This window comes from Apostichopus japonicus, chromosome 11 (genome assembly GCF_037975245.1).
Source record: "Apostichopus japonicus isolate 1M-3 chromosome 11, ASM3797524v1, whole genome shotgun sequence".
Lineage (NCBI taxonomy): Eukaryota > Metazoa > Echinodermata > Holothuroidea > Aspidochirotida > Stichopodidae > Apostichopus > Apostichopus japonicus.
Window position 1 is genome coordinate 14,453,764 of NC_092571.1, and position 144,179 is coordinate 14,597,942.

Consider the following 144,179-nt stretch of genomic DNA (forward strand, 5'->3'; position numbering starts at 1 on the left):
CAGACTTATCAGTATATTTCCAAACAATGAAAGTATCGTCTGTATAACAAAACCTTTTCCAAAAGAAAGGCTGGGTCACCCAGCAAATTCCCAGTCATCAATAAGAGATTGCCTTCTGATGTTCAGTCTTATATATTACTTTTAAGGTTTTGACATTCAAAAATATGTTTCAACAAGTTTTGAAGTTGTAAATAAAAGTTTCAGAGAACAATAAGTTGTTTTTTTTATTTTATAATCTCACTGATAATAGTAATTCCATCTGACAGCCAATTTTACAGACAAAGACCCATTTATTGCAAGGAAAAAAACTATAGATAACATTGAAGACTAGACTTTACTAAAAGATACAGTAAATTAAAAGTCACAATACAGTTATTTTACAGAGAAAATTACATATTGCAAGAAAAAACTGCGTAAATAACGGTTTCAGACTGTTTATTTTACATAGAATGTAGTGTAAAATAACGGCCGTCATATAGTAATTTTACGGATAAAAACTTTTATAATGCAAAGAAAAACTGTATAATAACATTTTTAGACTGTTTATTTTACATAGAATATGGTGTAAAATAACGGTTGACATACAGTAATTTTACGGACAGAAACTGTTATAATTGGGGGGAAAACTGTATAAATAACAGTTTCAGACTGTTTATTTTACATAGAATATGGTGTAATATAACGGTCGTCGTACAGTAATTTTACGAATAGAGTCTGTTATAATGGGGGAAAAAACTGTATAAATAACAGTTTCAGACTGTTTATTTTACATGGAATATGGTGTAAAATAACGGTCGTCGTAGAGTAAGTTTACGGACAAAAACTGTTATAATGAAAGATATAAACTGTATAAAAAACAGTTTTAGACTGTTTATTTTACATAGATTATCTGCAGTTGGAAATAACAGACATTTTCTGGAAACTCTGCTGCCAGAGAAATTCTGTTTTTTAACAGAATTTTTTTTAACAGTGTGTGTGAACGTGGGAATGTATGTCGTCGTGGCTGTGCGTGTCATGTAAACAAAAGAACTAATTTGTATAACAACTGCTTCTCTTCATGCACCATCATATAGATTACAGTCATTATATTTATAACTCTCTTCTACTATAGTTCAATGGACGGAATAAAGTGCGTAGAAGTTAACTTTTAGTAGATTCTTAAAACCGTAGCTATTCCAGGTAAAACGAGGCGTTTTGGTTAGCACAGAGTGAAATGCTACGGTGGATAAGTGCTATACGGCGGATATCAGAGGACACTTACGGCGAGTAACCTGTACACTTTGCCAATGAGAAGATTTTCTTTATTATAAATTCAATAAAATGAGTGTTGAAGGTACAACGAGGTTAGTTCATGAGAGGTCCGCGAAATGCCAGATTAGATAAGAACCTAGAGTCAAGGGAATCGGTGATACGGAGAGAACCAAATTGAAACCTCAATAAGTACCATGTGAGCGCCAAATTGATGTAAGATGAGTTCTACCGCGGGTAGTTGGGTCAGGCTTTTGAAAGTTGATCCTGCTTTCTAAAGCATATCTGTAAATAATGCGCCAACCGCATACTGATCAACTGTAAATGACAAACTAAATAGTAGTCCGTGACTGGAAAAATAATTAGACTTTTACACAGTGCGGTACATCAAGATTGGTGCAAAAATGGTGGAAAGATGAAGTATTCAAATTAATTTAACTAATTTAAACACAATTATAAAAAATGCATATAAATTGACAAATAATTGACAAATTGATTAAAACAAAACCCAAATAACTAATTATGAACGCAACAGCGCTAAAACATAAAATAGTGAACTTTACTTGGAAACAGCGTAAACTAGTCCTCTAAAACACGACATCACATTATCCCAAACACCAATAGGAAAAGATCCAAAACCTCTTGGACACCTACAATATATCTTGAATCAATAAAAAAAAAACTAATATTACAAAATCAGACAGCACTCAAAAGGATATGTACAAAACCGAGGGAAGAACAAACGACCCATCTGGAATCGTAAAGAATACTCATTCTGTCCTAGAGTTGACAGTTGGCTTTCGTGGAGTGCAGACGTGTTTTTCGCTCTCGCTCTACATCTGATAACTGTTTTTTCACTGTACTGTGCTATACTTCCCGCCAGGCGGGTGTGCGCCAGTTCGTATATCGTTATCGTATATAGTCATCGTATATTGTATTTTATCCAACCTATCTTTAGTTTGTTTTGTTACTCCTCTGTGGCCCAGCCACCTTCGGTATCATGGCATCGCGCCGTGATTCCAAAATTGTTAAGTTAACCTTCACCGGTGAACAAGCGGTTCCACCGGTGCAAGTTTTTAGTATTTTAAAGAGTAAGGGTGTTGTTGTGCCTGGAGAGGTTGATGCGTTGCAAGCTCTCCAGGGTCGTAATACTTATGATGTACGTTTTACAAGTGACGTGACCCGGCAGAAGGGTGTCGCGTTGCTGAGTGGGGTTGAAGGTTTGACAGTTACTCCGTACGAGCGTTCCGTATGGGTAACTGTCATCCACGTAGGACTAGAGGTGCGTCAGGAACTTGTCGCAACTGTTTTAGGTCGGTTTGGGGCTGTCAAGGCCATGAAAATGTGCTCCTACGCACAGGCCCCCGGGGTGTTGAACGGGCACCGACAGGTTCGGATCGACCTCAAGCAGGACATTCCCTCCTTCCTTTTTATTGCCGGACATAAAGCTCACGTGCGATACCCCGGTCAGCCCCGTACCTGCTTCAGGTGTGGGGAGACCGGGCACGAAGCCAAGGGCTGCCCAAACAAAAAGTGTGGGCGCTGCCTTCGTCTTGGGCATGATACCTCTGCTTGCCCAAGCGAAGTTGTGTGCTCACTATGTGGGAAGGAGGGGCATGTTTTTCGCGCTTGTCCCTCCTCTTATGTCTTTATGACAAAGAGTGGGGGTCAATCAAAGGCGCCAAGTTCTGGCGCACCTACTGCCTCGGAGGAAGCTCCACGCAAAGAGGGGGGGCCGGATGCACCTAGTTCACCCTCCCTTGAAGTTGCAGACCCCAACCCCGTGCCCGCACCGAGAAAGTCTCCACCAGCTTCCCCTATCAACTCGTCCAGTTCCGTCCCCAGCCCGCCGCCGGTGTCGCCAGATCTGGAGACTCTGTCCGACGGCGACTCCGGGGACTCGGTGGTCATCGGGTCTCCGGAGGCTCTGTCTGACAGCGACTCCGGGGGCTCGGTGATCGTCGAGCCAAAACGTGCCACTGGGACGAGCTGGTACGACGAGATGGGGGAACCCTCTCTAAAAAGGTCGGCCTCAAGTGACGACTCGGACGACGATATGTCGTCTAGAGCGCGCTTGAAGCTTACAGAATCGTCGTCGGCGTAGTTTTGCCCCATTGCCCTCTCATGGCCCATACATTCTCAGTTGCCACTTTGAACGTGAATGGCATGAGGGATCATCGCAAGCGCAGTCGCATTTTCCAATATTGTAAATCAATGGAGGTCGACTGCGTTTGCCTGCAAGAAACACATATTTTGGAAGAAGATGTCCCTCTATGGGCTTATGAGTGGGGTGGTGAGCTGCATGCTTCGTTTGGTTCGTCTTCATCCTGTGGCACTGTCATCCTTCTGTCAGCTCGTCAGGCGGGTTGTGCCACTAGGGTGGAGACGGATCACGAGGGCCGATTGGTTTGCATTCTATTCAAGTATCCACAGGGTAACATCGCCATTTGCAATGTGTATGCTCCCAATCGGCCTTCTGCTAGACGAGATTTTTTTAACACGCTGCCTTCCTTTGTTCCTGGTAGTGCGCCGTGTGTCATGGTCGGAGACTTTAACTGTGTCCCAGACTCGGGTCTTGACAGACTCGGAACTTCTGTGTCTGCAAGTCCCGACGCTGGGATGACAGAATTGGACAGATTCACTTCGGCACACCTTTTAGCCGATGTCTGGAGGCATATGCACCCGTGTAGTACGGTGTATACGTGGGTGAGGCCTAACGGAGAAGATGCCTCCAGGATAGATCGAGTGTATGCGCCCGTAAGTTTTACATTTTCGGGTTGCGAGACGCTCAGCTGTCCGCTCTCTGACCATGACACTGTAGTAGCACGTTTTGTTTTGCCTTCCATTTTCCCCATCGGGCGGGGCCTATGGAAGCTTAACTGTCGGATTCTTGGCGAGGCAGAGTTCCGCCAGGGTTTCGAGACCAGGTACAAAGGATGGCAAACATTGAAGCCGGCCTTTGCTTCTATATCCCAATGGTGGGATGAGGTCAAGTTGCGCATCAAACACTACGCAATTCAGTATTGCGTGACCCGCGCACGGCGTCGAAGAGAAAAATTCTCGAAGCTGTGCGCGGAGGTGAAGTTTGGCGACCCTTTGGCTGTCATCGCTTTGCAGACTTATCTCGATGAAAAGTACCACGGTGCCCGCGTCAGGGCCCGTGTCGAAGCGGTGGAAGCCGAGGAGCGCCCTTCACTGAGGTTTTACCAGTCCGTTAGCTCATCGGCAGGTGACAGACGCGTCCCGTCTGTACGCGCTACTGATGGGACCGTGGTTAGTGACCCTCACGGCATTGTCCGCGTATATAAAGAGTACTATTCGAGTTTGTTTACGCGTGGCAATGTCGACTTGTCGGCACAGGCCGATTTATTGAGGGGAATCTCAAAAACCGTTCCCCACGATGTCAATGATATTTTGGGGGGCGAAATAACCACTGTTGAGCTTTGGAAGGCGCTTTCGAAGATGAAGAATGGCAAGTCCCCGGGTTCGGACGGGCTTCCGAGGGAGTTCTACCGAACCTTCTGGGCAATAATAGGACCCGACATCAGAGCCGTCTTCGAAGACGCCTTCCAAAACGGACTGTTAAACGAAAGTCAACGTCTGGGCATGATTACTTTGCTGCCAAAGTCTGGGGACCCCTTGGATCCCCATAACAAGCGTCCGATCACCTTGTTAAATGTGGACTACAAGTTGCTGGCTAAGGCCTTGTGCAACCGCCTTGCACTGGCTATGCCGCATCTTGTTGGTGATCTCCAGACTTGTGCAGTGAAGGGTCATTGCATCCAGCAGAACTTGTGGTTGATGCGCGACTTGACCGACTTTGTTATTGAGCGTGATCTGCCATGTGCATTGGTGTCTCTAGACCAGCAGAAGGCCTTTGACATGGTGGATCGCGGTTTTTTAATGAATGTATTGGAGACGTTTCAGTTGCACCCAAATTTTCGTAAATGGATTTCTGTTTTGTATGAACAAAGTTTCAGTTCTGTTATCGTAAATGGGTTTTGTTCGGAGGTTTTTAACGTAGAGAGGGGGGTGCGCCAGGGGTGCCCTCTGTCTCCATTACTTTATGTTTTGTTTAGCGAGTCCCTCTCTCGTCTTTTGGAAAGGGACTCCAAACTTGTTCCATTCGTTGTGCCAGGGGGTGCCAAAGTGAAATGCGCTCAATATGCAGATGACGTGACATGTATTGTTTCGAGTCTCGGCTCCTTTCGCGCACTCTCGCAGGATCTATCAATTTTTGAGAGAGCTACCGGGGCGAAGTTGAATCCAGAAAAGACAAAGGGCCTTCGTCTTGGTAGCTGGAGATACAGAAACTTACCATTCGGTGCGTCGTGGTCGGATCAGAATATCAAAATTAATGGTATATGGTTCGGCTACGATGCACCTTGTGATGTCACCTGGAACGAGAGGGCTGAGGTATTTCAGAGCAGACTCGAAACCTTTGGCACCCGCTGGCTTTCGATCTTGGGGAAAGTCACTGTTATTAATCGTTTCGTTTCGCCCATCTTGTGGTACCCTGGCGCGGTGTACCCTATTCCGCGTCGCGTCCTGGTACGGTTGGAGAGGGCGATTTTTTCATTCATATGGTCCGGTGGTACAGAGCTTGTCAAGAGGGCGGTATTGTACCAAAAACTGGAGAAGGGGGGACTAGGGGTGGTTCATCTGGGAAGTAAATTGACCTTTTTGTTATTTAAGCAGTTGTTTGTAGCGGTAACTGACCCAGGGTTGCCTTGTTCATATTTTGTACGTTTTTGGGGCGGTTTGCACCTGCGTCGATGGGTCCCGGCGCTGTTTAGCAACAGAGAACCGCATAGTAGTACTCCAAACAGGGTGGTGCGTGTCATCTGCTCCGCTCTGATTGAGTTGCCCCCTGTTGACCTGTCACAGCCGGCCCTCGTTCACAGTTCGTTGAGGGATAAGGCCTTGAATGCAACTTTTGTGCAGGGACGTCATTCTGCCGAAGTATGGCGTTCGGTGCATTCAAAGCTGAATGGTTACAGGCTCCGTGATCTCGCATGGAGAGTTGCACACGGTGCCTTGGTGACCAACCTAAAAAGATATCATTGGCGATTGGGTGATGGACTGTGCCCTAGGACCGGCTGTGACAGCTTAGAGAGTACTGCTCATGTTTTTTGGCATTGTTACTTTGTAGTAAACTTATGGGAGTGGTTCCAGACCTGGACCGACCGTGTTACGGGAGACCGTTCATGGTCGGTAGGGCAGGGCTTTATTTTATATGGGGTAGACCCTCCAGTTTGTTCGGTAGCTGTGTTGCACCGCATCATTTTTGTTTGCTCTATTGTAAAAAAACATGTTTGGCGGAATAGGTGTAATTTGGTTTTTAGGGGGAAATTTGCCAGTTGGCAGGCAGTCCTGGAGTCGGTGAGGTCCGACGTTCGCCTTCAGATTGAAGGCGATTTTCGCCGTTTATCTGGGGCTGCCTTTTTTGGACGCTGGTGTGCTGGGGAGGGGTTTTTCGTTTCGCTGCGTGCGGGTCGTCCTTCTGTACGTTTTTGAATGTTTCAGTGGGGGGGGGGGGTTGGGCGTTTTGTCTCTGCAGGTCGGCGGGCGCATGTTTTTTTGGCTCGCTAGACCTTAGTTTCGTTTGTCAGAATGGGATGGTTCGGTAGTGCCGTTTGGCCGTGACGTTTTGTATCCCGCATGGCGGGTCACGTAAAAAGCACTCATTCTGTCCTACGGAATAATCAATTATTTGAAATCTCTTTGACCTTAATGGCCAGACGATACCAAGAACGGTCTCTTAAAGAAAAATATGACCAGAAATGATGATAAAAGAAAAACATTGAACACCAAACGATTGTCTATAGAATCTAGCACAAACGCTAAAGATATATTATATAATAAATGCTATCATTTTCTCTTCTCTGATTATCTTGTCAAATGATACACTTAATTTTGAAATGGTGGTTGCCATTCATTTTCATTTAACAATTTAAATATTTGTTCAGCATAGTTATAGTTTTGTCTTTTATACTCGATTCAATGAGTAAAACGTCAGGTAAATATTCATTGTTTCTTTTTTGAATATTGTTTGATCTTGTGTAAAATAAATGAAGGAAGTGATTTCATTTCTCGATTGAAACAGTTTGGGGTAACTTGTTTTCGTAGGAAAGGTAATATAGACACTTATTCTGCTTCCTGGTTTTACTTTCATAATTCAGAGCATACTCATTTTAAATATATTGAAAGTCTTTTGTTCGCATAACTGGCATTGGAAATGTTCACAATTTAAGTTGTGTTTATTACACAAGCAAATCGAAAGTCCATTAAACATGGCACTATTTCTTGTGAACTTCTGTTAGATCAGAGAGGTGTCTACAATACACCCATAGTTCAATTAAGTCAGTAAAACAATATTTTGAAACTTCTTGACGCCTGTTTCTCACTTTCAGCTAACGCAGCTGTTTGGGCTAACCAACAGTAATAACAAGATCCAAACATACACGTTTTATTTGATACCACTTTACTGATTATATAATTAGTATTAAGTATTATTATATGATTTTAAATCAGTTCGTGAACAATGTTCGGAGGTTTGATTGACGCCTGTTTCGCACTTTCAGCTTACTCAGCCGTTTGGGCTGATCAAAGGCATGACATACCAGTGGCGTAGCTGGGGGGAGGGGCAAGGGAGGATACGTGCCCCGGGTTAAGAGGGCGCTGTAATGGGAGAATGAGAGTATAAAAAGAAGCACTTTTTAGAAAAACATGATGAATTGATGTTTGTCGTCAGGCATGAATATTTTCCAGCTACAGAATCTGAACTGAATGTAGTTGTCTTTATTAAAAAATTTATAGATTGTGATTTCTCCAGTCCATTTCGACCGTTTTCTCTCTTTTTTTTATAATTCTGTTCTGTATTCTGTAATGACTACATGACACGGTACATAAATACACTTTAAATTATAATTATAATTTTACTTATCCAACCCAATCAACCACACTGTTAATAGAATTTAAATAAATAATGGCATTGAAAAAAATTAAATTTAACTTAAAGAGATGCTTTAAGCACAAGTATATATGTTAAAGCACTTATTTATTGGTTTCAAAAATAGTATTACTATCAAATAAATCATTATTTTTTAAATGTGATGTAATAACAGCAACCGTTGTTCTTTTTTTGAAGTAGTTGATGACCTATCAAGAGAAGAAGTTATATTAAACAAATTACGAATTGGATAAAGCATGTTTTCCTATATTTTGTTCATGAAAAAACACAATACTTTCGTCCCCCGCATAATGGTTTAAGTTTTTAAATGCATTTAACAGCCACTGCGAAACTCGCAATGGCATAAACTTACTTATTTTATTGTTACTCCTTTCGTAACTACCGAGCTGTCTGGAATGTGTTGAAAAGAATCCCTACAAAGAAAAATCTCTGTTTATCCGAGACAATCGTTGATCACTTAACTTATTCATGAGAGTATCATAAAAATACAGTGTACTTTGTTTTGTTATTAAACATTGTTTGACATTGAAAGATTAAAAACAAATCAATTAAGGAAGTGATTTGTTCACGAATCAAAGCAACTATTCAAATCGTTAGCCTGTATGTGGGAAAACAGAAGAGAAATTACACTTCTATGTTTTACTTTCAAAATTGAAAGCATGGTCAGTTTAAAAAAGTGGCAATTACATTTTCTCACGAATGACCTTTATAACCATTCTTTACAATAACCTTTTATAGTTTATATTAACTTTATTAACTTTGAATTAAATTGTGTAGATGTTTTTCAAATGCTATAACAAATGAATACCTCTATTTGAAGCTCTCTTTGGATTTTGTTTTACAATAAAGGGTTCAGAATATAGGGTTAAGAATTAATGCAATGATTGTATTTATTGATCGTTATAGCATTAAACTTATATTCGTGACACAAAATACCAGTTATAATGTTAGTGTTAATATTACACTAATGAATGTTACAGCAATAAAATATGCAAATACTGAACTAGAAATTTTCATAAGGAATGTCGCTGTCTTGTTTTCTTCAAGATACATTTCCCCGTTCAAATAACGTAATGACTTAAAGTAATGACTAACCTTAATCGGTTCTAGAGATGTTAAATTCACATATGTCATCGTACTGTGATGTAGAAAGGGACTCAAACTGTGCCTGGGTACAGATGCATCCAATGGTTGAGTTCTGATCACAATAAGTAACGTAGACTAAAAGCTCTTTAGTCCGTTAGTAATGTGTAATGTTTCCGATAATCACAGCCCTCGCATTGGATTACTTCCAGATTTATCGGTGGAAACCCGTCTGTTATTGAACAAGATAGGGCGACGTGTTATAGGATGGAGATGAGGAGAGGCCTTGACAAATAAGAGGTGTAGAAGGCTGGTATAATGTAAAGAGTTGTTAGATGTGATGAGAGTAAAGTTTATACTCGAGTTATCATCAGTCAATGATATATGATAGGTAGAAACACACTAGAGCGTTTTACTGTAATTTAATAATTATCTTGTTAGGAATTCACTGTTTATGCGTACATGGATAGTAAACGTATTTGATACTTGAGTCTGTGAGGGATAAAAACACTGAAATACGAAAATGTTGTGAGGCAAGACAACCTTGACCTTAGAATACTTTTCATATATTTAATGAGACGGAACTGATTTTGTGCGTGATACTAAGTTGTTGACTGCATGAAAAACGAACAATAACATGACAAGACGACACCCATGTCTCTTTTGTAAGCCGACGAGGAGTGTGCATAAATTTAAAACTTAAAGTAGCCTTCAAGTTTATGCGGTACTATTACCAGCCCTATCGACGGAGAAATTATTCCAACCAGGATGCCAAAAGTATCACTCTCCCACGAAATATAATTTAAAGAGTGCTAAGCAATTTATGACTGCAACCCAATTTACTGGGCCAATAATTTCGGGATTATCCCCAGCCTGTTTATATATATGTCTTTGGAACTTCCCAAGCACAACTATTAGAGTAACTAGTGATGGACATGAAGTCCAAGTGTCCCTGAGTAGCGACAAAGCCAACTGTTGAATTACCACTACACGAGGTAATATAAATTTTAAACACATTAAATGTTACCTTTAAGTGAATAATAGTGTTTCTCAAATTTCCCTCATTTCAATAACAAGCAACTAGATATATATGTCTGGTCTGGAACATGTCAATTCAAAGTAAAAGTTATTATTCTGAAGTAAAGTAAGAGTTTTCATGTCACAGAGGAGAGTTGAAGGAGGATGATAAATTGTAAACAGACGGTAAGTATGCTGTAGGAGAGTAGCATGTATAATATTATGATCATCATCGACCAATGGCACTTGGTACGTTCCAGCATCTTCTGTTTGGAGGTTTAGAACTGTAAAACCAAAATCATAAAAATGCGATGAATAATTTTCAAGTGAGTAATTAAAACAAATATTGATTGACTATATGCTCACCATTTGACCATAACAGCTCAGTTTCAGCAAAAGTACGGGTAGATGTCACTCCGATGTGGGCCATCTCAGTGAAGTTCAACTGAAATCGAAGTATATATATATATATTATATATATATAATTCATATTTATATGAAAAGGAAATATCTCAGAAGACAAAGTCACATCCTACAACAGAATAAAAACCTGTCAATCTGATAGCTGGTCCATCTTGACAATTAAAATTACAATCGATACACTCAGACAATGACATTTACTGGGACATTACGACGAATAAAATAAAAAATTGTAAAATCTCCATTTGTAAAGATATCTGATCTTTAACAATGATTATCCTGTACGTTACAAACACCGCTGTCTAAATCTGCAGTGTCGTCTTTAACAATGTTTACGCTGTGCTTTAAAGCGACCGCCGACTAACTTTGCAGTGAAGTCTTCTTTCGATAGAAACCAATAGTAGACAGAAGGTATTCTAGAAGAGGTTAAGGATTGTGCGCATGCACGGAAGTGTTAACACAGGAAAATAAAATATTTGGTCACAGTATTCAGTGAAATAATATAAGTATTTCTCAATTCCTGTTAATCTGCCTTCGGAGTGTTGATTGTAGAAGGCAAAGAACCAATGTTTATTTTTCTCGCTTATCCTTTCAATGCTCAGCTTACCATTTGTTACTCTCAGAGAATGGATGATGATAAATCTCTTTCATAGTTTCCATTTGCAAACCATATGACTATATGACAGTAATGTGTTTATATACAGGTAAATATAAACTAAACGCTGGTTATGCGAAATAATCCTCTGACGCTGTACAAAGCTTTTGCGCCCGGTGCTTGGCTAAGTAACTTTTAAATGTTAAAGAATCGAAATCTCATTGATATTTCAATGAAATACTGCGTGAAATCTTAAAAAAATGAAACGAAAATCGCCTTCAACCTGAAAAGCGAATGTCACACTGACAAGGTTGTGCAGAGATGTCGGTGGTTTTCTTAAAAAACAAACGGATGTGAACTGAATATGACAGAATGTTTCACATTAGTGAACGTAGGGCAAGCAATGTCGCTTATTCCACTATTTAAATCTACCATGAGCCCACACTCCATCTTCACCCATTCGACATACACCAAAACGGTAACAACAGTCCACTTTTAATTACAAAAATATGCTGCCTCAACTAGGTCACCACACAAAGGTTATAAGTATTTCCTAATATTTGTCCTAATACTTGTCATTTAGCCTTGGAAGATGATCCTGCTAGAATCGAACGTCAGGCCAACTTACTTTTACACATTCTCCCACACATACTCTCTAGTGGATAAGCAGTTTGCTAACAGTTTTATTTTATTCTAATATTTTCATCATACTATTTTAGGCTCTAAGGTCAAAATCTTATGTGAATCATGGAATTGTGCCGTCTTCCATGGTTATAACATGTTCTAATGTAGCTATATCCGCCACTGTGTGCAGGGTCTCCGTTTCTTAAAATTGAAGACTATTAAACAACATAACAAGGCTTCTTTGTATCACTGTACTTATCAATAAATATCACTTGAAGAAAGTTCACGTGTTTTTGTACGTTAGCGTTGAACGTTTACAAAAATGAACCTGGCAATGACAGGACAGGAATATCAGGAGGCGCCTGTAAAATGGAGCTTGGGATCAAAAACAGGAAGTCCCTTAACCATACCCACCGGCCCACGGACTTCGGAGCAACGTGTGCAAGGAAACACTGAGCTTAAAGTCATTTTGGATTAAAATTGGATACTTCAACATTCAACGGGGAATAAGCAGTTAGAAAAGTAAAAGTTTCTGTTGGTGCGATTTAGTATTCAGAAATTGGTCATGGATAGTTTGTTAAATTTGAACGATTCTTTTCTTCTTGGGGTAGGGTATGTTTATATGTTAAGCGATGGCTATGCAAATAATGAATAGACACTTTTCTCTTTCATAGCATTTGCGTACACGGTTGATAATAAAAATGACAAGAAACTCACCTGGATTACTTTTAGAGATGTTAAACTCACATCGGCCAGAATACTGCGGTGTAGAAAAGAACTCCAGCTGTCCCTGAGTAGCGATGCATCCAACGGATGAGTTCTGATCACAAGACATGACGTTAATAGAAAGTCTTCATTAATAGGAATATCCGGGAACGAGAAGTCACATCCTACAAAAGCGTAACATTCTTTTGGAAGTACTGCTTCTCTATCTATGCAGTGAGAATTACAATCAGTGACGTCACAATAACATGATCCCAGAGAGATGCCAAGAACAAAGAACGAAGAAACAAAAAATCCTTCCATCTTAACAACTTTTAAAGTTCCCTCGCGTCGGAGACTTGCGCCCGTAACTGTATGTTTCTAATACTCTACATGTATAATTATCCTTGAGAGCATACTTTTAACGCATGCGTATCTTTAACTTCAATTACGCATGGCTGAAAATAGCATACCAATAGCATAGAATTGAAAGCCTTGTATATCCTTTTAAATGAATATATTTCTGTATTTTAATAATTACTCGTCAGATTCACTTTCTCTCTCTCGCTTTCTCTCTCCTGAGACATTCCTTCATGACAATTGTCTTTTATTCTTGACAAGTTGTAGACATATTACCTCTTTATATGTTGGGCCTAAGTAAAATCAAATATAGTCTTTATTGACCTTTTATGACTCAACAAGGATGATAAAAGTTCATGGATAAAAAAAGTAATTAATTAATAAAATACATGGTACATAGCTCGTTCTAAAGACGACATGAAAGTATATTATTACTTATTTTGCAGAGCTAAATGGAAGTTTTCCATACCGGGCTTCTCTGTGAACCGACTTGAGGAATATATGAGGTTTACAGAGAAGCAGTGATATGAATTTAAAGGACCACTAATTTAACGGCTTACTCAGTAAGCCTCATCTTACAATATATTAATTCAATATGAGCTATGCATTATTCTTTCTTTCCAGTGCAACTCTCTTCCCCAAAATGTACCCCATGGAAATTCCCATGCGTATTTAAACAGAACGATTCCACTAACTCTAAATGAATTTCATTCTTCACGGATAGCATTCAAATACTGCGATAACATAATTCATCGAAATTGAATCAAAGGGAAGATAAAATTGTCCATGTCATTGCCATTTGTCTTTCCTACTTTCATCCAATAATCTAGCTCCGGAATATCTATGATATCCATGGGGCAGCTTACCAAACAGACGGTATGTGTGTTGTAAGAGAATTGGGCTGTCAGTCCCGTCATAGTAAATCTCTGTTAGGTTAATATGATATGTTCCAGCATCTCCTGGTTGAATGTCTCGGATTCGGAAAGAAAAATCGTCAAACCCCCCCGATGGATGCCAGAGCGGGTATTCAACTTGGAATAGATAACGATCATAAGTATGATCCTCATTCCACCGGAACGTACCAGAGTAAAGAAAGGGAGCTCGAGGAACAGTATCATCGGTAGCCAGTTCGGTAAAATTCAAATGTAATCTAAGTATATATATATATACATATGAAAATGAAATACTTGGAAATGATAAGTCACAGCCTACAAACACATAACAGTCTGTTGAATTTACTATAGGTCCATTTTTACAGTGATAATCACATCCAATGTCCTCAGAAATAGACAACGTGATAAGAAAAATAAAAGAATAATATAAAGTAGACAAAAAATCCATATCGATATATTGCGGTAGAGTGACAATTATTAACAGTAATTATGATGTATGTAGTAACCGCAGTCAATGCAACACTATTCGCATATGTCTGCAAAGCGATGAGCGTTGTTTATCAATCAAAACAGAGAGTCGTTCTCAAGTACTACCTGCACATTCGCACACGTGTGGGTGATTTCAATTGAATAAAAAATGAAACTGATCAGGATGCTAATGAAATGATATCCCTATAGTTACGTCACAATGAATTCATTTGAAACTTTAGTTTTAATAATATTTGAGCTATTTTTGCTGATGTAGCCTGCTGATGTCTGTGGTGATATTGACAAATTTTAGAATTTTATTTTAACATGCTGTTCAAACATGTTTTGTATCTTTTAGCTGATCTTGTAGCTTATAAAAGAAATGATTCATAGTCAAGTGGTGATATTTAAATAAATTATATTTGACTCAACTCGGTTCAACACTGAAGGAGTAGTACTTACCACACATATTTGAATCTGATTATTACTCAAAATAAGACTGCAATTTTCGAACTGGGACTCCATAGATTTTCCCAATATCCATTTGTGGACCACATTACCCGTCATGCGTTTTAAGCATGCAATTTTAGCCATCTTGAAATATTTTAGTCATGAAATTCCATGTGTATTATCCAATAAGTTCGGTAGTTTCTCCAAATTTAGTACATCATTATGACCGAGGTATATGAAACTAAAATTCGACCATGTTGGTTGCCTAGTGTTATTTTCTAATAAATCAATAACACAGTGGTATGATCCAACAACGCTGTGGATTACATGCCGTGCTAAGGAAAATGAGCTTCCTCGTTACGTCAGCATCAATAATGGCCATCGCTTGTATGTTCGAAGACAGTGTATGTCTGACACTTAATTAAATGTAGTTACGGGGTTTTCCTTCAAACGCCCTAACATTACTTTTAATGTTTGGATCACATGTTGACCTTACTTATGATACATACATACTTGTGTTTGTGCTATTTTGAAGGGAAAAAATAATTTGGAGAGATAGATGCGATAAAGTTTTTAGGGAAAATTTGCCAGTTGGCAGGCACTCCTGGAGGCGGTGAAGTGTGACATTCGCTATCAGGTTGAAGACGATTTTAATTGAACGGGTGGTTGGAGGTCTGCCTCTGCAGGTCAGGGGGCGTTTATACTTTTTTGGCTCGCTTGACTTGAGTTTTTGTTTGTTAGAATGGGATGGATGGGTAGTGCCACTTGGCCGTGACGTTTTGGATCCCGTAGGGCGGGTCACCAAAAAATATATACTCTACATACTCTACATTCTATTGGGTTCGTGTTTATGTTATCCAAGATTCGTGAGCCGTTCTATTGAATTCGGAATTCGTTTCGTGGAATGGGTAAGCCTACACTAAAATCAACCTCACGACGCGAGTTCACGAGTCTTGAATGAATATACGCAAAAAAAGTATAATGCACAGTATGATATATTACCGTCACTGAACTGTGTGCACAGTTATTGTACTAATGGGCCCACAGCACATGTGTGATGCACCCTGTACGAAACTTCCACTATGCCATGTTATCGATCAATTCCTTCGCGAAAAATTCAACCAAAGTAGATCATACAATATTAGTGTGCTAAATATTTTTAAACCAATTCGAAACATATCTACATATATTTATGTAAATCTTCGGGAAATTTTGGACTTGTATATCTTCGTTGCGTGAGCGGTAAGAGGGGGTGGGTATCACTGCATCATCCGTATCGTAAAGTCACATGTGATATCTTTGTAACTATTTAGTTTTATCGAACAAAGTTATTTATGCTAATCCATACGTTACTACTAATTAAAACTTAACTAGTTACCGGTACTCATTAGCATTTAGTCTCAGATGGCGCTGTACCACTACAAAACAAATGAATTATTAAATTCTTATACTTATATGTTCTCGTGGAGTGCGGACGTGTTTTCGGCTGCTCTCCACCTTTAGGTTGACCAAACCTTTATTGTGTTTTTACGTTGGCCCTTCATTAGTTTGCAGTTTGTTTTAGTGTAGTTTGTGTGTTTTGGGTTTGTTTCGTTTTGGTTTTTGTATAAGTGCGTGGCTTTGCCACACCCCTAGCTGTCATGGCGGCTCGCCGTGACAGCAAAATCGTATTGTTGAGTTTTTCGGGGGAGGCTAAGGTCGTCCCCGGACAAGTGTTTTACAGTTTTGCGTTCTGTTGGTTTAAAGGTCCCTGGAGAGGTTAGTTGACGCGCTTCAGCGTAAACCTCTCCGGGGTAGGAATTGTTTTGATGTACGGTTTACCTCGGAGGCTGCCCGCGTCCGAGGCGTCCATGTGTTGGAGGGAGTTGAGGGACTGAAGGTCACACCGTATGACAGTTCGGTGTGGGTGACAGTTCTTCATCTCCCTCTGGACATGTCTGAACAGACTGTTGTGCGGACACTGGGGCGTTTTGGGAAAGTAACCGGCTACGAGGAGCCGGAATTCCTTGAATGTAAGGTGTAAAGACCGGGGCCAGACGAGTTAGAGTACAACTCAAGTCCGATATCCCCTCTACCGTGTAGGCTAATGGGCACAGGGCCCACATTGCATACCCGGGCCAGCCTCGCACTTGTTGGAGGTGTGGGCTGGAAGGGCATGAGGCCAGGTTGTGCCCGAACAAGCGATGTAGTCGCTGTTTACAGGTTGGGCATACCCTGGCCGAGTGTAAAGGGGATATCATAGGTAACTCGTGTGGGAAAACGGGCCATGTCGCTCGTTTATGCCCAGACCGCTCATACGCCGCGAGAGTGGCTACGGGCTTGGTTGAAGCGGTCCCCGTCCCGGCCTTTCACACCTTTCACACCTGATGCACCTCTTATCGCCCCAGTGTCCGACACTAGCGCCCGGTGGAGGCTTCGTTGCTCCTTTCGTGTCCCACCTCGTCCTTGATCGAACTTGCCGAGACCGCCAGCCTGCCCACTGAGGCAGAGCAGGACAAAACGGCAGAGATGGTACTAGCGGAGCAGGATGCCGCTTGTACTGGTTCACCTGTAGCTACGCCCGCTATCGGTGATATTAGTCGGGCCCGAGTCAACCGGCCCAAGAGACATTAAGTGGCCCAGATTCTGACTCGCCAATGGAGGACTGCAGTACAGCCTTATTAGTTGTGGCTAAGGAGTCCTCCGATTGGTTTGATGAGACGAAACAGGCCACTGATCTCATTGACTCGAGCGGCCCTTCCACCCTACCCGCAACCGCTTCCGCTATACCGGACACGATTGTCGCTAGTGGACCTCCTGTTCCTGACAGGTCCACTCGATCAATGACGAGGAGCTAGGAACTCTGCTCCCTCGTAAGAAAAGGGGTAACACTGCTAGGGGCCTGAAAAGACCCATATTGGGAAAACTTCGCAGGTAATGCGCAGGCCTGTTGTCTACCATCGGGACGGCGTACCCCGGATGAAGTTTTGGAGTGGGTGGGTTAGTTGTCAGATGTGTGTGTGGGGGGTAAGGTTGTGTGGTCGTTACATAATATGGGTTGGGGTTCTGTTTGTGGTTTGGAGTTGGCTTTTTGGGGCTGGTTTGTAGAGCTTTATTGTTTTGGTTCTGTTGGCCTTTGGGTCCGTGTCCTTTTCATGTCACGTTGAACGCTACATTGTATACATTTGTGGGTGAGTGAGAGATTTCTGTTTGTGGGTTTTCAGTTGGGTTTATAGTGGTTGTTAAACAGACTGGGATTGTTTTTGGTTTTGTTGACCTTTGGTCCGTGCTCGTTTTTCTTTGCACGTAAAAAGCACTATTATTAAATTCTTACCTCCTATTTCATAAGGTGATAAAGAGTTTATTGACAATGCGTTCTTAAATGTTCTTGTACAGTAGGAGTTCGTCTCCTATACACTTATTAAAATAACGAGTGTTTAACTGTTCATGTAGTAATCAATATTCTTATTCGGCCATTGATAATATTTCTGTGTATACAGTTCTAGATTTCAAATCAAATATTCTATTGTTATCATATCATATATTACAGATGACAATTATTTTTTTTTCAGTGGATCTTCATCTCTCGCTCTTGTATATTTCTTGGCATTTGAATGACCTTAAACACCTAACCAACTTTCATTGATAGATATCTGTCGCAAATCAAATAAAAATGCAAAGAAATAATATAGTTACGGTGGTCCTGATGGAACAGACGAGTTGCAAACTAACTGTGTTAGTATAACCCGAAAACTAGTGAAAAAACAACATTTGTCGTGTTGTCCAGTTACGTGCAACACAACAACTGATCACGTTGGTATTCGTCGTCAAAATGCCAACTTATGAATAGAATCGCTTCTCGGTCTTTTGGCTAAGATCTCCATTACTGGATATCAAACATCGTGTCGTTATTTCATTGTAAAGAGAAGAATATTTTTCAGTATCGATGATTGGTCATTGCAAGATTGCTTGGTGATGAATGAGATGGCGTAGCCCACAGTAAAATTACAAACAATTGTGGTTTGGAGTTGGCTTTTTTTCGGCCGGATTGTAGAGCTTTGTTGTTTTGGTTGTTGGCCTTTTCGTCCGTGTCCTTTTCACGTTACGTTGAACGCTGCATTGTATACGTTTGTGGGTTGGTGAGAGGTTTCTGTTTGTGGGATTTCGGTTGGGTTTTGGTGGTTGTTTAACAGACTGGGATTGTTTTTGGTTTTGTTGACCTTTGGTCCGTGTCCGTTTTCTTTGCACGTAAAAAGCATAAACAATTACGATCGGTTTGTTGGCTCTTCCAGACCTGTTTGCTCGTATTCGGGCTTAGTGGGAATGGAGGGTCTGTGGTAGGAAGGGAAGGAGGGGTGCCGAACGCTTTTACTTTTGTATTCAATTCAGTGTTGGGGTTGGTGTGGAGTAATTGTTTGTTGATGATAGTTTTAGTTACTGCACTGATAAGGTGTGGTTTTTAGTGAGTTTTAGGACGTGACGTGACGTTTTGGATTACGTAACAGCACAGTAAAGTTAAACCCACAACAATCGGTTTCGAACCGATGGATGCACCGTTTAACCTACATACCCCACTAAGTTAGAATAATTAGCATACAGCCTCGTATGTGTTGTATTAATTCTGTCAAAAGTCATTCATGTGGAGGAAAGTTTGGATTTTTGCAATTGAGGAATGTTTTTAAGGTCCGAAGATCTTGAACTATTAGAGTGGTCCTCTCAATTATGTACAAACTATATCTAACTTTAGAATTTGTTACCAATCTCTGCCGTTATCTACCTATTTAACGTTTCCTTTTCTGTTTTACTTGTCTTTTTTTTCTGGCTTACTGACCTGGGCGAGGTCATATTTGCATTCAAAGAATTGTTATTTCTTCCTTTTATTCAATTATGACTCCTTTGAATCTCTTCTATTACGTGCTCGCTGGGGACATCTTTTCTACATGTTCTCCTTTTAAACTTTTGTAGCAGCCCTTTGTCACCTCAATCATTTTTTAATTTAATAATTAGTGATGAACGGTTGTGGGACATGACCAGTAATTGCCGTACCAACCATTCAGTGCGAGTTCTTAAATACGCGATTCGAAAAGGAAATCGCATCCAGTCGTTTTTTTTTTGTTATAAGTAGGCCTATTGATATACCCGAAGATGGCCTTTCTTCGTTCCCGAATTCGCGTTATTTCAATTCAATTCAATTCAATTCATAAGACTTTATTTCAATCTCTCGCATTAAAGTATGCAATTATGACAATAGACGTGGGTAAATGTACAAGAGAACAAGAGATTGAGGAGTGCCAACAATGTTATGTAAAGATAGGTATGAACAAGCGGTACTGTACCTTCGTTACTTCAAACACATAGCTAGTACAGTAACTACTGGGGACACCTGTACTATATATGAGTATCGGCTGGTTGACTTAAGTGTCAGGGGGAAGCCATTTGATGAGAGTGCCAGTATAGGACATTTGAGATTTCTTTGAGAAAAAATAACATGGGTTATGTATGTATGTATTTTAGATCCTCCTGCAAGCAGGAACTCGCGAAGAAGCCTTCTCGGCTTAGCAATGCCACAAGCTCACCGAAGTCAGTCTCTAACATTCATATTTAACATCCATGATTATGAATTGTCAATTGTCGAAAACTCTGTAAATGGACGACATACATTAATCTTGGAGTGACTCGAACTTCCGCGAATATTCAGGGTTGAATTTTTTTGTAGTACATTCACCACCTATATTTTTCTATTCCAGCTAAAAAAACCTTCACTTTATTTCCTTTCACTTTCACTGTACTCACTTACTTTCTCAAATGGGTACCTCTGAGGTAAATAACAAGTCTCACTCTTCAAGTTTTCGGGAGATCATCCCAGCACTTGAGGATGTCTAAATAAGATGACAGATGTCAGAAGATGGAAGCATTGATCAAAACCGGTTCTTTCGACTATGATTAGATACTGTTCAAGTCATAGATTAATATTACATATTATAGATATATCACTTTTCATTTACGAGCGACATCACGGAATACATTTTGTAAGTGACTGTTATTCTTTCATGTCACTAAAATACTTCGAAAAAACGTAATATTTGCGACATCAACGGCTGTATTTGAAAATCACATAATTATTAACCTGGCAGTCAAACTTTTCTTTGATTAGATGATTCATTGCCACTGTCTTAAAATTGAAGCCCTTTATTTCTTTGCCATTTCTCTGACATGTCACTGCATATGATGTGGCACCTTCACAATATTGTTGTCAACAAAGTTGTTACATAATCCGTTAACAAAAAGATAACCGTACTTGTTCTTAAGATATTTGACATTTTGTTATCTTTTAGTTCACCTGTAAACATTATTGATCGAAATCAATTTAAATTTGTTAACAAACAAGATCTCTCTAAAAACGATTGAAAGTTTCATTTTAATATTGTTATGCTGAAGTAGTACTGCTAAACATCGAGGGCGAAAAAAAAAATGGCATAGAAATTATTTAGAATAATTAGATAGAGCTCCTCCATATAACTCATCTCCCTGTCAACTTGATATAAACCATTATCCTTAGCTGTAGCCAATTATAACAGTTTTCACAACCCTTTGACCCTTCATACAATTTTTGGTATGCAAAAAGTTATATGGGAGAAGTAGAGTAGAAATTGTTAGTAAAAGTATTACATTATAAAGTTGGGCGTCAACAAAGTATATTGGAAGGCGTAGAAAGAACGAAAGAATAAATTGCTGTTTAAAGGCAAAACGCTTGCGTTTGTATTAAGTATTATTTGGATGAGTTACTAAGATCCAATTGTATATCTTTAACTTTTATATATATTTTTTTTAATATTGGTGTGATTGCAGATGCTTACACGGACTACAATACCTCGTGAATGGTTATTTTAGAATTCCCATTTCTGCTGTAAATATTTGCGTGTGCCCTCGAAAGGGCTCTATGGTCTATGAATGGAGACATTCAAAAACGGGTGCAGTTATATCCTCTAAAAGCCCACAGGGACGTCAAAAACAGGTATTAGAAAGCTCAGAGAACTTTTTTAATATATATATTAGAGATTGAAAACAGCTGCGGCGCGTTAATACATTAAGGTTCTATAAGAAACATTTCACCTGATAAATACCCTGAATCGTTTCCCTATTCTATCGATGTCTGCAAAATATTCAGTTCCACGAGGAACATCATATCAATCAGAAAACTTTCTATTTGTATTATTTCAAATATGTCACAGCTAAAGGCATGGCAAGTGCCGTCAATTATTTCATTTCGAACAAATAAAGTGTAGTAAAACTTAAACATCGCCCTCATTTTCAAGAGGAAATAACATTCAACGTTCATTTCTCCCTACTAATCCTATAATACTACCCAAGCTTCTATCACCCATTTTTTTCAGACTTTCATTTTCAATCTTAAGAAAAAAAAAATAATAATGTCTTATCGTTCCTTAGTTTTACAATACATTATTATTTTAATGAGTCAAGCCTTCCAGAGCTACTACTTTTTTACAACATTCTTCCATTCAAAGTCGTAGAGCTAGTTGAATTAGCCATCTCATTTCTTACAATATCACTTTCTACCCCAACATCAACTCTCAAGAAGAGCTGCTTCCTCACAATGATGGTCACATTTGATATGTTCCTGTGTGAAGCGCAAGAAATATCCAACTATTTATTGGGGTGGCTCCAGAAAGATAAGAGATGATTAAGGCCCATTTGTAGTTGAAAGCATTCTAAGGCATTTTTAAACTATGATCTATGTCCAAGCGCAATAATGCTAATAACTAGTTTTATATGTTGATGTAAGGTTAAAAGTGAGAGAAGAGGTGACTGTTTACCTCCACCTATGAATCAGAATACTTTACTTCTGTGATAACGATATCCTTATACGGTTGACATCGAGGTTAAACTTGAGCAAGTTCTTGATTCGCTTGTGGTGGTTGTTTTACAGATTGGGATTGTTTTTGGTTCTGCTGACCTTTGGTCCGTGTCCGTTTCTTTGCACGTAAAAAGAACAGTTCGTGATTCGCAAGTAAGCTCATCGAGGTCATATCTCTTATCCCAAGATCATGAATGCTTTAATGAGAAAATAAAACAAAAGATATACCATTAATAGGTCGATATGCAGTAACCTAATTAAAGTTCTTCGAATGAAACACAAATATATCGCTGTATGTATCAGTCCGAAGTGCCTCACCCGTTGTACCCTGCTGTATTTGTGACGCAGTAACCGAAGGGTTTGGTGAACCTGTAGGCTGACCGGCCTTCTGTTTTAGAAAAATAATTGAATGGATGGCTTATGTGAATATGGAGACGTATGTGGTCGTGACTGTGCGTATCAAGAATAACACTTTATTACAACAATTTGAGAACTAGCAACTGTTTCTCTTCTTCTGATTACACATCTGTTGGTCGACTGTTGGCTACCTAGATGTACACCCTCATATAGTATTACAGTCATTTTATATATAGGTCTCTTTTAGTCATTTTATATATAGGTCTCTTTTACTATCTTTCACTGGACGGAACACAGTGAGTAAAGGTTTAAAACCGTGCCCACTTGAAATTGTTGCATTCCTGTATTTGTGTAATAATCTATCACGGTGTTGTAGTCTGGCTTTTTTCCGGAAGATCCTCGCACGGAATTTTGAAATTTAGAATGCCAAGCACCATAAGTTTACCTTACTTAACACCGTAACTATTCCAGTAAAAACTATAGATGTTTTGGTTAAGCAAAAAGTGAAGTGCTACTGTGGATACCAGCTTTTTCCGAGTGATCTTAGATGTTTCATATTAAGTGCTATATGGCGGATATCAGATGAGACTTGCGGCGAGTAACCTGTACATCTTACCAATTAAATGCTCTTGGTAATTATAAATTCCATAAAATGAGCAGTGTTTAAAGTACCATACGAGTGTCTCGAGGGTAGTTCATGCGGGTTCTAAAAAGGGCTCGATGAGATAAGAACCTAGAGGCAAGGGTACGGTTGATATGAAAAGACCAAATTGGAACCTCAGTAAGTACCAGGTGAGCGTGACTACTGATAAAAGATGTGTATAACTGATGGAACTCTGGTCATACTTTGGGAAGTTTATATTAGGTGATCCTGCTTTATACAGCATATTTGTAAACAACGTGCCAGCCGCATACTGATCATCCACAAAAAAAATAGTTGTCCGTGACAGGAAAAATTATTTAGACTTTGCACAATGCGGTACATCAAAATTTGTGCAAAAATGGTTCGGTAGTGCCGTTTGGCCGTGACGTTTTGTATCCCGCATGGCGGGTCACGAAAAAAGCACAAAATGCCGTAAAGATGAAGTTTTCAAATAAGTTTAACTAATTTAAACACCACTATGATACAATTATTCTAAATTGACAAATACCAAGCAATATATTTAGACCGCCAATACGCTACATAAATTAGAATTTAAAAGACAAATACCGCAACGTTACATCCAGAACTGTTGAAAGCAATGTGATGAAATCAAAACCCAAATAACTTATGATGACTAACTAAAGCTACAAAAACAATATATTTAAGACTTGCTTGAGAAAACTGTTACCGTATACGTGCTTTATGCGGACCAAAGGTCAACAGAACTAAAAACAATCCCAGTCTGTAAAACAACAACTGAAACCCACAAACACAAATCTGTCACTAACGCAGCGTTCAACGTGACGCGAAAAGGACACGGACCCAAAGGCCAACAGAAGCAAAACAAATAAAACACTACAAACCGGCCCCAAAAAGCCAACCCCAAACCAGAAACAGAAAAAATAAAAACCAACCTATATTATGTAACGACCACACAACCCCCACACCTACCAACTTTTACTCACTTCAAATTTCATCCTGGGAACGCCGCCGCGATGGTAGACGACAGGCTTGCGCCAGCGTCTACGTAAGGCAGAGTCGGGAAGCCGTGCATGGTTCGCCTCCATGCGCAACCTGTCACTTTGCACGAGGGGTACAACATCCTCTGCCCTTCAGACGTCCCCATCGAAAACAAAGGACACTCCAGCAAAAGGTGTTTGCATAGTCTCGATTGCTTTACAGCCCACACGGAGACAAATCCCATCACCTATTCGCCCCTGACTAGGCGAAAACGGTTAGTGATGAGGTCCCCATGTGCAATCCTCCACGCCAAGTCCCGGAGACGGCTATCTAGTGACTTACAACACACAGACCGCTACACATCTGGAGAGATGGCGGTTTGGCAATCCGACGGGCACACAGGGGCGAGCATTGAACGAAACAATGGTGGGTATAACACAGAGGGGGCCTTGTTCAGCAGAACATGTGGCCCACCCTCGTCTTTGATTCGACGAAGTGAGTCACCAGTCTGAGTATATACCCCAGAAGGGCGTGTCGCCTTTGGCCGGTTATTGGAAAAGGATCCGGGCCAGTGATGGCGAAAAGAAACCCACCACAGAACCTAACAAAAAAGGCAAAGGGAAACGAAGGATTCTCAAAAGCAGCAAAAACACCTTTCGAGAGGAGAAAGCGCAGTTAGCGTATACGAAGTACCTCTAAAACAAGACTTCACAGTATCCAAAACACCAACAGGAAAAGATCCACAACCTCTACCTCTTAAACACCTTCAATATATCTAGAACCAATAATCGGCCTTTGGCTACGATCATGTGTAGTACCTGTACCCTTTTTAGAGTCTCGATGAAAGAGAACTGGGGTTGAGAACGCATCAGTCGTTCGGTAGTTTGGTTTTCGTGCTTTTTACGTGACCCGCCATGCGGGATACAACATGTCACGGCCAAACGGCACTACCGAACCATCCCATTCTGACAAACGAAACTTAGGTCAAGCGAGCCAATAAAACATACGTCCGCCGACCTGCAGAGACAAAACGCCCAACCCCCCACTCAAACATTAATAAACCCACAAAAGGACGACCCGCACGCAGCAAAACGAAAACCCCTCCCCAGCACACCAGCGTCCGAAAAAGGCAGCCCCAGATAAACGGCGAAAATCGCCTTCAATTTGAAGGCGAATGTCAGACTTCACCACCTCCAGGACTGCCTGCCAACTGGCAAATTTCCCCCTAAAAACCACATCACATTTTATTCCGCCAAACTGTTTTTTTTTCACAATAGAGCAAACAATAATAATGCGGTGCAACACAGCAACCGAACAAACTGGAGGGTCTACCCCATATAAAATAAAGCCCTGTCCTACCGACCATGAACGGTCTCCCGTAACACGGTCGGTCCAGGTCTGGAACCACTCCCATAAGTTTACTACAAAGCAACAATGCCAAAAAACATGAGCGGTACTCTCTCAGCTGTCACATCCGGTCCTTGGGCACAGTCCATCACCCAATCGCCAATGATTTTCGTGCCTATGTACTTTCTTGGGTGACTTTTCTTAAAAAGTACCAATAAATAAAGAAACTTCATATCAAAAGATCAGAAAGCGCTCAAAAGGATATGTACAGAACCGAGAGAAGAAGTATTAGCACATTTGGAATTGTTAAGAATACACAGACTACAGTCTATCCTTCGAAAAGATTAATAATTTGATATATCTTACAAGTTATTGTCTAGCCAGACGAAACCAACAAACGTCTCTTAAAGCAAAATATGATCACAAACGCTGAAATGATTATATATAATAAAAAAAAAATATTGAAACTCCAACAATTTTCTATAGAGCCTACTCGAATACTCAAAATGATATTTCAAGAACCATGGAAACATTTACAAACTCTTAACTATAATATAGGAAAATAAGGCCACAATTAATAAAAACAAAAACACTTGTAATCGTCAAGTGTTAGTATTCTACCATTTGGATCTGTTTTTAATGGAATATTTATATTAAATGATATCATTTGCCTTGTGTAATTATCTTGCCATGTGATATACTTAATTTCGAAATGTTGGTTTCTATTAATAATCATTAAACAGTTGAATAATGTCGTTCAGCACAGTTGCATTTTATATTATTTACATTCGATTAAATAAATATAACTCCAGGTGACTATTGGTTTTTACTTTGTCTCTTGTAATTAATGTGACCTTAGAGAGTTGTCCAGAATGTAATCGATTATCGTTATGTATCAAACGTAGTTTTAGGACCTGGTTTATTCAAACGTACTATAGAAAGAAATTCAAGAATGGTTAGACGATAAACTCCACCTTTTTCATTCAAATACCGCGTAGGACAAATTTCTTTTCATTTACAAAACTCAAAATCGTTTACAGCATACTTGAAGGCCGATATGAAAGTATAATTATAGAGTTAAAGTGTTTGGCCTACAATATGTATGACTATCTGAACCGTTCGCCTGGTGTATATTTTAAACATGCATGGTCTTCACTTGACCTTCTGTAGTTTGGTGCTTAATATTCATTTCCTTGTTTTTTGTGACAGCATAGCAATTGACATTTCAGTAAGGTATTATTAAGAAACTTCTAGGAAAAATTAAGCGTTGTATTACAATTGCCATATTACAATTATTACTTTGTAAAAGAATAGAAATACCCACACAATGCCAGTTGCGTAAGAATAGAAACATTGTTCAAATCAGCATTATGAAATCTCATGAATAGGTGTTTTCGATAAACGAATATGACACAGAATGACTTTAAACTTTCACTTACCTAGGTAACAATAGACTATTGTAACTGAGTAGATTTTTACTTTCCCCTCTGTTAATAAATGATCGACATTGTCTTTTTTCTCTCTATCTCTCATATTAAAGTTAATAGTACACTCATATGTCAATGACTGGGTGGAATACATGACATTGACGTTCGTTAACATGTGTGTACTTAGTCTAAAGTGCTTCTTCTCTTCAAGCAGATCTCAAGTCCTATAAAAATGACATCAGAGAGAAGTCTTCAATACACCCAAGATTCAATCAAAATAAGTATGTGAACAATATTCAGAGGCTTTATTAACGCATGTTTCTCACTGATCAAAGATACTAACAAAATTCAAACATACACGTATCATTTGATACGGGTTCACTTTTTATACGTAAAATCTACCTTTGGTCAATGTTTCATCTGGTATAACAGTCTACGGGAATCTTACATATGAAATGCTATAAGGCAAGACACGATTCACTTTACAATGAATATGTTGAACATCCTATTGCCAACGTTCACAAGGTAATAGTCACATCCAATATACTTCGAGAGAGGCGTAGTGATGACTGCTGCTCAACGTAATATGTACTCAAACAGCTTATCATTAGTATTATTCAATTTATATGATTGTATACTCGTGGACCCTAATACATCCGGCAACAATAAAGAAGATGTGCACTGTAGTGTTTTTCCTTAACGAGGATTGCCACTCAATTCACTTCAACATATATTCAACTGTTTTTAAGCGGTTCGTTAACTTTCCGCAGACATTCTGCAATGTCACTTTCCAGTAAAAGTTTAGGATTGAAAAACCCAAATTCTATATGTACAAAGGACAATCTCCGTTTTTATTACTCTGCTTTGGTATTAGTAACTATTGAATCCATGATCCATCAGAAAATGGTACGAAAGATATGTCACCGTTAAGGTACATGCTCGGTGACGTTCAACTCTAATCGTAGTACTAAATAATATTTATATATAAGTCAAATATCCCACACTCCAAATATCTCACAACCGAAAACAATGTTTCATTTGAAAGTCGGTTCATCTTGACAAACAAATCCATTCAGTGCCCTCATGAAAATACATTATCAGGAACATTTCGACGAATTATACCAGATTACAAACATCTCCAACTGCTTTTACACTGTATTTTAACTACCTCAGATTAATGTTGCAATGTCGCGTTCCTGTACAATGTTTAGGGCTGGAAAACCTCCGTGTGAGTATCTACTTGAAATAAATAGCGATTGAATCCATATCTGAAAAAGCACCCCATCGTACAAAAACGTACGGACAGATATATATCCGGTGTGACACAGCTCGGTAACATTCCACTCAAATCTAAGTACATCTATATGATATTTATATCAAGAAGAAAACTTCGAATAAGAACAGGTTGACCTGATAATTGATCCATCTGCACTATAAAAATTACAATCAGTTCCCTTTGGAAAACGACACTAGCAGGAACATTACGAGGAATAATATAGAAAATGTAAAATCACTACATTGAACGATTTCGTCTCAATATATATTCAACTGTCTTTAAGCTGTGCGTTAACGATGTTGCCGCAAGCTTTTTTTTACAATGACCCGTCCTGTTAAAAGATTAGGATTGAACTACCCAAATTCTATTAATTCTAGTCTAAGTACTATATAATATTAAAATGGAAAGAAAAGCTCATCTCCTACAACGAAAGGACAAACTGTTGATTTGATAGTTGGTCCTCCTTGACAATACAATGTCGTTAGCAGGAAAAAAATCTAAACCAGAAAATGGAAAATCTTTTCATTATGAAATCTTAGTTTAATTAGGATTGAAACAAATCATGAACTTACGATGGATAATCTGTATGTGATTATTCTACTTGGAATGTTTAACGCTTGAATCTATGATACATATCCACAAACAGCTGATTGTACGCAATATTACGGCCAAATTTGTCTCCGCTGTGAGTCGTCCCCATGAGTTTGAACACTTACCAAAGTACTATATAATATTTTTACGAAAAGGAAATATTTGTAAAGGCATCCTATAATACACAGAATACACAGATACACAATCAGCATGCGGAAAGTTTCGCTAGCAGGAGCATTACAAAGAGGAAGACAGGAAAGGTAAATCATCCATATTGATAGATTTCAGTTCGATGAATCATCAAATGTGTTCATGTTATGCGTTAGTAACAGAGAATGAAATATTTTGTCTCATTTTCTACATGAAAACAAATCATGAACGTTTGACTGATATTCTCAGTGTGAATATCTACTTGGAATAAATATCGATAGAAGTTATCATCCAGTTCTAAAGGAACATTTCATTGTACACGAAAGAACAAACAGATATGTAACCGGTCTGTGATTATCTCGGTGATTTTCAAATATAATCTAAGTAGTATATAATATTTATGGCAAATCTACATAAAGACAAATCCTAGTTCAATCTATCTTCGACTCCTTTATACGATACAAATTTTTGTTGCAGTGCTGCGTTCCTGTTTAAGGTTTTGGATTGGAAAAAAAATAATATCATGACATTACAGTTGTTGATATCCTTGTGAGTATATACTTGAAAAAAATAAAGAATTTATCCAGTATCCATATAGAAAAGTGTATTCCATTGTATATGTATGTAAGGACGGTTCAATTCTTGTCTGACTTTTGTGAAGAAGAACATCAGAGAAGAGTAATGTCCTACAATCGAATAAGAACAGGTTGAACTGAAAGCTGGTAAATCTTGCCAATAAAAATATAAATCAGGAAAAGCAGGAACATGACGGAGAATGAAACAGAAAAAAAGGTAATAGGTCACTACATTTGCAAGAATTTACTTCGAAATATATTATTTCACATTTAAGCTGCGAGTTACAGCCGTTCCTGCAGACGACTTACTTTGCAATGTCGCGTTCCAGTTAAAGGTTATGAATGAAAATACCAAATACAATGAATAATCTACTTTCGTGTCTCCGATTGTACGCAACACTAAGGTCAGATTTGTATCCGGAAGTAGTCATTCCTATGAGTTTCAACACTAATCCATTGCAAGTTCTATAAAATATTTTTTATGAAAAGGAAATATTTGAAACGGCGGAGTGACATATACAACCAAACAACATATTGTTGATATAAAGTAAAGCCATTGACAACAAGTCAAATCAATTTACGGAAATTGTCTCTAGCATGGAAGTTTGGTATATAATCTCCCCTCCAAATCGCATAAAGCATCGTCGGATTGTAGAATTGCAAATGTTCGATTGATAATCTCAGTGTAAGTCTACTGATCTACTTGAATCTATGATCCATAGCGGAAAGAGAATCCTACGGTAGACAGAAGGCGGGCAGATATGTTCTGGTCTGGGATATACCGGTGGAGTTCAACTTTAATTTATATAATACTATATAATATTTATACGAAAAGGAAATATATAGAAAGACCAAGCTGTGCAACGGAAAGACAATCGAATAACAATATTTAGATCCGACAGTTGTTCCATCTTGACAATAGAAAATTACAATCATTATTCTTGGAAAAATAACGCATTTACACGACAATTTCGAGGAATAAAATAGAAAACTTTAATTCCGCGCTGTCAGTATATTGCTTTCTAGTTGAAATTTTGGGATTGAAAAAACGAACATTTATGGAAGAACGACGGATAATGTAATGAAGTCCCCCCCCCCCCACATCTCCCACCACTCCCCCAAACCGAGTAACGGATTGCCCAAGAACAAGAAAAATTACGAATTATTTAACCACTATTATTGGATACATACGTAACAACTTTTGGGTGAAGTAGTTTCCCAACATTGAGACCAGGTCAAAATTTTTGATTTTAAAATTGAAATTAAATTTTACCAATCCTACCATATTGTTTAAAGATGTTAACATTTGATGTCATCGTTAAGTTATTGATGTGTTAATTATATTCAACTCAACAGCTGCTTTAAGCACAGATATTTATTTTATCGCATTTTATTTATAAGATATATTTAAAAGATAGTAATACTATATTTAATAGAATGTAATGAAATAGTTGATGGCCTATCAACCGAAAGGTTAAATTTAGCGAAAATGACTCAAATTAGGAATTGGAAGAAGTATTTTTTTATATATTTCGTTCATGGAAAAGTACGATACTTTCTTTCTCTGCATAGGTGTCTAAGTTTTCAAACACATTTCGTTCCAGTGGGAAACTCTGTCTATACAACTGTCTATACATTTCATATTTATTCTGGATAATCAACGCCAAAATACATAAAATAGCAATTTATCATTTATTCCTATTTTAACGGTTAAAAACGATACGTAGACACAAGGCCTACTATGAATGAAATTGTGTGTAGTTTCATTCACAGTTAAACTATATTTCTGTCGATCTATATATAACGTATTACTTTGCTTACCTGTAGAAATATAGGATGATTATCACAGACAGGACGAGTACTACAGCAATTACGATCATCACCAACTTCATTATGTTGTTCGTGTCTGTAGAGATGACATTAAGATATGCAAATATGTCAATATCACCAACCATATTACGTAAGTGGATTAAATTCACGGCAAATGGGTGAATGTTCTTCGACATGAAAAAATTGTTTCATAAATAATACTTGTTTGTGAAGTATATTTACTAACTTAATAAAATGTGATACACTACATTGCTTTGCTTAGCTCTCAATGCAGTCTCAATTCAAGGTTTCGTCAAACTGATTTTTTTTATCATTTTGCAGTTAGTAGATATGTATCATCCAGTTTACTTAAATGTTGTGTAAACTCCGCTAACCTATTTACATGGAAAAGGGCTCACATGATGATATTGATTATTATAGGTTTATGCTTCTTACAAATCGTATATCTGCAGACAAAAATGCTCCATTTTCCGACCCCTGGCTCATTCATCATGGACGCCGACAACGTAATATGAACCATTGAATAATCAATTGATAAATTGTTACTCTCATAATCAGTTGAAATAAAACTCCACACGTTTCTAAAGAAACTTTACTTTACTCCCGCACACATTCACATATATTAAATGGCGAATTTCACACCACCTCACATTTGCCCTTAAGTACGTCGTTCAATGTGTGATCTATGTGGTTATCGACTCTCTCCTGCAATTAGGATGATTGTTGAACTTTGGGGCGCCCCAGTTACTGTTAATTAAAAAAGCGATCTATCCCGAACGCTAAGTTTTTCTGAAGAATAAAAGAAGTAATTTGCCAATGCAGAATAACCACAAACCGGATAAATGTGGAAATGTTGTTTACCCACAACGCTCTTCCTTGGACAAACGAATGCGATCGATTTTAGGCAAAGTAACAGATCGTCATTTATAGCTAATTGATATGAAACTAAAATCACGTGACCAAGTTTTTGGTTTTTGGTTTTGTGCTTGTTTAAATAAGTTTTGAAATGCTTTAATTTGTGTTAGAATTGTTTTAGAATTTTTAAACCAACTCTTCTAAACTAGAAAGCAATATTCCGCGAAAAAATTACATTTCTTTATTGTTATGCTGTTTAGATCAGAGTGGAACTGGCAATGAGGCAGAAGACTTCACCAATAAAAATGGGCGGTTGACAGTGCCATTTGCCCAAGCAAGGTAGTTAGCTCCATGTGTGGAAAGGAGGGTCATGTTTTTCGCACCTGCCCCTTTTCATATATAGTATGGCGGAAACGCGAGGAGCAGCAAGCTACGGGACCTGCTCTGCTTCAATTTACAAAGGTGGAGGTCCAGGTGACCTCTACGTGTTTGTTGCCGAGACCGGTGGGTCCCATGCTGTTACTCGACCTTCCACAGCCCTTGTGGAAATTCCTGTAGTCACTTACCCATCCCCGACAATTGCGGATCCCTATATGGAATGGATGGTTGTATGAGGTCGGGAGGCTAACCTGCGGGTCGGCATCAAATAAGGGAGCGAACCCGCGTGAAACGGTTGGAGTCATCGTCATAGTCAAATGTGAGGGTGTTACATATTTCAATATTGTAAGTATATTGATATCGACTACGTTTGCCTTCAGGAAACCGCATACTTGAAGATAATGCCGATTATGTACCTATGGTTGGGGTGGTGGCCTTCATGCTTCCTTTGGTACGGTCTCATAATGTGGTGCGGTCGTCCTGGTTTATCCACGTCTGAGTGGCCGTGTCATCAGGGTTGAGACCGATCACGAAGGTCGCTTGGTATGCGTTCTGTTAAAATATCCACAAGGAAACGTTACCTTTCGTGTACCGTTCTTCTCAGAGGGAGGACTTTTTGAGACCCTTTCATTTTTTTTTTACATGGCAGTGCACCTTATGTCGTGGTCGGAGATTTTAATTGGGAGGCCGAAACAAGTTGATATGCTTAATTGCTCGTTATTTTTTTATTGTACCTTGTGTCGTCTGGGAGTTCAATTGGGAGGCCGCTTAAGTACTCGCAATTTTAAAGTTTGCCTACATTTCATTGTCGGTTGGTAGTTTCACATCGTATCGTCGTTTTGTAAATGTTTTGAGGTGTCTTAACCCTAGAGGTCATGAATTATCTTGGGTAAGACAGAATAGGTCTGAAGCTTACAGGGTTTTATAATTGCGACATTATAATTCAGGTACATGGTATTTTGTACCTTGAAGCAGGCCTTTATGTATTTAATAGGCTGGTGGGAGGTTGTCAAGTTGCGCATCATTCGATATGCTGTGGAGTACTGTGTAGCCAAAGCTCGTCGTCGGAGAGCGGATTTTCAAACATCTGCGCAAGTGTCAAACGTGGAGTCCCCTCCATTGATGCCACTATAAAAAAAAATACATTAATGCAAAATGCTACGGAGCTCACATATAAGCGCGTGGGAGCGGAGGATCAACCATCACTTAGTTTTTACCGAACAGCCTTTTGACTAAGATCATGTGTAGTATCCGTTCCCTTTCGAGGGGAATGGTGATGTACACCCGACGACGATCACACAATCCAGATGCAAGGGGACTTGGGTTGAGAACGGATAAGTCGTTGTTTAGTTTGGTTTTCGTGCCCAGGTTATTAAAAAAGTACCTCTTGACAAACTTGTTCAGCTGGCCGTAATACAAGTAGGAATACCTTTCGTGATCCGGTAAGCAATATCTCCGTTTACAGAGATTTTTTTAAATAACCTCCCGTAATGGATGGGCAACCTGGGGAAGATTACCTATCGTTTTGGTCGATCATCGGATCGAATATTAAGACCGTCTTTGTCAGCGCCTTCGAAATCCGAGCACTCAAGTACTTCAGCCTCTGCTGGTCGGAGGGCGTATTTATTTATTATTATTTTTTTTTTGGGGGGGGGGGCTCGCTTGACTTGACGTTCCTTTGTCAGATTGGGCTGGTGTGGTAGTGCCGTTTGGCCGTGACGTTCAGATTCCGACAGGGCGGGTCACGTAACAAGTTCTCGAATACTTCCTCTTAAATAATGAAACTTGGATTTTATGTTATACACCAGAAGTTTTAAGTTCTAATATTATCAACAGGCACTGCATGTATTCCATCTGTGTGGGAGGTGGTTCCGTCAAGGATGCTTTTATCCCAACTGCTTATATTTAGTAGGTGAGACAATCTCACATATGTTTCATGAAGATGTGCGTTTCGTTCCTTTGGAGTTGCCGGGTGGTAAGTGAGTCCATTGCGTTCAAATACGCAGATGATGTGAAATGTACAGTTTCAAGTTTGCCCTCCAAGGCCCTGTCTGAGGAATTGCTGGTGTTTCAGCAAGCTATCGGGGCAACGTTTGACTCTGCAGACTAAGAAACTTCGTCTTGGTAGCTGGCGATTCAGGACTCTGCCTTTCATAGCTTTAGGGTCGGATTATCATCATTTAAATAATCAAAATCAGTGGTATATAGTTCGGCTGTAACAAACTTCTTATTTGGTTACTTAGTGACATACGTAGATATTTTTCGGCCTTCTAATATTCAAAAGGTCATATTTGAAGAATTTTTTTTTTTTAACCGAGCTGCCAGTACAGAATCGTGATCCTACAAATGTATGGCGATCTGTTTATTCAAGGTTACATAATAAGCTTCGTGACCTAGCCTTGAAAGCATTGCACATGTGTTTTGGGACTGTGACTTTGTTTATCGACTGTGGGAGTGGGTTTCAGGCTTTTGGGACAGAATTACTGGTGACCGTTTACGGTCAGTAGGCATAGTTTTGTATTACACGGGACTGATCTCCGAAGTGTCCTGTGAGTGTGATTTGTATTTGTTTATTGTTTCGTATCGCTTCAAGTTAAAACATGTATGAGGTAATAGATCAAAATAGTGTTCGTGAGACGGTCGATCAGTGGGATCTGATTCTTGCAGCAGTGAAAAGGGATCCAAATAGTGGCCGATTTCCACCGCCTGTCGAGACCTCTTTCTAGAGCCGTTGGTGTTCGGGTTCAAGGGAACGGTGGGCCTGAGGGTGGGCCATCCGTTTGTAGAACTTTCGTGTTTAGTTCGGGTGGGGGACTGGGGTGGTTCAGGTGAGTATGTGTGGTAATTGTTTGTTGCAGATTGTTTGATTTCTGTGCGGGAAGGGTTTTGTTTATAGTGCCTCTCGGGCCGTGAAGTTTCAGAGTCTGCTGGGCGGATCACGTAAAAAACACATCTTAAGTTAGGCTTAGTAATTACTTAGACGTTGGTCAACATATTGGTGTACAATGAATAGGTTGAACACGAATAGAATATAATTAGGAATAGTCACGGGTGCTTGAATGTGTAAATATCGTACTTAGATGAGCTAATGGATAATGTCTGTGGAAATATCATCTTATTCTCCTACACGAGAATGGTTATATGCATGGGTTTGTATCAATGTTTATTGCGGCAAACGGCCAAAATCGTTTCCATATTACCCGTGTTACTTGTGCACACTGATACACCAATTTGCAAAACATCACATGTGTAAAAATCGTAAATTTTAGAATCCTCCTCTCGTTATTGGTAATTGGAACATATTTACATAAAGTCTTTATCTATGTTGGACGATAAAAATTAAAAAGCGCTAATGTTTAACGTGGTCTAAGTAACCGCTGAACCGTGAACTCTGTATGAATGGTGTAAAATAAGACGTGTTGCAGTGGATTAACTACTTGTTTGGGTGATTGGTTGCATGATTGGTTAGTTGGTTGATTGATTGATTGTATTGACTTATAATTAGCAACTTATTCATCTGAACGAACTTATAAAATATGTTATGTTTATGAGCGTTCATGCAAAGCTAAGGATAATACAATAGATAATACAATACAAAGAAATATCCAAGAATGATTCAAAAGGTATAATGAACTAATCTTAGTTGTGTTATAGTTGATTAGAAAATTATTTCTTTACTCAGAACACAAAACTACACTTCAATCCCAATGGCTCTGTTTCATCACTATAGTATCACTTATAGCAGATACTTGAAGAACCACTACAATATATTCTCTTCTGTCAGTCTTGGGGACGAAATATGACATACTTTGACTTACCGGGATCATCTTTTGGAATATCAAAAGAACAACTGTTTGAGGATGGTATCGTAGACATGAAATATAGCTCTCCTTGAGTAGCAGTGCAACCAAAGGTAGAGTCCACGTCGCACGTAGATATATAAACTGTAAGCTTCTTGATGTCGTCATTCTGTGAATAAGATTTGTAGTACGAGCAGCCCTTTGGTTCTATCATATCTAAAGCCACTGAAGGGTAAGCATCTGAGACTGAGCAAATAATGGACAACTTGTATATACTGGAGCCTGTGGATAAATCTTGTATTTCACAGAGAAGAGGTGTGGAGGGTTGGTAAATAGTAAACAGACGGTAGTTGTGTTGTACAATTGCCTCTTCAGTCGTCTCTTCAATCAAAGTCACGTGATACGACCCACAATCCTCTGCTCCCATGTCATCAATCGTAAACGAAAGTGCAGCAGCAACGTCTTTTAAATCATCGTTGGGAGTTTTGTCTCCTTGCAGATATATTCGTATGACTTCAAAACTATATCGATCCACCTTGTGACTGTCCCGATACGAGAACTTTCCTTTGTATTTATAGATCCCTCGAGAAGATGTATCATCGATATAGTTCATGCTCAGACTCAGAGAACTTTTGTAATTTCCATAGATGGGGACATCAGGAAACGAAAAGTCACATCCTGCAATAACATAGCAATCTGTTGACTTGTTTGTATCCGGTCCGTCAGTGCAATGAAAGCTACAACCGACGATGTCTGATGAAAAAACAAAATGGGATAAAAATGATTGTATGTAAAGATGCATGGGTAACCGAGAGTTTGAATGTTTATAACATATGTCATATCATATAGGTCTTGAGATTGCTTTCTTTTCTTCTCTCGTACCCTCTTTTTGTGAAAACTCTATCTGGTTTATCAACAAGGGTGAACTGACCGGTCGGCTAATCGGTGCAGGCACTAGAGCTTAAAGATATATGCGGCTCACTAGCCACGATAGTTTCCTATATGCAGAACGCTTGTGTTGAACAACTGTGGACTTTATCCATTTTAAATAGGTTTCTTCAAAAGAGGGCTGAATCTCGAATCCAAGGGGACACAGTACTTTTGTTGAGGTCGGGTTACCCCGAATATCATTCAGACCTCCTCAGCTACTTACAAATCTGTTATCATACCGTTATTATATGCTTTGTTTCGTTTTTGAACATTGTTTGACCTTGTAGTAATAAGAAACAATCAATGAATGAAGTAATTTCCTCCTCGAATCAAAACAAACTATTCAACTTGTTAACCTGTATGCAGGAGAAACAGAAAAGAAATTAAACCTCCGGGTTTTACTTTCACAATTCAACGCATAACAAGCTTCAAGACGTTGGAATTACATTTTCTCACGAATGACATTAATGAAGATTCTTTAAAGTAACCTTACATTTCATTAAATTATGTAAAAATGCTTTTAGAAGTTATGACAAATGAATCCGTCTATCGATACACCACAATTTGAGAACTTTTTTGTATATTTTTGGATCTTATAGTGTCCTTTCAGATCTATGAAAAATTCTGTCGAAGCTTGATGTTGTTTAAATTGTGTCAGCAATTAGTATGAACAAAATTATGGAAAGTTAAAGAGAAAAAGAAATATATTCATTAAAACATTAGCTATAGTGTGATATATTTGCAATATATTTGTTGATATTACACTTATAAATATTACTGCTATAAAAAATATGCGAACCCTTGTCTGATAGATTATTTATTCACGCATTCGTACTCGTTGGATACTTCAAATATTCAATGAGTTTACGATTCTGTTTGTGGGTTTTCAGTGGGTTTTTGGTGGTTGTTAAACAGGCTGGGATTGTTTTTGGTTTTGTTGACCTTTGGTCCGTGTCCATTTTCTTTGCACGTGAAAAGCACACAGTTTACGTTACACGTCTTTAAACGGATATGATTCACATGTATTGACAAACAGTATCATTCTTGTCATTAGATATTGGTTATAACATATTGTCTCACATGAGTAGGCGAGGCTTCGAACAATTTCTTTAAATGATTCAGTGGGGACACAACAACAATATGAAAAAATGAAATTTTCTGTTGCAGTAAGTTCTAGGCTCACCCTCATTTTTACTAATAGCATAAACCCGCCTACATCGGATGTCAATCAATCGTTGAAATTTCCGAGGAGGGCGATTGTCCGCAGATTTTGTTTAATCGTACTTTGCTGAATAGTTCTCCATTTGTTTTGTGTTGGCGAATAACAATAAAGACATCATGTAATTGTTTATATGAGTAGCGAACGTGTATATTGTTTTATTGCTTATACACGGGGCCAGTAACACATTTTACAGACGCATATATTATTAAAACCAGCATATGAAACGTCCTTAAACCGTCTGAAATAAGTGTTTCCAGTGATAAATGAGATACAAAATCTCATTTGTATTAAATAGTACTTGCACTTTCCCTGAACCTAATTACTATTTACACCAAATCACTTTTCCTGATTTTTCCTTCGATTGGAAAGATAGCTTGCGTGAGCTGGATGAAAGTTTATTTGTTGCTCATTTTAAGAGGAATTACACTAAATGAGGTTATCTCTGTTCTGATAATATGCCTATTTAGGATAAATAAAATTAAACCCTGCCTCTTCTTGTTTTCTGATGATTCTATTTTAGCTAGATTAACGAAATAATTGTCTAAAACTTTAAGGAACTTCCAGGCAAGTACTACCATTTGTTAATATATTTAAAATAATTTATGTTTCCTCAATAAATGAAAATATCAGCCTAGATTAGGGCGTGTTGCGTATTAACATCATGATAAGGTCACATGAGATGTAGTTTCCTAACGCTGCATTGCTAGAGAAACTGTGAGATGTGCTGCAGTGATAATGCTTGAGATGACAGTGCCACGGATTTGATTGCAAGTATTTTGAATTATAAAAATCCTACACAAACACTGACATTAATAAAAATGTTTTAATATACAGCTTCTCAGTTTAGTCAACATTGGACTGCTACAGTTTAGTTTATGATGTTTCCATATTATTTCTTACCTATATTTTAATTATTTTGGAAGTACTAGATCCCTGTAAATCTTGGTGAATGTTATTCGCATATCTCACAACAAACCTCACGAGAGCATTGCGTCTTTGCCCCCCTCACAGGAGCGAGGAACTATATGAATTATAAACATCCTACACAAACACTGACATTAATAAAAATGTTTTAATATACAGCTTCTCAGTTTTGTCAACATTGGACTGCTACAGTTTAGTTTATGATGTTTCCATATTATTTCTTACCTATATTTTAATTATTTTGGAAGTACTAGATCCCTTTAAATCTTGGTGAATGTTACTCGCATATCTCACAACAAACCTCACGAGAGCATTGCGTCTTCGCCCCCCCCCCCCCTCACAGGAGCGAGGAACTATATGTGGGGTCACCACATTTTACATTTAACGTCATGAGAAATAACCATGAAGCTTTTATTTACTAAAAGGTTATCAAGAGTATCTTCTATACAGGCTCATATTTTAAATCCAGCTATGAATCCTGGAATGCAGTCTTTCATTGCAATTTTGAGGTACGCAATGACAGACACCATACTAAAAAAAATTCCAGATCAGGCCATTTGTAACATGGGACTACCAACCATTTGCTTAAGCTTTTCTCCCCTAATATTTCACTGTATTTAATATCAATACATTGTACTTGTTTCTGTACGTTTGGGTTGAAAGATTGCAAATAATATGTATAACAATGTGAATAAGTAAGGTCGCGTCTTGAATAAGTTTCACAAATCTCGTGACTCAGGAACAGGACCTCTCCGTTTCCCCACTACACCTAAGGTCAGAGAAACTGGAGCAATACAAACACGTGTAAAAAAATAAGTTGTTTCCTTTAGTATTCGGAAAGTGGGTTAATATATTGTCTGCCAGCAGTGTTTCTAAAGGTCAGGCGTTTTTCATTAAGATATATCTTTCCCGTTCAAATAACGTTCTTACAAGCTTCATAAAATAAAAATATCAAAGAATAACGACTTACCTTGATCGGTTCTAGAGATGCTAAATTCACATCTGTCATCGAACTGTGATGTAGAAAGGGACTCCAACGGTTCAAGAGTAGCGATGCATCCAATGGTTGAGTTCTGATCACAAGAAGTAACGTAGACTAAAAGCTCTTTAGTTCCGTTATTATCTGTGTAATGTTTCTGATAATCACAGCCCTCGGGTTTGATTACTTCCAGATTTATCGGTGGATACCCGTCTGTTATTGAACAAGATAGGGCGACGTGGTATGATGCAGATGGCGATGAGGAGGGGCCTTCACAAACAAGAGGTGTAGGAGGCTGGTATACTGTAAAGAGAATACAGGAGTTATCATCAGTCAATGATAGATGATAACTACAAACACCCTCTCTTTGAAGGCTGAACTCAAGGAAAGTACCACGAGTAATCCTCCTCAATATATTCAACATTAAGTTAAGTTAATATTTATTGACTTTTCATAATATTTAAGTGGTGCATTCGTATAATAAAATACACAGACTGAATGTAAAGAATGTAAAGAAAAACTAGCGACGCTCTCACATGCAATATCAGAGTTAACACATACATTCCAAGAAGTCATCATTGCATACCGTTATTACTCGTAGTATTCAACATATTAGATTAATGAGTAATATATTTTGTTAATTTATTGTTGACTCATAGCACTTTTTGGTCTCTTTTATCCAGGATTACGTTATTTGACAAGTTGCTCTTGTTTAATTATGCAAAAGTTGGGCAAGATTTCAGTTCAAAAGAAGAAACTCAGTATATCCACCGTCAATGAGATAACAGTGACTCATTACTTTACGAGTTAAATTGGTTGTTTTTAGTACCTTTATAGATGGCAAAAGAGGCAAGGGGAAATGAAAATACAAGCTGAACGAGATAGAAAGAAAGAAAGAAAGAGAACTTGAAACTAATCCCAAAAGTCGACGTTCATATAAAGACATGTTAGACAGAAACGAGAATATTTCTTTTACCTAATCGTCATGATCTGAACACGTTGAACCTTCAACGTAACAGAACTTATACTTAGACCAAAAGGAAGAAATATACTGCAGAGACCAAGTGAAGACGAGTCTGAATGGAACCATATGTTGTATATATGAAATAGACGTAAACACGTATGAGAATATATAGAAAGACGCTTCTAACTGTTATAAATTACAATGTTGTTTATATTTCACATTGAAACTAATACACACTCTCTGTCCTTCTTTACTACCCATTAACTGAACATGAATAATGAGTTTTAATATGCCTATTGAAGTTTGCTTTACAGAAAACAGATGTGGTGAATACTGATAACATCAACATTTCGAGATTATATTATTGACATGGAACATAATTTAATGGTTCCCGGTCAACTCCCCCTGGAACGAATTCCTCTTCGGACAATCGCCCTCCTCGGAAATTTCGACGATTGATTGACAGCCGATGTAGGCGGGGTTTATGCTACTAGTCCAGTAAAAATGAGGGTGAACCTAGAACTAACTGCAGCAGAAGATTTCATTTTTTTCATATTGTTGTTGTGTCCCCACTGAATCAATTAAAGAAATTGTGCGAAGCCCCGCCTACTCATGTGACCGTCTACTCACTCTGGGTAACCTACCCACCAATTATGAGACCGATCGAATCTTGTATCATTCAGTTATCGTGATTACAAGCTGGCGTTGCAGACACACAGACACACACACATGCGTGACTGCATATATTCTTTTTGCCTCTGGAAGTTCTAAGAATAAGAAAGAGTCAAAGAAAAGTCTACCCGGAAACAAATGCAGCAATAGTGCGCGCAAAGTGCGCAAAAAATGTGAAGGTTATCTAGCTAACATGCATGTGGCAGGAGTAAATAATTCTCACAGCATCAATGCAGCTATTGCGCGCGAAGCGATAAATCTATTTTTTTCACAAATTTACCAAGCTGACTCCCAAAATATTATTATTGTATCAGTGTAGCTATAGTACCCACAATGCACGCGAAACAAAAAAGTGTTTTGGTACTTTGTCTCCTAAAACACAATCGTTTTGCTATTTAAGCTTTTTAATTCAACGATGTTTAACTACACTGCAGAAGTATTACATTGTTAGCGTGACAGAACGAAAGCGGTAATTTAGATCTCTATGTAAGTAGACCAAATTAAACCTAAATCTCACATATTTATGTGGAAAAAAAATAAGCGAAAGTCACTCTCTACATGGCAGACATGGTTTACATACAGAAAACGGTATTAACTAAATATGTTACTAATGCACGAGAATCTCGCACAAAGATGCCCGTTGTTCGTATCTTTAACTTCGCGATTATTTTTTCTCATGTGAGTTGGCCCTGTTGTTTATGCTAATATAAAATACTATAGTACGCAGGCACAGTTTTTATAGGTAACTAGCGTTATCAATTCGTCCCAATTGGGTGCTCTCGATTGACAATAATCTGTGGGCCAATAGTGTCCGGGGGGTATTGAGCGGGAGGGGAATTGTACGGTGGGAATCGACCGTGTGAGAATTGTCCAGTGGGTACTTTTCAAGTATGGGAATAGTCCAGGGTGGAAATTATCTGGGTAGGAATTGTCCGGGGTACTCGTCTGGGCGGTAATTGTCCATGAGGGAGTTGTCCGGTCATCATTTAAAGAGTGTGACGTCGTATAACCAGAATACGCTATCCACTCACTGAACAAGAATAGTGGGTTTTAATTTGACTATAACACGTTGCCCTACATAAATTGTACGTGGTTAAATTTAAAATGGTGAGTGCTGGGACTTACTAACTGACAAGTATTGCAGGTTCTCGTAAAACATGGATGTGAACTGAAGATAGTAAACGTAGGGAAAAGAATGTCGCTCGTTCCATAGTTGGAATATGCCATGAACTCATCCTTTATCTTCACAGATTCGATACACACCAAAACCCACTGAAATAACAACAGTCCAATTTCCTTACCAGAAAATGTTGCCTCAACTAAGCATACATCATTCAATAAAGACTATAGGTACTGCCCTCGTTTTATATTAATATTTGCTAAAGTTTCAATTTTCTATTGGCTCTTAGGTCAATGCCTATATGAATCCTGCAATGGTGTCGTCATCATTGGTTGTAACTAACATATATGTTAAAACATATTATGTTCTAATGTAGCTTATATCCGTCACTTTAAATTACATATGAAGACTATGAATCAACACAGCAAGGCTTCGCTGGTTTACTGTACTAAAGTACTCGTGTGTTTGTACGGTAATGGAGCTTATGGTTAAGAAAAAAGTCACTTGACCACACCCACCAGTCCACTGACTTCGGAGCAACACGTGCAAGGAAAACACTTTGAAAGAGCTAAAAGTCATATTGGGTTACATTTGTGTACTTTAACGATAACAGGGCACAAGCAGTAGAAAAGTGCATTGATTGTGTTGGTGCGATTTAGTATTCAAAAATTGTTCTTAGTCTTAAACATTTTCTAAGTGGGTGGGGTATTTTTATATGTTAGACGATGCCTTTCAAAATGATGAATACACAGTTTTCTCATTGTTTGCGTACACGGCTATTTAAATAAATGATAGACTCACCTGGACTACTTTTAGAGATGTTAAATTCACACCTGTTCGAATACTGCGGCGTGGAAAGGAACGCCAGCGATTCCTGGGTAGCGATGCACCCAATAGTTGAGTTCTCATTACAAGACGTAATGTCAACAGAAAGCTCTTGAATACCGTTTTCATCCGTGTAATGTTTCTGAAAATCACAGCCCTCGGGCTCAATCATTTCCAGATTTATCGGTGGAAACCCGTTTGTTATTGAACACGATATAGATACGTTGTAGGAGCCAGATGGGGACGAGGAGGGGCCTTGACAAACAAGAGGTGTAGGAGGCTGGTAGACTGTAAATAGATGATAGGTGTGATGAGAGTAAAGAGTATACGTAAAGTAATCATTAGTCAATGACAAGTGATAAGTACCAGCATCCTCTCGTTGAAGGTTTAAGATGGAGAATGAAAAATCAACCTTAGTAACTTCAGGCCAGTAGTCGGATAGATCTTCCTCAATATATTCTACTTTCGCTTGAAATAAATATCGATTGACTGTCTGATTCTGATTTCTTTGTATACCGTTTAAGGAGTAAGTTCCTTTAGGGGGAACGTCCCCATTAGAACGTCCGGTGAAGTTCATTGCCACTCGAAAATCAAATATGTATACATCTATGTCATCTATATTTAATTTAATATGATCTTTATTAACAACCATATCCGGGAACGAGAAGTCACAGCCTAGCATAGCGTAGCATTCCTTTGAATTTACTGTTTGTCCTTCTGTGCAGTGATAGTTACAACCGATTACGTTACAAGTATATAATACCAGGAAGATGGCAAGATGCAAGAACTTTGAAACAAGGAAACCATCCTTGTTTAAATAACTTACGACTTTTAAAGTTGTCCAACGTCTCAGACGTGCGTTTGTGCCTGCATTTATTTGAAAACTCTTATGAGAGATAGAAAGTGGTCTTTGTTACAATTCGCATGCGTTAATTTGCTTTCAACTGTGCATGTCTGGAAAATATAATTCCGACATTACAACATGCATCACGAGAGTATTCCAAACTTTTAACATCGCTTTATTTTTTACAATTTTTTTTGGCCATTCACCATTACATATTGAATAATTTATGGAATATAATTAATCGCATTGTGCTTTAACGTGACCCACCATGCGGGATACAAAAGGTCACGGCCAAACGACACTACCGAACCATCCCATTCTTACAAACGAAACTCAGGTCAGGCGAGCCAAAAAGTACATACGCCCACCGACCTGCAGAGACGAACCGCCCAACCACCCACTGAAACATTCAAAAACTACAAAAGGACGATCAGCACGCAGCGAAACAAAACTTCCCTCCCCAGCACACCACCGTCCAAAAAAGGCAGCCTTAGATAAACGGCGAAAATCGCCTTCAACCTGAAGGCGAATGTCAGATCTCATCGCCTCCACGACTGCCTGCCAACTGGCAAATTTTCCTCTAAAAATAACATCATATCTATTCCTCCAAACAAGTTTTTTGCATTAATCGCATTGTTCATTGTGCCGTTATCAGATAACTTATAAAGTTCAAGCCGTCTTACACCTCAATTTGTTTTCAAAGAATATGGCAAACTTAGTCAAACAACATCAGTCTCCATTTCGATGGTTCTCTAACCTACCTTATCTAATAACCATCCGTATATTTTGGCAGTTCCATAATGTGGAAATATATTCAAATATCCAGAAAACGTAAAGACACACGAATAGTTAAAGCTATTTCTTATTAAACTTTGTTTTTATTTCGCGATGAGCTAATCACTTGGATATATCTGTCCGTCTTTTTTTTTCAACAAAGTAACGTTTCGCCAGATATTTCAATCAATCTGGTTACTCTGAACATGTGTCTCTAATTCTCGACGGCTTTTAGTCATACATAACTGAGTATGAGTAGATAAATGTTAGGTACAACTTACCAAATAGACGGTATGTGTGTTGCAATAAAGTCGGGCCGAAAGTCCAGTCGCTGTATGTATACTTTATGTCAACTTGATAAGTTCCCGCATCGTCTAGTTGGATATTTAGGATTGAGAAATTAAAGCTAAAAAAGCAACTCCAATTGACACAATAAAGGTATTCAACTTGGAATAGATAACGATCATAAGTATGATCCCCAAACCACCGGAACAATCCAGAGTAAAGAAAGGGAGCTCGAGGAACAGCATCATCGGTAGCCATCTCGGTGAAGTTCAAATCTAAGCTAAGTATATATATATATACATGCATATCTGAAAATGAAACATTTGGAAACGATAAGTCACAGCCTACTACCACATAACAGTCTGTTGAATTTACTGTAGGTCCATCTTGGCAGTGATAATCACAATCAATATCTTCTGAAAATGAAGAAGTGATCAGAAAAATTAAGAAACCATGTAAAACCGGTACAAATCCCATATCGATAGATCGCGGTATTGTGACAACTATTCACATTAACTTTGATGCATTGATCGCAAAACTTCCCGCGTCTGTCTGTAAAGCGAGGAGCGCTGTTTATGAATCAAACCAAGAAGCCGTTTTTAAGTAACATCCGTGCATGCGCACACGTGTGTGTTTTCATTTGAATAAGATATGTGCTGACTCAAAATGAAAATGAACAGGATGACAATGTAATTAATTGTTTTGTGGCTACGTGACAATGAAATTCAACTGAACTTGAATTTTCGAGGGGAGGTATACTCTGCTGGTGTCTGTAGTGGTATCATAACCTTTTAACTGGTTATCGTAATGGATATAAGGCAATGGAAATCGCTCGGATGATTCTATTTATACATGCAAGTCAAACATGTATTGAAGTTCCTGTGTCTGCTTTGCTTTTTTTGGTAAGAAATCATAATTCGTTAATGTTAAAGTATGAAATTGTTTGTCCATTCTAGTGAAGTTTACATAGATACTTTATTACTAAACTAGATTCACCACTGAAAGAGTTGTTAAACATATCTAAGACTGAAAACATGTCTTTGAAGCTAAAATGAAGAATCATTCGAAGCAAGCTTTTTATATTTCGACAACTTTTAAACCGTACCTATTATTATCCAAAATAAGATAATTATAAGCAGTCAAATTGAGACACCCTCATAGGATTTCGGGAGCAATGTCCTTTTTATTACAATCCCACATAGTAGGCAATTAATGGGCATAGGTAGTTGTAACCATCTATTGTACTAGTTTAGAGGGAATATTTCATGTGTATATTCAATATTTTTAAATTTTACAAGATAGTTAAATATTATTATTATGTATGTGATACTAAAAACGTCCATTGATTGCCTACCTTATTTTCAACAATTCAATGTTTTGGTCGACGATGTGGAGTGCATCCTGTGCTAGAGAAGTGAGGGGCAGGACATTACGCCTGCCCTCCCACCTACAAAAGGGGGGATTTTTTTCTCCTCACCCCTGCCTCCCGCCCCACCCACCAAAACACATTTCAACGAGTTTGCTGGCTACTTAATAGTAATAGCCGAAACAACCCGGTAAACATGACGTTGTTAGAAGTGGAGAATTTGTTCATGACTATGATCCATTCCTTATAAATCATGACTATGTTACGTCATTTCAGATGATACAATTTGAAACAGTAAAGCTTCTTTAATATTTTTTCTACATTTGTGAGAACTGAGTTTCATTTTGATTGGTAGATTTGCCAATCATATAAAATGATTAATCGAGAGCGTTTGTGATAAATTGGTTAATATACTATAAGGGTTACATGTTCAGATCCTGATTGGATAACTGGGTTGTGTCCTTTGTCTTACTAAATTACCTTTCTTCACTCATGTGTGTAACATGGGACTTAAGTTTTTAGTTTCCAAGCCGATACTCATGGCTTTATCAGTTAAAATTGGTCAAGGTAACCCGTTTATCATGTAAGACTGTGTGTTATAATTTCTTAACATATTTTACATTTATAATCAGTTGCTACGTTTTCGTCAATAACTTCGTCCACATTTTAACAGATAGTGGATGACATTTTACTACAGAACGCGCAAAATGTGCAATCTAACATGTGTAAAGGTGTTATAACATACCTCATTTTATACTGATTACCGCTTGTGTCTCTTATTCACAGTTCAAACCGATCAAGCCATGTACATACGGTGGATTTCCCCCCAAAAGACGCGAGAGCATCTGTTACAATGTGTATATGGGTGCGAAATTAAATTACCTGTGACCAGAGGTTTACTGTTGTTACTGTCGTGTTAAGGGCTTGTTCTTTATACGAAGAATGTGCTATAAACTTCAACTACAACAATAATTGTTTAGCAGATAGTATTATCGTAATCATTTCTGACCTTTTAAGGTAAAAAATTCCAATTAGGGCCGTTATCAATTTGCTCGATTATTCTCTCTAATGACAAGACTTAGTGCAAAAGCAACAAAAATCCTAGTATATATGTAATCAAAGAAGATTTGTCTTCCTCTGTGTGCTTGCGTGTGTGGAGTTTGTAACTTGAAGAGCAGGATTTCTGCAACGGTTGAATCAACTGAGGCTATTTTACATCACGTAAGGCTTACAAAGAGCAGCGTAGAACATTGGTTAACCTGCGAGTAAAGAGGCTTGTTTACAAGTGACGAAAAGTTGCGACTTTCTGGACTTAATTCCTCAAGGTACGGAACATTACGGAAGTTACCACGAATAGATAACGCTTCGGTTCTCAATTGAAGGACAACTTTTACCCAATGAAAAAATCTACAAGGGCATATAGACTACTGTAACAACATTATTTTGGTGGTGTAGTGTGTGTGAGTTAATATGGAAAATATGTTGCCTTATAGGGGGATCAACAACCGGTGAAATCAAGTGAGCCTAGTTGACTCTTTAATGCGCAGTGTCATCGTGGATGCATTGATCAACTTTATCTCAGTAGGTGTTGGCGGAAACATGAACATTATCCAAATCAAGACGTTACACCATGAGATAGTTGGTTCAGTTGCAGGCGAAAACTAACATGTCTTTTTTTACATCTTATTTGAAAAAGACTACCAATTGGTTGTGAATTATGAGACATTAGATCAAAACAAAGGATTATTTGTGCTAATTTAAGCCAATTTTAATTAAAAACTGAGACTAATCATGCACATTAACATTCAATTTAAAAATGGCGTTGTACCGCCATTTCAAGTGAACATTATTTCTTTGTGTGAAATCTTACCTTATACTATTTAATTTAGTTTAATACAAGAAGCTAAAGTGTTTTCGCAATATACCGTCTGCTATATTCAGAGTATGTGTGAGTGTAACTGTTTGTGTTACAGGTAATTATTCATAATTGGCTATTGATTCAAGCTCTATCCATACAAAGTTGTCCTTTAAAATGAAATAATATTTTCCTGCATTAGATTTTCTTAAATCATTCAAGGGGAAATTTCCCGAATGGAATATCATCATACACCATCTATAGCTATTCACCATGGAATGATCTTGACCACCTGACCAATTTCCAATGATAATTGCTTTCTTTGCAGCAGTCTCCTGTGATTGTAAATCAAGCTATAATACAAACAACACATTTTGTCGCCAATTTTTAATAGATTTTTTCGTGTCACCTGTATCATAAAGAATATGGTTCGGTTTACTAACTTGACGCAAGATTGGCTTGATGATGCAGTAGATGGCGAGGCCTACAGTAATATTAATATCTGCTTTTAATGGTTTGGAACCATTAGATGCACCATTTTGTGACTTTATACAGGCAGGTTGTATGTATTTTATTAAATCTGACCAAAGTCATTCGTATAGAGTTGATTAACTTATTATGTGAAAGCAAAAAAAAAAAAAGCTTTGACTAGTCAAAGGTAACATTTATTACATTATGATTTTTCCCTTTTTGAAAAAAATACAAAATAATAAAAAGCCTTCTTGAAATAGTTTAGAGATCATATTTTATGTGTATTATTCAATACGTTCTGCAGGTTATCCAAGTTTATTGAATCGTTATGATCGAAGTATATGGAACAAAAATTCGACCATGTTGGTTGCCTAGTGTTATTTTATATTAATTCAATAACAAAGTGGAAGGATTACATGCCGTGCAAAACAATGTGGGGGAGAAGCATACTCCTGCCCCTTCACAATTTAAAAAAAGGAAATAAATCTCTCCCTCCCATGCACAACCCCAACCCCGAAACACTTGCCACTTTAAACGCCTGCTATGGCAATGTGATCGGGAAAAAACATTGTGTATATTTTAAATGGCCTGAAGTCGAGGTTTCCTAAATAAAAAATAATTCATTACGAATCAGTAATGAATTTGTAACGCAATTTTTACATGGCTGTGACAGGGCACCATGTGATGACTGCCAAAAAGCATTAAGATAGCGTCAATGTGCACAACGTAGTCCCATTAAGTTGCAATAGCTGTAATTTATTTTTCTCTATTCTTTGTACTGTTTCCCTTCTTAAGGAGAAACAACTCCGTACCGTTGTCGAAGTATGATATGTCAGATCGTACAATTAATTAAAAATTAAACTAGTCTAGTAATCATGCTCATAAGCATTTAGTTTCAGATGGCGCTGTACCACTACATAACAGAGGAAGTTATAGAATTCTAACTGCATATTTCTTTAGGTGATACGAGTAGATAGAGTATGTTATTAAATGTTCTTGTTCCTTTCAAGTAGGAGATCGATTGTTATGAGTATATATTACAGAGGACAATATCTCGGGTGGAATGTCTTTATCTGTCTCTCTTATACATCTCATCCAGCTATTGGCATTGAAATGACCTTGAACAGACGAGTTGCAGACTTACTGCGTTAGTATAACCAGACAACTAGTGAAAAATACAATACTTGGCGTGTTGTTTAGTTACGTGCAGCACAACAACTGATCACGTTGGGATTCTTCGTCAAAATGCCAACGCATAGAATCGCTTCTCGGCCTTTTGGTGATACACACCCGACGATGATTACACAGTCAGTCTCGATGCAAGGGGACTGGGGTTGAGAGCGGATCAGTCGTTCGGTAGTTTGGTTTTCGTGCCCAGGTTCTTTCCTGGGTGACTTTTCTTACAAAGTATGCATAGAATAGCTTGTCAACTAGGCAGACATATACTAATTTGTCGAGGTGTGTACAATTCGCCTGTATCGAGAAGAATATGGTTCGGTATCGATGATTGTTCAATTCAACAACTCATTGCAAGATTGCTTGGTGGTGAATGAGATGGCGTAGCCTGCAGTAAAATAACAACCAGTTATAATCAGTTTGTCGGCTTGTCGAGACCTGTTTCCAAGGGTCGTTGTTATTCTGTTTTGGGGTAATAGAGGCCTACGGACTGTCCGACCGTTTTTACTTTTGTAGATGATTTGTGTTCAGTTCGGTCAGTGTGTGCCAAGGGGGGGGGGGGGGGGGGGTCAGTCGGATGTTTGTAGTAATTGTTTGTTGCTGATAGTTTAGTTAAAGTACGGGTAGGGTTTGGTGTTGAAAGCATTTAAGACGTGACGTTTTGAAGTCTTCAGGGCGGATCACGTAAACAGCACAGTAAAGTTACAACCAATAACAATCGGTTCCGAACCACTGGGAGTATCATATTACGTAAATACCCCCTAAGTGAGAATATCAGCATATAGGCCGGGAAGCTTGGCCTCGTATGAGTTATAATAATTCTGACCAAAGTCGTTCATGAGGGATACATTTCGGATATCTTACGATGTTTCTAAGTTACTAATATCTGAAAACTGTTAGTCTGGTCCCCTTAATTATGTACATAAGATAGTATATTATAGTAGTTATTTTTTCTGGCGAGGTCATTTTTGCATTCAGAGAATTGTTATTTCTTCTTCATCATTTTTGATTTACGTCTACATGTTTCCTTTCAACTTTCTCAGCAGCCCTAGTCACCTCAATCAATTAGCATATTTTTTTATACACCCTGCATAGTTTTATTCATTTCTATTTATCTATAATCATGTTATCTCTCTGGAGTAAGTTTATGTCTTCGTTTTTATTGATTCAGTGATTGAAATGAAATTGAACTAGATTAAACACTTGAATTGTACTGAGTTTTAACGGTCAATACCGCAGTACACATTGAACGAACTAGCGACCCTCTTATGTTTGTGTAACTTAAGTGATACCGAGTTGATTATCTAAATTCATCAGGTTGTTATTACAAGTTACCGTCGATTCGTCTCTTCCGCTCCTTGTCTACTCAGTTCCGACGGTGGCGAGGGGAAGGTTAACGCTGCATATCCAATGCACTAATCCCCTAATGGTATTTGCATATTGTGTGTATGGAAATGACTTTCAGCAAACACAAAGTTACCTTAAACATGTTGATGCTGTGGGTTGTTCACCAAAGTAATAATTGCTCTATTTAGGAGAGATATGGGTTGAATTCAGTATCGCAGGGCTGCCATTTTGATGAGATAAAGGAGTATAAGAGATGACAGTCATTGCGGTTCATTTTTAGCGGCGAATAATCGCCATCCAATTGTTTTTACTCTTTTAACCAACTATACTTTTCTATTCATTTTACGCAACTAAGAACCTTGGCGGTTGAGGGACTAATGTATTCAGCCACCGTCCCAGACGGTATGTCTGAGGCGCGAAAAATACATTCCATACTTGTCTTACGTTTTCGGGAGACTATCCCAGCACAAGATGTTACCAGGCGATGGAAGCATTGCCAAATACCTTTATATTTTATTCTGATAGATTCTTATAAATGAAAAGCATTGCAAGTGCCCTCGATATTTACATTGTAAACTTTTTACAATAAGGTCTATGAAACTAAAATGTCGCCATCACATTCAAGAGAAAGTTATCTCTTGTTTCTGAATGACAAGTTGTGGTCCTTAAGCTCCTACGTGTAAAATGCTGCTTGTATTTTGTCATTAACATAACGTCCTTTGCGCTATTCTTAAAGGTTAATTAAAGATAGCTTTCACGTACCCAAAACAAATACCTAATATTTGTGAACGATAAGTGACACGCATTCCTTACGATTGGCCAATCTCATTATAATATGTGTATTTACAGACTTTGATTATACACGTTGTTGATTTCTATTATTATTTTCACATGTCTTTCTAATACCTCACAGTTGTTTATGGGATGAAGATGTAATTAACAAATTCGACGGCATGTTTCACAGTATCTATTAAATCTCTTTTAATAAAAGGATCTATATTATTTCTTGCTTCTTCGAGTTATACGACTTACTGTATGTTGTGTGAAACATGGAATGTTAGTCCCTCCAATATTTCCTACTTTAACCAACCTTCTTTCTTCCATTTCGTTAATTTGATAGTTTTTTTACCATCTTAAAAGAATATTAATAATGTCTTAAAGTCGCTAACTTTTAAACAATATTGTTATTTTACAACTGTCACGTCTTCCAAAATTCCTGCTCTTTTACAAAGTTCTTATTTTCAAAGTTGGTCAGCCAGTTGAATTGGCCCTCTCATTTATTATAATATCACTTTCTACCCCAACATCATCTCTCAAGAATAGCTGCTGCCACACAAAGATGGTTTTATTTCATATGTTCCTGTGTGCCTCGTAAGCGATATCAAACTATAAATTGGGGCGAATCCGTAGTTTTTTTTTAAGGAAATGGATAAGTTCTTCGGTCGATGAAGCTGCCTCCCGTGTAGGAGGGAAGATTTGTTGGGAGCATCCTTATGTAAAATGGTGCAATCTGATGCATTTGTAAACTATAAATTAGGTTTATTATTAAGTCTAAGCGCAACAGTACTAATAACTACTTTTAAATTGTGATGTTAGGTTGAAATGAAGGAAGTAATGTACACCTCCACTCATAAAATCAGCTGCTGTGATAACAATATACATATTCGATCGATATAGAACTTAATATAGAGCAGTCTTCCACAGTTCTTGACTCGTAAGTAAGCTCACCGATGTCATATCGCCGATCCCGAAGAAAGATGATGAATGCATTAATAGTTCGATAAGCAGTAACATGATTAAAGTTCTTCGAGATGAAACACAATTAGATCGCTTATCTATCAGTCCAAAGTACTTATTCATCTCACCCGTTACATTTCTTTGAATACAAAATATGTGTCGCTTTAACGCCAACATGAATACATTTAAAGCTTGTTCATTACGCATTGCGCATTGTGTGTGAGATGCCCTCGCTCTCTTCTCTAAATGAATGATATTTATTTAAATGATTAGATTATATATAATTACCTGTATTGCTCTAATATGGTGTAAATTTGTGAGACAAAACACAGTTAGTAGAAACCTTAGCCAACCAATTTCAAGTGAATTAGATGTATTTATTTCCAATTCTCTCAATCCGCTGAATTTATAAGCGTCATTAAGCTTTGGAAATAGTAATGTGTAATTTTAATATAGCAAATATATAAAGACCAGAAAAGTAAGATAAAGATGTAGGCAGACCGTATAGTGTGTATCAACGTGGGGATGTATGTCGTCGTGACTGTGCGTGTCATGTAAAAAAAAAGAACATATTATTCATATTAGAAACTGTTTCTCTTCTTTTCTTTACACATGTGTTGGTTGACTGTTGGCTACCTAGATGTACACCCTCCTATAGTATTACAGTTATTATATTTATAACTCTCTTCTACTCTAGTTCAATAGACGAAATAAAGTGCGTAGAATTGTGAAGACACGGTCGTACTTTTTCTTTTCGCAATAACTTCACCAGAATTGCTGTGTATTTCAATGAATGAAATCATAAGTAACTAAAACAAGCAGGATCCTTAATATCTGTGCTTTAATCTGTCACGGTTTCGTAGTCTGACTTTTCCCTGAATATCCTCTCACTGAATTTTGAAGTTTATCTCATCTGCCAACCACCGTAAGTTAGCTCTCTTCAAAACTAGATTCGTAATACCGTAGCTATTCCAGGTAAAACTAGGCGTTTTGGGTAGCAAAGAGTAAACTGCTTTACGGTGGATACCAACTTTTTCGGAATGTTCCAAAAAAAGTGCTATGCGGAGGATATCAGATGAGCGTTACGGCGAGTGACCTGTACACCTTACCAATGAGAATATTTTCTTTATTTTAAATTCAAAAGAATGAGGTGTTGAAGGGACTGCAAAGTGCTCGATGAGATAAGAATCTAGAGGCAAGGGTATGGTTGATACGGAGAGTACCAAATTGGAACCTTAGTTAGTACCATATCAGCGGCAAACTAATATAAGATGAGTTCTGCTAATGATAATTGGGTCTTGCTTTTGAAAGTTCCGGATAGTTGATGCTGCTTTCTACAGCATATCTGTTAATAATGTGCCAACCGCATACTGATCTTCTGCAAAAGACAAAATAAATATTAGCCCGTGACTGGAAAATTAATTAGACCTTTCCACAATGCGGTACATCAAGATTGTTGCAACTAATTTGCATATAAATTGACAAATACCAAGCAATTTATCCAGACAGCTAATGCGCTACATGAATTAGAATTTTGAAACACCAAAATGTTACATACACAACCGTTAAAAGCAATGCGATAAAATCAAAACCCAAATAACTAATGATGATCGCAAAAAGCGCTAAAACATAATATAGTGAGTTTTACTTGCAAACAATGTAAACCTATACAAAGTCCTCAAAAACACGACATCACATATTCCCAAACACCAATAGGAAGAGACCCATAACCTCTTAAACACCTTCAATATATCTAGAATCAATGAAAAACTTGGGATTTTGTGAAAATCAGAAAGCACTCAAAAGGATATGTACAGAACCGAGGAATGTAGGAACCGAAAAAAGTAATGGCACATCTGGAATCGTAAAGAATACTCATTCTGTCCTACGGAATAATCAATAATTTGAAATCTCTTTCACCTTAATGGCTAGCCAGACTATACCAAGAAAAGTCTCTTACAGCAAAATATGATCAGAAATGATGATATAAGAAAAACATTGAACACCAAACGATTGTCTATAGAGTCTAGCACAAATACTATTTATGATATTTCCAGAGAACCACAGGGACGTTAACAAACCCTTAACTATAATACAAAACATTACATACATAACGTCGGAAAATACTTGTAATTGTCAAATGTCAGTATTCTACCATTAGGATCGGTTTTTAAAAATACATTATATATCATTTTCTCTTCTGTGATTATCTTGTCATGTGATACACTTAATTTTGAAATGTTGGTTCCATTCATTTTCATTTAAAAATTTAAATATTCGTTCAGCATTGCTATAGTTTTTGCTTTTATATTCGATTCAATGATTAACAAGTCAGGTGAATATTCGTTGTTTCTTTTTCGAATATTGTTTGATCTTGTATAGAATAAATGAAAGAAGTGATTTCATTTCTTGATCGAAACAGTTTTGGGTAACTTGTTTTCGTAGGAAAGGTAATATAGACACCTATTCTGCTTCCTGTTTTTACTTTCATAATTCAGAGCATACTCATTTTAAATATATTGAAAGTATTTTATTCTCATAAAGGACATTGGAAATCTTCACAATTTAAGTTGTGTTTATAACATTATTTACACGTTGTCTCTTTTAATTAGTGTCACCGTTTAGGTTCATTAAGAAGGTTATTGTACAGAATATATTCAATGATCGTTTATGTATCAAACGTAGTTTTAGGACTTGATTGATGTCAAAGCTTACAAATCTGGATATCGTTTACATTATTCACAATTTTAAAGCATAAATATATATGACAGAAGAATCATTGGATATTCACTTGGTGCTTAATATTTTATATCCTTGCTTTATTATAATTGTATTGAAATATATAATTCCATAAAGTAGAATTAACAAACTTCTCCGAATGTCTTGCAATATTATAAGTTTGTAGAAGAAAAGAAATATTCACACAGTTCATGACAGTTGCGTATAAATAGCACATTGTTTAAATCAGCAGATGAACTCTCCTGAATAAGTGTTATCGATTAACAAAGATGACACATAATCACATTAGGTGTCATTAATACTTTCACTTACCCAGGAAATGATATACTAATAACTGTAAAGCAGTTTAATTTTACTTTCCCATCCGTTAATGAATGATCAATATTGTCTTGTTTTTTTTTTTACATGACGCTGACGTTCATTAACATGCTGTTACCTGATTTCTTTATCAAGCAGATCGAAATTCCATTAAATATGACACTATTTCTTGTGAACCTCTGCTACATCAGAGAGGTGTCTCCAATACACCCATAGTTCAATTAAACAGTAAAACAACATTTTGAAACTTCTTGACGCCTGTTTCTCACTTTTAGCTAACGCAGCTGTTTGTGCTAACCAACGGTAATAACAAGATCCAAACATACACGTTTTGTTTGATACCACTTTACTGATTATATAAGTATATGATTTTAAATCAGTTTGTGAACAATATTCGGAGGTTTGATTGACGCCTGTTTCTCACTTGCAGCTTACGCAGCCGTTTGGTTGATCAAAGGCACGACATACCAGTGGCGTAGCTGGGGGGGACAAGGGAGGATACGTGCCCCGGGTTTAGAGGGCGCTGAAATGGGAGAATGAGAGTAAACAATAAAGCACTTTTTAGAAAAACATGACGAATTGATGTTTGTCGTCAGGCATGAATATTTTCCAGTTATAGAATCTGAACTGAATGTAGTTGTTTTTATTAACAAATTTATAGATTGTGATTTCTCCAGTCCATTTCGACCGTTTTCTCTTTTTAATTCTGTTCTGTATAGGTAATGACTACATGTCACGGTAATTTCGGGTATTTCAGTATACAGTTCCAAGGCAGTAGATTTCGAAAGGTGGGAATATCATAAGCGTAGGAGAACAATTTGATTTAGGGGGGGGGGCTGTAACGACTTGCCCGAAATATAAAAAACAAATTTTTCGCGCGCCTTGCGCGTAATTTATTTTTCTTTCAGGGGCGCAATTTTCTATTCTTGCACCCGGGCGCCAAAACTTCTAGCTATGCCACTGCTGTACACTGAAAACTTAAATTGGTTCACCGACTAACATAACGTTAGTCCATCTGGTGCCTCTCCCGACTAACATAGCCTTAGTCAGTTGCTATACCGACTAATTTATTCCTTAGTCAGTTGGATTTCTTAGTCGGTCATCTTAGTCCGTCAGCTTAGTCGATCAACAATTTCTTAGTTGGTAAATGTATATTAGTCAGTTACATTAGTAAAGACCGACTAATTTATATGAGCCACCGACTAGTTTATAGCAGGTTTTACATTAGTCAGGATGGTGCCTCTCCCGACTAACGTTTCTTAGTCGGTATCGACTGACTAGTTGCACTGACTAGAATCACTGAAAGAATTAAACCCGACTAGTTTCACTGACTAGCATCACTGAAAGAAAAGAGAGCAGAAGAAACACAAATAATGTGTACGTTGGCAGTATTTATTTCTGATAAAACTTCTGATGTCTACAAAGGCTGACTTTCGACAGATAGAGAAGAAATCGCTGTAAACAAAAATCTGAAAATATGATTTTATTCCAACAAAGTTAAGACAAGTTAATGGATCAAACATGAATCGCAAAAGTATAGCACTGCACAATAATGCAAAGTTGAATCTTGGGCAAGGGCTCCTCATGACTTTCGTTTTAAAGTGGTACCTCAAATCGACACCAGTTAAGTCTTCACGAACAAAGAGTGTTTCTCTTAACTACAAATGGCCTCCCACTTGTCTTCAGGAAGCCAAAATCTGCACCATTATTGACCTGTGAACAGAAAATATGATATACGTGTAAGCACAGATACAGATATAGCACATGATAACTCACATTATCATAAACATACATTTACATTAAAATTTTATAACATATTGGGAGGTATACATTTAAATCTAGGTCCCTCAAATTATAAGCCAGGATTAGCAGCTTTACCAAATATATATTAGCTTTGAACAGCATAACACCAAGTTATTTTTCAAAGCTTAATAATTATGTTAATCATGTTAATTATGATCCCAATAGACCGGGAGCCCAGCGGGTTTGGTTAGCTGGGAAGGTAACCAATTGCCTTGTACATCACAATGTTTACAGTGCATTCCTGTATATGAAACCAGACGACTGGCAAACCGACTGTGGTGAGTGTGGCTGGGAGAGCAATTTTAAAGTCACCTGATAGCTAACCTAGATCAGTTTTCATGGTAACACATCAAAGTAAGTACAATGTGTCAGGTATGGCCCCAAGAGCAACAAATGGCCATTGCCAGTAATTATTGGTGGTGGGGTACCCCTGCCAGTGATCTATAATTGACCCCTCAAGGCTGACCTAGGTCAGCTCATGAGGTAACCACTTGAAACCTACTGGAAAATGTTGGTTAGGACTTCAGATACAACTGATGGGCATTGCCAGTAATTTTTATTGGTGGGGTACCCCTGCCAGTAGACCCCCAAAATGCCCATCCCCTCATTGACCTAGATGAGCTCATGATGTAACCAGTTGAAAACTACTGGAAAATGGTATCACTTCATATGAAAGGGATGGGCATTTCCAGTAATTTATATTGGGGGGGGGTACCCCTGCCAGTAGACCCCCAAAATGCCCATTCCCTCATTGACCTAGGTCAGCTCATGAGATAACCAGTTGAAAAATTACTGGAAAATGATAGGTATCACTTCATATGTAAGGGATGGGCATTTCTAGTCATCTACATTGGTGGGGTAACCCTGCCAATAGACCCCCAAAATGCCCATCCCCCATTGACCTAGATTAGCTCATGAGGTAACCAGTTGAAAACTACTGTAAAATGATTTGCAGGACTCGATATGTAAGGGATGGGCATTTCCAGTAATTTATTTTAGTGGGGTACCCCTGCCAGTAGACCCCCCAAATGCCCCCCCCCCATTGATCTAGGTCAGCTCATGATTTAACCAGTTGAAAATTACTGGAAAATGATTGACAGGATAGATATGTAAGGGATGGGCGGACTATGGCAGTGGTGGCCCACCAATATAAAATACTGGAATTGCCCATCCTAACATATGAAGTGATACCTATCATTTTCCTGTAGGTTTCAACTGGTCAAATCATGAGCTCACCTAGGTCAATGAGGGGATGGGCATATTGGGGGTCTACTGGCAGGGGTACCCCACCAATAAAAATTACTGGCAATGCCCATCCCTTTTATCTGAAGTCCTAACCAACATTTTCCAGTAGGTTTCAAGTGGTTACCTCATGAGCTGACCTAGGTCAGCCGTGAGGGGTCAATTGTTGATCGCTGGCAGGGGTACCCCACCACCAATAATTACTGGCGATGGCCATTTGTTGCTCTTGTGGCCATACCTGACACATTGTTCTTACTTTGATGTGGTTACCATGAAAGCTGATCTAGGTTAGCTATTAGGTGACTTTAAAATTGCTCTCCCAGCCACATCCACCACAGTCGGTTTGCCAGACGTCAGGTTCCATATACAGGAATGCATTGTGAACATTGTGATGTACCAGGCAATTGGTTACCTTCCCAGCTAACCAAACCCTCTGGACTCCCGCTCTACAGATCAGTGAAAATTTGACCAAACTTATGAAGCTTGCACGTAAATTATATACTAGACTGTTTTTTTTTTTAAAACAGGTTATGAAAAGTATCTTTAATATCATTAAACAGTTGGGTACAATAGTAAAACTCACTCTTCCATCTTTTTTCTCTATGGTACTTGTTCCTTTGCTTTTTGGACTCTTGGATAAACTCTTTTGTTCTGCGAAGGGTACCAATATATCATCTTAAAACATGTCTGTAAGCCATATATAACACAGTTCTCCTCTTCTGTTGTTGCCTCCACACTGGTGTCGTACATCACAGGAAAACTCACCCTTGACTTAGATATTTGGCTTTTCAATTCCTGCTGGAAAAAAGAAACAGCAAAGTATTCATCATTTGAAAAAGAAAAAAAAAAAAGTTGTCACCACAAAGTTATGTGAGATTTTCTTCCACTACCGTCTCAAAAAACAATCCCAAAGTTTGAAGCAGACTGTATAAAGCTGAAAATTTGAACGAGAGTGTCATCACCATTGCAACCAGAATCAAATGCCCAGAATACAGAGATAATAAAACATGGGCTAAATCTTTGTTTGTTTTTATGATCTTTAAAAATATAAAATTTTAGAAACAGAAATGCACTGAGCCAACTTATTAATAGGCATAATCGTTTTTAGTTGTTATTTTGCTTGCTCACATAACAAGCCTGTTTAGACCTAGGCTAGAGGAGAATCAGTACTTTGTTACACTAAGTTTGTCTTTCAGTCGTTCTGATTTAGTCTTACTAGTAGTACTAAAATATATAACGGACCGGCGAAGACTAGAGAATACCCAGAGTTTTAGGAACTGCGTTAAACTGTATGATCTGACCTATTATTTACGTCAATGAGTTTCATTCAATCTAGGATCAAAAAGAGAAAACTAATTAATCTTAACCTTTAAACTTTGCTACTAAACAGATATGCTTGAATTACAAATAAATGTCAAAAAAAACATCATAATCTACGAATCGATGCATATACATATAGGCCTACATAAACAGAATATTTTGAATTCGCGCAAGTGAACCCTGCACTACATTGGACAGAAAAAGAACGTGCAATTAGACCAAACTAAACATACTAAATTTTCCGTTACTTCTACATAAAATATCAATACAAATACAACAACTTACTCTTTTTGCAGTATACTAAAAGCACATGTTATAATAACTTCAGACTATCAAGTTTTCCTGAGAAGAAACGGTTAATACTTCTTACAGTAAACAAGTCGACCGTGAAGGAATGTCGCAACTGTTTCCTGGGCGTGACGGGAAATTAAATACTAAAAAATGATAAATGAAAAGGTTAAATAGAACTGAAGCGTGCATCCTGACTGCTCGCAACATATAATACCGTTGACTAGCCAACATAATTTGTTCAGCCTACTGTGGCTGTACGTTTGAAGGTCTAGCCTTGCTTATCCAATATCACAAAGCCTACCCATTTAGATTCACATGGGAAATTACAGGAAATCTTTACCAAATGAGTGTAGACTTCAAATAAACTATTGAGACTTATAGTTCCAGCATTTGTTTGGGAATAAATTAGAAGATTATGTGCCACTGTTCAATCTAGCCCAATACACACATAACACATTGTTAATTGGTGTTTAGAATGCACACTTTAGTGTTGAGAATGCACTGCAGTACCCAGTAGAAGCCTATAGGCTACTCACTGTCATTGCACTTGTGTATTGAGAAACGCCAGCGTGACAACGGTAGCGTTACACTAACCATAATACAGTACTAGTGCCAGTGGCCTAACAATTAACTTTAATTTTACCTTTAAGTTAAAGGAATAACAGGTAGGCCGATGATGGCAGTTAATACCTCCATTCTTCTAAAGACCTTCTTTGGTGATTTACGGTTGAAAGTTGCTTAGAGTGATCGTATGACACTATGCCAAGTCCAGCAAGCTGCCGTTGCCTCTCGGTTTCCAAATTGAAGTGAATCGAATTGGGTTAAAATACATTAGTCCGTCGACACCGACTAAGCTACGATTATGGCGTAAATCGGGTGTCCGTATCGTTCTTAGTCCATGGGTTAAAATACCTTAGTCCGTCGCCACCGACTAAGCTGTGATTATATTTTCCTTAGTCAGTGTAAACTGACTAAGAAGCAGCGATGAAACGAAGATTTTTGCTAGTTCGTGTGCATTGACTAACGTTACAGACTAATTTAACGTTAGTCCGTGGCAATATTGACTAGTTTATTTTTTCAGTGTATACACGTATCATTTCATACGGGTTCACTGTTGATACGTACAATCTACTTTTAGTAATGTTTCATCTTGTATAACAGTCTACGAGGACCTTAAATATGGAAATGCTGTAGGTCAAGACGCGATTAACTTTTTAACACTATGTATGTATTTTTTGAAAATCCTATTACCAATTTCACAAGGTGATAGTCACATCCAAGCCCCTTATTCGAAATACTCTTATTCTAGATTGGCTAATTGATGACAATTCCATGCGTTCTCAATATTATAATATTCACTTGATATGATTGTATATTGGTTGACCCTTAGTTAGATCCTGATGTCAAAGTGGGCTGGTTGGGTAGCGCCGTTTGGCGTGACGTTTTGGATCCCGCAGGTCATGTAAAAAGCACATTTAGTTTCCTCAGAGGTTACATCCGTTGAGCTCCGCGATGGCTACGAGAGATGTTTATCCGGAACGAAAACTGATTGCGTAATTTTCTTATTTCGCTGTATTCTCGTACTTGGCTAAGGCAGTCAGGGAGGTGGGTGTGTGTGAGCCGACCCCATTGGTCGCAGCGCACTGTAGCTCTGTACAGGTAGTCTCTGATTGGTCGAAGCCATTTTTAAAGTTTATGCAGGGAGGGAGTGTTTACGGGGAGGGGAATTTCTGGGGTAATTAAGGTTATTTCGTTGTCGGTCGGGTGCATGACGAGTACTTCTCCCTACTAGACCAATGTATATATGTAACATATACGATATAATATTAGAACGAGACGAGGTATTATACCTTTTTTAATATTACAACTCTGGTGTCTGCTTCCAGGTTTAGAGTTAATTTGTACCCGTCCCCCATCTACCGCCCCTTCTCTCCGGTTGGTCTCGAGACAGGTTCCCATTGGTGGCAGCGGTGGGATTCTGTTTCTGGTGTGGAACGAATCTAGATGTCTGGTACCAACCGCTTTGACCAGACTGTGGTGAACAGCCGGCTACGTAGTGACCTCCAGAAGAGAAAATCCCTGATGTATACGTGCCGGATAGATCTTGGGAAGGGATGCAACCAACGAAAGATCAAGACGGGCCTGGCCGGGAGATAAAGGGGACGGTGACAGATTGGCTGACTTTCATGTGAGTCCAGAGGCTCTGGGGGACCAAAAATGTAGCTCAATGGCAGACAGAACGAAAACTGCGTTCCGGTGGTTAAACAAAATTACAAGACAACTGGATAGGATAGCTTGAAGGCATGAATATGACAAACAGAAAGCCTAGAACAACCGTGGGGTAGTCCAAAGGAAGAGACTATGAAGCAGTCGCTGAAAGAGCTTTCAGAATAAACAAATTGCGATCTGGTATGAGAGCAGGGTATCCATGAAGGAGATAATAATCGGAGCTTGTCTATAATGATAGAAAACCAGTTGGAAAAGAATGTGGCACCCGCGGTGTGAGCCTAGACCCTCATTTCGAGTGCTCCCAGAGTAAAAGCGCCCTCAGTTTATGGCTCAACACCCTGGGAGGATTACGTAGTTTGGTTTGAAGTAATATCAGAGCTAATTTGTTGGGATGACAGAACAAGGGCCTTACACTTAACGACAAGCCTGCAGGGCCCAGACCAGAAAAGAAAATAATATTTGCTTTTTATATAGCGCTTTATACCAGCGATAGATCTCAAAGCGCTTTACAGACGTTATATTATCCCTGGTCAATGATAACCTGTCCCAGAGACAATCGCTCCAGTCGGCATCAGTTATATACTGCGCCCAATGGCAAGTTACCTCAAAGGTACCCATTTAACCCCTGGGTGGAGAGAGGCAAGTGAGATAAAGCATCTGCCCAAGGACACAACGTAATGAACTAGGCAGGAATCGAACCAGCAATCCTTGGATCACGAATGCGACGCCTTAGGCAATTGGCCACTACACTCCATCAAAGGTTCGAGAAAGCTAACCATATGGACATACTCAGAACGCTCTTACGTTAATGGACCTGACAAAAAAGGGAGAGTAATGGTATTATAAACTTACAAATGTTTTTGTTACTCCTTTCGTAACTGCCGAGCTGTCTTGAATGTGTTTAAAAAATCCCTACAATGAAAAATCTATGTTCAATGGTAAATAAAGATATTCGTCATATGCAATATGTAGGTAACACACTCTGCCTGTCATTGGCAAATCTTATTATTACAGTATATGTGTTTAAAGACATTGTATATACACGAAATTAATACACAGTTAGTTTCTATCATTACGTGAACAGATTTTTTGAAGGATTCTCAGTTTATGGACAAAAATGTAGTGAACATATTCGCATGTTTCACAATATCTACTAAGTATATATTGATAAAGTGATCTCTATTATTTCTTTCTTGTTCTTTATACTGTTTGATCTTCGGGTTATACGGACAGTATCTGTATGCTATGTGAATGATGGATTTTTAATCCCTCACTACATATCCTTTAACGCTACCCAAGCATCTATCATCCATTTCGTTTTTTCAGTTCCCATCTTACAAGAATATTTACAATGTTTTAACGTTCCTAAGTTTTAAACGTTACTAGTTAACACGAATGACGTCTCCCAGAGTTCTTACTCTCTTTGAACATTCAAAGTTGGTGTGCTAGTTGAATTAGCCCTCTCATTTCTTTTAATATCACTTTCTTCCCCAAAATATGTTTTCAAGAAAACCTGCTGCGTCACAAAGATTTTTTCTCATTTGATATGTTCTCGTGTTTCGTGAGCGATATCAAACTTTCAAATGGGGCGAATCCATATTTTTTTTAAGGAAAGGGATCGGACTTGGGTAGTTGAAGCTGCCTCCCATGTAGGCAGGTGGTGTAGACCTCCACTCATGAATCAGCTGCTGTGATAACAAAATTCATCTGGATCGACATCGAATTTAAACTTGAGCAAGTCTTCTACAGTTCTTGAATCGTAAGTAAGCTCACCGATGTCATATCGCCGGTCCCGGTGAAGACGATGAATGCTTCAACGAGAGGAAAAAAGAAATATCATTAATAGTTCGATAAGCAGTAACATGATTAATCTTCTTCGAGTTAAACACAATGAGATCGCTGTATGTATCAGTACGGAGTGCTTGTTCATCTCATCCGATAAATTTCATTGAATACGAAATTAATAATTGTATTAGTGACGCAGTAACGATACACACAACATGGATAAGGAAAAATACTGTTCGTTACGCATTTATGGAACATGCTTTGATCTCACATGTTCCTGAAGTATGTGCATGTGAGCTGCCCTCGTTTTCTACTTTGAAAACAAATTATGTTTTTTTATTTAAGATTACATTATATATCATTTAGTATGTTGTTCTAACATGGAGTAAATATTTGAGACAAAGGAAAAGTACTAGAACCTTAGCTAACTATGTGGATTATAGTGAATCATAGATGTATTCATTTCCAATGAATAACGTGTATTTCTCTCAATCCGCTGAATGTAAGCGTCATTAGGCTAGCAAAGCTACTTACCGATTGCAGGTATGAAAGAAGCGCGCCATTATACTGGGCATTGCAGTTATAATTTACTTGCAGAGATTTTGTGTAATAAATGTTATCATTATTTTAATAAAGTAATAGAAAAAATTAAAAGGTAAGTAAAGTAAATATTACTAGGACGTAACCGAGAATCACGTTTGAAGCATACCAATGTCAGCGTAAACAATGGGTTGCGCTTAGGCCGAGGAGATTGGTATAGGCGTAGTAGTTTAAAGAAACGTTCCTACTTTAAATTATGGCATTCCTGGTAAAAAGTTATGCAAAATGATGTCAGATTTCCTTTCCGCGATAGCTTCACCAAAGTTGATGTTGTAACAAAAGCAGTCAGAGTGCTTGATATTTGTGTTTTAATCTGTCAAGGTCTTATAGTCTGACTTATTTCCACCGTAACAATTCCAGGAAAAACAAGACGTAAGGTTAAGCGAAAAGTGGAGTGCTACGGTGGGTACCAACTTTTTCGATGTTCGAACATCTTAGATGTTCCTTATAAGAGCTTTACTGTGCATATCAGATGAGACTTTTTATTATTATAAATTAAATAAAGTGAGAAGTGTTGAAGGTACCAAGCGAGTGTCACGAGGGTAGTTTCATGAGGTTCCGAGAAGTGCCCTAAGAGATAGGTAACCTACAGGCAAGGGAAATTGTGATACGGAGACTAACAAATTGGAACCTCAGTAAGTACCGGGTGAGCGTCACTTCAGATAGAACTCGGGTCATCTTTTGGAAAGTTCCTGATAGGTGATCCTGTTTTCTACAGCATCTCTGTAAATAACGTGCCAACCGGACATCTGCAACAGAAAAAATAGTCCGTGACTGGAAAAGTTAATTAGACCTTTGAACAATGCGGTACATCAAGAGTCGTGCAATAATGGTGTAAAGATGAAGTATTCAAATTAGTTTAACTAATTTAAACACCATTATGGTACAATGCATCTAGATTGACAAATACCAATCATTATATCCAGACCGCTAATACGGTACATTAATTATAATTTTTGAAACACAAATACCAAAACGATACATCTAGAACCGTTGAAAGCAATGTGATGAAAAAACCCAAAATAACTAATGATAATTAACCTATGCTAAAAAACAATATAGTTAATCTTACTTAAGAAAAATTAAACACATACGATGTACCTCTAAAACACGACATCACAGTATCCCCAACACCAAGAGATAGATCCATAACTTCTTAAACACCTACACTATATCTAGAATCAATAAAATAAAAACCTAATATTTCAATCAGAGACCACTCAAATGGATATGTACAGAAGCGAGGAAAGAAGTAATAGCACATCTGCAATTCTGAAGAATAGTCATAGTAAAATCTATCCTACGGAAAGATCAATAATTTGACTTATCAACTTATCAACTTATCAACTTATTGGCTAGTCAGACGATACCAAGAAACGTCTCTTAGAGCAAAATATGATCACGAATGCTGAATGATAATATAAAAAAATATCCTTAAACACCAAACTATTATCTATAAAGCCTACTCAATTACTTAAAATGATATTTCCAGAACCATGGAAACATTTAAAACCCTTAACTCTAATAAAGGAAAATACAGCCACAATAAAAAAAAAACTTGATATCGTCAAGTGTAAGTATTCTACAATTTGGATCTGTTTTTAAAGGTATATTTATATTAAATGCTATCATTTTCCCTTCTGTGATTATCTTGTCATGTGATATACTTAATAAGTTAAGATGACTATTGTGTTTTACTTTGTCTCTTGTAATTTATGTGACCTTATAGGGAGGGTTGTACAGAATATATTCGATTATCGCTATGTATCTAACGTAGTTTTAGGACTTGGTTGATTAAAACTTACTATAGGAAGAAATTCAAGAATGGATAGACAATAAACTCCTCCTTTTTCATTCAAATACCGTGTATGACAAATTTCTTTTCATTTCTGTCAAAGCTTACAAAACTCAAAATCGTTTACATCATTGGCTAAGATCATGTGTAGTATCCGTTCTTTTCCCTTTCGAGGGAATGGTGATGAACATCCCGACGATGATCACACAGTCACAGTCTCGATGCAAGGGGACTGGGGCTGAGAGCGGATCAGTTGTTTGGTAGTTTGGTTTCGTGCCCAGGTCCTTTCCTGGGCGACTTTTCCTTAAAAAAAAGCATTCACAATTTTTTAAGCAAAGTTTATGAACTATATGTATGACTATCTGAACCGTTCGCCTGATGTATAAATTATACATGCATAGTCTTCACTTGACCGTCTGTACTATGGTCCTTAATATTCATTTCCTTGTTTTTTTCACAGCATAGCAATTAACATTTTAATAAGGTATAATTAAGAAACTTCTCCGAAAGATTAAGCGTTGTATTACAATTGCAATATTACAATTATTACTTTATAAAAGAATAAAAATACCCACACAATGCCAGTTGCGTAAGAATAGAAACATTGTTCAAATCAGCATATATAAACTCTCATGAATAGGTGTTTTCGTTTAACGAACATGACACAGAATCACTTTATACTTTCACTTAAAAAGACTATTCACACTAAGCAGTTTTTAACTTTCCCCTCTGTTAATAATTGATCGATGTTTTTCTCTCTATCTCTCATATTCAAGTTAATAGCATACTCATATGTCAGTGACTGGGTGGAGTACATGACACTGTCGTTCGTTAACAAAATCCTGTAAAATTTACATCAGAGAGAAGTCTTCAATACACCCAAGTTTCAATCAAAGTCAGTGTGTGAACAATATTCAGAGGCTTTATTAACGCATGTTTTTTACTGATGAAAGATACTGACAAAATTTGATACGTAAAATCTACCTTTAGTCAATGTTTCATCTGGTATAACAGTCTACGGGAACCTTAAATATAAAAAGGCTATAAAGCAAGACATAATTCACTTTATACCACTTTACAGTGAATATGTTGGACATCCTATTACCAACGTTCACAAGGTTATAGTCACATCCAAGCCCCTCATTTGATATACTTCGAGAGAGACGTAGTGATGACTGCTGCTCAACGTAATATGTACTCGAACAGCTTATTATTATTATATGATTGTATACTCGTGGACCCCAATACATCCGGCAACAATAAAGATGATGTGCACTGTAGTAATTTTCCTTAACGGGGATTGCCACTAAATTCAGTTCAACATATATTCAACTGTTTTTAAGCGGTTCGTTAACTTTCCGCAGACATAGTCTGCAATGTCACTTTCCAGTTCAAAGTTTAGGATTGAAAAACCCAAATTCTATATGTACAAAGGACAATTTCCGTTTTCATTACTATGCTTTGGTATTAGTAACTATTGAATCCATGATCCATCAGAAAATGGTACGGGCAGATATGTCACCGTTAAGGTACATGCTCAGTGACGTTCAACTCTAATCGTAGTACTAAATAGTATTTATATGAAAGTAAAATATCCCACATCCCAAATATCTCACAACCGAAAACAATCTTTTCATCTGACAATAGGTTCATCTTGAAAAACAAATCCATTCAGTGCTCTCGGGAAAATACATTATCAGGAACATTTCGACGAATTATACCAGATTAAAAAATCTCAAACTGCTTTTACACTGTAGGTTAACTACCTCAGATGTCAGAATGGGATGGTTCGGTAGTGCCGTTTGGCCGTGACGTTTTGTATCCCGCATAGCGGGTCACGTAAAAAGCACCTCAGATTAATGTTGCAATGTCGCGTTCCTGTACAATGTTTAGGGCTGGAAAACCTCCGTGTGAGTATCTACTTGATATAAATAACGATTGAATCCATATCTGAAATCCCATCGTACAAAAACTTACGGACAGATATGTCTCCGGTGTTACAGCTCGGTAACATTCTACTTAAATATAAGTACATCTATATGATATTTATGAAGAAGAAATATCAGAGAAGGCATAAAACTTCGAATAAGAACAGCTTGACCTAAAAATATCAATCAGTTCTCTTTGAAAAACGACGCTAACAGGAACATTGCGAAGAATAATATGAAAATGAAAAATCACTACATCGCAAGATCTCGTCTCCATAAATATTCAACTGTCTTTAAACTGTGCGTTAACGATGTTGCCGCAAAATTTTGTTTACAATGGCCCGTTCCGTGAAAAGATTAGGACTGAACTACCCAAATTCGTTTAACTTTAATCTAAGTTCTATATTATATTGATTTTGAAAGAAAAGCTCAACTCCGACAACCAAAGAACAAGCTGTTTATCTGATAGTTGGTCCTCTTTGGCAATACAAATATAAACTTTTATCTGTGAAATGTTAGCAGGAACAAAACAAAAACTAATACTGAAAAATGGAAAATCTGTTCATTATGAAATCTTAGTTTAAATAGGATTGAAAACAAATCATGAACTTACGATGGTGATTATTCTACTTGGAATGTATAACGCTTGAATCTATGATACATATCCACAAACAGCTGATTGTATGCAATATTACGGCCAGATTTGTCTCCGCTGTGAGTTGTCTCCATGAGTTTGAACACTTAACGAAGTACTATACAATACTTTTATGAAACGGAAATATTTGTAAAGGCATCCTATAATACACAGATACACAATCAGCATGCGGAAAGTTTCGCTAGCAGGAGCATTACGAAGAGGAAGACAGGAAAGGTAAACCATCCATATTGATAGATTTCAGTTCGATGAATCATCAAATGTGTTCATGTTTTGCGTTAGTAAGAGAGAATGAATTATTTTGTCTCATTTTCCACATGACTAGGCTTGATAACAAATCATGAACGTTTGACTGATATTCTCCGTGTGAATATCTACTTGGAGTAAAGAACGATTGAAGTTATCTTCCATATAGAAAGGAACATTTCATTTGTACACAAAAGTACGAACAGATATATAGCCGCTCTGTGATATCTCGGTGATGTTCAACTATAATCTAAGTACTATATAATATTTATGGCAAATCTACATAAAGGCAAATTCTAGTTCGATCTATCTTTGACTCCTTTATACGATTGGCGTTCATGGCCACCCACAAATTATTGTTCCAGTGCTGCGTTCCTGTTTAAGGTTTTGGATTGGAAAAAAAAAACAATATCATGACATTACAGTTGGTAATATCCTTGTAAGTATATACTTGAACAAAATAAAGATTTTTTCCAGTATCCATGTAGAAAAGTGTATCCCATTGTATATGTGCTTTTTACGTGACCCGCCATGCGGGATACAAAACGTCACGGCCAAACGGCACTACCGAACCATCCCATTCTGACAAACGAAACTCAGGTCTAGCGAGCCAAATAAACATACGCCCGCCGACCTGCAGAGACAAAACGCCCACCCCCCTCCCCACTCAAACGTTCAAAAACCTACAAATGGACGACCCGCACGCAGCGAAACGAAAAACCCCTCCCCAGCACACCAGCGTCCAAAAAAGGCAGCCCCAGATAAACGTCGAAAATCGCCTTCAATTTGAAGGCGAATGTCAGACTTAACCGCCTCCAGGACTCCCTGCCAACTGGCAAATTTCCCCCTAAAAACCATATTACATCTATTCCGCCAAACATGTTTTTTTACAACAGAGCAAACAAAAATGATGCGGTGCAACACAGCTACCGAACAAACTGGAGGGTCTACCCCATATAAAATAAAGCCCTGCCCCACCGACCATGAACGGTCTCCCGTAACACGGTCGGTCCAGGTCTGGAACCACTCCCATAAGTCTACTACAAAGCAACAATGCCAAATAACATTAGCAGTACTCTCTAAGCTGTCACAGCCGGTCCTAGGGCACAGTCCATCACCGAATCCCCAATGATATCTTTTTAGGTTGGTCACCAAGGCACCGTGTGCAACTCTCCATGCGAGATCACGGAGCCTGCAACCATTCAGCCTTGAATGCACCGAACGCCATACTTCGGCAGAATGACGTCCCTGGACAAAAATTGCATTCAAGGCCTTATCCCGCAACGAACTGTGAACGAGGGCCGGCTGTGACAGGTCAACAGGGGGCAACTCAATCAGAGCGGAGCAGATGACACGCACCACCCTGTTTGGAGTACTACTATGCGGTTCTCTGTTGCTAAAAAGCGACGGAACCCATCGACGCAGGTGCAAACCGCCCCAAAAACGTACAAAATATGAACAAGGCAACCCTGGGTCAGTTACCGCTACAAACAACTGCTTAAATAACAAAAAGGTCAATTTACTTCCCAGATGAACCACCCCCAACCCACCCTTCTCCAGTTTTTGGTACATTACCGCCCTTTTGACAAGCTCTGTACCACCCGACCAAATGAATGAAAATATCGCTCTCTCCAACCTCACCAGGACTCGACGCGGAATTGGATACACCGCGCCCGGGTACCACAAGATGGGCGAAACAAAACGATTAATTACGGTGACTTTCCCTAGGATCGAAAGCCAGCGGGTGCCAAAGGCTTCGAGCCTGCTCTCAAATACCTCAGCCCTCTCGTTCCAGGTGACGTCACAAGGTGCATCGTAGCCGAACCATATACCATTAATGTTGATATTCTGATCCGACCACGACGCACCGAATGTTAAGTCTCTGTATCTCCAGCTACCAAGGCGAAGGCCCTTTGTCTTTTCCGGATTCAACTTCGCCCCGGTAGCTCTCTCAAAGATAAATAAATCCTGCGAGAGGGCACGAAAGGAGCCCAGACTCGAAACAACACACATTACGTCATCTGCATATTGAACGCATTTCACTTTGGCACCCCCTGGCACAACGAATGGAACAAGTTTGGAATCCCTTTCCAAAAGACGAGAGAGGGACTCGCTAAACAAAACATAAAGTAATGGAGACAGAGGGCACCCCTGGCGCACCCCCCTCTCTACGTTAAAAACCTCCGAACAAAACCCATTTACAATAACAGAACTGAAACTTTCTTGATACAAAACAGAAATCCATTTACGAAAAACCGGGTGCAACCGAAACGTCTCCAATACATTCATTAAAAAACCGCGATCCACCATGTCAAAAACCTTCTGCTGGTCCAGAGACACCAATGCACATGGCAGATCACGCTCAATAACAAAGTCGGTCAAGTCGCGCATCAACCACAAGTTCTGCTGGATGCAATGACCCTTCACTGCACAAGTCTGGAGATCACCAACAAGATGCGGCATAGCCAGTGCAAGGCGGTTGCACAAAGCCTTAGCCAGCAACTTGTAGTCCACATTGAACAAGGTGATCGGACGCTTGTTTTGGGGATCCAAGGGGTCCCCAGACTTTGGCAGCAAAGTAATCATGCCCAGACGTTGACTTTGGTTTAACAGTCCGTTTTGGAAGGCGTCCTCGAAGACGGCTCTGATGTCGGGTCCTATTATTGCCCAGAAGGTTCGGTAGAACTCCCTTGGAAGCCCGTCCGAACCCCGGGGACTTGCCATTCTTCATCTTCGAAAGCGCCTCCAAAGCTCAACAGTGGTTATTCCGCCCCCTAAAATATCATTGACATCGTGGGGAACGGTTTTTGAGATTCCCCTCAATAAATCAGCCTGTGCCGACAAGTCGACATTGCCACGCGTAAACAAACTCGAATAATCTCTTTATATACGCGGGCAATGCCGTGAGGGTCACTGACCACGGTCCCATCGGTAGCGCGCACAGACGGGACGCGTCTCTCACCCGCCGATGAGCTAACGGACTGGTAAAACCTCAGTGAAGGGCGCTCCTCGGCTTCCACCGCTTCGACACGGGTCCTGACGCGGGCACCGTGATACTTTTCATCGAGATAAGTCTGCAAAGCGATGACTGCCGAAGGGTCGCCAAACTTCACCTCCGCGCACAGCTTCGAGAATTTTTCTCTTCGACGCCGTGCGCGGGTCACGCAATACTGAATTGCGTAGCGTTTGATGCGCAACTTGACATCATCCCACCACTGAGATGTAGAAGCAAAGGCCGGCTTCAATGTTTGCCATCCTTTGTACCTGGTCTCGAAACCTTGGCGGAACTCTGCCTCGTCAAGAATCTGACAGTTAAGCTTCCATAGGCCCCGCCCGATCGGGAAAATGGAAGGCAAAACAAAACGTGCTACTACAGTGTCATGGTTAGAGAGCGGACAGCTGAGCGTCTCGCAACCCGAAAATTTAAAACTTACGGGCGCATACACTCGATCTATCCTGGAGGCATCTTCAACGTTAGGCCTCACCCACGTATATACCGTACTACACGGGTGCATATGCCTCCAGACATCGGCTAAAAGGTGTGCCGAAGTGAATCTGTCCAATTCAGTGATCCCAGCATCGGGACTTGCAGACACAGAAGTTCCGAGTCTGTCAAGACCCGAGTCTGGGACACAGTTAAAGTCTCCGACCATGACACACGGCGCACTACCAGGAACAAAGGAAGTCAGGAAAAATCTCGTCTAGCAGAAGGCCGATTGGGAGCATACACATTGCAAATGGCGATGTTACCCTGTGGATACTTGAATAGAATGCAAACCAATCGGCCCTCGTGATCCGTCTCCACCCTAGTGGCACAACCCGCCTGACGAGCTGACAAAAGGATGACAGTGCCACAGGATGAAGACGAACCAAACGAAGCATGCAGCTCACCACCCCACTCATAAGCCCATAGAGGGACATCTTCTTCCAAAATATGTGTTTCTTGCAGGCAAACGCAGTCGACCTCCATTGATTTACAATATTGGAAAATGCGACTGCGCTTGCGATGATCCCTCATGCCATTCACGTTCAAAGTGGCAACTGAAAGTGTATGGGCCATGAGAGGGCAGTGGGGCAAAACTACGAAGACGACGATTCCGTAAGCTTCAAGCGCGCCCTAGACGACATATTGTATATGTATGTAAGGACATATACATGTCTCCGGTTCAATTCTTGTCTGACTTTTGTGAAGAAGAAACATCATAGAAGCATAGCAATTTCCTACAATCGAATAAGGTCACTACATTTGCAAGAAATTACTTAGTTACAGCCGTTCCTGCAGACGACTTACTTTGCAATGTCGCGTTCCAGTTAAAGGTTATGAATGAAAATACCAAATACAATAAATGGTCTCCTTCCGTGTCTCCGATTGTACGCAACACTAAGGTCAGATTTGTATCCGGAAGTAGTCATTCCCATGAGTTTCAACACTAATCCATTGCAAGTTCTATAAAATATTTTTTATGAAAAGGAAATATTTGAAACGGCGGAGTGACATATACAACCAAACAACATATTGTTGATATAAAGTAAAGCCATTGACAACAAGTCAAATCAATTTGCGGAAAATGTCTCTAGCATGGAAGTTTGGTATATAATCTCCCCTCCAAATCGCATAAAACATCGTCGGATTGTAGGATTGCAAATGTTCGATTGATAATCTCAGTGTAAGTATCTACTTGAATCTATGATCCATAGCGGAAAGAGCATCCTATTGTAGACAGAAGGTGGGCAGATATAGACCGACAGCCCAGTGCACTTTGATCAAACGAACGAGGTACCAATATCTGAGTATTGGAACATTTGTGGAAAAACCCAGTATATCCAAAAGTGGATGTCTGCCGTGGTCGCTCTGCTGCATGTGGCCCCTGGGGCCAGTTAAAGGGGGCCCAAAAATGCATCTGATCAAACGAACGAGGTACCACTTGAAACCAATGTCAACTTAATGCATGAATGCCACATAGTACTGAATGGCCCATGCCAGACAAATTTTCTGCTGCAAAGGGCCCGCCAGACGCCCAAGAAGGGCCCCTAAAAAACTGCATCTGATCAAACGAACGAGGTACCACTTGAAACCAATGTCAACTTAATGCATGAATGCCACAAATTACTGAATGGCTTATGCCAGACAAATTTTCTGCTGCTAAGGGCCCGCCAGACGCCCCCAAATATGGCCCAAATGCCCGTTAGCGTAGCATTGACCCAGATTAAATATGCAAGGTACCACTCAAAATCGGTTTGGAATGTTCGGGTTGATCTTACAGACTATGGAAATCATCATGCCAGACAAATTTTCTGCTACAAAGGTCCCGCCAGACGCCCCAAAATGGCCCCTAAAAAAATGCATTTGATCAAACGAACGAGGTACCACTTGAAACCAATGTCAACTTAATGCATGAATGCCACAAAGTACTGAATGGCCTATGCCAGACAAATTTTCTACTGCTAAGGGCCCGCCAGACACCCCCAAATATCGCCCAAAATGCCCATTATCGTAGCATTGACCCAGATTAAATATGCAAGGTACCACTCAAAACCGGTGGAACCACACAAAAACAATATTAAATGCAAAGGTACTTTCCACAGAGTAAAGAACTGCAAATGCAAGACAAATGTTCTTCTGCATAGGTCCCACCAGATAGAAAGAATACGTGGCCCAATGTGGCCCTATATATGGGTCTAAAGAATTGGATATATGTGCCTTGTAACATGACATTTCAAGCTCATGATTATATTGTGTCCAGCATAAATTGGAGTTACTGTACACAAGACCAGTGTTTTATCTTATTTAGCTATTCGCTGCTCTAAGCAAAATAAAGATAACACTTTCACCTAAGCCTCTAAATACTTTGGGATTTGCTGGCCGGGGCAAAAATTACATTTCCCCACTTTATAATTCTAACACTCTGAGGAAGAGTCTTGCCTGGCTTGGATCCACAGAACTACGGTTGGAAGAGCAAGAATGGGTGCTACAGCCCTGACTGGTTTGAGGGAACCGCCTTTCCCAGATCATCTATTCCAAGAGGGGGAACTGAGCGAAGATTTTCAAAGTAGCCGACCAGACGTGGCTTCAGAGTTTGATGCCGATGATTCAAGTACTGAACCATCTTGGAGTGATGACTCCGACAATGAAACATAGATTTGAGCTTCCATTGTCTTTTTAGAATCAAGTTCTTGGGAATACTTAATTTTCATAAACTTACTAATGATTCTTTTGAGATCTGTCTGAATGGCAAATGCAGTGTCTTTTTACAATGCACACACTCCAGTGTTTAATCACTGTCAAGAGACATGAATTCTCAGTTCTTATACTTCGAACCTAACATGTGTCATGTTCAGAGTAATCACATAGTGATCTTTTGTTACTATCTTTGCCAATTATGATTTTAGTACATTTTAAACTAGCAAGATGACTCTCTTGAAAGGTAAAAGATTCCTTCATAGATGAAAACAAAAAACCCTCATCTAGTATTCATATTTCTGAAAAATGGATGCCACATCTATTTGTTGGACTTGTTACAAGCTATTCGAATTGAATTAGTGTAATGATGGAAGTTCTAAACGACCAAGATGGAGTAATATAGGCCAATTACTCATTTTATATTTTTTATCAAGGAATGGAGTCATACGTGGTGATATCAGTATTTGTTTGTTCAATCTTAGCATTTTAAGTCCTTTAAAGAGTGTACCTAGCATAAAGGTACATATACATTTCTATGCTTCAATTATGTATCTTTTAAAAAGCATATTGGACAGTTTCAACCCAAACCTTTATCGTTAAGTACACGTTATAAAGCATTTTCACCATTGTTTGATAATTGCTTCTTTGTCTGAGCTTAAGAAACAAAACAATCTCTTTTGTTCGACTACATGTATGTCTTAAGATGACACTTAAGCGTTCTTTCTCAAGATTTTAAACTTTGTAGATTTACAATGCTAACGTAAACACAGTGTTTTAAGATACAAAATAATTTTGGGTTTCTTATTTACAATACATAAACTGATTTTAATCTGCTCCAGTGTTTCCAGCGAAACAAAGTAACTGCAAAGTTAAACACTGCTCACGTTACAAAGTACTGACTGGATAAAAGGAAAAAGAATGGATAAAAGGAAAAAGAATGGATTTGAGAATGCATTATAACTGTCAGGATCTCCCTCAAAGACTGAGTTCGCGTCATTTTTGTTTTGCTCAATGAAATGTTCAGTAATTGATACACCTACTAGTATACTAATCTCATTATTCCATTGGCCTATGTAGCGGGAAGGAATTTGAATAATTCAGGATGTTCTTGATTGTTATAGATTGGTTTCTTGTGGTATCTTAACTATTTAAACTGCATATTTTTTTTTACATGTGGTGGGCACTTTGCAGAAGAAAATTTGTATTGTATTGGCATTTCTTTACTCTGTGGAATGCTACAAATGTCATGTCACAAGGCACATATAGTCTGCATCGATATACAATTCATTAGGCCCATATAGGGCCGCATTGGGCCACCTATACTTTCTATCTGGTGGGACCTATGCAGAAGAAAATTTGTCTTGCATTGGAAGTTCTTTACTCTGTGGAAAGTACCTTTGCATTTAATATTGGTTTTGTGTGGTACCAACTATGATTGATCATGGCCCATTTGGGGGCCCTTTTTTAGTGTGTCTGTTAGCCCGTTTGTAGCAGAAAATTTGTCTGGCATGATGATTTCCATAGTCTGTAAGATCAACCCGAACATTCCAAACCGGTTTTGAGTGGTACCTTGCATATTTAATCTGGGTCAATGCTACGCTAACGGGCATTTGGGCCATATTTGGGGGCGTCTGGCGGGCCCTTAGTAGCAGAAAATTTGTCTGGCATAGGCCATTCAGTAATTTGTGGCATTCATGCATTAAGTTGACATTGGTTTCAAGTGGTACCTCGTTCGTTTGATCAGATGCATTTTTTTAGGGGCCCTTTTGGGGCGTCTGGCGGGCCCTTTGCAGCAGAAAATTTGTCTGGCATGGGCCATTCAGTACTATGTGGCATTCATGCATTAAGTTGACATTGGTTTCAAGTGGTACCTCGTTCGTTTGATCAGATGCATTTTTGGGCCCCCTTTAACCGGCCCCAGGGGCCACATGCAGCAGAGCGACCACGGCAGACATCCACTTTTGGATATACTGGGTTTTTCCACAAATGTTCCAATACTCAGATATTGGTACCTCGTTCGTTTGATCAAAGTGCACTGGGCTGCTGGTCTAATATGTTCTGGTCTGGGATATACCGGTGGAGTTCAACTCTATTTTATATAATACTATATAATATTTATACGAAAAGGAAATATATAGAAAGACCAAGCTGTGCAACGGAAAGACAATCGAATAACAATATTTAGATCCGACAGTTGTTCCATCTTGACAATAGAAAATTACAATCATTATTCTTGGAAAAATAACGCATTTACACGACAATTTCGAGGAATAAAATAGAAAACTATAATTCCGCGCTGTCAGTATATTGCTTTCTAGTTGAAATTTTGGGATTGAAAAAACGAACATTTATGGAAGAACGACGGATAATCTAATGAAGTCCCCCCCCCCCCACATCTCCCACCACTCCCCCAAACTGAGTAACGGATTGCCCAAGAAAAAGAAAAAATACGACAATTAACTACTTTTATTGGATACATACGTAACAACTTTTGGGTGAAGTAGTTTCCCAACTTTGAGACCAGGTCAAAATTTTTGATTTTAAAATTGAAATTAAATTTTACCAATCCTACCATATTGTTTAAAGATATTAACATTTGATGTCATCGTTCAGTTATTGATGTGTTAATTATATTCAATTCAAACAACTGCTTTAAACAGATATTTATTTTATCGCATTTTATTTATAAGATATATTTAAAAGATAGTAATACTATATTTAATAGAATGTAATGAAATAGTTGATGGCCTATCAACCGAAAGGTTAAATTTAGCGAAAATGACTCAAATTAGGAATTGTAAGAAGTATGTTTTTATATATTTCGTTCATGGAAAAGTACGATACTTTCTTTCTCTGCATAGGTGTCTAAGTTTTCAAACACATTTGGTTCCAGTGGGAAACTCTGTCTATACATTTCATATTTATTCTGGATAATCAACGCCAAAATACATAACATAGCAATTTATCACTTATTCCTATTTTAAAGGTTAAAAACGATACGTAGACACAAGGCCTACTATGAATGAATTTGTGTGTAGTTTCATTCTATAACGTATTACTTTGCTTACCTGTAGAAATATACGATGATTATCACAGACAGGACGAGTACTACAGCAATTACGATCATCACCAACTTCATTATGTTGTTCGTGTCTGTAGAGATGACATTAAGATATGTAAATATGTTAATATCAGCAACCATATTACGTAAGTGGATTAAATTCACGGCAAAGGGGTGAATGTTCTTCGACATGAAAAAAATTGTTTCATAAATAATACTTGTTTGTGAAGTATATTTACTAACTTAATAAAATGTGATACACTAGATTGCTTTGCTTAGCTCTCAATGCAGTCTCAATTCAAGGTTTCGTCAAACTGATTTTTTTATCATTTTGCAGTTAGTAGATATGTGTCATCCAGTTTACTTAAATGTTATGTAAACTCCGCTAACCTATTTACATGGAAAAGGGCTCACATAATGATATTGATTATTATAGGGGTATGCTTCTTACAAATTGTATATCTGCAGACAAAAATGCTCCATTTTCCGACCCCTGGCTCATTCGTCATGGACGCCGACAACGTAATATGAACCATTGAATAATCAATTGATAAATTTTTACTCTCATATTCCGTTGAAATAAAACTCCACACGTTTCTAAAGAAACTTTACTTTACTCCCACACACAGTCTCAAGTATTAAATGGTGAACCTCACACTACATCACATCAGATGCTACCATGTGGTACACATCGCCCTCTCCTCCCTCACCCACCAAATAGAAAAGCCGACCCCTGGCTCATTCATTATGGACGCCGACAACGTAATATGAACCAATGAATAATCAATTGATAAATTGTTAATCTCATAATCCGTTGAAATAAAACTCCACACGTTTCTAAAGAAACTTAACTTCACTCCCACACGCAGTCACAAATATTAAATGGTAAGCCTCACACCACCTCACATCAGATGTTATGCTGTGATACCCATCGCCCCACAGCCCCCACCCCTTCTCCGCCCGACCCACAAAATGGAAACGTCGCACTTGATATTCCGTTTGTCCTTAAGTACGTCGTTCAATGTGTGATCTATCGACTCTCTCCAGCAACTCTTGTAAACTAAGAGCAATATTCCGCGAAAAATTACATTTTTTTTTATGGTTATGCTGATTAGAGCAGAGTGGGACTGGTCATGAGGCAGATGACTTCACCAATAAAAATGGGCGGTTGACAGTGCTATTTGCCCAAGCAAGGTAGTTTGCTTGCTGTGTGGAAAGGAGGGTCATGTTTTTCGAGCCTGCCCCTTGTCATATAAAAGCATGGCGAAAGCGCGAGGTGCAGCAGGCAACGGGACCTGTTCTGCTTCAATTTACAAAGGTGGAGGACCAGGTGACCCCTGCGTGTTTGGTGCCGGTGGGTCCCATGCTGCTACTCGCCCTTCCACATCCCTTGTGGAAATTCCTGTTGTCACTTATCCCTCCCGACAATTGCGGATCTCCAAATGAAATGGATTGGTTTGATGAGGTTGGGAGGCTAGCCTGAAGGTCGGCATGAAATAAGGGAACGAACCCACGTGAAACGGTTGGAGTCATCGTCATAGTCAAATGTGAGGGTGTTACATGTTTCAATATTGTAAGTGTATTGATGTCGACTACGTTTGCCTTCAGAAAATTCGCATAACTGAAGAGAATGCCGATTATGTACCTATAGTTGGGGTGGTGTCCTTCATGCTTCCTTTGGTACGGTCTCATTCTGTGGTGCGGTCGTCCTGATTTCTCCACGTCTGTCTGGCCCTGCCATCAGGATTAAGACCGATCACGAATGTCGCTTGGTATGCGTACTATTAAAATACCTACAGGGAAACGTTACCTTATGTACCGTTTACCCGCCTAATCAATCTTATCCAGGGGAGGACTTTTGAGACTTGCCATCCTTTTACCTGGCAGTGCAACTTGTGTCGTGGTCGGAGATTTTAATTGGGAGGCCAAAGAGTTGATAGGCTTTGGAAGGTGTTTTGAGGTGTCTTAACCATAGAGGTCATAAATTATCTTGGGTAAGACCAAATGGCTCTGATGCTTACACGGTGTCTAATTGCGATGTTATAATTTGCCCGTATTCCGATAATGGTGCTGTGGTAGCTAAGTCTATTCTTTCATCTTCCCTGTGGAAAGTGGATTCTGAAAAGTTAATTGTCATATCTTAGGGGAAAGACAGTTTCTCAATGGATTAGAATACAGGTACATGGGACGTTGTACCTTGAAGCAGGCCTTTATGTATTTAACAGGCTGGTGGGAGGATGTCAAGTTGCGCATCATTCGATATGCTGTAGAGTTCTGTGTAGCCAAAGCTCGTCGTCGAAGAGAGGATTTTTCAAACCTCTGCGTGAGTGTCAAACGTGGGGCTCCCTCCACTGATGCGGCTAAAAAATACATTAATGCTAAATGCCATGGAGCTCACATAAAAAATGCGTGGAAGCGGAGGATCAACCATCATTTAGTTTTTACCGAACATCCTTTTGGCTAAGATCATGTGTAGTATCTGTTCCCTTTCGAGGGGAATGGTGATGCCCACACGAGGACGATCACACAGTCCCAAAGCAAGGGGACTGGGGTTGAAAGCAGATTAGTTGCTCGTTAGTTTGGTTATCGTGCCCAGGTTCTTTCCCGGGTGACTTTTTCTTAAACATTATCTCTTGACAAACGTGTTCAGCTGTCCGTAATACAAATAGGAATACATTTTGTGATCCGGTAAGCATTATCTCCGTATACAAAGATTTTAAAATAACCTCTTTTCACGAGACAATGTCAATGGTCAATTGGGTGCTTACTTTCCTTCACCGAACTTGGATGGCGTTGTCAAAAATGAAGAATGGCAAACCTCCCGGATTGGATGGGCAACCTGGGGAATTTTACAGATCGTTTGGTTGATCATCGGATCGAATATTAAGACCGTCTTTGCCAGCGCCTTCGAAATCCGAGTACTTCAGCCTCTGCTGGTCGGAGGGCGTACTTCCTTTTTTAGGGGAGGGGGGCTCGCTTGACTTAAGGTTTCTTTTTCAGATTGGGCTGGTTTGGTACTGCCGTGTGGCCGTGACGTTTAGATTCCCACAGGGCGGGTCACGTAAAAAGTACTCGAGTACTTCCTCCAAATTATCATACTTGAATTTCTATTTTATACACCACAAGTCTAAGTTCTCATATTATCAACAGGCACTGTTCTTATTCCACTTGTGCAGGGAGGTGGGTCCGTCAAGGATGCCCTTTATCCCAACCACTTATATTTAGTTACTAAGAAAACCTCACATTTGTTTAAAGAAGATATGTGTTTCATTCCTTTTGTTTTGCCGGGTGGTAAGAGTGTCAAATGCGTTTCAATACGCGGATGATGTCAAAGGTTTTTACATGACCCGCCCTGCGGGATCAAAAGCGTCACGGCCAAACGGTACTACCCAGTCATCCCATTCTAACAAAAACACCACAAGTCAAGCGAGCCAAAAACTAAAATACAACATTTAAAAAACACAAAAGGACGACCAGCACGCAGCGAAACTGTTAGATGTGCTGCAATGTTAGTGCTTGAGATGACAGTGCCATGGATTTGGTTTCAAGGTTTTTGGATCCTACACAAACATCCTACACAAACACTGACATTAAAAAAAAATGTTTTAATATACAGCTTACTTTAAGTCAATATTTGTGACAAAAGCACCAAATTTACCCAATGTTAAGATAAAACGTTACATATCTTCGATCCAATTGCACAAATACACATCCAATAATGGACTGCTAAAGTTTAGTTTATGATGTTTCCATATTATTTCTTTACCTATTTGCTAATTATTTTGGGAGTAGTAGATCCCTTTAAAGCTGTGGTGAAACTTATTCGCATCTTCCCTCGTCCATCTCAGAACAAACCCCACGAGAGCATTACGTCTTCTCCCCTCACAGGAACGTGGAACCATCTGTTAGGTCACCACTTATTACACATTACGTCATGAGAATTACCATCAAGCTTATGTATTCTAAAAGGTTATCAAGAGTATAGGCTCATATTTTAAAACCAACTATGAATTCCGGGATGCCTTCTTTCATTACAATTTTAGCGTACGCAATGACACCATGCTAAACAAATAATGGTTTTGCTCCCCCTAAATTTTCCCAGTCAATTTAATATCAATACATTATACGTGTTTCTGTACGTTTGGGTTGTAAGATTGCAAATAATATGTACAACAATGTGAATAAGAAAGGTTGTGTCTTGAATGAGATATTGTCTGCCAGCAATGTTTCTGTAGGTCAGGCGTTTTTCTTTAAGATATATCTTTCCCGTTCAAATAACGTTCTTACAATCTTCATAAAATACAAATATGAGTAATGACTTACCTTGATCAGTTCTAGAGATGCTAAATTCACATCTGTCATCGTACTGTGATGTAGTTTTGGACTCCAACGGTTCCTGGGTAGCGATGCATCCAATGGTTGAGTTCTGATTACAAGAAGTAACGTACACTGAAAGCTCTTTAGTTCCGTTATTATCTGTGTAATGTTTCTGATAATCACAGCCATCGGGTTTGATTACTTCCAGATTTATCGGTGGATACCCGTCTGTTATTGAACAAGATAGGACGACGTGGTATGCTGCAGATGGAGATGAAGAGGGGCCTTCACAAACAAGAGGTGTAGACTCTGGGAGGCTGGTAGACTGTAGTGCCTCTGTAGGAGGCTGGTAGACTGTAAAGAGAAAACCGGAGTTATCATCAGTCAATGATTGAATGAAAAGTACAAATATCCTCTAGCTGAAGGTTGAACTCAAGGAAAGTACCACGAGTAATCCTCCTCAATATATTGAACATTAAGTTAAGTAAATATTTATTGACTTTGCAGCGAACATTTCCTATTTTACCTTTATTTTAAAAGAAAGGTCATTGCCACTTAAAGATTACCGACACATATGTTGGGCTAGAAACGAAATATAGCAATATTACGTTAAGTCATAATATTTTAGTGTTGCATTCGTATAACAAAATACACGGACTGAATGTAAAGAAAACTGTCGACGCTCTCACATGCAATATCAGACTTAACATAACTCCGTGAGCATTCTACCTTAATTAGCTATGAATAATTGACGAATGCTTCCACAATGTTACGTTACATTGTAGACACCTACACCTAAATGCGTGACTTAGATGAATACACTTTCATCTTAAGCATTAAGCAAAAAGTGTTAATAGTAATACCCCCGGAAGAACCTTTCGAACCACTCATATAAACTCTATATAAAATTCCTGTTTCCATATGAAATCAATGTAATATTTATCGAGTTTTTGAGATGCCACAAAACGAGATTAGAAAGCACTGATGCTATCTTTAATAATTTCGCACAGACTGAGTGCGTATTAGTATATTCAACATTGTGAATTAATCACGGCGATTCATCATTTGATTTATATGATGTAGTTCTCGAGGACCCGCGCGCCACTTTAAAGTAGCTATGCCATTTAGGACTTTTTCTTGTCGATAATTTACCATGTTCACCCTATATCTTCACAGATTCGATACATACCAAAACCCACTGAAATAACAACAGTCCAATTTCCTTGCAAGAACATGTTGCTTCAACTAAGCCACTACACCATTCTTTAAAGACTATAGGTAGTGCCCTCGTTATATCAATTCTTGCTAACTTTTCATTGTGAATCATGCAATGGTGCCGTCTTCCATGTAATATAACTAGCACATGTTCTAATGTAGTTATATTCGCCACTGCATGCAGTGCAACGTTTTTTTTTAAATAACATTATGAAGACTATTTATCAACACAGCAAGACTTCCCTGCATCACTGTACTAAAGTACATGTGTGTTTGTACGATAGCGTTGAAAGTTCACAAATATGAACCAGGCAAAGACAGGTACATCAGGAGGCAAGGAAACACTTTGAAAGAGCTAAAACTCATATTGGATTAAATTGTGTACTTTAACGATAACAGGATACTAGCAGTTACAAAAGTACATTGCTTTCTTTGGTGCGATTTAGTATTCGGAAATTGCTCGTCTGAAACATTTTCGAAGGGGGTGGGGTATTGTTTGTTAGGCGATGACTTTAAGAATGATGAATAGACAAGTTTTTTCTTTCAAAGCATTTGCGTACACGGTTAGTAATAAATGACAAAAGACTTACCTGGATTACTTTTAGAGATGTTAAATTCACATCTGTCCGAATACTGCGGTGTGGAAAGGAACGCCATCGTTTCCTGGGTAGCGATGCATCCAACAGTTGAGTTCTCATCACAAGACGTTATGTCAACAGAAAGCTCTTGAATACCGTTTTCATCCGTGTAATGTTTTTGAAAATCACAGCCATAGGGCTTAATCATTTCCAGATTTATCGGTGGAAACCCATTTGTTATTGAACACGATATAGATACGTGGTAGGAGACAGATGGGGACGAGGAGGGGCCTTGACAAACAAGAGGTGTAGGAGGCTGGTAGACTGTAAAGAGATTATAGGTGTGGTGAGAGTAAAGTGTATACGGAGAGTTATCATCAGTCAATGACAGATGATAAGTACCAGCATCCCGTCGTTGCAGGTTTAAGATAGAAAAAGAGAAATCAACCTTAGTAACTTCAGGCCAGTAGAAGTAGGATAGATCTTCCTCGATATATTCTACTTTTACTTGAAATAAATATCGATTGACTGTCTGATTCTGCCTTCTTTGTATACCGTTGTAAGAGTAAGTCCCTTTAGAGGGAACGTTTCCATTAGTACGTCCGGTAAAGTTCATCGCTACTCGTAAACCATATATATATCTACTATATATATCCACTTTAATATGATCTGTGTTAACAGTAATATCCGGGAACGAGAAGTCACAAGCTAGCATAGCGTAGCATTCCTTTGAATTTACTGTTTGTCCTTCTGTGCAGTGATAGTTACAACCGATTACGTTACAAGCATATAATACCAGGAAGATGGCAATATGCAAGAACTTTGAAACGATGAAACCATCCATGTTTAAATAATTAACGACTTTTTAAGTTGTCCAACGTCGCAGATGTGCGTTTGTGTCAACATTTACTTTGAAAACTCTTATGAGAGATAGAAAGTGATCTTTGTTACAATGCGCATGCGTTAATTTGCTTTCAACTGTGCATGACTGGAAAATATATTTCCGACATGACAACACTCATGTACGAGTGTGTTTCGAATTTGAAACATCGCTTTGTTTTTCTTAACTTGAGCAGTTATATTAGCTAAGAAGTAGGATAATGATTTTAATATAACATTGTTATTTAATGAACAAATACATTTTTAAGGGTGTGTGTATGAGTCGTTTGTTGTCCTTGTTTGTGTTCTTGCTATTTATTTAATGCTTAAACTCGGCTTTTGGAACAGTTCCCTCCAGTAACGTCAAAACAAGTTTTAGTATGGAACAGATGTCATACTATACTTTCATACTGAGTTATACCGAGAAAAACAGAGAATGAGAATGCAACGTGGAGCTTGAAATGGAAGCAATGACAGAGCATAAGCATATATACATTATCTTCATCATTTTAAAGTGATACATTCATTAAAAACGGATTGACTGTACTTGAAAGTGATGACGCTCTCACGTGAAAATTTAACAAAACTGAATTCGTGAGCATTCTACTTTCAACTGCTCTGGTGACCTGACGAGTGAATTCAAAATGTGATGCAACAGTGTAGATAAGAACTTATTAGCAATTGAAGGCTAAAATAACATCTTCCATATGAGGTATTGAGGTATATATGAGGTAACAAAAAAATCCGGATTTACTATTCTGTTATTTCTTTTGTTGGCTTTATATTTCACATCCAGGTAAATTAATATATTCATGGTTCTCGATCATCCGCAACAAATTATTTTTAGTGTTACTTTATCACAGTTTTACAATAGGCTCGTGGATTCATATGGCAGGAAGATTAGTAAAACGCACTTACAAATGGTGAGACTTTTATTTACCTTCCATTGCTTTTTGGTAGAATCTTCCACCCTTATACATTGAATAATTTATGGAAGGTGCTTTTTACGTGACCCGTCGAACGGGATACAAAACGTCACGGCCAAACGGCACTACCAAACCACCCCATTCTTACAAACGAAACTCAGGTCAAGCGAGCCCAAAAAAAGTACATACGCCCACCGACCTGTAGAGACAAAACGCCCAACCACCCACTGAAACATTCAAAAAAACACAAAAGGACGACCAGCACGCAGCGAAACAAAACAGCCTTCCCCAGCACACCACCGTCCAAAAAGGCAGCCCCAGATAAACGGCGAAAATCGCCTTCAACTTGAAGGCGAAATGTCAGACTTCACCGCCTCTAGGACTGCCTGCCAACTGGCAAATTTCCCCCTAAAAACAACATCACATCTATTCCTCCAAATAAGTTTTTTTAGAACAGAAAAAACATAAATAATACGCTGCAACACAGCAACAGAACAAATTGGAGGATCTAATCCATATAAAACAAAGCCCTGTCCTACCGACCAGGAACGGTCTCCCGTTAAACGGTCGGTCCAGGACTGAAACCACCCCCACAAGTTCAAAACAAAGGGGCAATGCCAAAAAAACATGGGTAGTACTTTCTAAGCTGTCACAGCCGGTCCTCGGGCACAGTCCATCACCCAATCGCCAGTGATACCTTTTCAGATTGGTCACCAAGGCACCGTGTGCAATTCTCCACGCAAGATCACGGAGCCTGCAACCATTCAGCCCCGAATGCACTGAACGCCATACTTCGACAGGATGACGTCCCTGTACAAAAATTGTATTCAAGGCCCTATCCCGCAAGGAACTGAGAACGAGGGCCGGCCGTAACAGGTCAACAGGGGGCAACTCAATCAGAGCGGAGCAGATGACACGCACCACCCTGTTTGGAGTACTACTATGCGGTTCTCTGTTGCTAAACAGCGCCGGAACCCATCGACGCAAGTGCAACCCGCCCCAAAACGTACAAAATATGAACAAGGCAACCCTGGGTCAGTTACCGCTACAAACAATTGCTTAAAGAACAAACAAGTTAACTTACTTCCCAGATGAACCACCCCTAGTCCCCCCTTCTCCAGTTTTTGGTACAATACCGCCCTCTTGACCAGCTCTGTGCCACCAGACCAAATGAATGAAAAAATCGCCCTCTCCAACCGCACCAGGACGCGACGCGGAATAGGGTACACCGCGCCCGGGTACCACAAAATGGGCGAAACGAAACGATTGATAACAGTGACTTTCCCCAAGATCGAAAGCCAGTGGGTGCCAAAGGTTTCGAGTCTGCTCTGAAATACCTCAGCCCTCTCGTTCCAGGTGACATCACAAGGTGCATCGTAGCCGAACCATATACCATTAATTTTGATATTCTGATCCGACTACGACGCACCGAATGGTAAGTCTCTGTATCTCCAGCTACCAAGACGAAGGCCCTTTGTCTTTTCCGGATTCAACTTCGCCCCGGTAGCTCTCTCAAAAATAGATAGATCCTGCGAGAGTGCGCGAAAGGAGCCCAGACTCGAAACAATACATGTCACGTCATCTGCATATTGAGCGCATTTCACTTTGGCAGCCCCTGGCACAACGAATGGAACAAGTTTGGAGTCCCTTTCCAAAAGACGAGAGAGAGACTCGCTAAACAAAACATAAAGTAATGGAGACAGAGGGCACCCCTGGCGCACCCCCCTCTCTACGTTAAAAACCTCCGAACAAAACCCATTTACGATAACAGAACTGTAACTTTCTTGATACAAAACAGAAATCCATTTACGAAAATTTGGGTGCAACTGAAACGTCTTCAATACATTCATTAAAAAACCGCGATCCACCATGTCAAAGGCCTTCTGCTGGTCCAGAGACACCAATGCACATGGCAGATCACGCTCAATAACAAAGTCGGTCAAGTCGCGCATCAACCGCAAGTTCTGCTGGATGCAATGACCCTTCACTGCACAAGTCTGGAGATCACCAACAAGATGCGGCATAGCCAGTGCAAGGCGGTTGCACAAAGCCTTAGCCAGCAACTTGTAGTCCACATTTAACAAGGTGATCGGACGCTTGTTACGGGGATCCAAGGGGTCCCCAGACTTTGGCAGCAAAGTAATCATGCCCAGACGTTGACTTTGGTTTAACAGTCCGTTTTGGAAGGCGTCCTCGAAGACGGCTCTGATGTTGGGTCCTATTATTGTTCAGAAGGTTCGGTAGAACTCCCTCGGAAGCCCGTCCGAACCCGGGGACTTGCCATTCTTCATCTTCGAAAGCGCCCTCCAAAGCTCAACAGTGGTTATTCCGCCCCCCAAAATATCATTGACATCGTGGGGAACGGTTTTTGAGATTCCCCTTAATAAATCAGACTGTGCCGACAAGTCGACATTGCCACGCGTAAACAAACTCGAATAATACTCTTTATATACGCGGACAATGCCGTGAGGGTCACTGACCACGGTCCCATCGGTAGCGCGCACAGACGGGACGCGTCTCTCACCCGCCGATGAGCCAACGGACTGGTAAAACCTCAGTGAAGGGCGCTCCTCCGCTTCCACCGCTTCGACACGGGCCCTGACGCGGGCACCGTGGTACTTTTCATCGAGATAAATCTGCAAAGCGATGACTGCCGAAGGGTCGCCAAACTTCACCTCCGCGCACAGCTTCGAGAATTTTTCTCTTCGACGCCGTGCGCGGGTCACGCAATACTGAATTGCGTAGCGTTTGATGCGCAACTTGATATCATCCCACCACTGGGATGTAGAAGCAAAGGCCGGCTTCAATGTTTGCCATCCTTTGTACCTGGTCTCGAAACCCTGGCGGAACTCTGCCTCGCCAAGAATCCTACAGTTAAGCTTCCATAGGCCCCGCCCGATCGGGAAAATAGAAGGCAAAACAAAACGTGCTATTACAGTGTGATGGTCAGAGAACGGACAGCTGAGCGTCTCGCAACCCGAAAATTTAAAACTTATGGGCGCATACACTCGATCTATCCTGGAGGCATCTTCTCCGTTAGGCCTCACCCACGTATATACCGTACTACACGGGTGCATATGCCTCCAGACATCGGCTAAAAGGTGTGCCGAAGTGAATCTGTCCAATTCTGTGATCCCAGCGTCGGGAGTAGCAGACACAGAAGCCCCGAGTCTGTCAAGACCAGAGTCTGGGACACAGTTAAAGTCTCCGACCATGACACATGGAGCACTACCAGGAACAAAGGAAGGCAGTGTGTTAAAAAATTCTCGTCTAGCAGAAGGCCGATTGGGAGCATACACATTACAAAGGGAGATGTTACCCTGTGGATACTTGAAAAGAATGCAAACCAATCGGCCCTCGTGATCCGTCTCCACCCTAGTGGCACAACCCGCCTGACGAGGTGACAGGAGGATGACAGTGCCACAGGATGAAGACGAACCAAACGAAGCATGCAGCCCACCACCCCACTCATAAGCCCATAGAGGGACATCTTCTTCCAAAATAAATGTTTCTTGCAGGCAAACGCAGTCGACTTCCATTGAAATACAATATTGGAAAATGCGACTGCGCTTGCGATGATCCCTCATGCCATTGACGTTGAAAGTGGAAACTGAAAATGTATGGACCATGAGAGGGCAATGGGGCAAAACTACGCCGACGACGATTCTGTAAGCTTCAAGCGCGCTCTAGACGACATATCGTCGTCGGAGTCGTCGCTTGAAGCCGACCTTTTCAGTGAGGGTTCCCCCATCTCGTCGTACCAGCTCGTCCCAGTGGCACGTTTCGGCTCGACGATCACCGAGCCTCCGGAGTCACTGTCAGACATAGCCTCCGGAGACCCGACGACCGAGTCGTCGTCGGACAGAGTCTCAGGATCTGGAGATACCGGCGGCGGACTGGGGACGGAACTGGACGGGTTGATGGGGGAAGCTGGTGGAGACTTTCTCGGTGCGGGCACGGGGTTGGGGTCTGCAACTACGGGGGAGGGTGAACCAGGTGCGGAGAGTGAATCCTCACCCGGTTCCCCCTCCTTGCGTGGAGCTTCCTCCGGGGCAGTAGGTGCGCCAGAACTTGGCGCCTTTGTTTGGCCCCCACTCTTTGTCATAAAGACATAAGAGGAGGGACAAGCTCGAAAGACATGTCCCTCCTTCCCACAGAGTGAGCACACGACTTCGCTTGGGCAAGCAGAGGTATCATGCCCACACTTTTTATTTGGGCAGCCCTTGGCTTCGTGCCCGGTCTCCCACACCTGAAGCAGGTACGAGGCTGACCGGGGTAACGCACGTGAGCTTTATGCCCGGCAATAAAAAGGAAGGAGGGAATGTCCTGCTTGAGGTCGATCCGAACCTGTCGGTGCCAGTTCAACACCCCAGGGGCCTGTGCGTAGGAGCACATTTTAATAGCCTTGACAGCCCCAAACCGACCTAAAACAGTTGCGACAAGTTCCTAAGTTATAAAATTCTAACCGAATATTTTTTTAGGTGATAAGAGTAGATAGCGTACGTGTTAGTACATTCTCTTGTTCCCTTAAAGTAGGAGATCGCATGTGTTACACCTATTTCAATAACAAGTGTGTGTGTGTGTTCTTGTAGTAATCAATATTCTTATTCGGCTATTGATTCTATTTCTGTGACTAAAACAGTTCTACATTTCAAATTAAATAATCTATTGTTATGATATGTTATATTACAGAGGACAGCTATTGGCATTGGAATGACCTTGAACACCTGACCACCTTTCATTGACAGTAACCTGTCGCAACATCCTGTAATTGCAAATCAACAATAATGAAAACCAACAATATAGTTACGGGGGTCCTGATGGAACAGACCAGTTGCAGACTTACTGCGTTAGTATAACCCGACAACTAGTGAAAAATACAATATTTGGCGTGTTGTCCAGTTACGTGCAGGTCTACAACTAATCACGTTGGGATTCTTCCTCAAAATGCCAATGCATAGAATCGCTTCTCGGCCTTTTGGCTAAGATCATGTGAAGTATCTTTTCCCTTTCGATGGGAATGGTGATACACACCCGACGATGGTCACACAGTCACAATCTCGATGCAAGGGGACTGGGGTTGAGCGCGGATCAGTCGTTCGGTAGTTTGGTTTGTGTGCCCAGGTTATTTCCTGGGTGACTTTTCATAAACAGTATGCACAAAATAGCTTGTCAACTAGGCAAAAATATAATAATTACTGTCGAGGTGTGTACAATTCGCCTGTTTCGAGAAGAATATGGTTTTGTATCGATGATTGTTCAATTCAACAACTCATTGTGCAAGATTGCTTGGTGATGAATGAGATGGCTATAGCCTGCAGTGAAATAACAACCAGACGGAGTTATAATCAGTTTGTGGGCGTCGAGACCTGTTTCCAAGGGCCGTTGTTATTCTGGTTTGGGGTAATAGAGGGCCTACGGACGGTCCGATCGTTTTTACTTTTGCAGATGATTCGTGTTCAGTTCGGTGAGTGTGTGCAAAAAGGGGGGGGGGGGTAGTTCAGTTGGATATTTGTAGTTTGTTGCTGATAATTTAGTTAAGGTACGGTTAGGGTTTAGTGTTGAAAGCATTTAAGCCGTGACATTTTGAATTCCTCTGGGCGGATCACGGAAACAGCACAGTAAAGTTACAACCAATAACAACCGGTTCAAAACCACTGGGAGTACCATATTACGTAAATACCCACTAAGTGAGAATATCAGGATATAGGCCGGGAAGCTTGGCCTCGTATGAGTTGCAATAATTCTGACTAACGTCGTTCATGAGGAATACATTTTGGATATCTTACGATGATTCTAAGTTACTAATATCTGAAAACTATTAGTCTGGTCCCCTTGATTATGTACATAATATAGTATATTATAGTAGTTATTTTTTTCTGGCCCACTGTAGCGTGGTTTGCAATGCCGTGGGTGATATAGGTAGTGTGGACGGGGCGAGGTCATTTTGCAAGCAAAGAATTGTTATTTCTTCTTCAACTTTTTTTATTCTCCTCTACATGTTTCCTTTAACTTTCTCAGCAGCCCTAGTTACCTCAATCAATAAGCATTATTTATCTATATTCATGTTCTCTGGAGTAAGTTTATGTCTACGTTTTTATTTATTAAGGGATTGAAATGAAATTGAACTAGATTAAGTACTTGAATTGTATTGAGTTTTAACGGTCAATACCGCAGAACACATTGACCGAAACTAGCGACTATCTTTTGTTTGTGTAACTTAAGTGATACCGGGTTGGTTATCTGAATTAATCAGGTTGTCATTTCAAGTTACCGTCGATTCGTCTCTTCCAATCCTTGTCTACTCAGTTCCGACGGTGGCGAGGGGAGGGTTAACGCTGCATATCCAATGCACTAGTCCCCTAATGGTATTTCCATATTGTGTGTATGGAAATGACTTTCGGCAAACATGGATTACTTTGGTGAACAACCCGCAGCATCAACATGTTTAAGGAAACAATTGCTCTAGTTAGGAGACATATGGGTTGAATTCAGTGTCGGGGCTGCTATTTTGATGAGATAAAGGAGTATTAGAGATGACAGTCATTGTGGTTTATTTTTAGCGGCGAATATTTGCCGTCCAATTGTTTTTACTCTTTTTAACCATCTATACTTTTCTGTTCATTTTACGCAACAAAGAACCTTGGCGGTTGAGGGACTAGTGTATTCATCCACTGCCTCAGACGATATGTCTGAGACGCGAAAAACACATTCCATACCTGTCTTACGTTTTCGGGATATTATCCCAGCACCAAGATGTTACCATGCGATGGAAGCATTGCCAAACAACTTTATATTCGATTCTTATAGATTTATAGATAAAAAGCATTGCAAGTGCCCTCGATTTTTACATTGTGAACTTTTTAAATAAGGTCTATGAAACTGAAATGTCGCCATCACATTCAAGAGAAAGTTATCTCTTTCTAAATGACAAGCTGTGGTCTTTGAGCTCCTACATGTGAAATGATGCTTGTATTTTGACATTAATATAACGTCTTTTGGGCTATTCTTTCAAAGTTAATTAAAGATAGTCTGCACGTACTCATACAAGTACATAATATTTGTGAACGATAAGTACCACGCTCTCCTTACCATTGTCTAATCTTATTATAATATGTGTATTTAAAGACATTGATTATACACGTTGTTGATTTCTATTATTCTTATAACATGTCTTTTTAATACCTCACAGTGGTGTATGGGTAGATGCTGCTTCATAAAGATGGTATTATTTAATATGTTCCCGTGTGCCTCGTAAGCGATATCAAACTATAAATTGGGCGAATCAGTACTTTTTTATAGAAATGGATGGGCCCATCGGTCGATGAAGCTGCCTCCCATGTACGGGGTGGGTGTGTTGGGAGCATCCTTATGGGTAACTGGTGAAATCTGATGCATTTGAACTATAAATTAGATTTAATATTCATTCTAAGCGCAACTGTACTAATAACTACTTTTAAATGTTGATGTAAAGTTGAAATGAGGAAAGTAATGCACACCTCCACTCACGAATCAGCTGCTGTGATAACAATATCCATCTGAGATCGATATAGAACTTAAAATAGAGCAAGTTCTTGACTCGTAAGTATGCTGACCGATGTCATATCGCCGATCCCGAAGAAAGATGATGAATGCTTCAACGAGGAAAAAGAAAGAAAAATATCGTTAATCGTTCGATAAGCAGTAACATGATTAAAGTTCTTCGAGATGAAACACAATCAGATCGCTGTATGTATCAGTACGAAGTACTTGTCCATCTCACCCGTTACATTTCTTTGAATACAAAATATGTGACGCTGTAACGCCAACATTGATACATTTAAAGCCTGTTCATTACGCATTAACATGCTTTGATCATGTTCATGAGGTGTATGCGTGTGATATGCCCTCGCTCTCTACTCATTTTAATAAATATCATTTATTCGATTATATATTGTTATAATACGGTGTAAATTTGTGAGACAAAATACAGTCAGTAGAACCTTAGCCAACATCGTCAAGTGAATTATATGTATTCATTTCCAATGAATAACGTGTAATTCTCTTAATCCGCTGAATGTATGCGTCATCAGGCGTGGGAAAAGGACAAACCACATATCGTGTTAAGGTACAAAAGAAGCGCGCCAATATATTGAGCATTGCAGTTAGCATTTACCTGCAGAGACTTCTGTGTAATTTTAATAGAGACATAGAAAATAGATAAAGATGAGTAGGACGTAACGGAGACTCACGTTTGAAGAAAATAATATCAGCGTAACTAGGGGATGGCGTTTGGACCGGAGGGGTTGATTAGTCTGTTAGCGGACCGGCCTTTGTTTCTAAAATTAGTTGATTGGATAGTGTGTGTGAACGTGGGAATGCATGTCGTCATATAGTATTACAGTCATTATATTTATAACTTTCTTCTACTATAGTTCAATGGACGAAATAAAGTGCGTAGAGTTGTGAAGACACGGTCGTACTTTTTCTTTTCGCGATAACTTCACCGAAATTGATGTGTATCTCAGTTCAATGAAATCATAAGTAACAAAACAAAAGCAAGCAGGATGCTTGATATTTGTGCTTTAATCTGTCACGGTTTTGTAGTCTGACTTTTTTCCTGAAGATCGTCTCACTGCATTTTGAAGTTTATCTTATCTGTCAACCACCGGATATCCGAGGACACTTACGGCGAGTAACCTGTACACCTTGCCAATGAGAAGATTTTCTTTATCATAAATTTAATAAAATGAGTGTTGAAGGTACCACGAGGTTAGTTCATGAGAGGTCCGCGAAGTGCCCGATTAGAAAGAACCTAGAGTCAAGGGAATCGGTGATACGGAGAGTACCAAATTGAAACCTCAATAAGTACTATGTGAGCGCCGAATTGATATAAGATGAGTTCTACCGCTGGTAGTTGGGTCATGCTTTTGAAGTTGATCCTGCTTTCTATAGCATATCTGTAAGTAATGGGCCAACCGCATACTGATCAACTGAAATGACAAACTAAATAGTAGTCCGTGACTGGAAAAATAATTAGACTTTTACACAATGCGGTACATCAAGATTGGTGCAAAAATGGTGGAAAGATGAAGTATTCAAATTAATTTAACTAATTTAAACACCATTATGAAACAATGCATATAAATTGACAAATTGATTAAAACAAAACCCCAAATAACTAATTATGAACGCAACAGCGCTAAAACATAAAATAGTGAATTTTACTTGGAAATAGCGTAAACTAGTCCTCTAAAACACGACATCACATTATCCCAAACACCAATAGGAATAGATCCCCAACCTCTTAAACGCCTACAGTATATCTTGAATCAATAAACAAGAAAATATCACAAAATCAGAAAGCACTCAAAAGGATATGTACAGAACAGAGGAAAGAAGTAACGGCACATCTGGAATCGTAAAGAATACTCATTCTGTGCTACGGAATATTTAATAATTAATAATTTGAAATCTCTTTGAACTTAGTGGCTAGCCCGACGATACCAAGAAAAGTCTCTTAAAGGAAAATATGATCATAAATGATCATATAAGAAAAGCATTGAACACCAAACGATTGCCTATAGAGTCTAGCACTAATACTATAAATGATATTTCCAGAACCACAGAGACGTTTACAAACTCTAAACTATAATATACATAACATCAGAAAAAAACTTGCCATTGTCAAATGTCAGTATTCTACCATTAGGATCGGTTTTTAAAGATATATTATATATCATATGCTATCATTTTCTCTTCTGTGATTATCTTGTCATGTGATACACTTAATTTTGACATGTTGATTTCCATTCATTTTCATTTTACAATTTCAATATTTCGTTCAGCAGAGTTATAGTTTGTCTTTTATATTCGATTCAATGATTAAAAAGTCAGGTGAATATTCATTGTTTCTTTTTTCGAATATTGTTTGATCTTGTGTAGAAATGATGAAGGAAGTGATTTCATTTCTTGATCGAAACAGTTTTGGGTAACTTGTTTTCGTAGGAAAGGTAATATAGACACCTAATCTGCTTCCTGGTTTTACTTTCATAATTCAGAGCATAGTCAATTTAAATATATTGAAAGTATTTTTTTTTTCTAACGAACGGCATTGGAAATTTTCACAAGTTAAGTTGTGTTTATTACAGGGTCAGAAGTATGTCGTTTATTACATTATTAACACATTGTCTCTTTTAATTAGTGTCACCGTTTACGTTCAATAAGAAGGTTATTGTACAGAATATATTCAATTATCGTTTATGTATCAAACGTAGTTTTAGGACTTCGTTAATTAAAACTAACTATAGAAAGGAATCTTTTTTATATAAAATAAATCGAAATATTATTATATCATAAACAGGGCAAATTTCTTTCAAATGTTATGTCAAAGCTCACAAATCTGGATATTGCTTCAATTATTCACAATTTTAAAGCATAAATATACATGAAAGAAGAATCATTGACCACTGCACTATGGTGCTCAATATTTTATTTCCTTGATTTATTATAATTTTATTGAAATATATCATTCCATAAAGTAGAATTAAAAAAGTTCTCCGAGGGATTAATGTTTTATTACAATTGCAATATTATAAGTTTGTAAAAGAAAAGAAATATTCACACAGTTCATGACAGTTGCGTATAAATAGCACATTGTTTAAATCGGCATATGAACTCTCCTGAATCGGTGTTATCGATTAACGAAGATGACACAAAATCACATTAGGTGTCATTAATACTTTCACTTACACAGGAAATAATATACTAATAATAATACACTGTAAAGCTGTTCCATTTACTTTCCCCTTCGTTAATGAATGATCAATAAAGTCTTGTTTTTTGTTAGAGTACATGACGCTGACATTCATTAACATGCTGTTACCTGATTTCTTCATCAAGCAAATCGAAAGTCCATTAAACATGACACTATTTCTTGTGAACTTCTGTTACATCAGAGAGGTGTCTACAATACACCCTTAGTTGCCACTTTGAACGTGAATGGTATGAGGGATCATCGCAAGGGCAGTCGCATTTTCCAGTATTGTAAATCAATGGAGGTCGACTGCGTTTGCCTGCAAGAAGCACATATTTTGGAAGAAGATGTCCCTCTATGGGCTTATGAGTGGGGTGGTGGGCTGCATGCTTCGTTTGGTTCGTCTTCATCCTGTGGCACCGTCATCCTTCTGTCAGCTCGTCAGGCGGGTTGTGCCACTAGGGTGGAGACGGATCACGAGGGCCGATTGGTTTGCATTCTATTCAAGTATCCACAGGGTAACATCTCCATTTGCAATGTGTATGCTCCCAATCGGCTTTCTGCTAGACGAGATTTTTTGTAACACGCTGCCTTCCTTTGTTCCTGGTAGTGCGCCGTGTGTCATGGTCGGAGACTTTAACTGTGTCCCAGACTCGGGTCTTGACAGACTCGGAACTTCTGTGTCTGCAAGTCCCGACGCTGGGATCACAGAATTGGACAGATTCACTTCGGCACACCTTTTAGCCGATGTCTGGAGGCATATGCACCCGTGTAGTACGGTATATACGTGGGTGAGGCCTAACGGTGAAGATGCCTCCAGGATAGATCGACTGTATGCGCCCGTAAGTTTTAAATTTTCGGGTTGCGAGACGCTCAGCTGTCCGCTCTCTGACCATGACACTGTGGTAGCACGTTTTGTTTTGCCTTCCATTTTCCCGATCGGGCGGGGCCTATGGAAGCTTAACTGTCGGATTCTTGGCGAGGAAGAGTTCCGCCAAGGTTTCGAGACCAGGTACAAAGGATGGCAAACATTGAAGCCGGCCTTTGTCTCTACATCTCAGTGGTGGGATGATGTCAAGTTGCGCATCAAACGCTACGCAATTCAGTATTGCGTGACCCGCGCACGGCGTCGAAGAGAAAAATTCTCGAAGCTGTGCGCGGAGGTGAAGTTTGGCGACCCTTCGGCAGTCATCGCTTTGCAGACTTATCTCGATGAAAAGTACCACGGTGCCCGCGTCAGGGCCCGTGTCGAAGCGGTGGAAGCCGAGGAGCGCCCTTCACTGAGGTGTTACCAGTCCGTTAGCTCATCGGCGGGTGAGAGACGCGTCCCGTCTGTGCGCGCTACCGATGGGACCGTGGTCAGTGACCCTCACGGCATTGCCCGCGTATATAAAGAGTATTATTCGAGTTTGTTTACGCGTGGCAATGTCGACTTGTCGGCACAGGCTGATTTATTGAGGGGAATCTCTAAAACCGTTCCCCACGATGTCAATGATATTTTAGGGGGCGGAATAACCACTGTTGAGCTTTGAAGGGCGCTTTCGAAGATGAAGAATGGCAAGTCCCCGGGCTCGGACGGGCTTCCGAGGGAGTTCTACCGAACCTTCTGGACAATAATAGGACCCGACATCAGAGCCGTCTTCGAGGACGCCTTCCAAAACGGACTGTTAAACCAAAGTCAACGTCTGGGCATGATTACTTTGCTGCCAAAGTCTGGGGACCCCTTGGATCCCCAAAACAAGCGTCCGATCACCTTGTTAAATGTGGACTACAAGTTGCTGGCTAAGGCTTTGTGCAACCGCCTTGCACTGGCTATGCCGCATCTTGTTGGTGATCTCCAGACTTGTGCAGTGAAGGGTCATTGCATCCAGCAGAACTTGCGGTTGATGCGCGACTTGACCGACTTTGTTATTGAGCGTGATCTGCCATGTGCATTGGTGTCTCTGGACCAGCAGAAGGCCTTTGACATGGTGGATCGCGGTTTTTTAATGAATGTATTGGAGACGTTTCAGTTGCACCCAAATTTTCGTAAATGGATTTCTGTTTTGTATCAAGAAAGTTACAGTTCTGTTATCGTAAATGGGTTTTGTTCGGAGGTTTTTAACGTAGAGAGGGGGGTGCGCCAGGGGTGCCCTCTGTCTCCATTACTTTATGTTTTGTTTAGCGAGTCCCTCTCTCGTCTTTTGGAAAGGGATTCCAAACTTGTTCCATTCGTTGTGCCAGGGGGTGCCAAATATGCAGATGACGTAACGTGTGTTGTTTCGAGTCTGGGCTCCTTTCGTGCCCTCTCGCAGGATTTATCTGTCTTTGAGAGAGCTACCGGGGCGAAGTTGAATCCGGAAAAGACAAAGGGCCTTCGCCTTGGTAGCTAGAGATACAGAGACTTACCATTCGGTGCGTCGTGGTCGGATCAGAATATCAACATTAATGGTATATGGTTCGGCTACGATGCACCTTGTGACGTCACCTGGAACGAGAGGGCTGAGGTATTTGAGAGCAGGCTCGAAGCCTTTGGCACCCGCTGGCTTTCGATCCTAGGGAAAGTCACCGTAATTAATCGTTTTGTTTCAACCATCTTGTGGTACCCGGGCGCGGTGTATCCAATTCCGCGTCGCGTCCTGGTGAGGTTGGAGAGAGAGCGATATTTTCATTCATTTGGTCGGGTGGTACAGAGCTTGTCAAAAGGGCGGTAATGTACCAAAAACTGGAGAAGGGTGGGTTGGGGGTGGTTCATCTGGGAAGTAAATTGACCTTTTTGTTATTTAAGCAGTTGTTTGTAGCGGTAACTGACCCAGGGTTGCCTTGTTCATATTTTGTACGTTTTTGGGGCGGTTTGCACCTGCGTCGATGGGTCCCGGCGCTGTTTAGCAACAGAACCGCATAGTAGTACTCCAAACAGGGTGGTGCGTGTCATTTGCTCCGCTCTGATTGAGTTGCCCCCTGTTGACCTGTCACAGCCGGCCCTCGTTCACAGTTCGTTGCGGAATAGGGCCTTGAATGCAATTTTTGTCCAGGGACGTCATTCTGCCGAAGTATGGCGTTCGGTGCATTCAAGGCTGAATGGTTGCAGGCTCCGTGATCTCGCATGGAGAGTTGCACACGGTGCCTTGGTGACCAACCTAAAAAGATATCATTGGGGATTCGGTGATGGACTGTGCCCTAGGACCGGCTGTGACAGCTTAGAGAGTACTGCTCATGTTTTTTGGCATTGTTGCTTTGTAGTAAACTTATGGGAGTGGTTCCAGACCTGGACCGACCGTGTTACGGGAGACCGTTCATGGTCGGTGGGGCAGGGCTTTATTTTATATGGGGTAGACCCTCCAGTTTGTTCGGTTGCTGTGTTGCACCGCATCATTTTTGTTTGCTCTGTTGTAAAAAAACATGTTAGGCGGAATAGATGTAATTTGGTTTTTAGGGGGAAATTTGCCAGTTGGCAGGCAGTCCTGGAGGCGGTTAAGTCTGACATTCGCCTTCAAATTGAAGGCGATTTTCGCCGTTTATCTGGGGCTGCCTTTTTTGGACGCTGGTGTGCTGGGGAGGGGTTTTTCGTTTCGCTGCGTGCGGGTCGTCCATTTGTAGGTTTTTGAACGTTTGAGTGGGGAGGGGGGTAGGCGTTTTGTCTCTGCAGGTCGGCGGGCGTATGTTTATTTGGCTCGCTAGACCTGAGTTTCGTTTGTCAGAATGGGATGGTTCGGTAGTGCCGTTTGGCCGTGACGTTTTGTATCCCTCATGGCGGGTCACGTAAAAAGCATACCCTTAGTTCAATTAAATCAGTAAAACAATATTTTGAAACTTCTTGACGCCTGTTTTCACTTTCAGCTAACGCAGCTGTTTGGGCTAACCAAAGGAAATAACAAGATCCAAACATACACGTATCATTTGATACCACTCTACTGATTATATAAGAATTAAGTAATATTATATGATGTTAAATCAGTATGTGAACAATATTCAGAGGTTTGATTGACGCCTGTTTCTCACTCTCAGCTTACGAAGCAGATTGGGCTGATCAAAGGCTCTACATACACATTTGATACGGGTTTACTGTTGATACGTACAATCTACCTTTAGTAATGTTTCATCTGGTATAACAGTCTACGAGGACCTTACATATAGAAATGCTGTAAGTCAAGACACGATTAACTTCACAAGGTGATAATCACATCCAAGCCCCTGATTTGAAATACGTTTATTCTAGATTATTGTATTGATGACAGTTCCATGGTTACTCAATATAATAATATATTCACTTGAAATGATATATTTATGGTATATTAGTGGACCCCAAATTCCCCAAGATCCAAGAACAACATTGAAGCCTTTCCATTATAGAACTTTTCCTTAACTTCATAAAATCAACGATATATAAAGATTTCATTTCAACATATATCCAACTTTTTTTAAGCTGTGCGTTAACGTTCCCGCAGACATATTCTGCAATTTTTACAGTTAAATGTTTAAGATTGAAAACCCCAAATTCTGCAGATACGAAGGACAAGTCCAAGTTTTATTACTCTGCTTGGTATCACTAACTATTGAGTCCATGATTAATCAGAAAATTTTCGGGCAGATACGTCACCGATACGATACAATTCGGTATTTTTCAGCTCTAATCGAAGTACTTAATAAAATTTGCATGACATTGAAATCATATGGAAAGAGAAAGTCACATCATCCCACAACCGAAAACAATATTTTCATCTGATAGTTGCTTCATCTTGACAAGAAAAATCCATTCAGTGCCTTCGTGAAACGTTATCAGGAACATTTCGAAAAATAAAGAAGGGAGACGGGAAGGCTCCATATTGAATTATTCCAGTCTACAAAACTCTTCCAATTGCGTTATACCTTGTGCATTAACTACCGTTCCTTTCATATATTAAAGAGTTTCCCATTGTACACAAAAGTACGGACAGATATGTCTCCGGTGTGACACACCTCGGTGACATTCCACTCAAATGTAAGTACATCTATATGATATTTATATGAAGAAGAAATATTAGAGAAGGCAATGTCAAATCATACGACTCATAAGAACAGGTTTGACCTGATAGTTGATCCATCTACACTATAAAAATAACAATCAGTTCCCTTTGGAAAACGACGCTAACAGGAACATTACGAAGAATAATATAGAAAATGTAAAATCACTACGTTGCAAGTTCACGTCTCAATCAATATTCGACTGTCTTTAAGCGGTGCGATAACGATGTTGCCGCAAGCTCTTTTTAAAATGCCCCGTTCCGTCAAAAGATTAGGATTGAACCTACCTAACTTCATTTAATTATAATCTAAGTACTATATAATGTTAATATGGAAAGCAAAAATCGAAAGGAACATATCATTGTACACAAAAGAAAGAACAGATATGTAGCCGCTCTGTGATATCTCGGTGATGTTCAACTCACAATCTAAGTACTATATAATATGTATTTATTAAATATGTAGAAAGACCCGGCCACACAACAGAAAGACAGGCGAATAACAATATATTGATCTCATAGTTGATCCATCTTGACATTATTTAAAAAAAAAACAATATTCTCGAGAAAAAAGTGCATTTTCCCTTTAAAATAGTTTAGAAGGTGTAGGTTTGAAAGCAACAAGAAAACATGATCATAATCATTATCACTGTGCGAGTATTCTTCCCTGAGCATATAATCTCCGAGAAAACAGCCGATTGTACGCAACACTACGATCAGATTTGTCTCCGGTGTAGGTCATCCCCATGAGTTTCAACACTAATCTAAGTACTATATTTATGAAAACGAAATATTTGTAAAGGGGAAGTGATATCTACAGCCAAACAACATATTATTGATTTTTAGTTGCGTTAATAACAGAGAATTAATTATGTTGTCCCGTTTTCTAGTTGCAGGTTTAGGATTGAAAAACAAATCATGGAAGTAAGATAGATAATATCCGCTTCAAATCGCATCAAACATCATCGCATTGTACTGGCAGCCACAGATAAACTGCAAATTCACCTTCAACCTGATTATCCTCCGCATAAGGGTACTTTTTAAGAAAAAGTCGCCCAGGAAAGAAACTGGGCACGAAAACCAAACTACCAAACGACTGATCCGCTCTCAACCCCAGTCCCCTCGTATCGGGACTGTGACTGTGTGATCATCGTCGGGTGTGCATCACCATTCCCCTCGAAAGGGAACCGAAACCAAACCACACATGATCTTGGCCAAAAGGCCGCATAAGACTTTTCAAAAGCATTTGGCAGCCAGTGTGAAACTCACAATGTCATAAACTTTATGATAGACTGAAAATATATGCATTCACATGTTCGGAAAGATAATTCGTCAATCATAGCATAATCATTTAAATTATTCTGGATAATGAACGCCAAAATACATAAAATAGTATTAATCATCTATTCCCGTTAATTAGTGATACATATACACAAGGCATACTTTGAATGAACTTATATGTAGTTATCATAGTGTCATAGTATCAATCATAGTGGAACTATTTTTTACTGTAGATGTATAACGTATAACTGTGCTTACCTGTAGACATATACGATGGCTATCACAGAGACGACGAGTATTACGGCAATTACGATCATCAACAACGTCATTATGTTCTTCGTGTCTGCAGAAATGACAGTAAGATGCACAAATATATTAACATGAGCAACCAAACTACGTAAGTCGATTAACTTCACCGCACTTGGGTGAATGTTCTTGTGAGTTCAACATGACGTACTTTTGTTTATAACATATGTACTAACTTTGTAAAATGTTATACATTTGGAAATTGTGCTTAGATACAAGATTTCGTCGAATTGATTTTTTGCATCAATTAAAAATTACCCAACGAGGTAGGTTTGCTCGCAGTGTGGAATGGAGGGCTATGTTTTTCGCGCCTGCCCCTCGTCGTATGTAGCAAAGGCGAAACGCGACGAGCAGCCGGCAATGGGATATGTTCCAGTTACAAAGGGTTTCTAGACAGAGTAAAAAGGTGGACGTCCCGGTGCCCCCTCTGTATCCCTTGTTGATACTGACCCCTTACCGAACCCCGCAGATCACCCTACTGTCACTCGCTTCCCTTAACTCCTCCGACAGACGATTCCAGCAGTCTGTCGAACAGTGACTCGGTCTCTTTGAAATCGTGTCCTGGTTTGATGAGGTCGGAAGCCCTCTCTGAAGAGGTCGGCTTCATGTGATTCCGTTGAGGAATTATGTAACAGAACCCGCGTAAAATGGTTGGAGTCCTCTTTAGAGTCAAATGTTTTACTTCATTTGGTCTGGTAAAACAGAACTTTTTAAAAGGGTGGTTTTATATCAGACTTTAGTCACTGGGGATTTGGGTGTGGTTTATTTGCCCAGCAAACAGCAAACTATCCACTAAGGCAACTGTTCGTAGCAGTAGAAAATGAAGGTCTGCCATATTCGTATTTTTGCAGATTTTGGGGTGGCTTATATGTGCGTCGTTGGGTTCGAAATATGTTACGGAACTCGGCGTACTACGTTCGTTGTGGTGTTATTGTTAGCATCACTGAAGCATTGCATTACCAATAGCTTTCTGTGGATTTGTCTCGGCCTTCTAATATTCAGAAGATCATATTAGAACAAGCTGTTTGACCGAGCTGTTCGCACAGAATCATCATCCGACCGATGTATTGTGATCTGTACATTCTAGGTTACATAATACAAGGCTTTTTCGGACATGATTACTGGTGACCGATCATTGATCAGTGACGTTTTGGATTCCGCTTAGCGCATTACTTAAAAGTACCGGCAAATAACATAGCAATATGTTGACTTGTTTGTATGCGGTCCGTCAAATCGATGAAAGCTACAACCGACGATGTCTGGTTAAAGAAACTAAAATACATAAAAATGATTGAATTTTGGTATAAATGGCACACCGAGAGTTGAAATATTAAATAACAAAAGTGAATTCGTTTGCTGTTCTACCTGGAATGTGTTGAAAAGAACCCCTTCAAAGAAAAATCTCTGTTTGTCCGATACAATTGTCAATCACTTAATTGATCATAAACGGAAAATAAAAACATCGTGTTTTTGTTTCGTTGTTTATCATTGTTTGACCTTGTAGTAATAAGAAACAATCAATGAATTAATTAATTTCCTCCTCGAATAAAAAAAAAACTATTCAACTTGTTTGCCTGTATGTAGGAAAAACAGAGAAATTAGGAAAGAGAAGTACACTTCCGGGTTTTACTTTAACAATTCAAAGCATAACAAGCTCCAAGACGTTGGAATTACATTTTTCTCACGAATGGCATTAATAGAGATTCTTTAAGAAAAGTATAGTGGATTAACTTCTGTTTAAATGCTTTTAGAAGTTTTGACAAATGAAACCTTCTAATCGATACGATACAATACAATTTTGAAAACTTTCTTTGGATTTTTGTTGGACCTTATAGTGTTCAATAAGAATATTAATGTGGTGATTGCATTCATTGATCGATTAGCATTAAACTTACTTTCGTGAACAATTTACTAGTTATAGGAAAAATAGCTAGCAATACTTTTACTTTATAGTTTTCATGTATAGTTTACTAAAAGACGGTAAAATTTGCCTACTACCTTCAAACGAATGAAAAATCAGCATATAAAACGTCCGCATAACGTCCGAAATAAGTGTTTCGAGTGAAAATGAGATACCAAATCTGATTTCTTTAAAATAGTACTCGCACTTTTTTCAAACAACTTAATTATTATTTACACCAAATTTTCCTGACTTTCCCTTTGATTGGAAAAGGTAGCTTGTGTGAGCTAGATGGAGGTTTTTATTGATTCTCTTTATAAGTGGAACTAAAATAAATGAGGTTATTTCTGTTTTGACAACATCAAAAACCATGGATCTCTCTGTCTAAATCACGTCAAAATAATATTAAACAAAATATGACTTGTTAGGATAAATAAAAATTAAACCCTGTCTGTTCTTTTTCTGATGATCCTATGTTAGCTAGATTAACGAAATAGTAGACTAAAACTTTGATGATCTTCCAGGCAAGATTAGAGCGTGTTGCGTAGTTACATAGTGATAAGGTCACATGAGATGTAGTTTCCTAATACTGCATTGCTAAAGAAACTGTTAGATGTGCTGCAGTGATAGTACTTGAGATGACAGTGCCATGGATTCAGTTGTAAGTATTTTGGATTATAAACGTCCAACACAAATACTGAAATTACAAAAAACATAATATACAGCTTCCTTTAGTCAGTGGTTGTGACAAAAGCACCAACCAGTTTAGTTTTTGATGTTTCCATATTCTTTGTTACCTTTATTTGATTATGTTGGGAGTAGTAGATCCCTTTGAAGCTGTGGTGAAATTTACTTGCATCTTCCCTCGTCCATCTCACAAAAAAACCCATGAGATCATTACGTCTTCCCCCCACCCCCCCCCCTCCTCACAGGAACTGTTAGGTCACAACCACGTTTTTCATTTCACGTCATGAGAATTACCATCAAGCTTCTATACAGTCTTATATTTTAAATCCAACTATGAATCCTAGGATGCCGTCTTTCATTACAATTTTGGGGTACGCAATGAAACCACACTGAAAAACATAATTCTCCAGATTATGCAATTTGTAACATTGGAATACCAATAATTTGCTAAGCTTTTGTTCTCCTAAACCTTAACAGTATTTAATATCTATACGTTGTACGTGTTTCTGTACGTTTAGTTGAACGATTGCAAATAATATGTACAACAAAGTAAGGTTGCATCTTGAATGAGTTTCACAAATGTGGTGACTCAGGAACGGGACCTCTTCGTCTATCCAACAAATACCTAAGGTCAGAGAAACTGGAGAAATGAAAACACGAGTAACAAATATTTATTACAGCTTTATACTTTAGTATGTTTCATAAACTATGTTGTTTGTATTGTTTTCTTTAGTATTTGGAAAGTGGGTTAAGATATTGTCTGCCAGCAATGTTCTTACAAGCTTCATAATATACAAATATCATAAGAGCGATGACTAACCTTGATCGGTTCTAGAGATGTTAAATTCACATCTGTCATCGTACTGTGATGTAGAAAGGGACTCCAACGGTTCATGAGTAGCGATGCATCCAACAATTGAGTTCTTATCACAAGAAGTAACGTACACTGAAAGCTCTTTAGTTCCGTTATTATCTGTGTAATATTTCTGATAATCACAGCCCTCGGGTTTGATTACTTCCAGATTTATCGGTGGATACCCGCCTGTTATTGAACAAGATAGGACGACGTGGTATGATGCAGATGGAGATGAGGAGGGGCCTTCACAAACAAGAGGTGTAGGAGGCTGGTAGACTGTAAAGAATTTATATATGTAATGAGTGTAAAGAGTATACGGGAGTTATCATCAGTCAATGGTAGACGATAAAGTACAAACATCGTCTCGTTGAAGGTTGAAGATGGAGTAAGTGAAATTAGCCTTTGTAACTCAAGGAAAGTAGCACGAGTAATCCTCATTAACTTAAGTAAATGTTTATTGATAGAGAAAATTTCCTTCTTTACCTTTATTATACAAGAAATGACATTGCCAATTAAAAATTGCCGACATAATGGGGGCTAGAAATGAAGTATAGCAATATTACGTTAAATCATAATATTTAAGTGGTGCACTCGTATCATAAAATAGAAGGACTTAATGTAAAGAATGTAAAGAAAACTGGTGACGCTCTCACATGCAATAGGATACTTAACATGACTCCGTGAGCATTCTACCTTAATTTTAATAAGCTATGAATAATTCACGAATGCTTCCACAATGTGACGTTACAATGTAGACATACACCTACGCCTCGTCAAATGCATGACTAAGTTAAATATATTTCATCTAAAGCATTAAGCAAGAGTATTACTATAGTAATATACTATAATAGAATATCCTGTTTACATATAAAATCAATTATATTATATTTATCGAATTTTTGAGATGCCACAAAAACGAGATTAGAAGACACAGAAGCTATCCTTAAATGTGCACAGACTGAGAGAGTAATACTGTACTTAATGTATTAATAATCTTGTTACGAGTTCAATTATTGAAATACGAACATGTTGTAAAGCAAGACAAGACGTTACAATGTAAAAACCCATAGTTACATCCGAACTACTTGTACTTGTTTGTAGACATGTTCATTGATGGCTATCGCCATCGGTAAAAGTATATTAAAAAGTAAAAAATGGCAAATCAGGCCTTGTTATGAACTGCATGGACTGCTTTTTTCTAAGTTTTTTTTTATTCGTTTAAAGTGATAGTGTGTGCCGTAAATTTAAAAACTACTAGCCCTACCGACGGAGAAATTATTCAAAATATGATACTAAAATTATCAGTATCCCACGAAATATAATTTTAAGTGATGGGTAAAAAAATATATTCGATTTCGATCCACAGATATTCTACACATATTTCATTTCTTTGTTTTTCTCCATAAATTAAGAAAGAACTGGAAATATCAATGAAATTTGGTATGATAAAACATAATCAATATCATCTCACAAAGTTGCTCTACGGAGTACTAAGCGTTTTATGATTGCTAACTGCATTCTTTTGTTCCGTTCGGTTACAACAATTTACTTGGCCAATATTTCCGGTATTTTATCCAGCCAACTCCTCCCTGTTCATACAAAGTATGTGTTTTGCCACTTAAATCAGACGAGATATGAAAATGGTAAGACACCGGTGACATAGAACGCTGGTTGCAGATATCAGATAACGGTATGGCTTACCAGGATATGTCTTTGGAACTTCCCAAGCACAACTATCAGAGAAACCTGTGATGGACATGAAGCCCAAGTGTCCCTGGGTAGCAAAACAACCCACTGTTGAATTACCACTACACGAGGTAATATAAATCTTTAACACATTATCTTTACCTTCACGTGAATAATACAGTCTTTTGGTTCAATAACGTGCAAGTCTACAACTGGATATGCGTCTGGAATGGAAAATGTCAGTTCAAATTTATAGTCATTATTCGGATGTAAAAAAAAGATTTTTCCTTTCACAGAGGAGAGGTGAAGGAGAATGATAAATGGTGAACAGACGGTAAGTATGTTGAACGAGAAGTATGTTATAGTAATCATCGAGCAATGACACATGGTAGGTTCAAGCATCTTCTGGTTGGTGGTTTAGGGTTGAAAAATCAAAATCATGAAAGTACGATGGATAATCTCGTTGTGAGCCTTCTACTTGAAATAAATAACGATTGACTGTATAATTAACATGTAAAACAAACAGCTCAGTGTAAGCAAAAGTACGGGTAAATGTATCTCCGGTGTGGGCCATCTCAGTGAAGTTCAACTCTAATCAAAACATAATTATATATTTATATGAAAATGAAATATCTCGAAAGGCAAAGTCACACCCTACAACAGAACAAGTCTGTCGATTTGGTAGTTGATCTTGAACATTGAAATCACAATCGGTACACTCGGAAAAAGACATTAACTGCAACATGAAGAAGAACAAATCAGAAAAATGTAAAATCTCCATTTTTAAAGAGTTCTTATCTTTACAATCTTTAGCATTCACAACATGTAATATCACTATAGCCACGCGTCTAAGATCGCTGATACTAAAATAGTAAAATAAAATATATCAAACAGTTTTTTCAATGAATTTATATAAATTCCCTTTCTTTGTTGATAGAGCTGTGTCGACTATAAATTTGGAAGAACAACGTATTCGTCCGAGCCTCTTTCGTTAACATGAAAGTTGCTTGATGTGAAGTGGTTGGTAGTTGTAGTAACTATGACAGATTCCAACAAGGATGGCATCTTACTTACAAACATTTGCCACAATTTCTTGAACATCCGGGTTCTTATCATACATGACAGCAGATTATTTCCATTATATTTGACTTTTACACTGACGTCCTCTGCAAATATAATTGCACAATCATGAACATATTATCAATTTCCATCAGCTCAAGATAAACTTCCGTGAAAATGATGGTGTTTTACTCTGTTAAAGTTTGTAATGTCTACTACAAATGGTGAGAATAGGCGTAAGGGGTGGGTGATACAATGCGAAAACAGAACGGTGAGCATAGTGAGCAGTAAAAGCACGTGTTTGGGAATAGGAGCGAACAAAATAATTCAACTAATCTTAAATGTTTTCTTCACTCCCCACTTATTGAACAAGAATAATGGGTTTTAATTTGTGTATCGAATTTAGCTTTACAGAAAACAGATGTGGTTAATACTTATAACATTAATATTTCTAGATTGAATTACTGACAAGGAACATAATTTAAAGGGTTCCCGGACAAATCCCCCCGGGACGATCCCCTTCCTCGGAAATCTCGACGATTGATTGATAGCCGATGTAGGCGGGGTTTAGGCTATTAGTCCAGTAAAAATGAGGGTGAACCTAGAACTAACTGCAACAGAAGATTCCATTTTTCATATTGTTGTTGTGTCCCCACTGAAGCATTTAAAGAAATTGTTCGAAGCCCCGCCTACTCATGAATATTGATGCCATTGGCACCACAAACAAAAGGGACTATCTACGCACTATTGGTAACCTACCACCAAGTATGAGACTGATCGGATTTTGCATCGTTCAGTTATCGTGATTACAAGCCGGCGCCACAGACACACACACACACACATGCGTGACAGAAATTCCTTTGCCTCTGGTAAGGAATAAAAAAGAGTCAAAGAAAAGTCTACCCGGAAACAAATGCAGCTATTGTGCGCGCGAAGTACGCAGAATATGTTAAGGTTATCTAGCTAACATGTATGTGGAAGGAGTAAAAAATTCTCACAGCATCAATGCAGCCAGTGCGCTCTAAGCGCGACAAATCTATTTTTTCACAAATTTAATAAATTTAACTTCGCTGTTACTTTTTTCTCAGGTGAGTTGGGCCTGTTGGTTATGCTTATATAACATAATATAGTACGCACGCAGTTTTTATTGGTAACTAGCGTTAAAAAATCGTTCCAATTGGGTGCTCCCGATTGACAATTATCTGTGGGACAATATTCTCCAAGGGGGGGGGGGGATTCCTGGTGGAAATTGTCCGAGCGGGTAATTGTCCTGGGTAAGTCCGGTGGGGAGTCGACCGGGCTGGGAATTGTCCAGGTGGAGTTTTCTGGTGTGGGAATTGTCCGGGGGGTATTCTTCCAGGGGGAGTTGTCTGGGGGTAATTGTCCGTGGTGTAATTTTCCAGGGGCGTTGTCCGGTCACCTTTTAAAGAGTCTGATGTCGTACAACCTGAATACAATACCCTCTGAACAAGGATAGTGGGTTTTAACTTGACTATCACACGTTGCTTTACAGAAATTGTACGTGGTTAAATTTAAATTGGTGAGTGCTGGGAGATCATAATACTGATTAAAGTTAATATTACTAGATAACTTACTAACTGACAATGTATTACAGGTCCTCGTAAAATATGGATGTGACATGAAGATAGTAAACGTAGGGAAAATAATGTCGCTCGTTCCATTATTAAAATATGCCATGAACTCACCCTATATCTTCACAGATTCGATACACACCAAAAACCACTGAAATAACAACAGTCCAATTTTCTTACAAGAATAGGTTGCTTCAACTAAGTCACTACACCATGCAATAAAGACTATAGGTACTTCCCTCGTTACATCAATACTTGCTAACTATTCATTGGCTCTTTTGCCAAAAGCCTATGTGAATCATGCAATGGTGCCGTCTTCCATGTAATATACCTAGCATATGTTCTAATGTAGTTATATTCGCCACTACATGCAGTTATCCTTTCCTCAAAATACATAAAAAGACTATTTATAAACACAGCAAGGCTTCACTGTATCACTGTACTAAAGTACTTGTGTGTTTGTACGATAGCGTTGAAAGTTCACAAATATGAACAAGGCAAAGGCAGGTATGCCAGGAGGTGCCTGCATGATGGAGCTTGGGGTCAGGGAAAAGAAATCCCTCGACCATACCCACCAGCCCACTGACTTCGGAGCAGCGAGTGCAAGGAAACACTTTGAAAGAGCTAAAACTCATATTGGATTAAAATTGTGTACTTTAACATTAACAGGGAACTAGCAGTTAGAAAAGTACGTTGCTTGTTTTGGTGCGATTTAGTATTCGGAAAGTGTTCTTAATCTGAAGCATTTTCTAAGGTGGTGGGTTTTTTTTATATGTTAGACGATGACTTTAAAAATGATGAATAGACAGCCGGATTTTTCTTTCAAAGCATTTGCGTACACGGTTAATAAAATAAATGACAAAAGACTCACCTGGATTACTTTTAGAGATATTAAATTCACATCTGTCCGAATACTGCGGTGTAGAAAGGGACGCCATCGTTTCCTGTATAGCGATGCATCCAACAGTTGAGTTCTGATCACAAGACGTAATGCCAACAGAAAGCTCTTGAATACCGTTTTCATCCGTGTAATGTTTCTGAAAATCACAACCTTCGGGCTCAATCATTTCCAGATTTATCGGTGGAAACCCGTTTGTTATTGAACAGGATATAGTTACGTGGTAGGAGCCAGATGGGGATGAGGAGGGGCCTTGACAAACAAGAGGTGTAGAAGGCTGGTATACTGTAAAGAGATGATAGGTGTGATGAGAGTTAAGAGTATACGGGGAGTCAGCATCAGTCAATGACAGATGATAAGTACCAGCATCCTCTCGTTGAAGGTTTAAGATGGCGAAAGAAAAATCAACCTTAGTAATTTTAGGCCGGTAGAAGTACCGATCTTCCTCGATATATTCTACTTTTTCTTGAAATAAATATCGATTGACTGTCTGATTCAGTCTTATTTGTATACCGTTGTAGGAGTAAGTCCCTTTAGAGGGAACGCCTCCATTAGTACGTCCGGTAAAGTTCATCACTACTCGTAAACCATATAAATTTACATATATTTCATTTATAGATAATTGAATATGATCTCTATTAACAGCAATATCCGGGAACGAGAAGTCACAGCCTAGCATAGCGTAGCATTCCTTTGAATTTACTGTTTTTCCTTCTGTGCAGTGATAGTTACAACCGATTACGTTACAAGCATATAATACAATGAGATGCAAGAACTTTGAAACAATGAAACCATCCATGTTTAAATAACTAACGCCTTTTGAAGTTGTCCAACGTCGCAGACGTGCGTAACTTTGTAGCTACATCCATTTGACAACCCATATAATAGATATGAAGTGATGTTTGTTTCAATGCGCATGCGTTAATTTGCCTTCAACTGCGCACAACTGGAATTATATTTCGGACATTAAAACATGCAAGAGTGTGTTTCAGTTTAAACATCATTGTATTTTTTATTTGAGCAGTTATATTAGCTATAAAGTTATGCTTTTAATATAACATTGTTATTTAGTGAAATAAATATATGTGTGTTTATATGTGTGTCTGTGTGTGTGTGTGAAGGGTTTCGTTGTCCTTGTTTCGTGTTATTGCTATTGATTTCATTCTTATACGTGGCTTTTGAAACAGTACCCTCCAGTAACCTCAAATCGAGTTTTAGTATGTAACGAATGTCATTACAGAACTATACTTGTACTGAATTAGACAAAGAAAAACACATGACGGGAACACAACGTTGGACTTCAAATAAAGCACTGACAGAGCCAAGGAATATAGACATTATTTTCACAATTTTAATGTGACACAAAACAGACTGACTGCACCTGAGACTGATGACGCCCTCGCATTAAAATAATAAATAACAAAGATGAATTCGTGATCACTCCACCTTGATCTCCTCCTATTAACCAAAAAACGTAATAACAGTTTTTATTTTGTTTATATTGCTTATCCACGAGAATTCATATCACTATAGTTCTCGATCATTATTGAATTATTTTTAGTATTACTTTATCACAGTTTAAATATAACAGGATCGTGGACTCATAAGGCAGTAAGATAAGTAAAACGCACTCACAAATAGTAACTCCATGATTTACCTTCGTTTTATTTTTTTGGCAGAATCCCTAGCCGACCCTTACATATTGATTAATTTATGGAATTTAATTAATCGCATTGTTCATTGTGCCGTTATCAAGTTATTTATATCAACTTTGCACACTTCGATAACGAGAGTCCATGCCGGCTTTGAACTCAGTTCGTTTTCAAAGAATATGGCAACGCTTTGTCAAGAACTGAATACCAGTCGCCGTTTGGAATGTCCTTTAACCCACCTTGCTTAATAACCATCCGTATAATTGTAGTTCTATAATGTGGAAATACATTAAAATTCACTTCAGAAAACGAAAAGACACATGATAGCATCCCTGTGAACGAATATGTAAAGTGATTTCATATTTAACTCTCTACAGTACAGTTTTTGCTAGATGTTTCAACGTCTAACTCTAGATGGCTTTAAGTCAAACATAACAGGGTATGAGCAGATAAATGTTAGATAGAGCTTACCAAATAGACGGTATGTGTGTTGCATTACAATCGGGCCGGCGGTTGAGTCGCTGTTTGTAGACTTAACGTCAACTTGATAAGTTCCAGCATCGTGTAGTTGGATGTTTAGGATTGAGAAATAAAAGTTATAGCAGTAATGCCTATAGTTACAATAGAGGTTTTCTGCTTTGAAAAGATAACGATCATAATTATGATCTTCATAATACCAGAACATTCCAGAGTAAAGAAAGGGAGCTCGAGGAACAGCATCATCGGTAGCCAGCTCGGTGAAGTTCAAATCTAATCTAAATATATATCTATATTCATATGATAATGAAATACTTGGAAATGATAAGTCACAGCCAACAACCACGTAACAGTCTGTTGATTTTACTGTTGGTCCATCTTGACAATGATAATCACAATCAATATCTTTGGAAAATGACAACATTATTAGACAAATGAGAAAACAAGGTAAAACAGGTAAAAATCCCATATCGATAGACTACAGTAATGTACCAATTATTCACAGTAGTTATGTTGAATGTCGTAACTGCAACACTTAACGCATTCTGTCTGTAAAGCGAGGAGCGCTGTTTATTAATCAAAGCAAGGAGTCGTTATTAAGAACCACCCGTACATGCTCACATGTGTGTTTTTTTTTTTCATTGGAATAATATATGTGCTGATTCAAAATGAAAGTGATCAGGATGACAAATTATTTTGATAGGTATGTCACAATGGAATTCACCTGAACTTATACTTTCGAGATAAGTAAGTCTGCTGATATATGTAGTGATATCATAACCTTTAACTGGTTAACTTAATGGATATAAAGCCGTTCAAATAGCTCGGATGATTTTATTCTATACATGCAAGTCAAACATGTATTTCTGGATTTTCTGTGTCTAGTGCATTTTACATAAATACTATCTAACTTAACCAGATTCACCACTGAATGAATTGTTACACATATCTATTAAAGACAGAAAACATGTCTTTGGGGCTAAAATGGAGAATCATTCGAAGCAAGCTTTTTTATATTTCAACAACTTTACTACTACCAATTAATACTCAAAATAAGATATTTGTAAGCAGTCAAACTGAGACAACCCTCAAAGATTTCGCAAACAATGTCCTTTTTTATTTAAAATCGTACATAGTAGGCAATAAGTAGGCAACGCAGGTGGTTTTAGCCGTTTATTATACTAGTTTAGAGACAATATTTCATGTGTATTTTCAAGTGTTACAAGATAGTTAAAATAATATTATCATATATGTGAGACCAAAAACCGTCCATTGATTGCCTAGCTTATTTTCAACAATTCAATTTTTCGGTCGAATGATCCAACAACAATGTGGAGTGCATCCTGTGCTAGAGAATTGAAGGGCGGGAAATTACCTCATACCTGCCTCCCATCCAACCACCAAAACACATTAGAACGAGTTTGATGGCTATTTAATAATAATAATAATAATAGCCGAAACAACCGGTAAATATGACGTGGTTAAAAAGTGGAGATTTCGTTCATGACTATGATTCATTCCTAATAAATCATGACTATGTTACGTCATTTCAGATGATACAATTTGAAACGGTAAAGCTTCTTTAATATTTTTTCTACATTTGTGTTAATTACCCTTTATTTTGATTGGTAGATTTGCCAATCATATAAAATGATTAATCTAGAGCGTTTATGATAAATTGGTTAATATACTATAAGGATTACATATTCAGATCCTGACTGGATCACTGGGTTGTGTCCTTTGGCTTATTCAATTACCTTTCTTCACTCCTGAGTGTGACAAGGGACTTAAGGTTTTGGTTATAATCAACATAGTTTAATGCATGGCTCATCCTATACGATTTCCAAGCCAATACTCATTCAAAACTGATATGTGTTATAATTTCTTAACATATTTTACATTTATGACCAGTTGCTACTGAGAAGGACGGAGAAGATAGTGGATGACACTTTACTACAGAATCATCCCATTCTTACAAACGAAACTCAGGTCAAGCGAGCCAAAAAAAGTACATGCGCCCAGCGACCTGCAGAGACAAGACGCCCAACCACCCACTGAAACATTAAAAAAAATACAAAAGGTCGACCAGCACGCAGGGAAACGAAACCCCCCTCCCCAGCACACCACCGTCCAAAAAAGGCAGCCCCAGTTAAACGGCGAAAATCCCCTTCAACCTGAAGGCGGATGTCAGACTTCACCGCCTCCAGGACTGCCTGCCAACTGGCATGGCGGGTCACGTAAGAAGCACTTGAAGAACAGGATTTCTGCGACGGTTGACTCAACTGAGGATATTTTACACCACGTTTGGCTTTCAAAGAGCAGTGTAGAACATTTGTTAACCTGTGAGTACTGTAGAGAGGCTTGTTTACAAGTGACGAAAAGTTGCGACTTTCTTGGCTTAACCCCTTCAAGGTACGGAACATTGCAGAAGTTACCACGAATAGCTAACGCTTCAGTTCTCAAGTGAAGGACAACGTTTACCCAGTGAAAACATCTACAAGAACATAGAGACTACTGTAACATTATGGCCCATACACTTTCAGTTGCCACTTTGAACGTGAATGGCATGAGAGATCATAGCAAGCACAGTCGCATTTTCCAGTATTTGTAAGTCAATGGAGGTCCACTGCGTTTGCCTATAAGAAACACACATTTTGGAAGAAGATGTCCCTCTATGGCCTTATAAGTTGGGTGGTGGGCTGCATGCTTCGTTTGGTTCGTCTTCATTCTGTGGCACTGTCATATTTCTGTCACCTCGTCAGGCGGGTTGTGCCACTAGGGTGGACACGGACCACGAAGGCCGATTGGTTTACATTATTTTCAAGTATCCACAGGGTAATATATTTGTATGCTCCAAATTGGTCTTCTGCTAGACGAGATTTTTTGACACGCTGCCTTCCTTTGTTCCTGGTAGTGCACCATGCGTCATGGTCGGACCCTTTAACTGTGTCCCAGACTCGGGTCTTGACAGACTCGGGGCTTCTGTGTCTGCTGGTCCTGACGCTGGGATCATAGAACTGGACAGAATAACCTCGGCACATCTTTTAGCCGATGTTTGGGGGCACATACACGTGTGTAGCACGGGGTATACGTGGGTGAGGCCTAACGGGGAAGATCCCCCCAGGATAGATCGAGTGTATGCGCCCGTTAGGTTTAAATTTCGGGTTGCCTGACACTGAGCTGTCGGCTCTCTGACAAAGGATGGCAAACCTTGGAGCCGGCCTTTGCCTTTACATCCCAATGGTGGAATGATGTCAAGTTGCGTATCAAACGCTACGCAATTCAGAATCGCGTGACTCGCGCACGACGGGGGAGAGAACAATTCTCGCAGCTGTGCGGAGAGGTGAAGTTTTTAATTTTGCTGCCCAAGTCTGGGGACCCCTTGGATCCTTATAACAAGAGCCCGATTACCTTGTTAAATGTGAACTACAGGTTGCTGGCTAAGGCTTTGTGTAATCGCCTTGCACCTGCTAGGCCGCATCTTGTGGGTGATCTCCAGACTTGTGCAGTAAAGAGTCATTGCATCCAGCAGAACTTGTGGTTGATGCGCGACTTTGTTCTTGAGCGTGATCTGCCATGTGCATTTGTCTCTCTTGTCCAGCAGAAGGCATTTGACATGGTGGATCGCGGTTTTTTAATGAATGCATTGGAGACGTTTCAGTAGCACCCAAATTTTCGTAAATAGATTTCTGTTTTGTATCAGGAAAGTTTCAGTTCTGTGATCGTAAATGAGTTTTGTTCAGGGTTTTTAACGTAGAAGGGGGTGCGCCAGGGGTTCACTCTGTCCCCATTACTTTATGTTTTGTTTGGAGGAATAGATGTGATGTTGTTTTTAGAGGGAAATTTTCCAGTTGACAGGCAGTCCTGGAGGCGGTGAAGTCTGACATTCGCCTTCAGGTCGAAGGCGATTTTCGCCGTTTATCTGGGGCTGCCTTTTTTGGACGGTGGTGTGCTGGGGAGGGGTGTTTTGTTTCGCTGCGTGCTGGTCGTCCTTTTGTAGTTTTTTAATGTTTCAGTGGGTGGTTGGGCGTTTGTCTCTGCAGGTCGGTGGGCGTATGTACTTTTTTGGCTCGCATGACCCGAGTTTCGTTTGTAAGAATGGGATGGTTCGGTAGTGCCGTTTGGCCGTGACGTTTTGTATCCCGCATGGCGGGTCACGTAAAAAGCACTCTGTATCCATTACTTTATGTTTTGTTTAGCGATTCCTTCTCTCGTCTTTTGGAAAGGGACTCGAGATTTCTTCCATTCGTTGTGCCAGGGGGTGCCAAAGTGAAATACGTTCAATATGCAGATGACGTCACGTGTATTGTTTCAAGTCTGGGCTCCTTTCGTGCCCTCTCGCAGGATTTATCTGTCTTTGAGAGAGCTACCGAGAGAGAGAGCGATATTTTCATTCATTTGGTCGGGTGGTACAGAGCTTGTCAAGAGGGCGGTAATGTACCAACATTAGGGGTGGTTCATCTGGGAATTAAATTGACCTTTTTGTTATTTAAGCAATTCTTTGTAGCAGTAACTGACCCAGGGTTGCCTTCTTCATATTTGTACGTTTTGGGGGCGGGTTTCACTTGCGTCGATGGGTCCCGGCGCTGTTTAGCTACAGAAAACCGCATAGTAGTGCTCCAAGCAGGGTGATGCTTGTCATTTGCTCCGCTCTTATTGAGTTGCCCCCTGTTGACCTGTCACGGCCGGTCCTCGTTCACAATTGAATGCAATATTGGTACAGGGACGTCATCTTGCATTCAAGGCTAAATAGTTGCAGGCTCAGCGATCTTGCATGGAGAATTGCACGCGGTGCCTTGGTGACCAATCTGAAAAGGTATCATTGGCGACTCGGTAACGGACTGTGCCCAAGGACAGGCTGTGACAGCTCAGAGAGTACTGCCTATGTTTTTGGGCATTGTTCCTTTGTTTTAAGCTTGTGGGAGTGGTTTCAGACCTGGACCGACCGTTTAACGGGAGACCGTTCTTGGTCGGCAGGACAGGGTTTTGTTTTATATAAGGTAGATCCTCCAGTTTGTTCTGTTGCACCGTATGCTTTGTGTTTGTTCTATTTTGAGAAAAAAAAACACACTTATTTGGAGGAATAGATGTAATATAGTTTTTAGGAGAAATTTGAAAGTTGGCAGGCAGTCCTGGAGGCGGTGAAGTGTGACATTCGCTTTCAGGTTAAAGGTGATTTTGGCCGTTTATCTGGGGCTACCTTTTTTTTGAACGCTGGTGTGCTGCGGAGAGGTGTTTCTTTTCGCTGCGTGCTGGTCGTCCTTTTGAGTTATTTTTAATATTTGAGTGGGTGGTTGGGGATTTGTCTCTGCAGGTCGGTGGGAGTATTAACTTTTTGGCTCGCTTGACTTGAGTTTCGTTTGTCTGAATGGGGTGGTTGGGTAGTGCCGTTCGGCTGTGACGTTTTGGATCCTGCATGCGGGTCACGTGAAAAGTAATGAAATCGTTGATGCATTGCTCAATTTTTTTCTCAGTAGGCATTGGCGGAAAGATGAACATGATCTAAATCAAGACGTTACACTATTTGGGATAGTTGGTTCAGTCGCAGGCGATAACTAATGTCTTTTTTACATCTTATTTGAAAAAGACTACCAATAGGTTATGAAGTATGAGACATCAGATCAAAACGAAGTGATTATTTGTGTTAAGTTAAGCCAGTATTATTTAAAAACTGAGTATAATCATGCACATTAACATTCAATTTTAGATGGCGTTGCGCCGCCATTTCAAAGTCTGCTATATTCAGAGTATGTGTGAGTGTAACTATTCGTGTTACAAGAAATTATTCATATTTGGCTTTTGATTCAAGATCTATCCATACAAAGTGATCTATAGCTATTCACCATGGATTGATCTTGACCACCTGACCAATTTCCAATGATAATTGCTTCTTTGTAGCAGTCTCCTGTGATTGTAAATCAAGCAATAATACAAACCAATAAATTTTGTCTCCAATGTTTATTATATATATATATTTTAATATATTTTATCGTGTCACCTGTATAAAAAAGAATATGGTTCGGTATCGATCATAGGTCGGCTTACTAACTTATCGTTAGAATGGCGTCATGATGCAGTAGATTGCGAGGCCTACAGTAATATTAATATCTCCTATTATTGGTTTGGAACCATTAGATGCACCATGTTGTGACTTTAAACATGCAGGTTGGAATAGTCCGCGTACAAACCAGTAGGGTTGTGTCGTATGTATTTTATTAATTCTGACCAAAGTCATTCGTATAGAGTTAGTTAATTTATTATGTGAAAGCAAAAGGTAACATTTATTACATTATGATTTTTTCCCTCTTTGAATAAAAAATAATAATAATAAAAATCCATCTTGAAATAGTTTATTGATGATATTTATGTGTATTATTCAATACGTTCTGCAGGTTGTCCAAGTTTATTGAATCGTTATGATCGAGGTATATGGAACAAAAATCCGACCATGTTGATTTCCTAGTTTTATTTTCTAATAATTCAATAACAAAGTGGAATGATCCAACAACTCCGTGGAGTACATGCCGTGCTAAACAATGGAGGCGAGAAGCAAACTCCTGCCCCTTCACAATTTATAAAAGGAAATATATCTCTTCCTCCCATGCACCCCACCCACACCCCGAAACATTATTGCTTCTTTAAACGCCTGCTATGGCAATGGGATCCGATAAAATTCTGTTTATATTTTAAATGGCCTGAAGTCGAGGTTTCCTAAATGAAAAATAATTCATTACGAATCAGTAATGAATTTGTGACGCAATTTAATACATGACTGTGACAGGACACCATGTGATGACTGCCAAAAGGCATTAAGAGAACGTCAAAGTGCACAACGTAGTTTCAATAGCTGTCATTTATTTTTATCAATAAAAATACAATTAATTAACTATTAAACTAGTCTAGTAACCATGCTCATAAGCATTTAGTTTCAGATGGCGCTGTACCACTATATAACAAGAGGAAGTTATAGAATTTTAACCGCATGTTTCTTTAGGTGATAAGAGTAGATAGAGTATGTGTTATTAAATGTTCTTGTTCCTTTCAAGTAGGAGATCGATTGTTATGAGCATATATTACAGAGGACACATTTCTCGGGTGGAATGTCTTTATCTGTCTCTCTTATATACATCATCCAGCAATTGGTATTGGAATGATCTTGAACACCTGATCACCTTTCATTGACAGTCATCTGTCGCAATATCCTGTAATTGCAAATCAAACAATAATGAAAACCAATAATATAGTTACGGTGGTCCTAATGGAACAGACGAGTTGCAGACTAACTGCGTTAGTATAACCCGACAACTAGTGAAAAATACAATATTTGGCATGTTGTCCAATTACGTGCAGCACTACAACTGATCACGTTGGGATTCTTCGTCAAAATGCCAATGCATAGAATCGCTTCTCGGCCTTTTGGCTAAGATCATGTGTAGTATATGTTCCCTTTCGAGGGGAATGGTGATACACACCCGACGATGATCACAGAGTCAAAATCTCGATGCAAGGGGACTGGGGTTGAGAGCTGATGGTTTAGTTAAAGTACTGGTAGGGTTTGGTGTTGAAAGCATTTAAGCCGTGACGTTTTGAACTCCTCTGGGCGGATCACGGAAACAGCACAGTATTGTTACAACCAATAACAATCGGTTCCGAACCACTGGGAGTACCATATTACGTAAATACCCCCTAAGTGAGAATATCAGCATATATGCCTGGAAGCTTGGCCTCCTATGCGTTGTAATAGTTCTGACCAAAGTCGTTCATGATGAACACATTTCGGATATCTTACGATGTTTCTAAGTTCCTAATATCTGAAAGCTATTAGTCTGGTCCCCTTATTATGTACATAAGATAGTATACTATAGTAGTTCATTTTTTCCTGGCTCGCTGTAGCGTGGTTTGCGCTGCCGTAGGTGATATAGGTAGGATGGACGGGGAGAGGTCATTTTTGCATTCAAAGAATATTTATTTCTTCTTCATTTTTTTTATTCTCCTCTACATGTTTCCTTTAAAGTTTCTCAGCAACCCTAGTCACCTCAATCAATTAGCATATTATTTGATGTACCCAGCATAATTTTATTCATTTATTTTTATCTATATTCATGTTCTCTCTCTTGAGTAAGTTTATGTCTTCGTTTTTATTGATTAAGTGATTGAAATAAAATTGAATTAGATTACAAACTTGAATTGTACTGAGTTTTAACGGTCAATACCGCAGTACAAATTGTATGTTTGCAGTATGTTTGTGTAACTTAAGTGATACCGGGTTGGATATTTGAATTAATCAGGTTGTTATTTCAAGTTACCGTCGATTCGTCTCTTCCACCCCTTTTCTACTCAGTTCCGATGGTGGCAAGGGGGAAGGTTAACGCTGCATACCCAATGCTCTAATGCCGCAATGGTATTTCCATACTGTGTGCATGGAAATGATTTTCAGCAAACATGGATTACTTTAGTGAACAGCCCCCAGCATTAAAAGGTTTAAGGAAATAATTGCTCTATTTAGGAGACATGTGGGTTGAATTCAGTGTCAGGGGGCTGCCATTTTGATGAGATAAAGGAGTATAAGAGATGACAGTCATTGCGGTTAATTTTAAGGGGCGAATATTCGCCGTCCAATTGTTTTTATTGTTTTTACCACCTATACTTTTCTATTCATTTTACGCAACTAAGAACCTTGGCGGTTGAGGGACCAGTGTATTCAGCCACCGTCACAGACGATATGTCTGAGACGCAAAAAACACATTCCATACTTGTCTTACGTTTTCAGGAGATTATACCAGCACCAAGATGTTATCATGCGGTGGAAGCATTGCCAAAGACCTTTATATTTGATTTTTATAGATAAAAAGCATTGCGAGGGCCCTAGCTTTTACATTGTGAACTTTTTAAATAAGGTCTATAAAACTGAAATGTCGCCCTCACATTCAAGAGAAAGTTATCTCTTGTTTCTAAATGACAAGCTGTGCATGGTCTTTGAGCTCCTACATGTGAAATGATGCTTGCATTTTGACATTAATATAACGTCCTTTGTGCTATTCTTTCAAAGTTAATTAAAGATAGTTTTCACGTACCCAAAACAAGTACCTAATATTTGTGAACGATTAGTAACACGCTTTCCTTACCATTGGCCAATCTTATTAGACATTGATTATACACGTTGTTGGTTTCTATTAGTATTTTAACATGTCCTTTTAATACTTCACAGTTATTTATGGGTAGATGTAATGAACAAATTCGACGGCATGTTTCACAGAATCTATTAAATCTCTTTGAATAAAAGGATCTATATTATTTCTTGTTTCATCGAGTTATACGACTTATTGTATGTTGTGTGAAACATAGAATGTTAACTACTCCTATATATTTTCTACTTAAACGAAACGAAACGAAACGAAATTGAATATAGAAGTTGGTTTATTTGATCGTTTTATATATACCATCTTAAAAGAATATTATTAATATCTTAACGTCGCTAACTTTAAGCAATATTGTTATTTTACAACAGTCACGTCCTCCAAAATTCCTGCTCTTTCACAACGTTTTTATTTTCAAAGTTGGTCAGCCAGTTGAATTGGCCCTCTCATGTATCATAATATCACCCAAGAACCTTGATGAACAGTGAGCATTAAATGCTGGAACTGTGGAGAAATGGGTCATTTTCAGAGGGACTGTCCCTACCCCAACCCCCACACCCCTCCCTCCCTGAAAGAGGTTACCATGCAGAGGAGGAATAGAAACAGGAAAAAGAGAAGTCGGTATTGCAGGACAAAGATGGACTAGTCCACATGGTAATCCCGTCGATGTACCACTCTCATGGACGAGGCTGCGGTCTGTGGGTGCGAAAGGTTTTTTACGTTAAGTTAGAGCTGGAGGGTGTCGAAGTGAGCATACTTTTTACTTGACCAGCCCTGGGGGAACTAAAATCGTCACGGTCAAACGGCACTGAAATACTAAACTCCTCTCATAAACAAAACTCACAACTCAAGCAACCCAAAACAAGGCCGACCGACGGAGACAAACAACCGACAACCCCCCCCCCCCCCAACCCCAACCAAAAACGTAGAAAAAACACAAGTCAACCCTGGGTCTGTTACCACTACAAATAATTGCTTAATGACAAAAAAAGGCGATTTACTTTCCAGATGAATCACCCCAACCCTCCAGATTTCTCAGTCAAACTGTTGCATTCCAGTTGTAAGTTAAGGATTAAAAAACAATATTCATAGACGGACAGTGGATAATGTAACTTCACAAAAAAAATCCAGAGATTTTAGTAGATACATTAATTTCTGAAGGAATATTTGCCGATCTTGAATATTAAAAGGTTATGTCTGGACAGGGAGAGTCACATTCTACATAAACAAACCTTTGGTCTGACATTTGGTAAAATGCAGATAGCATTTCAGGAAAGCAAAATGGAACACTTCAAAACTTTCGACTTTAAATTAAAATTATAACTTTATTTATGCAACCTATTTAACCACATTGTTAATATAATTTAAATAATTAATGGCATTGAAAAAGTTAATCAAACTTAAACATTAACTTTAAGCTCAAATATATATGTTATCGCCTTTTATTTATGGTTTCAAAAATAGTAATAGTATCAAATAAATCATTATTTGTTAAAAATGTGATGTAATAACAGCAACCGTTGTTCGTTTTGTGAAGTAGTTGATGACATATCAAGAGAAGTTATATTTAGCACAAATTAATCAAATTAGGAATTGAATGAAGTATGTATTCATATATTTCGTGCATGGAAAAGTACAATACTTTCTTCCTACGCACTATGGCTTAAGTTTTCAAAAGCATTTGACAGTCACTGCGAAACTTGCAATGGTATATATTTTAATATATAATGTTTCTGTTACTCCTTTCGTTACTTCCGAGCTGTCTGGAATATGTTGAAAATATTACCTACAAAGAAAAATCTCTGTTCATCTGAGACAGTCGCCAACCACTTAACTTATTAAAAAGAGAATAATAATATAACAGTGTGCTTGGTTTCGTTCTTGTTCATGTTTGAAATTAAAGGATTAAAAAACAAACAATGAATGAAGTGATTTCATCCACCAATCAGAGCAACTATTCAACTTGTTAGCCTTTATGTAGGAAATACAGAAGAGATATTACACTTCTAGGTTTTACTTTCACAATTGAAAGCAAGGTAAGTTGTTTAAAGTGTAAATTTAAGTTTAAAGTTTCTCGCGATCGACATTAATAAGCATTCTTTAAAATAACTTTGTATAGTTTATATTAACTTTATTAACTTTGTATTAAATTGTGTAGATGCTTGTAAATGCTTTAACAAATGAATCCGTCTATCATTACACAACAATTTGACGCTCTCTTTGAATTATGTTTTCTTATAGGGTTCAGGGTAGTAGGGTTAATGGGTTAAGAATCTTGATGTGATGAATGTATTCATTGATCGTTATAGCATTAAACTTATATTCGTGGCACAAAATACCAGTTATAAGAAGGAACTGGCTAATGATATTTTTTCGCCCAAAAAAATGCACAACCATATACCTCATCTAAATATGGTAAAACTTGTCCTTCAAAAGTATGAAAAATTCCTTTGTTTCTGTGGAAACTTTGTATTTTTTAAATTGTGCCAAAAATTAGTATGGACAAAATAAATTATGGAAACTTATGAGAGAAACAAATATAAACATTAAGACAGGCGCTATATTGTCATATATCTACCATATACTTGTTAATATTACACTCATGAATGTTACAGCAATAAAATATGCGAACACTGAACTAGAATATTTCATAAAGAATGTTGTTTTCTTGTTTTCTTTAGTATTCCGAAAGAGTATTATAATTTTGCAACGAAATTAAACGATTTTATTTGTGTTCCACAGTCTGCGAATACCCGGTTTTAAAGCGTCACATTTCTTTCTCCATCTTCCAATTAAGCTCTGTTGCCCCCTCTTCTCACCTTGACAGCAGCAAGTGTGGACCAGCTTATCATTTCCATGTGTATTATTTGTAGACAGTAGAGATAGAGCAGGTGTAGGTATGGTTTCAATTATAGACAATTTGTCCGGAAATGTCTTCCAAAATTTGAAGAAATGTTTTTTTTTTTTTACATTATGTGCAACATCGAATACTTTTTGTTGGAAAAAATTGAACGACCTTTAACTTGAGTCTCAATTAATGTTATGAAAGGAAGACAAAAATCGATTCTTTAGAGCAACCGCTGTTTGTAATGTTCCTATTTTGTCTGCAGTTTGGCTGATAACCCTGATTGGTTGAGTGTCCTTTCAAAGTTTTTTTTTGACATCATGTGCAACATCGAATACATTTTGCTGAAAAATTGAACGACCTTTAACTTGAGTCTCAATAAATGTTATGAAAGGAAGACAAACATCGATTCTTTAGAGCAACCACTGTTTTTTAATGTTTCCTATTTTGCATACATTTTGGCTGATAACCCTGATTGGTTGAGTGTCCTTTAAAAGTTAGAAAGTTCCAAAAGATTGAGTGCATCACAAGAGAGACTTTGAGGCGAAAAGGGGAGAAAACAGCAAATTCCAGGTCTAATCCTAACATCGCCCATGTCACATGGACAGATTTATTATTTTTAGATTCCCAGAAAATCTGAAAGGTAATTGATCTACATTTTGGGGTTTTACGTGCTATTTGTATGCTAGGCAAACTATCGGCATTGACAACTACACTGTCAATGTATACTACGAGAAAGCCACCAAATTGCAATTTGCTGGAAAATTCATAATAGCTCGACTGTAAGAAGTACGGTCTTCGCCACAAGGACACTACAAAAACAGTCCAAGTGAGAGGTAAATTGTGTGAAGGAATACCAAATTGTTTCTAAATGATTTATTAGATATTGTCTATTGAGATATTCTCATTAGTATTATTGTTCTATAGTAGGAGTTATAGCAAACTATTGCGCATATCTAAACGAAATTTGTAAGGCTAACAGCAGGGTTTGGAGGTGGGCTGATATTTTTTTTGTAACGGTGGGCTCAGTAAAGGGAATAATGTAGCAGTTCTTTTCATTACTTGGTAAGCAATATTAGAGATATATCGCTTTTCACTTACAAGCTACAATGACTGCATGAACTACATTAACGAAAGCGTGGGCGTGTTTGCTTTCTTGGCTCGCGTGACTTGATTTATTTTTGTTAGAGCGGTCTGGTTGCATAGTGCAGTTTAGACGTTTTGGTTCCCGCAGGGCGGATCACGTAAAAAGCACTACATTACTGCAAGCTTTGTATAATATATGCCCATTCACGTTGTCATTGAAAACTGCTATAACTCGATAATATAAAACCGTTCGTTAAGAAATCTTCTTCCTGATATGTACCCTGAATTGTTGCCATCTACCACCTATCTGCTTTCGGCTGTCTACAAATTCAGTTTCATAAGCTGCAACATATCAATCAAATGTTTTATTTGCAAGTATGTTCGTTCTAGTTAATAAACATAACAAGTGCCATCAATAACTACATTCTGAATTGTTTGAAATAAAGTCTAGTTAAACTTTTATATCAATCTCCCTTTTAGAGGGAAATTCATCGCTTGTTTGAAAATGAAAGATTTGGTATTTAGGCCCATTTAATGCTGCTTTTTACTTTTTGGCCTATTTTAACAGTAACACTTTATGTTATTTCAAAGGTAAATAAAGATAGTCGACATATAAAATATGAGCAAAGGGTAACACCCTCTGTCTGTCATTGGCTAATCGTATTATTATGTATGTGTTTTATGTATGTGTACGTGAACAGGGTTTTTTCAGGGACTCTCAGTTTAGGGATAAAAAAATGTAGTGAACAAATTCTACCGCATGTTTCACAATATCTACGTAATGTTTTTATATTTCTTTACTGAATGTTCTTTATACTTGTTGATCATTGGGTTATACGGACAGTTACTGTATGCAATACGCTGCCTTCCTTTGTTCCTGGTAGTGCACCATGTGTCATGGTCGGAGACTGTCCCCGACTCGGGTCTTGACAGACTCGGGCTTTCTGTGTCTGCTAGTACTGACGTTGGGATCACAGAATTGGACAGATTCACTTCGGCACACCTTTTAGCCTTTTAGCTCGCTTGACTTGAGTTTTCTTTGTTAGAGTGGGATGTTTAGGTAGTGTCGTTTGGCCGTGACGTTTTGGATCCCGCAGGGCGGGTCACGTAAAAAGCACCTTTTAGCCGATGTCTGGAGGCATATGCACCCGTGTAGTACGGTGTATATGTGGGTGAGGCCTAACGGAGAAGATGCCTCCAGGATAGATCGAGTGTATGCGCCCGTAAGTTTTCAATTTTCGGGTTGTGAGACGCTCAGCTGTCCACTCTCTGACCATGACACTGTAGTAGCACGTTTTGTTTTTCCTTCCATTTTCCAGATCGGGCGAGGCCTATGGAAGCTTAAGTGTCAGATTCTTGGCGAGGCAGAGTTTCGCCAGGGTTTCGAGACCAGGTACAAAGGATGGCAAACATTGAAGCAGGCCTTTGCTTCTACATCCCAATGGTGGGATGATGTCAAGTTGCGCATCAAACGCTACGCAATTCAGTATTGCGTGACCCGCGCACGGCGTCGAAGAGAAAAATTCTCGAAGCTGTGCGCCGAGGTGAAGTTTGGCGACCATTCGGCTGTCATCGCCTTGTAGACTTAACTGAATGAAAAGTACCACGGTGCCCCCCGTCAGGGCCCGTGTCGAAGCGGTGGAAGCCGAGGAGCGCCCTTCACTGAGGTTTCACCAGTCCGTTGGCTCATCGGCGGGTGACAGACGCGTCCCGTCTGTGCGCGCTACCGATGGGACCGTGGTCAGTGACCCTCACGGCATTGTCCGCGTAAAGAGTATTATTCGAGTTTGTTTACGCGTGGCAATGTCGACTTGTCGGCTGATTTATTGACGGGAATCTCAAACCGTTCCCCACGGTGTCAATTATATATTGGGGGCGGAATAACCACTGTTGAGCTTTGGAATGCGCTTTCGAAGATGAAAAATGGCAAGTCCCCGGGTTCGGACGGGCTTCCGATGGAGTTCTGCCGAACCTTCTGGGCAATAGTCGGACCCGACATCAGAGCCGTCTTCGAGGACGCCTTCCAAAACGGACTGTTAAACCAAAGTCAATGTCTGGGCATGATTACTTTGCTGCCAAAGTCTGGGGACCCCTTGGATCCCCATAACAAGCGTCCGATCACCTTGTTAAATGTGGACTACAAGTTGCTGGCTAAGGCTTTGTGCAACCGCCTTGCACTGGCTATGCCGCATCTTGTGGGTGATCTCCAGACTTGTGCAGTGAAGGGTCATTGCATCCAGCAGAACTTGTGGCTGATGCGCGACTTGACCAACTCTGTCTCCATTACTTTATGTTTTGTTTAGCGAGTCCCTCTCTCGTCTTTTGGAAAGGGACTCCAAACTTGTTCCATTCGTTGTGCCAGGGGGTGCCAAAGTGAAATGCGCTCAATATGCAGATGACGTGACATGTGTTGTTTCGAGTCTGGGCTCCTCTCGCGCACTCTCGCAGGATCTATCTAGTTTTGAGAGAGCTACCGTGGCGAAGTTGAATCCAGAAAAGACAAAGGGCCTTCGTCTTGGACGCTGGAGATACAGAGACTTACCATTCGGTGCGTCGTGGTCGGATCAGAATATCAAAATTAATGGTATATGGTTCGGCTACGATGCACCTTGTGATGTCACCTTGAACGAGAGGGCTGAGGTATTTGAGAGCAGACTCGAAACCTTTGGCACCTGCTGGCTTTCGATCTTGGGGAAAGTCACCGTTATTAATCGTTTCGTTTCCCCCATCTTGTGGTACCCGGGCGCGTTGTACCCAATTCCGCGTCGCGTCCTGGTACGGTTGGAGAGGGCGATTTTTTCATTCATATGGTCTGGTGGTACAGAGCTTGTCAAGAGGGCGGTATTGTACCAAAAACTGGAGAAGGGGGTACTAGGGGTGGTTCATCTGGGAAGTAAGTTAACTTGTTTGTTATTTAAGCAATTGTTTGTAGCGGTAACTGACCCAGGGTTGCCTTGTTCATATTTTGTACGTTTTGGGGGCGGGTTGCACTCGCGTCAATGGGTTCCGGCGCTGTTTAGCAACAGAGAAGCGCATAGTAGCACATCAAGCAGAGTGGTGCGTGTCATTTGCTCCGCTCTTATTGAGTTGCCCCTTGTTGACCTGTCACGGCCGGCCCTCGTTCTCAGTTCCTTGCGGGATGGGGTCTTGAATGCAATTTTTGTACAGGGACGTCATCCAGTCGAAGTATGGCGTTCGGTGCATTCAAGGCTGAATGGTTGCAGGCTCCGTGATCTTGCATGGAAAATTGCACACGGTGCCTTAGTGACCATCTGAAAAGGTATCACTGGCGATTGGGTGATGGACTGTGCCCGAGGACCGGCTGTGACAGCTTAGAGAGTACTGCCCATGTTTTTTGGCATTGCCCCTTTGTTTTGAATTTGTGGGAGTGGTTTCAGTCCTGGACCGACCGTTTAACGAGAAACCGTACCTGGCCGGTAGGACAGGGCTTTGTTTTATATGGATTAGATCCTCCGGTTTGTTCTGTTGCTGTGTTAAAGCGTATTAATTATGTTTGTTCTGTTGTAAAAAAAAACTTAAGGAATATATGTGATGTTGTTTTTAGGGGGAAATTTGCCAGTTGGCAGGCAGTCCCGGAGGCGGTGAAGTCTGACATTCGCCTTCAGGTTGAAGGCGAATTTCGCCGTTTATCTTGGGCTGCCTTTCTTAGACGGTGATGTGCTGGGGAAGGGTGTTTTGTTTCGCTGCGTGCTGGTCGTGCTTTTGTCAGTTTTTTTTAATGTTTCAGTGGGTGGTTGGGGTTTGTCTCTGCAGGTCGGTGGGCGCATTTACTTTTTTTTTTGGTTCGCTCGACTCAAGTTTTGTTTATTGGAATGGGATGGTTGGGTAGTGCCGTTTGGCCGTGACGTTTTGGATCCCGCAGGGCGGGTCACGTAAAAAGCACTTATCCTTTAACGCTACCCAAGCATCTATCATCAATTTCGGGGTTTTTCCGCTCCCATCATTCAAGAATAATTATAATGAGTCACGTCTTCCAGAGTTCCTACTCTCTATGAACATTCAAAGTTGGTGTGCTAGTTGAATTAACCGTCTTATTTCTTATAATGTCACTTTCTTCCCAACATGTGTTTTCAAGAAAAGCTGCTGCCTCACAGAGATGGTTTCTCACTTGAAATGTTCCCGTGTGCCTCGTAAGTGATATCAAACTTTCAATTGGGGCGAATCCATATTTTTTTAAGGAAAGGGATGGTCCCTTGTGTCGCTGCCCCCTTGTAGGAAGGTGGTGGTGGTGGTGATAACAATGTTCATCTGGATCGACATCGAATTTAAACTTAAGCAAGTCTTCTACAGTTCTTGAATCGTAAGTTAGCTCACCGATGTCTTATCGCCGGTCCCGATGAAAGACGATCAATGCTTCAACGAGAAAATAAATAAATATCATTAATATAGTTCGATAAGTAGTAACATGATTAATGTTCTTCGAGATGAAACACAATTAGATCGCTGTATATATCAGTACGGAGTGCTTGTTCACCTCACCCGTTAAATTTCCTTGAATACAAAATAAATAATTGCATCTGTAACGCAGTAACAATACACACAACATGGATAGAGAAAAAACCTGCTCGTAACGCATTTATTGAACATGCCGTGGTCTCTCATGTTCATGAAGTATTTGCATGTGAGCTGCTCTCGTTTTCTTCTTTGAATACAAATGATATTTTTTTAATGATTACGTTATATCATTAAGTATGTGGTGTGAATTATAGATGTATTCATTTCCAATAAATAACGTGTATTTCTCTCAATCCGCTGGATGTTACCGATTGCAGGTATGAAAGAAGCGTGTCATTATATTGGGCATTGCAATTAAAATTTTCCTGCAGATATTCTGTGTAATAAAAGTTGTCATTATTTTTAATAGAGCCATAGATTAAAAGATAAGTAATATTAAAGATGACTAGGACTTAACCGAGAATCACGTCTGAAGCATACCAATGTCATCGTAGACAGGGGGTGGGGTTAAGGCCGGAGAGGTTGGTGTAGGTTTAGAAACGTGACGAAACGTTCCATCTTGATATAATGGCATTCCTGGGAAAAAAAGTTATGCAAAATGATGTCAGATTTCCTGTCCGCGATAGCTTTACCAAAGTTGTTGTGCATTTCATATCAATGAAGTCACAAATGACTAAAAAAAGCAGGTATAATGCTATTATGTTTTAATCCATTAAGGTTTCATAGTCTGACTTATTTCTAGCACCATAAGTTTACTTTATTTAACACCGTAACAATTCCAGGAAGACAAGGCGTAAGGTTAAGCGAAAAGTTGAGTACTGCGGTGGGTACTAACTTTTTCGATATTCGAACAACTTAGAGGTTCCTTATAAGTGCTTTACTGTGCATATCAGATGAGACTTGTTATAATTATAAATTAAATCAAGTGAGAAGTGTTGAAGGTACCAAACGAGTGTCACGAGGGTATTTCATGAGGGTCCCGAGAAGTGCACTAAGAGATAGGAAACCTACAGGTAAGGGAAATTGTGATACGGAGACTAAAAAATTGGAACCTCGGAAAGTACCGGGTGAGCGCCACTTCTGATAGAACTCGGGTCATCTTTTGGAAAGTTCCTGATAGGTGATCCTGTTTTCTACAGCATCTCTGTAAATAACGTGCCAACCGGACATCTGCAAAAGAAAAAAAAATAGTCCGTGACTGGAAAACTTAATTAGACCTTTAAACAATGCGGTACATCAATAGTCGTGCAATAATGGTGTAAAGATGAAGTATTCAAATTAGTTTAAACACCATTATGATACAATGCATCTAGATTGACAAATACCAATCATTATATCCAGACCGCTAATAAGCTACATTATAATTATATTTTTTGAAACACAAATACCAAAACGATACATATAGAACCGTTGAAAGCCATTTGATGAAAAAAAAAAAAACAGAATAACTAATGATAATTAACCTATGCTAAAAAACAATACACTTAATCTTACTTAAAAAAAAATTAACATATACGATGTACCTCTAAAACACGACATCACAGTAGCCCCAACACCAATAGGAATAGATCAGTAACTTCTTAAATTACTACACTATATCTAAAATCAATCAAAGGAAAACCTAATATTACAATCAGAAACCACTCAAAGGGATATGTACAGAACCAAGGAAAGAAGTAATAGCACATTTGGAATCCTAAAGAATAGTCATAGTAAAATCTATCCTACGGAAAGATCAATACTTTGAAATCTCTTTCAACTTATTGGCTAGTCAGACGATCATAAATGCTGAATGATTATATAAAAAAAAAATATTAAAACACCGAACGATTATCTATAGAGCCTACTCAAATACGGTACACTAAAATGATATTTTCATAACCATGGAAACATTTACAAACCCTTGTACAAAGAACTTGTAATCGTCAAGTGTAAGTATTCAACCATTTGGATCTGTTTTGATATTTCAATAAGGTATAATTAAGAAACTTCTCCGAAAGTTTTAGCGTTGTATTACAATTGCAATATTACAATTATTACTTTGTAAAAGAATAGAAATAACCACACAATGCCAGTTGCGTATAAATAGAAACATTGTTCAAATCAGCATATATAAACTCTCATGAATAGGTGGTTTCGTTTAACGAATATGACACAGAATCACTTTATACTTTCACTTACCTAGGTAACAATAGACTATTGACACTGAGTAGTTTTTTACTTTCCCCTCTGTTAATAAATGATCGACGTTGTCTGTTTTTTCTCTCTATCCCTCATCTTCAAGTTAATAGTACACTAATATGTCAATGACTGGGTGCATATGACACTGACGTTCGTTAACATGTGTGTACTAAGTCTAAAGTGCTTCTTCTCTTCAAACAGATCTGAAGTCCTATAAAAATTACATCAGAGAGAAGTCTTCAATACACCCAAGATTCAATCAAAATCAGTATGTGAACAATATTCAGAGGCTTTATTAACGCATATTTCTCACTGATCAAAGATACTAACAAAATTCAAACGTACACGAATCATTTGATACGGGTTAACTGTTTATACGGAAAATCTACCTTTGGTCAATGTTTTATCTGGTATAACAGTCTACGGGAATCTTAAATATGAAATGCTGTAAGGCAAGACACGATTCACTTTATACCAATTTACAATGAATATGTTGAACATCCTATTGTCAACGTTCACAAGGTTATAGTCACATTCAAGCCCCTTATTTGATATAGTTCGAGAGAGGCGTAGTGATGACTGCTGCTCAACGTAATATGTACTCAAACAGCTTATTATTATTATTATGATTGTATACTCGTGGACCCCAATACATCCGGCAACAATAAAGAAGATATGCACTGTAGTGTTTTTCCTTAACGAGGTTTGCCACTAAAATCAGTTCAACATATATTCAACTGTTTTAAGCGGTTCGTTTACTTTCCGCAGACATATTCTGCAATGTCACTTTCTAGTTAACAGTTTAGGATTGAAAAACCCAAATTTTAGATGAACAAAGGACAATTTCCGTTTTATTACTCTGCTTTGGTATCAAAGTAACTTATCCCACATTCCAAATATCCCACAACCGAAAACAGAAAACAATCTTTTCATCTGACAGTCGGTTCATCTTGACAAACAAATCCATTCAGTGCTCTCGGGAAAAGACATTATCAGGAACATTTCGACAAATAAACCGGGAAGAAGGAAGGGCTCCATATTGAATTATGTTAGTTTACAAAAATCTCCAACTGCTTTTACACGCTGTATGTTAACTACCGCAGATTAATGTTGCAGTGTCGCGTTCCTGTAGAATGTTTAGGGCTGGAAAACCTCCGTGTGAGTATCTTCTTGAAATAAATAACGATTGAATCCATATCTGTAAAGAGCATCCCATCGTACAAAAACGTACGGACAGATATGTCTCCGGTGTGACACAGCTCGGTAACATTCTACTCAAATCTAAGTACATCTATATGATATTTATGAAGAAGAAATATCAGAGAAGGCATAAAACTTCGAATAAGAACAGCTTGACGTGATAGTTGATAATCTTCACTATAAAAATATCAATCAGTTCTCTTTGGAGAACAACGCTAGCAGGAACATTACGACATTACGAAGGTTTCGTCTCAATAAATATTCGACTGTCTTTAAACTGTGCGTTAACGATGTTGCCGCAAATCTTATTTTACAATGGCCCGTCCTGTTAAACGATTAGGATTGAACTACCCAAATTCGATTAATTATAATCTAAGTACTATATAATATTAATATGGAAAAAAAGCTCATCTCCTAAAACCAAAGAACAAACTGTTGATCTGATTTGGTCCTCCTTGGCAATACAAATATAAACTTTTATCTGGGAAATATCGTTAGCAGTAACAAAACAAAAACTAAACCTGAAAATGGAAAATCTGTTCATGATAAAATCTTAGTTTAATTAAGATTGAAAACACATCATGAACTTACGATGAATAATATTTTTCCATGTGATTATTCTACTTGGAATGTATAACGCTTTAATCTATGATACATATCCACAAATAGCTGATTGTACGCAATATTACGGCCAGATTTGTCTCCGCTGTGAGTCGTCCCCATGAGTTTGAACACTTATCGAAGTACTATATAATACTTTTATGAAAAGGAAATATTTGTAAAGGTATCCTATAACACACAGAATACACAGATACACAATCCGCATGCGGAATGTTTCGCTAGCAGGAGCATTACGAAGAGGAAGACAGGAAAGGTAAACCATCCATATTGATAGATTTCAGTTCGATGAATCCTGAAATGTGTTCATGTTGTGCGTTAGTAACAGAGAATTAATTATTTTGTCTCATTTTCCACATGACTAGGCTTGATAACATATCATGAACGTTCGACTGATATTCTCCGTGTGAATATCTACTTGGAATAAACAACGATTGAAGTTATCATCCATATAGGAAGGAACATTTCATTTGTACACAAAAGTACAAACAGATATGTAGCCGCTCTGTGATATCTCGGTGATGTTCAACTATAATCTAAGTACTATATAATATTTATGGCAAATCTACATAAAACCAATATCATTACAGTTGGTAATATCCTTGTGAGTATATACTTGAACAAAATAAAGATTTTATCCAGTATCCATATAGAAAATTGTATCCCATTGTATATGTATGTAAGGACATATACATGTCTCCGGTTCAGTTCTTGTCTGACTTTTGTGAAGAAGAAACATCAGAGAAGCATAGTAATTTCCAACAATCGAACAAGAACAGGTTGACCTGAAAGCTGGTATATCTTGCCAATAAAAATATAAGTCAGGAAAACCAGGAACATGACGGAGAATGAAACAGAAAAAAAAGGTAATAGGTCACTACATTTGCAAGAAATTACTTCGAAACATGTTAGTTCACATTTAAGATGCGAGTTACAGCCGTTCCTGCAGACGACTTACTTTGCAATGTCGCGTTCCAGTTAAAGGTTATGAATGAAAATACCAAATACAATGAATCTTCTCCGTTTGTGTCTCCGATTGTACGCAACACTACGGTCAGATTTGTATCCGGAATTAGTCATTCCCATGAGTTTCAACACTAATCCATTGCAAGTACTATATAATATATTTATGAAAAGGAAATATTTGAAAAGGCGGAGTGACATATACAACCAAACAACATATTGTTGATATTTAGTAAAGCCATTGACAACAAGTCAAATCAGTATGCGGAAAATGTCGCTAGCATGGAAGTATGGTATATAATCTCCCCTCCAAATCGCATAAAACATCGTCGCATTGTAGGATTGCAAATGTTCGATTGATAATCTCAGTGTAAGTATCTACTTGAATCTATGATCCATAGCGGAAAGAGCATCCTATTGTAGACAGAAGGCCGACAGATATGTTCTGGTCTGGGATATACCGGTGGAGTTCAACTCTATTTTATTTAATACTATATAATATTTATACGAAAAGGAAATATATAGAAAGACCAAGCTACGCAACTGAAAGACAAGCGAATAACAATATTTAGATCCGACAGTTCTTCCATCTTGACAATAGAAAATTACAATCATTATTCTTGGAAAATAACGCATTTACACCACGATTTCGAGGAATAAAATAGAAAATTTAATTCCGCGCTGTCGGTATATTGCTTTCTAGTTGAAATTTTTGGATTGAAAAAAAAACATTTATTGAAGAACGATGGATAATCTAATGAAGTCCCCCCCCCCCTACATCTCTCACCACTCCCCCAAACTGAGTAACGGATTGCCCAAGAACAAGAAAAGTTATGACAATTTAACCACTATTATTGGATACATACGTAACAACTTTTGGGTGAAGTAGTTTCCCAACTTTGAGACCAGGTCAAAATTTTCGATTTGAAAATTGAAATTAAATTTTACCAATCCAACCATATTGTTAATAGATGTTAACATTTGATGTCATCGTTGAGTTATTGATGTGTTAATTATATTCAATTCAAACAGCTGCTTTAAGCACAGATATTTATTTTATCGCATTTTATTTATAAGATATTATATTTAAAAGATAGTAATACTATATTTAATAGAATGTAATGAAATAGTTGATGGCCTATCAACAGAAAGGTTAAATTTAGCGAAAATGACTCAAATTAGGAATTGGAAGAAGGATGTTTTTATATATTTCGTTCATGGAAAAGTACGATACTTTCTTTCTCTGCATAGGTGTCTAAGTTTTCAAACACATTTGGTTCCAGTGGGAAACTCTGTCTATACATTTCATATTTATTCTGGATAATCAACGCAAAAATACATGAAATAACAATTTATCATTTATTCCTATTTTTAAGGGTAATTAACGATACATAGACACAAGACCTACTATGAATGAAATTATGTGTAGTTTCATTCATAGTTGAACTATATTTCTGTCGATCTATAACGGATTTCTTTGCTTACCTGTAGAAATATAGGATGATTATCACGGACAGGACGAGTACTACAGCAATTACGATCATCACCAACTTCATTATGTTGTTCGTGTCTGTAGAGATGACATTAAGATATGCAAATATGTTAATATCAGCAACCAAACTACGTAAGTGGATTAAATTCACTGCAAATGGGTGAATGTTCTTCGAAATGAAAACATTGTTTCATAAATAATATTTGTTTATTTATTTATTATTATTTATTTATTATACAAAATTTCTATAGCGCCTTATCCAATCAGAAATTGCTCTAAGGCGCTTTACAGTAAAATACAAACAATCATGAAATACAAATATATAAATCGATAATGTAAGATATAAAAAGGGTAGAAAATTTGTTAAATACCATCTGACAATAAATTGTATAAAAACTGCAAATGTAAAAGCGAAAATGATACAAACAAATTCTTAAAATTTAAAATATATATAAATGTGAAAAAAATTGTGAAGTATATTTACTAACTTAATAAAATGTGATACATTAGATTGCTTTGCTTAGCTCTTAATGCAGTCTCAATTCAAGGTTTCGTCAAACTGATTTTTTTTTTTATCATTTTGCAGTTACTAGATATGTATCATCCAGTTTAATTAAATTTTGTGTAAACTCCGCTCTCACCTATTGACATGGAAAAAGGCTCACATGATGATATTGATTATTATAGGGGTATGCTTCTTACAAATCGTAATTCTGCAGACAAAAATGCTCCATTTTCCGACCCCTGGCTCATTCATCATGGACGCCGACAAAGTAATATGAACCATTGAAAAATCAATTGATAAATTGTTACTCTCATAATCCGTTGAAATAAAACTCCACACGTTTCTAAAGAAACATTACTTTACTCCCACACACAGTCACATATATTAAATGGTGAACCTCACACCACCTCACATCAGATGTTACCCTGTGGTACCCATCACCCCCCCCACCCACCAAATGGAAACGTCGCATTTGATATTCCGTTTGCCCATAAGTACGTCGTTCAATGTGTGATCTATGTGGTTATCGACTCTCTCCTGCAATTATACTGATTGCAATTTATACTGATTGGGGTCCCCGGTTACTGTTAATTAAAAGAGCGATCTATCCCGCAACGCTAACTAAGTTTTTCTCAAGAAGAAAAGAAGTAATTTGTCAATAGAGAATAACCACAAACCAAGTAAATGTTGAAATGTTGTTTACTCACAACGCTCTTACTTGGTCAAACGAATGTAATCGATTTGAGGCAAAGTGACAGATCGTCTTTTATAGCTAATTGATATGAAACAAAATCACGTGACCAAGTTATTATTTTTTCGTTTTGTGCCTTGTTTAAATAAGTATTAACATGCTTTAATATGTGTTAGAATTGTTTTAGAATTTAAAACTAACTTGTAAACTAGAAAGCAATATTCCGCGAAAAATGTACATTTCTTTGTGGTTATGCTGATTAGAGCAGAGTGGAACTGGCAATGAGGCAGAAGACTTCACCAATTAAAATGGGCGGTTGACAGTGCCATTTGCCCAAACAAGGTAGTTAGCTCGATTTGTGGAAAGGAGGGTCATGTTTATCGCGCCTGACCCTTGTCATATATAGCATGGCGTAAACGCGAGGAGCAGCAGACAACGGGACCTGCTCTGCTTCAATTTACAAAGGTGGAGGTCCAGGTGACTTCTACGTGTTTGTTGCCGGGACCGGTGGGTCCCATGCTGTTACTCGCCCTTCCACAGCCCCTGTAGTCACTTACCCATCCCCGACAATTGCGGATCCCTATATGGAATGGATTGGTTTTATGAGGTCGGGAGGCTAACCTGAAGGTCTGCATCAAATAAGGGAACGAACCCGAGTGAAACGGTTGGAGTCATCGTCATAGTCAAATGTGAGGGTGTTACATATTTCAATATTGTAAGTGGATTGATGTCGACTACGTTTGCCTTCAGGAAATTCGCATAACTGAAGAGAATGCCGAAAAACCATGCTGAAAAAAAATTAATGCTCCAGATCATGCAATTTGTAACATGTGACTACCCACAATTTGCTTAGGTTTTGCTCCCCTAAAATATCACACTCAATTTAATATCAATACATTATAAATGTTTCTGTACGTTTGGGTTGTAAGATTGCAAATAATATGTACAACAATGTGAATAAGAAAGGTTGTGTCTTGAATGAGATATTGTCTGCCAGCAATGTTTCTATAGGTCAGGCGTTTTTCTTTAAGATATATCTATTCCGTTCAAATAACGTTCTTACAATCTTCATAAAATACAAATATGAGTAATGACTAACCTTGATAGGTTCTAGAGATGTTAAATTCACATCTGTCAGCGTACTGTGATGTAGCGTGGGACTCCAACGGTTCCTGAGTAGCGATGCACCCAATGGTTGAGTTCTGATCACAAGAAGTAATGTTAACGTAGACTAAAAGCTCTTTAGTTCCGTTATTATCTGTGTAATGTTTCTGATAATCACAGCCCTCGGGTTTGATTACTTCCAGATTTATCGGTGGATACCCGTCTGTTATTGAACAAGATAGGGCTACGTGGTATGATGCAGATGGAGATGAGGAGGGGCCTTCACAAACAAGAGGTGTAGGAGGCTGGTAGACTGTAAAGAGAATACAGGAGATATCATCAGTCAATGATAGATGAAAAGTACAAACATTCCCTTGTTGAAGGTTGAAGGTTGAACTCAAGGAAAGTACCACGAGTAATCCTCCTCAATATATTGAACATTAAGTCATAATGTTTAAGTGGTGCATTCGAATAATTATATACACGGACTGAATGTAAATAATGTAAAGAAAACTGGCGACACTCGCACATGCAATATCAGACTTAACATAACTCCGTGAGCATTCTACCTTATATGAATAATTGACGAATGCTTCCAAAATGTGACGTTATATTGTAGACACCTACACCTCGTTAAATGCGTGACTAAGTTAAATACATTTTCATCTTAAGCATTAGGCAAAAAGTATCCCGGAAGAACCTTTCGAACCACTCCTATATACTCTATGGAGAATTACAGCTTAATATGAAATCAATATCATATTTATCGACTTTTTGAGATGCCACAAGACGAGATTAAAAACACAGATGCTATCTTTAATAATTTCGCACAGACCTAGAGCGTATTACTGTACTTTAATAATTATCTTGTTACAAGTTCACTGTTTATGCGCATACCAGATCTGATACTTGAGTCGGTGTGGGATACAAACATTAAAATACGACATTGTTGTAAGGCAAGACAAGATTGATATAAGAAAACATTACAATGTACAGACTGATAGTTACATCCAACCTCCTTGCTGTACTTGTATTGTAGACATACTCATTGATGGCTATCATCGGTAAAAGTATATTCAAAATTGTAATTTGATCAAGACGGTTCATCATTCATTTGTATGATAAGTTTCTCGAGGACCAGCGCGCCACTTTAAAGTAGCTCTGCCATGTAGGACTTTGTCTTGTCAACAATGAACCATGTTAATTCAGTTTTAAACTAGTAACACTAGTAACCCTACAAAAAATGCATGAAAGTGTTACTCCAAGAAGGTGATACAATTATCATATATCACTA

The 144,179-nt window shown here is 38.8% G+C and overlaps 2 protein-coding genes, 3 long non-coding RNA genes and 1 pseudogene across 5 annotated transcripts; 1 reads left to right on the forward strand and 5 right to left on the reverse strand.

Moving 5' to 3' along the window:
* Positions 1–22,713: 22,713 nt before the first annotated feature.
* On the reverse strand, positions 22,714–37,700 carry LOC139976400 (uncharacterized). The gene is made up of 3 exons (XM_071985111.1): positions 36,896–37,700; positions 31,836–31,920; positions 22,714–22,885 (listed from the first exon to the last, which is right to left on the reverse strand). The coding sequence occupies exons 1-3, from the start codon at positions 37,677–37,679 to the stop codon at positions 22,714–22,716; spliced, it is 1,041 nt and encodes a 346-aa protein (XP_071841212.1). The 5' UTR covers positions 37,680–37,700.
* Positions 37,701–58,602: 20,902 nt separating this feature from the next.
* On the reverse strand, positions 58,603–63,173 carry LOC139975711 (uncharacterized). Its single transcript, XR_011795860.1, has 3 exons — positions 62,422–63,173; positions 61,054–61,268; positions 58,603–59,138 (listed from the first exon to the last, which is right to left on the reverse strand). It is a non-coding gene; the product is annotated as an uncharacterized lncRNA (long non-coding RNA).
* Positions 63,174–65,714: 2,541 nt separating this feature from the next.
* On the reverse strand, positions 65,715–67,848 carry LOC139975710 (uncharacterized). The gene is made up of 3 exons (XR_011795859.1): positions 67,797–67,848; positions 67,339–67,444; positions 65,715–66,121 (listed from the first exon to the last, which is right to left on the reverse strand). It is a non-coding gene; the product is annotated as an uncharacterized lncRNA (long non-coding RNA).
* Positions 67,849–68,366: 518 nt separating this feature from the next.
* On the reverse strand, positions 68,367–86,879 carry LOC139976354 (uncharacterized). The gene is made up of 4 exons (XM_071985047.1): positions 86,684–86,879; positions 84,885–85,232; positions 80,569–80,653; positions 68,367–68,793 (listed from the first exon to the last, which is right to left on the reverse strand). The coding sequence occupies exons 1-4, from the start codon at positions 86,877–86,879 to the stop codon at positions 68,619–68,621; spliced, it is 804 nt and encodes a 267-aa protein (XP_071841148.1). The 3' UTR covers positions 68,367–68,618.
* Positions 86,880–105,576: 18,697 nt separating this feature from the next.
* LOC139975712 (uncharacterized) lies at positions 105,577–117,148 on the reverse strand. Its single transcript, XR_011795861.1, has 3 exons — positions 116,582–117,148; positions 109,188–114,743; positions 105,577–105,817 (listed from the first exon to the last, which is right to left on the reverse strand). It is a non-coding gene; the product is annotated as an uncharacterized lncRNA (long non-coding RNA).
* A 6,839-nt stretch (positions 117,149–123,987) lies between these two features.
* Positions 123,988–124,064, forward strand: LOC139976577 (U2 spliceosomal RNA; annotated as a pseudogene).
* Positions 124,065–144,179: the final 20,115 nt, after the last annotated feature.

Coding starts and splice junctions, on each gene's coding strand:
- LOC139976354 (XM_071985047.1), bottom strand. CDS start 86,879: ATGATTAAGCCCTATGGCTGTGATTTTCAAAAACATTACACGGATGAA. Junction 80,654..84,884: donor CATCTCTAGAACTGATCAAG/GTAAGTCATTAC, acceptor TCATCTCTACAG/ACACGAACAACATAATGAAG. Junction 68,794..80,568: donor ATCATCGTATATTTCTACAG/GTAAGCAAAGTA, acceptor CTTTTTTTTAAG/GAAAAGTCGCCCAGGAAAGG.
- LOC139976400 (XM_071985111.1), bottom strand. CDS start 37,679: ATGCATCTTTACATACAATCATTTTTATCCCATTTTGTTTTTTCATCA. Junction 31,921..36,895: donor TATTCCAAAAGATGATCCCG/GTAAGTCAAAGT, acceptor TCATCTCTACAG/ACACGAACAACATAATGAAG. Junction 22,886..31,835: donor ATCATCCTATATTTCTACAG/GTAAGCAAAGTA, acceptor TTCTCATTAAAG/CATTCATGATCTTGGGATAA.